This window comes from Chelon labrosus (assembly GCF_963514085.1).
Source record: "Chelon labrosus genome assembly, chromosome: 23".
Taxonomy (NCBI): Eukaryota; Metazoa; Chordata; class Actinopteri; order Mugiliformes; family Mugilidae; genus Chelon; species Chelon labrosus.
In genome coordinates, this window is record NC_140356.1 from 4,885,299 (window position 1) to 5,007,191 (window position 121,893).

General features: G+C 41.8%; 8 protein-coding genes across 12 annotated transcripts in view; 4 read left to right on the forward strand and 4 right to left on the reverse strand.

Moving 5' to 3' along the window:
• Positions 1–2,884, reverse strand: part of scaf11 (SR-related CTD-associated factor 11) — a 14,203-nt gene extending 11,319 nt beyond the window's left edge. For 2 of the 3 annotated variants that reach the window (XM_084573785.1, XM_084573784.1), the window contains exon 1: positions 2,269–2,882. The gene's annotated coding sequence lies outside the window, so the exon portion shown is untranslated. Of the gene's footprint in view, positions 1–2,268 lie in introns of all 3 variants that reach the window. The other variant, XM_084573786.1, reaches the window with a different exon arrangement.
• A 3,502-nt stretch (positions 2,885–6,386) lies between these two features.
• Positions 6,387–37,693, reverse strand: arid2 (AT-rich interactive domain 2). The gene is made up of 21 exons (XM_084573539.1): positions 36,923–37,693; positions 36,706–36,799; positions 35,651–35,748; positions 26,899–27,032; positions 21,881–22,099; positions 21,430–21,497; positions 20,295–20,364; positions 19,626–19,876; positions 17,856–17,952; positions 17,502–17,711; positions 17,142–17,306; positions 15,516–15,594; positions 15,231–15,365; positions 14,797–15,020; positions 11,439–13,870; positions 9,704–9,858; positions 9,450–9,588; positions 9,218–9,303; positions 8,773–8,896; positions 8,253–8,344; positions 6,387–8,017 (listed from the first exon to the last, which is right to left on the reverse strand). Exons 1-21 carry the CDS (start codon positions 37,012–37,014, stop codon positions 7,906–7,908), a joined length of 5,076 nt encoding a protein of 1,691 aa, XP_084429665.1. The 5' UTR covers positions 37,015–37,693; the 3' UTR covers positions 6,387–7,905.
• Positions 37,694–47,387: 9,694 nt separating this feature from the next.
• gas2l3 (growth arrest-specific 2 like 3) lies at positions 47,388–73,306 on the forward strand. 3 transcript variants are annotated; one of them, XM_084573379.1, is made up of 9 exons: positions 47,388–47,501; positions 59,932–59,976; positions 66,113–66,299; positions 67,202–67,320; positions 67,802–67,943; positions 69,105–69,168; positions 69,277–69,418; positions 70,448–70,552; positions 70,752–73,306. In XM_084573379.1, the coding sequence occupies exons 2-9, from the start codon at positions 59,953–59,955 to the stop codon at positions 72,138–72,140; spliced, it is 2,172 nt and encodes a 723-aa protein (XP_084429505.1). In that variant the 5' UTR covers positions 47,388–47,501; positions 59,932–59,952; the 3' UTR covers positions 72,141–73,306. The 3 variants fall into 3 exon arrangements, with proteins under 3 accessions (XP_084429505.1, XP_084429506.1, XP_084429504.1); XM_084573380.1 differs by lacking the exon at positions 47,388–47,501 and adding an exon at positions 56,677–56,789; XM_084573378.1 differs by lacking the exon at positions 47,388–47,501 and having other exon boundaries at positions 59,388–59,976.
• Positions 73,307–75,468: 2,162 nt separating this feature from the next.
• Positions 75,469–89,579, reverse strand: tm7sf3 (transmembrane 7 superfamily member 3). Its single transcript, XM_084573455.1, has 12 exons — positions 89,319–89,579; positions 87,026–87,180; positions 84,068–84,218; positions 83,557–83,677; positions 80,899–81,070; positions 80,628–80,805; positions 79,657–79,743; positions 79,073–79,153; positions 78,775–78,927; positions 78,488–78,588; positions 77,377–77,539; positions 75,469–77,116 (listed from the first exon to the last, which is right to left on the reverse strand). The coding sequence occupies exons 1-12, from the start codon at positions 89,395–89,397 to the stop codon at positions 76,863–76,865; spliced, it is 1,695 nt and encodes a 564-aa protein (XP_084429581.1). The 5' UTR covers positions 89,398–89,579; the 3' UTR covers positions 75,469–76,862.
• A 1,342-nt stretch (positions 89,580–90,921) lies between these two features.
• On the forward strand, positions 90,922–92,402 carry LOC311508375 (THAP domain-containing protein 6-like). The gene is made up of 4 exons (XM_084573098.1): positions 90,922–91,019; positions 91,167–91,359; positions 91,465–91,572; positions 91,820–92,402. Exons 1-4 carry the CDS (start codon positions 90,940–90,942, stop codon positions 92,039–92,041), a joined length of 603 nt encoding a protein of 200 aa, XP_084429224.1. The 5' UTR covers positions 90,922–90,939; the 3' UTR covers positions 92,042–92,402.
• Positions 92,403–93,344: 942 nt separating this feature from the next.
• Positions 93,345–96,784, reverse strand: fgfr1op2 (FGFR1 oncogene partner 2). The gene is made up of 6 exons (XM_084573224.1): positions 96,490–96,784; positions 95,311–95,447; positions 94,711–94,828; positions 94,335–94,477; positions 94,046–94,159; positions 93,345–93,804 (listed from the first exon to the last, which is right to left on the reverse strand). Exons 1-6 carry the CDS (start codon positions 96,512–96,514, stop codon positions 93,667–93,669), a joined length of 675 nt encoding a protein of 224 aa, XP_084429350.1. The 5' UTR covers positions 96,515–96,784; the 3' UTR covers positions 93,345–93,666.
• A 24-nt stretch (positions 96,785–96,808) lies between these two features.
• med21 (mediator complex subunit 21) lies at positions 96,809–100,566 on the forward strand. Its single transcript, XM_084573225.1, has 4 exons — positions 96,809–96,861; positions 97,268–97,382; positions 97,802–97,902; positions 99,908–100,566. Exons 1-4 carry the CDS (start codon positions 96,820–96,822, stop codon positions 100,088–100,090), a joined length of 441 nt encoding a protein of 146 aa, XP_084429351.1. The 5' UTR covers positions 96,809–96,819; the 3' UTR covers positions 100,091–100,566.
• A 1,820-nt stretch (positions 100,567–102,386) lies between these two features.
• Positions 102,387–118,055, forward strand: LOC311508564 (serine/threonine-protein kinase 38-like). Its single transcript, XM_084573381.1, has 14 exons — positions 102,387–102,714; positions 108,163–108,302; positions 108,900–108,951; positions 109,036–109,158; positions 109,430–109,513; positions 109,595–109,718; positions 109,841–109,995; positions 110,162–110,264; positions 110,429–110,490; positions 111,804–111,921; positions 112,056–112,179; positions 112,599–112,694; positions 112,778–112,869; positions 113,192–118,055. The coding sequence occupies exons 2-14, from the start codon at positions 108,169–108,171 to the stop codon at positions 113,314–113,316; spliced, it is 1,392 nt and encodes a 463-aa protein (XP_084429507.1). The 5' UTR covers positions 102,387–102,714; positions 108,163–108,168; the 3' UTR covers positions 113,317–118,055.
• Positions 118,056–121,893: the final 3,838 nt, after the last annotated feature.

Here is a 121,893-nt window from a genome sequence, read left to right on the forward strand (position 1 = left end):
CTACAACCTCAGAAATTAACCTCCAACTAATTTCTCTGTCACCTTCCACACAAACACAGCGCTCACTCAGTCAAAGACAATTTAAAAATTCCTAACCACTGTCTACATCTTGAAGAGCAATTATCTTATTCTTAGATATATACTTCCTTGCATTGTTGTCTTTTGCGCAGAACTAAATGCAACCCTAACAATCAACGCGCTATTGCGTCACTTCCGACTGGCAGTATAAATAAAAACCAAAGCCCTTGATGGTATGTAGTTTTAGCAAAAGGTCCTTTGGGGTTGAAGGAGTGCAACCAACATCAATGATAAGTTTCTAACTGTGAACTCTTAACAAGCTGGAAGCTCCCCCTCCTCTTTAGCCCAGAAGAAGCTGCGACACTATTTTTTAAAAAAGAAGTTTTAATTTTAAATCTTCGCACCATGGGGTTGTTTTACAACTAGTTTCAGTCCACCATCAAGAGCTTGGGCCTAGAGCTTGGGCCATGTTTTTTCTTTGCATGGTAGAAGTTTGCAAAGATACTTCAGCTTTTTTGAAATGGGTTTGTATTGTCTACTTGTCCGTAGTCAGTATATTACAGACAGTAGATGTTAGTAAGCACACCGCCAGTTTAAAGGAAGCAGGCAGTGTACAGAGACGAAAGCAACCAACTGCAGCGCACAGAGGCAAAACTAATTTTAGAAACCAAAAACTAGGCCCACCTAAAAAATTAATATCAGTGTAAAAGTGTACGCTACTTACAATATTATGACGGCTTTACCTTGCTATCTGACTGGGACAGTCAAACAAACATGATGATTTCAACTTGCATAACACAGTAGCTGCTGTTCTACCAGTGGTTTGTGTTACCATGTGACGTTTGTATATTAACACATTAGTTCTGGTTCTGAATTAAAGAGCTAAACCGGAACAATCCAGTGATTAGCAAGATAAAATTATGGGATATGGTGAAAAATCGTAAAAAACCCACGCGGTTATTGACTTGTACCAATTAACCTAATGAGCTGCGTTTTATTTAGCAGTGCACAACTGTTATAGTCTTTTGTTACACCAAAGTTATTATGGTCATATATTTTAAACGTTTAATAAGTTGTCCTGCTACAATTTACAATTAAACATAAGATTGAATTGTTCTGCAAATCAGTGCATTCTTTGTTTATCTTTACATTTTCCACTTTTTTAAAACTTATTTGGAAATAGAGTATAGAGATATAATACACGTATAATTACCATCAGTAATTGAAACCATTGTTGTCACTCTTAATGGGAGAACTGTATATGAACCTCTTGTTATAACCTCTAGAAGTGAAAGCGAAATACTTTCCCATTTGACACTCTGACTCACTATGTTCGGCAACAGAAACCAACAGCTAATACACAGCTATGGACGAGACATGCTATAATGTGAAAGTCTGGGTAATCGTTGCAGTTTTCAGACTTTCACATCCAGAATCCAGCCCCGAGTGTTGTTTACAGTCTGAATCACGGTGAACAAACCTAACTCCAGCAGGCCATCAACATTTCTCTGGCTGGAAGACAGCGAGCCTCTGACATCTGATCCAGAATCAGTCCTGGATTTAATCACTTTAAACATCAAGATCGCACAATCTGGAAAAAAGTAAGACCTCTGTAACGGACAGAGACCAGAGCCTGAGCCTCAGTCCGAGTCTCTGCTCAAAACACATTCATCAACACTTCAAACCGACCCAGTCAACACAGGCCATTAGTCATTAGCCCTGCGCTCTATCACTCGTCGCACTAAGCTATTTAATACCACGGGCTAACTGGTAAGTCTGAAAGCCTCAATCAAGAGTTAGCCTAACGTTGGATTAAATCAATTTGCTAACTTGCAACCGGGTGATTGGTGTAGAGAACTGGCGAAAGCAGATACTCGAGAACTTGCTGCAGTTTGGTGCCAGCAGGGCCTGGCTGCTTGAGACACAAAATTAGCACCAACTTGATCAACCAGTGCCAACACGACGATGACAACATGGTTGTTATTGGTTAGCCGGACGGCTATTGCTAGCTAAAAACACAGCTACCTAGGGGCTAGCTGGCTGTTGTTAGCACAGAAGCACACACGGCTAAATAGTGTTTAATATTAGCCACGATGATTGCACTGAAGGTCACAAGTTAGCTAGCATGGTAGCAGCAAGCGGATTTAGCCGGGAGCTAACTAGCCGCTTTGAACAACAGCACCTGCTTACGTCGCTTTTAGCTGCCTCGCAGCTAGCTCTGGTTAGCTAGCATCAAGTGTCGTTACTCACCTCTGAGTGCAGCTGCGGCTGGTTTGCACCGAGTAAACTGTGTTTAAGCGTCCAAAGTCCCGCTACGAAATGCTGACAAATCGCACTACCGGGAAATTGTTTTTGGCTAAAGACGGAGCGTAGCTTACAGAAAGTCTCAGCCACATGTCTCGCGGTCTGGCTGCGAGTTTTGGTGCCGCTGGCGACCCCTACCGGAACCGCCGAGCATTACAGGACGAGTGAATTTATCCATCTGGTGGCATTTACACAACAAAGAAATAACAGCAACAGGTGGCACAGACATGACATGCTTTACTCTCCAAATAAAAGCTCGTTAAAACCACGTTACTATCATTTTAGTAAGTAAATATACATGTAAAAATAAACTGTCAACATTTCACTCTTTCTAGATAAAATCAAGCACGCCTAACAACTGAAGATTTAAATAAGAGAGAGCGTGTTTGATCCATATCTATGTCTGATGATCCAGTCGGATGAAAACCACACAGCAGTACACACGTCTATACGCACAAATCATTCAAGCCAATGTACGCAAGTCTGTAGAAGCCTTGATAAATTATTATTATTTACCTAAAAACAACATATTTAGTTGAAACTTTAGTTGTGTCCACATAAAATTAGCAAGCACAGTATCATAATGTACGGACAGTAAATACTGAGGTTTTACGTCTTCAAATATCACGCTTTACTGCCCTCTAGTGGCCACAACGATGGACTGCAGCACCATAAATAAATCTGTAATTAACTGTACTAAACTGATGAGATTAGCATTTGTTTTATTAACAATAAACATGATGAGTCGAACACGGCAGCATTTAAAAACATCGTTTTTTATTTATCAGAACTGGAGAAGCTACTTGGATTAGTGGCAAAACCCCAGCTGTCGTTTTTAGATATAGTTTTTTATTGTTTCAATTGGACTATTAGGAAACCAACGTTGTTATTTTTTGGTATTTCACATGTTTATTGAAAATACTATATTATTAAAAAAACACACTGCTATTTCCAGTAAAAGGTTGAAATAACAGTACATAATTTAGTTGATGTTCGTGGCTAGTTTTTGTGTTTTTTTTATTTTATTGTGTTTTGTTTGTTTGCTTTTTGCTTGAAATGTGTGCTTTCATTTCATATATGTGTAACAAACTACATCAGAGACAGATATAATATATTTACTCCAGAAAACAGCTTAAATGTCCTGAAGTCAGTGTGACATTACACATATAGTTTTGTTCTGAGCAGTTTCGTAATGTAAATTAAACAATATCAAAATGGCATTACAAGTGACTCTTACACCAAATGTCATTGTCTTTTTCATGAAAGATGTTTTGACATTTCACAGCAAGCAGAGATTTAAATCATAAGATTCATAATGGCTGATTGCCTATAGCTGCTTCAGGATTTATAATACCTGCACTTTCCCTGCAGTGGCAAGTTCGAACCTGAAAACAACTCATTCAAATAAGTTATAAATGTTTGCTTTCAAAACTAAGTTTGGTTTTATTTGTGGTTGGTAAAAGAATAGGGAGTGTAAACTACTTATTGAATGTACTGTAACTCATCCTAGACCTCAGCACCAAATACACATTCCTACCCATTTCTAAAAACTGATATCAGGTCTCAGATAGATGCATGAAACACCAGCACAACGTAGCGCTGCACCTCGTTTTGATGAACAGAGAGAGTTTTTTGAAATGTAAGATTGCGCAAAAAGGATTTTTGGGAGCAGAGGGAAGTGGAGCGTTCAGAAAAGTCATTAACAATGCAATTAAGTTGAAAGGAACGAGCCAAAGGAAGTGTCCAGTGGTTAAACAGAACAAAAGGATGGGACTGCCAGCAAATAGAGCTTTTTAGGTTCGATCAGACGAGAGGACTGTTTGAAGTCCCAGCTCCCAACCATGAAAACAGTGCTGAATATTAAAAACACTGGCATCTGTTCAGACGTCTCTTAAATAGCACCGAACAAAGGGAGCCCACGAAAGGCTCATCATCTGCTGACGCTCTCTGAGCCAACCTTGTTCTGTCAAATTCATTTAAGGTGCTTCTGTCATGTTGAAAACCATGTCCATTAGAACGGAATGTTATGTAAATCCTTGTTACATTTGTATTTTATCGGATATTTGATACATGTAGTATCAAATATCAACTATAAAAGCAATTTTGTTCACATTTTTATGTCTAGCAGACTGGTAGTAGCATAATGTTTACATTCCTCCTCACTGACTTTGACATTGTTTCTTATCTATTTTATTGAATTATTTATTTTAAAAAGACACATTTTTGTTAAAAGCCATTTTTGTTTTTTATTGACTGTTTACAACTGTCAGCTTGTCAACTTTACTTACTTACGTACACCACAATACACACCGGTACTTATAGGTATCCATTATTCTACTCTTAGTAATTGATTGATGATTATTTAAAGCTATCTACAAATGTATCAACGTATTTAAACATCTTTTCAGTTAATTTTAGCATACCTTTTATTAGCTTTCCTAGCTAACAGTTCAGCTGTTTAGCCAAAGACTTTGAGCTATTTCCACAATTAATTTAATTAGCCGACATACACTTCTTGTAGCTAACCATCTCAACTGTTTATCTTTAGTTACTTTAGGCTAAACTCTTCAACAACCTACCAATAATTAGTTATTTTAACCAATTACCATTTGGCCATCTTAAGTTGTAAGTTTAAAACCATTTATCCACCACTCTTTCAACCATTTAGCCAATGACTTTAAGCTAACAATTTCAATAGTTTTTCAGTAAAATTTAGGTATCTGTTTCAGCCTTTTATCAGTTAGCCTGTTTTTAGCATACCGTAGCCAACAGTTCAATACATGACTTTAAGCTAACAGTTTTAACTATTTGTCAATAACTTTGCAATAGTTTTTCACCAATTCAGGCCATTTTTATCAAACAATTAAAAACATTACTTCACAGTCTTTTGTCATTTCAACTTATGACCTTAAGCCAACAGTTTTAACCTCATAACGGTTAGCCTACAATTAGCATATGATTCATCCACTACTTCCAGCTATTCATTAACTGTTTGATTTTAAGCTAAATACTTGGACAACTTAGCTACGATATTTCAGCTTTTTTTTTTTTTTTTATCGATTAGCCCCCCTTCCATTGTTTATTAATACTTTAAGCTACAAATTTCTATTTACTATTAATAATTAGTCATCTGTCTAAACCTTTTATCAATTAGTCTGCTTCTAGCTAGCAATTCAAACATTTATCCATGACCTTAAGCGAATAGTTTCAACTTATGTATCTGGTTCATCAGTTAGCCTGCCTTTAGGATACTATCCACTGTTATTAGCAGAACAGTTCAACATATGACTTTAAGCTAACAATTTCAAGTATTTATCAATAGCTTGTATTTGAAATTGGTATCCATTAGGCCCCTTCCTATCATACCATTTATCCACAATGCTTAACTGACCTCTCTTGACTTTAAGGTAACAATTTTAACAGTTTTACCTATTCACTGCCTCAGTCCTCTATTATAAGACTTTGCAATATTCATTACTTTTAGTTAACTATTAAAGGTGCCTATTGGTTATTTTAAAGCATTTCTTTTTAAACTATCACTCTAAGCTAAGAATAGATTTGCTTTCTTGTCAACCAGATTCCAGTCTCATTCAAAACATTGTTATTTCTATATTTTCCACTGTCACTGAGCTACTCAGTTGAGAATTTTCCAAGGACTTTTAAGGGCTGCATAGGCAGGAAGTGCATGTGGTTGGGAATCATTGCTCTACATCAGGGGTGTCAAACTGATCCGTTAAAGGGCCGCTGTGGCTGCAGGTTTTCATTCCAACCATGCAGCACCCATGCAGTGGGTGTGGCTGGCAAGTTTTTGTTCCAATCAAGCAAGAGCACACCTGAAATGACTGCGTGAAGGCAGTTCAGTTGATTGATTGAGCCAAGTCAGGTGTGCTGCTGCATGGTTGGAATGTAAACCTGCAGCCACAGTGGCCCTTTCACGGATCAGTTTGACACCTGTGCTCTACATTGATGATAAATGATAAATGAATAAATAAACAAATAGAAAGGCAGCAAGTGGAAGAATTGGTGGGGGGAAACAAGTAAGAAACAAGAGTAAAACCAAAGCAAAATGTTCAGTGTTTTATTTAAAAACTATAAACAGTCACCAAAGTAAATAAAGCCAATCTCTAACAGACTGTTAGGTCTATGTATAGTCACACATCCTACTGACACCGCAGAAATGAGGATGGTTGGGTCGCCCCGGTCAGATGCTAATACGACAGGCAGTCATAAATGTTACACAACACACGGTAGAGAGGACAGTCTGAGGACGTGAGCCGGAATGTGGCATGGTATTAAGAATGAAAAAATAGTACAATAAAACTCCACACTATATTAAGATAGAAAAAAGTAGTGAAGAAAATATCATACCTGCACGTAAAGCAAAGAACACAGGAGAAAACCTGTATAAAAACTCCATGTATTTAAACCAATTTACAAATACAAAAAAATTTTGGTACGCGCACTGTGCCCGTACAATGACAAAACGCTTACAGTGGATATATGTTACTTGTGTGTGTGCGTGTTGAGGGGAGGGTGTGCATGGGAAGAGGAAGGGAAGAGAATACCTTCAATATTTTTTTTTCTTCTACAAAATGACATGAGATATATTATTCCATACTCTTTCAGCCAGCAAAATGAGTTCTACAAGGTATTATAATACAAAAAATGTCACAGTTCCACAAAAAACTGTTTTCCCCCTCCCTAAGCTTTACAGCAATCAGTACCTTTGCAGAATTATTTACAGGTTTTTAAGTACATTCATCCACTGCTGAGTATAGAATCACATTAGATACAAGTGACCAGGGATCATAAAAAAGCAAAAAACAAAACAAAAACAAAACATACTACTTTATTCAATTCTGCCAAAGTAATGCTTCTATTACTCCACAGAGCAAGTTCTCCAGTGGCTGCATCGGCATGAAAGAGGATCTTCTTTATATATATTCACAACATATTTACAAGATTCTTTTTCATTAATTGTAATGGTATTCATTTCAATAATAAATAAGTGAAAATATATTGACTCAAGTAAGAAAACCAAGCTACCAGTTTCTAAAGAAAAAAAAATTCTCTGCGCCAGTTGCCAGCTGAGTCCACCCAACCTTGTGGGACACCTTCAGTAGCCCTGCCCCCTGCCCTCCTCCCCAGCCACCTGTACTCTTCAGTCGACCGCCACTCACGCCAACACACACATCAGTTCACGGAGAGAAAATAACAACAACCAAAACAAAACAAAACAAAAAAAAAACCTAAATGTGCTCGTGTTTGGGGTTTCGTTGGTAGAGTCCCTCGGGGAAGCTGTCTTAAAGCGCTCCCCCTGGTGGGCAGCTGGTGGAAGACCCCATGGCAGTTCCCCTCCCCCCCTGTGTGTGGATGAGGCGGGCAGGGGTTTGAACACAGGTTGGCCAGGAAGTAGGTGAGGGATGAGAGGGAGGTTGGGGTGGCTGGCGCAGCAGAAGGAGGGTCTATGTTCCAGTTCCCGCCCTCTGCTCCCCCTGCGGACCCGCTACGGCTCACCGGTGGCTTGCTCCTCTCGTCGGAGGAGAGGGTTGGAGGATGGTTGTAGAGGTTGTCCTTTTGGCATTAAGCCTGGAGCGAGCGCGTGAGTTCGTAAAGGCATTTGGCGAGCGTGGTGGAAACCTCCATGTTACTTAGCGCGAGCACAGAGAGGTGCGTCTCATGCCTCTTTACCAACCTGGGAGAGGAGGGAAGAGGGAAAACACAAACCTTAAGTTAAAAGTCCTTCATACAATGAAGCACCTCACAGTGATCAGAACAAGTGGAACACTAACACCATGACAATGACCACTAATGTTTCCAGTTTCTTTAACATTAAAGCTTCACAAAAGTATAATTACTTGGAATCACCATCTCCAGCCACAACTTAACTGACTGCAACCAAAATTCCTTCTATTTTACTAGATACTTACATGCGACCACAGTCAGAGTGCTTGGCGATGTTCTTCAATGTTAAGGCAGCAGTTAGTCGTATGTGTTTGGTCACTGGTCCCTCTTTCTCATCCTAGGAGAGGAAATAATTAAGAAATACAGTCATGGATTTATAGAAGGTTCAGTAGGTGTTGCAGTTGAGAGTTGCTGGGCACATTCTGTCCTCACTGTCAAATGCAGACCACTATACCAGATGCCACACTGTGCAAAATCATGGTTCCCTTTGTACAGCTTTATGGCTAATTTCATGAAAACCTTTTAAAAATGTCTAAGCCAACATAGTTTTGGAGATGACCAAATTCCAAATCCCTAGCACTTCCAGTCAATCACGACCCGTGCGTGAACCATTAGCTGAGGGAAACAGTGGGATTTAAAAACTTCGGAGTAGCTTAGGTCGTCCTCAGCCAACCAAGAGCTTAAAAAGTCATGCAAAAATGAGTGTGTGTAGCACAAATGCAGGAGGAAATGGTGGTTTTAGAACAATGGCCTTGTTCTACTCACAGTGAAGTCCCTGAAGACCAGGTTTCGAGAACCTCTGCGTAGGGCCATGAGAGCTGCGCTCGGATGATTGACGATTGCTTTCGGTGCTCGCGGTGCCGGAGTGCTGCCTGCCGCTGGCGGAGTCCTTTATAACACATCAAGCGTACACATCACACATTCATATCACTTTTGAAAAGCAAGATGTTTGCATTAAAGGGGTTCAAAACAATCTACATCTACAACCTACAAGGTATTTCTTTTAAATTTGTTGTTTGAATCATTGTGGTTTGATATCTTGAGCTATATTAAACCAAGACAAGGCTAAAGAAAACAAGACAAAAGTGAGGTAAATGGCCTCTTAAGTCCACAGTGATGATAATTTCTTGATTCCTGATATTTTAAATATGACTCTCTTTTAGTTTTAGACAGCAGTAACAGCTTGATGGATAGAGAATGGTGTACATACTGGGAAGAAGTCTGATTGGGACTTTGTGCCTGCTGCTCCTCTAGCTTGAGTCCAGCCAGCAAAGCCTCTCGAGAACAGTGCTTATCCTGGGAACGCAAAGAGTGGAAACAATTTTGATTAATCTTACACAGTTCTTTTCTGTTGTCATTTTACAATGGTACAGTGGATATTGGTACTGTCAAAAGTGTAACAACACAAAGCCAAATAGGGATGTTATGACATGAATTGTTACCTGTAGATGCGTGATGAAGGACAGTCTCTGCCGGGGAAAAGGTTCACATCCCTCCCACAGACAGTGACCTCCGTACACGTCTTTTCCCCCGTGTTGCGTTGCTGCGTGGTAAAACACTTGAGGTGGTGTTTCGAACCATCTACAGGGGGAAAAATACAAGAGTAAATCAGTAGGCCCGGCTGAAGTTAATTATGAGCGGGACAGAATGAGAGGCAGTTTGATCAACAGCTCATCTCAGGAGTAAAGGCTCGTACCGTTTACAGGACTGCCACAGACACTTGAAGTTCTGCCCTGCTTTCCTGCTTTGCTCTGGCGGTGCTGCGGAGGTTTGCTGTGCTGGGAGCTGAGGGCTGCGGTTTCCTGCTGATGCAGGGTGGGATACAGGGGGTGGAGACGCGGTAACAGTAGGCTGTGGGAGACATAATTTTAGACCAGTTATGAAGTAATAAAAACATAAAACAGAATGAGTCACCCTCATTCCATGCAAAGACTTAGAGAGGTATATTACACTTGAAGAATGACAGGAACTCATTTTTACGATAAAATACGACAATGTATGAAATCATGTTGTTGGCTGAGATGTAACCCGAGCCTGTCTAATGGCGGGAGTTGTTCTCTCAGCTGCTTTGCTCTAGGAGGTGGGTATCGGTGAGAGCCACATGATCTTAACTGGCCTCACCTTCTTAACCTCCAAACACTCATTTCAGAAATGAATTTTTAGTCATGTCACCTGCAGTTTGAAACACCGGTTATCAGTTTGATTCCTACTTAGCCGTATCAGTCATGCATCAGTAACAATCACTTCACCTCATGTGACCTGACCTCAGTTAAACTGACATTGCCTCAACAGCTTAAGGCCATGGCAAAATGACTGAATAACCCTCCCTCACCCCTTTGTTTCCGAGCATGTAGGAAAACCTACACAATAACTGCCAATTCAATTAAAAAAAAAAGCTCCCTTGTTGAATCAGTGTTTGGTTTGTCTCTTTTGGGCTACTGGAGAAACTGTTGCAACATGTTAGGCTCTCCGGAAGAGGAGTCCTTCTCTATGTAGATATGACAGACTCACTCTAAGCTAATGAAAACAATGATTTGTAGTTACATACAGTTGATCTCACAGTACAATCCTACACACTATATCTTTAAATCAATAATTGTTTCACTTCCATCTCCAGCATACAACATTTTGAAGAACAGCATGGGCATAAGTTATTATCAGACATTAGTCTGTGGCCTGACACTAATGTATTACGCATCTAGTACAAAATATGCTCCTTGAGCTCAGTTACATAACCGCTTTTATTTCAGAATACAGCATATAAAAAATATTCCCCGGAGTTTGTCGCACTGGTGGCAGTACAGAGCAACATTTTGATTGAGCTCTACCTGCAGATATGCGAGGGTATTTGTGTAAGTGAGACAAACTTTTTTTATGTTCCACATAGGATGCTAATTTTAGTGTCTTTTATGGTATTTTTCATACACTTCATGCAACTTTTGCTTAAAGTTTAAATGCAAACAGGGGCTGCAGGCTTTACTTCATCGGATGGCACTGAATGGATCAGACAAAAACTTGTCTGCTCTTTTTTGATGAATAAATCTGAAGTCACTGTATGTTGTATATTAAGTTGAATAACGTAAAAATGTATGAAATTAATGTAACAATTTAGGACAATGTGTGAAATGTCTGAAATTAAAATAAAATTTGTAGTTTACAGTTTGTGAACACTGTTCGTGGCACTTTCATAGCTCATGATGTCAGTCTGGCAATCTGCAACATTCATCCTTCAGTAAGGGCTTTGGTAATACGTTTAAAAGAACGACAGATTATTTTACTAAGAAATAGGGTTACATTAGACAAACGTGGTTGTCACATGGTTGCTAACACAAATGCTAGCGAGACAGACAATGAAGACATATTTTGTGGCAAGCCAGACACAAAGTCACACTACGAGACAGTGTGGATAAAAGCGGTTTCTAGTGACTCACCGTTGCGCCAGCTGCCTGTGTGGGTGAGCAGTTCCTCTGCTGAGTGGCGTTCTCTATTGCTACTTTGGCTACTGTGCTTGGGTCGGTTCCTGCTGGCACTGCCACCATTGTGGCACTGCTGCCGGCGTTGTTGGGGTCACTGATGGTGATGATCCGCACTCCCACTTTATGGGGGATCCCAGAGAGTGTTGATGCCGAGCTGCGTTCCTCGTTGTCAGCCGGCCTCTTGAGGCCTCGAGCCTCAGGGGCCACTCCGTTTGCAGGAGAGGCAGCAAGACTCTGGGAGGTAACAGTGAGAGTGGAGGGGAAAGGGGAGTTTGGGAGCAGTTGCTGTCTTAGCACAGGCGTAGCGTGGCCTGACCCCAAAGGTCCATTGGTTAATTCCGAGGGAGGCCGGTTGCTTACTGCCTGGGGTCCATTGGCCAGGCGCTCAGCCTGCTGGGCTTTGGCAGTGTCCTGCTGGGGTGGAGGAGGACTAGGGAGAGGGGGATCTGGGCCATGACTCTTCTCAGATGGGCCAACCTCCCCATTCCCCACGTACTGTTTGGAAGCAATGTGATTTGGAATGTTTTTGTTAAAGTTCCCACCACTGTCAACCCGATCAAAGTCACACACCCCATTGACAAGAGTCTTTTTGGGATCGGGGTTGCCCTCTACAGGGGTGTTAGGGCCTGGGGAGAGGGCCTGCTTCCCATTAGCAGGGTGACCCTCTGTAGCCGGGCCATTGAGCGCTCCCTGGCTGTTCCCTGAGTGGTATGGAGGTAGATTAGACTCCATGCACTTCCTACCATTTAGCAGCTTGGCACCTGCCGCAACATCACCATTACTGGTTTTACCATTGGAGGCGTCTCCTTCTGCCAAAGAGGAGTTCTCCATCACCTCTATCTTCCTCTCATGGATATGAAGCCCAGTGGCATCCTTAGCCTCCTCCTCCTTTTGACAAATAATCTTATCTCCTCTGAGGGGAGCTGGCAGTGGTGGTGGGGGTGGCGTAGCTGCTGGGGCATGGTGGGGCACTGTTCCAGTAGAGAATGGAGGCGGGGAAACACCTGGAGCCACAGCTCCCTGGCTGACAGCGGCAACAGCAGCAGTAGTGGTGGTGAAGCCAGTGTTGGGGACCATGAATGTGAGTTGTCCAGCTGCTGTGGGGCCCTGAATGATGGTAGCTCCTCCTGGACTACTTGTGGAAATTAGCGGGCCTGGCAAGAGTTGAACCGTCTGTAGGGCTGGAGCTGCTGCAGAAGGAAGCTGGCCAGGAACCAGCTGCACATTGAGCTGCTGAGACTGAGAAGAGGGATTCTGTGTGTTGTAGCCTGCCGGATAGATTAATTGTGGACTAGGTCCTATCGTATTGTTGGGAGGGGGCACCTGTGGAGCAGGCAGGATTAGCTTTCCTCCCGGCGTAGAAGGCCCTCGCTTTGGAAGCAGTAGCTGTTTGATCAAGCTGGACTCAGTGGAGGTAGGCTGAGAGGGAGGAGTTTGGGAAATAATTTGCAGAGGTGGCTGTTGTTGATGCTGCTGTTGATGTCGTTTCATGGACAGTGCATGGCTGACAGTTTGATTGGGCTGGACCTGTGTACTGGAGTGAGAGGCAGGAGGTGTGCAGGGACTGGAAGAAGCTCCAGGCTGCCCTGCTATCTGAATGGTCTGGGCACCGGGAATGGCAGAGGGGTTGGTAAGAACGATCTGGTGTATGGCAGGGGCGTAGGATGGGCTCTGCTGGGGGGAACTGACTATTACTACACTCTGCGCCTGCTGTTGAGGCTGGGGTGGCTGGCTGGGGGTAGCTATCGTGGTTGCTGGTCCACCTGACTGGCTGGGCGCTGGTTTAGGGGCAATATTCTGAAATCCAAAACGTGACCCCTGGGAATTGGGCACACCTGCAATATTCAAGGCCTGACCACCCCCCACCTGGATGGAAGAGGAGGGTGCAGATGTCACAGCAACACATTGAGGCTCTACCTGGGGAGCTCCGCCCTGAGTCCCAGACAGAGGAGGGGTTTGAGGAAGGGGTGAATGCTGGGTGATAGGAGGGCACACACCTTGTACCCTGGCGGTGAGGATGTGGCCCTGTGGTACCGGTGGAAATAGCTTGACGGGCGTTCCCGTAGGGAGCATGGGGGAGTGTTGCTGCTGTTGCTGAGTCACAGGTGAAGCAGTAGAGTTCTGAGGGCTGTGGTTTTGGGTGGCCGGCGCCGATGTTGGAATCTGGACCACTGGACCAGGTCGGACCTGCTGCTGCTGCACTGCTGCCAGAGGAGTTGATGGTAACTGTGGAGGCACCTGTGGGGGGACCGGGTGACGGGAAACAGTCGGTTGGGGAGGTTCCTGTGCAGTCAAGGCCATGGGTGGGGCAGCAACATTGGTGCTGAGGCTGGAGCCTGGGGCCCGGACGAACTGGGGTCCAAGACTGAGATGCCCAGGAGGTAAGCCTGAAAACAAATTAAGATACAAAACACTTTAGGAACAAGAAGCAGCTCAAGTTAAACTTTCACTAGTTTACAAAGACACTTCTTACTCCTTAGCCAGTGTGTTGAAAGCATGATTACTTATTTCTAAAAGCTTGATCAAGAAGTTTAACAACATTGATTAACAATAAAAGCTACTGGCTGGCATGAAGGCATGCACAACAATGATCAAAGAGACTTCAATAGCACCACCAGAAGCCAATAACCAGGACTAACCATGCTAGGTTGACTTTGTTGGCCAATTCATTTCAAGTTATGACGACCGCTGTTGACATGATTCTCAGTCGAATGAACTCCAGCAGTAATGTATAATGAAAATGTTACACATATCTTAGCAGGATGGATTTTATTATATTTGCAATGCCAGCAAAGGGAAAATGCCATCCTGTTCAGAATTACTTTTGTAGTGTAGACATAAATAACACAGCGTTTCCAATAGTCTTCAGAGCTCAATTTCATGACATGTGATACTGCTTAGCTCCGTCCTTTCAATTTCCACAGTAAGCTCCTCCAAGTAACTTCTTCCCCTTTGATCGTTTCCACAAGATGTTTTGCCTTTGTAATTAGTTCAGCCATCTTGGTCCCAGCGGTACCAGCTCTCTACTCTCTACAAGACTACCAGCATCCTTCTCTGCAGTATCACTTTTCTGGTGTGCCTTATGACAATTAGACCGCGGTCTTATTGACCAAACGCATGTTCTGTTAAGCACCTCAAAACTAACACGGAAGGGAAAATACCTTCGGGTAAGCATCTTAGGTGACAAAGCAAAACCCGACTTTAAGGTTGTTAAAAAGGCTGCATGTTAACCTGTAAACAGTGCAAATCTTCTGATAATAACTCCCAAAGAAAGAAATGAATAAAAGAAAAGCTACAAATGGTTTAAATGTACCTGAAGGCGGGGCCTGAGGGTCTCCGGGTGCTTCATGTCGGGCTGCTGGAGGTGGAGTAGCTGCTGTCGGATTTTGCTGCTGCTGTTGTTGCTGTGGCTGCTGGTAGTACAACTGGATGGGCAGGGGAATCGACCTTCGCCTTAGCCCTACCAGGAGGATCTGAACCTGGCCATTGGCCTTTGTCTCCTCTTGCCGCCGCATCGTGTGGTTGGGGAACACAGTACTGTGGAGGACAGTACGAAGATTAGCACAGAGGGAAACCTGTTCCAATGCCTTCTTGTTAACACACTATGAAATATTGCATAGCATCAAGATGAAAAATCTAATCTACATATGCTAGCAAAAAACACTAACTGCAGTGGCAAACAGAGAGAGTTAATAAGATATATGTCAGTGCTCTGTGCTGGTAGAATATAAGAGAACCGAGACTGACCGAAGACATTTGAGGAAGCCAGTGGAGTTCAAGATGTTGCTTCGTCCCATTTTGCTGCACGTGGCCAGGTATTCCGAGTACATTTCTGATCGAGACACAGAGCCATCAGGGTTTGTCTCAAAGTGTGCGTTTAACCTGCCGGAGGAAACAGACAACACAATGTTGTAATTTATGCAGGCAAGAAGCTGACATCAGATAGGACTAATGCAGGAAATACCTGCATCTGTTTTGGTTTGGTTTTGGTTAAATGATCAGAATTCATGTCTATAAATGAATGAGTCTTACCACTGCAGTGTAAATTTCTCCCCATCCAGTTCAACAATACCAGGTGGTGGTTGAGTCGACTGAACTGGGACCCTTGTTACTAAGGAGACAAAGAGAAAGACATTTACAAAAGGTTAAACCATTTGCATGACTGACTTCCCGCTGCTGCACTGAAAAGCCAAAGAAAAACAGCAAATTTGTCCACTGATTCATTTTACACATTTAAGTTTGTAGTGCTACCCACGCTATCCACTAGATGTCAGCACACTAATAACTTTGCACAAGCAGCCCCTTGGAGAACAGTCAGTGCAGGAATGACACTTTCAAGGTTGGGGGGAGTAGGGAGTAGGGGTGTTCACTGCAATGCAATGGGTCACCTCCCAATTCAAAAATTCACGATAATGTGATAAGTGTGGAAAGCTGGTTTTATATCTGCTTTGACTTTGATAGTCACCCCCCCTCCCCCCAGTAGCGGACCTAGTAGAGGACACATAACATTACAGATTATTTTTTTTATTTGCCACTTACTAGGAGAAACATCTCTTAGCTCCTAGAAATAAATGTTGAAGTGCTTACACTTTTTTTTAGTTGCAAATGTTATCATCTTCATTTTATGCTTCAAACCACATGAATTTTGAACCGTTGCCAACTGTGTCATCGCAGACTGGAGAAAGGGCCCAAATATGGAGTACTACTCAGCCCTGGCCATCCTCTTTGATGTGCAGTTGTATGATCAATACTTAGAAAGTTAGAGATCACAAGTGTGTGCAATGCAAATGCTGCAGGAAAGCTATTACCATCTCAAAAATGAAGGTTGTAAATATACAGGCATTTTGACTCATCAGTAAAGGATGCAGTGCTGGGCTCCAGTATTGGAATATTAAGTGGCTCAGCAACAGGTGAATTCATCAGTGAAATACTGTGAAATGGCAGTCATATATTTAGACTTTTTGAGCTTACATGTGAAATTAAACATATTTTTGTCTCGTTCGGCCTCAGACATGTGCAGAGCGAAGCACAGACCTTGTTTGACTGTACGACGTGCTGTTAGTTTAACTGATTTGAATTGAATGACCAAACACCAGATTTGAGCACAAACAAATGTCCTCTTGGTTTCCTGTTGGGTTAATCATTGTGAAGCTGCGCTGTAGTATTTTTAGTTGAAGTATTTAAAAAAGCTTTCTTTACTCCTCTTTCAAACCGTCTGTCACTTTTGGCTAAAATGTGTATATTGTTCTCCATGAAACAGCTTTTTCCGGTTTTGTTTTTATAGATATAGCATTACCTGGATGACTGAGAAGCTTCATAGCCTTGTACTCATTTGCATTACTTACATGGCCTTCTTAATTTTATTTGCATAAAAAGTCCTCCTCATGGTGGCTGATGTGCAAAATCTGAACTAACAAAGGAGTTTTAAAAGTTTCATATATGTATAGATTAGTAATTTTGTTTTTGTTTTTGTTGAACTGACCGTTTAAGATCACATATCATCACTCGTAACAAGAACTGCACACTCCACTCTAACCAAAACAAAACATTTTCATCTCTTGTTTGTCCTGTAGTGGGTAGAATCTATGAACCTTTCTGTCTTGCAAAAAAAAAAAAAAAAAGGGTTAATGTAGCCTGAGGAGATGTGAAGACGCTTACCCGGTGCTGGTGCTCCCTGCACGGCTGGAGGTACCTGCTCCACCAGCTGTGGTCGAACCTCGGCTGCCTGGTCAGCACTAGCCTGATGCTCGATCAACCGCACTGCCGTTAGGGCGTCAGGTCCAAACGTATGAAGGTCAACCGATACTAGCCGCACTAACAGGTCTAACCAGGGAGAAGGGAAAACAAAAAAGATGTCAGAATTAGCAAAGAGGAGCCTAATCTAAACCAGACCCTTAAAGACTTCATGTGTCGAGGCCAAAGACAAATAATCATTTAAAGTAGTTATTCATGAATGGAAAGAGTGATAAAGCTCCACAGCTTGCTTTCAATAAGCATGAGGATATAGTAGATTCATACCTATGCTATGGTCGACAGAGGCGATCTTGCTGCAGGGAATTTCTCCGAGTTGGGCCAGCAAGTATAGCACCTCCAAGGAGGCCATGAGGAGCATGAGGTCAGGCAAGGTGAGGAGCATCATTACCTCCCTGTATGAGTCCTGGTCCACGTACTCACAGATTAGCACGCCATTGTCTTCTGCTTTGCTGAGATTACCCAGGATCTCCATGGCTGTATGACAGACAAACAAATACATACACATTTAACTTAAGATACAGCATTCTACGTAGGCTGACTGTTCCCGATAATCTATTAGCAAATACTCTCACTAATGACGGCAATCAAAGAAGCAAACACTTGACGCTTAAAGCTCACCTCTCATTTTCAAGAACCGGTCCCTGGACATCAAGCATTTGGTGATAGTGTGAAAGATCAGATGCGTTGTCCGAAAGTCAACGGGGTCCAGCTGGAGCTGCAAGAAGTTAGAGAAGATTTATACAGCGAGTCAGCTGGCAAGACCTGCAACATTCAGCCTGGTGAATGGCCTTGCTGATATATTTTAAAGCACAGTACAGCACAATAATTTCAATGTGACACAAAGGATTTGACATTCTTGGTTATATAAGAAACTACAAATGTGCACTAATAGTATTCACATTATTTACATTAAAGGATCAAACAAAGCACTGAAGTATCATATCCAATATCTCATATCTGGCTTAACTGATTATATCGGAGACCCCGTGCACACAGTTTCCCAAAACAGAGTGCAGGCTCATCAATGTGCATCTCTTATTATTAAAACTTATAAGATTAATGTGAAGCAAGCTGCTGTAATGTATTCACTGTCGCTTAAGTCAGCTATTCTCATCATTCTTCATTTGTAAACGCAAGTCTTCTGCATGTTGGTTGGAGTTCAAAGTGTGTCTATGCCTATAACAGCAACAAAATATGATAATTTGCCATGGTCAAATAAATATGTAAATGTTATTCTAAAAGGCAGACTGCTTGGAAGTGACCCAGCAGACCATCTGTCCTCATTTCTTAGGAAAGTGTACCTACAGCTAGAGCCGATGATGTTTCTAAACATACCGCCAGTCTGTCCTAAATGAACCTGGTAGACATGTTGATGGGATTTTGAGCAAGAGTTTGTTATTTCACAGTGGATCATTTGAATTCAGAGTATGTAAGCATGACACATAGTTTTTTTGTTGAGCAAATAATGTCATTATTAAGTTTATCATTGGCTCCCACATATATTATCTTATCATTAGTAGTTAGTTTGTTTTCCTGGCTGGTCAACTAAATAATAATGTAAAATCTGTCAAGCTTTCCATCCTTACACAGCAGGTTATCAGCTACAACAATTGCAGGCTTAACTTAAGATCTTGATTTCACACCAACACAGACAAAAGCAGACACGTCTTTTCTATCCAACAGCTATTGATTTGGTGATCTCAAATGGCAATGATATCACGTTCAGCTACCTACTTAACGTCAGTTTAATAATAAAGATGAGTCACAGTGAATGCTGATATGCTCCTTGGGCTCAGACAAAACGGTTGCTTCTGTTGGCAGCGAGCTACTTAGCTGGACATGCAGCTTATGTTTGAGTAGGCTGTAGTACACTGTCAAATCCATTCCTTGTACTTTTGTTTATTTGCTGGATTTGGAAAGGATTTATAAAAAAAACAAACAAAAAAAACCCAAAAAAAACACCACCAACTCTGCAAATACCGAGCATTACTGTTACTACAGCCTAATGCATGTACAATCTACAGGGATCTACAACTTGACATAGCTTCTGGGTGCAGATGCTATTGATATGACAAGATAGAAGGAAGGGTGGGGTTTAGCTAACAGACTGCACTGAATAATGTAGTAAACTTTCTCCAAATGACACCGATCACATTAATTTTTAACATCTCTTATCAAACTTCGGTTAAAAATGTTTTAGAGTAGTAATTATTTAGTGTAACCTACATTTAGAAGCAAATTTTCCTTTTGACTTTACTTAACACACACTAATACCATCCACCTTTAAAAAGGCACTTCTTTCTGAAGACATGTAACAAAATATGCTGCCACTGAAAAACAGTTTTGACTCTCTCCAACCCCAAAACGGCAACCAAAACCCAGGCCTACCTCGGCAGCCACGTTGCCCAACGTGTCGAGACCGAGCTGTCGGAGTGAGATGAGGTTACAGTGGGCACAGAGCAAAAGGAAGCGCAGGCACGTTCGGTTGGCCGCCAGCAGCTTGACGTTGGCCTCCTCGAAGGAGAGGTTTCGAAGGATAACGGCAATCTGCAGCACCCGCTGGGCCTCCATGTCACTGATACCCAGGTTCCGTGGTGGGTGGAAGAGGCTGTGCCAGCGCCCCTCACATGACGTACCATCTGCAGAGAGAAGGAGCGATTTAGAGTCCAAGGCAGATGAGAGCGTGTGCACATATTTTGCTGGCATTTCAACTCGGGATTCAAACAAAGCATATTTGTGTTGTATATAAACACATTACTAAGAATCTCACATGTATACCCCATGCATCTTTCTTTCACTTTTCTGTGAATTTGTAAAGGGATGTCAAATTGTGCATGCAGGGTTGGGTCCATCAGCACCGAGGAGGAATAAAGCTTAAAAAGAGGACAAATCACACCTCACTCCTTTCTCGCAGATATTATCCTGGAAAAACAGTAAATATGGTCTGCACACATGAGCCTGTCTCATGATTGTAGGTGCCAGTGAAAGCACTGTGGGAGCATGCAAGTGTGTACCCTTTTATTGCTTTCTGAGGCTTTTAGCACCAAATGTGTTTACCTTGTGCCGGGCTGCTCTTATCCCAGATCAGCTCCCTGACTTCCGTGTCCTCCACCACCTCTTTCCAGAACTGTTAAAGGAAAGAAGCCGTTAGCAGGTAATTTACATGGATACTAATAGCTGAAGTCAATTTATCAGCAAGCAATTTTCAAGCATCATGTAGTATAGAAGTGTTTCGGTCAGCAATTTTGTAGCTGATCAACAATAGCAGGAAGCGTTATTGCCGATACTAATCACAGAGACTTTCTAAAGCTGCTTCGAAAAAAAAAAAAAATGCTTATTTTGACTCATTTATATGCACAGAATGTGGTTCCAAAAATGTCAGGGAAAAAAATGACTGATGTGCCTTTAATACACAAGAACCTGATAGAAGGTGGTACAGCATACATGTGTAAAACATAAAAGCAGGACAAATATAGCTCTGCTTTCCTGTGCAATAAAATAATTATTTTTTAAAAATAGAAACACGTAAATGTGAAATGAACACAGGACACCAAGTTTGAAAACAAATGAAATGATAGTTAAGCGACAAAAATAAATTCCAGTAGGCTAAACGTCAATGTATTTCTAGAAACACGCCTTCTTCCCGTCTGCGGTATGATCTGCAGTGCTCAATAGTCACTCACTATCTACACTTGTGCATGGTGCACAGATGTAGACCTTTGCTGCTTGGGCCAGAGCAGAACAGTCCCATCAAAAACCATTCTTGCGTCATCTGATCGTTCTGATCCAGTCAGAATCGGAGGCAAGCCTTCCTCTAGATAACTCTGCTCATTGTCTTTGAGCATGACACTTATTTTATTGGCTGACTGTGACCTCTGACCTCTTGAGGAACAGTTGCCACAATAATGCGCTCATGACAGAATGAATTAAATACTGCGCTGCATTACTTTTGAGTCATGACGTGACTTTCATGCATGAATTTTAAACAGACTGAGATCAAAGTGATTCCATTTGGAGTCAAAGATGCCTCAGAGAAAAAAAAAAAAACGGCTCCCTGAGGTTCCTCCGTAAGAATGAACCAATCTTCACACTGCACAGATCCTCTGTGGTTTTTTAGTAAAAGCAGCATTTAAAATGGCCAAATCAGGAGACGCAGCACACACAAATTGAAGACTTTGTTTAAATACTTTACCCTGACAAAGTCCCGGGAGGTTTTCTCCTTCCAGTCCGTCCCAAATACCCCGGAGAAGCTGCCTAGCGCTACAAAGACACAGGGGAGCGGGTTAGAGGGTGCATGGTATTACTTTTCTTTTTTCACTTGTTCCACATTCCCCCTTTGATGAATTATATTTAGGAGGAGCTAAGAAGAGAGAACCTTTAATCCTAGAACAAAGAGGTGAAAAAGGCACCAAATTGGGAAAGTGCTTGCAGTCCTACCACCAAATAACCTCCCTTCTTTAGGGCTGTATAATTAAAATAAAAGAATCATTTGAAAATGATTTTAAATGATATCATACACTACCCCTGTGAAATACAACAATGTTCTCATATGTTAATTGTGCACCTTACAACTTATAGAGAGGCTCCCAGTGCGGACTTAATGTAACATAACCTAAATAATAATAATATTGGTGCGAACTTACAGTCGTCGAAGACACCAGCGTGTGCTAGCAGCAACGTGACCAGTTTGGGGTCCTTGTCCAGCTGCATGGCGTGCTTACTCTCGTTGGAAAGCAGAGTGCAAACATTGACAGCAAAGTCCACTTCGTTGGGTAGGCCCGAAAGGAGCGACAGCACCAGTTTGTTGTAGTCACACGGAGGAACAAAATCCGTAGACAGCCCATAGCTTTGGCGGAGATAGTCTGAGGGGAGGGGGACAGGACATTACGTTATTAGTTATTAGAGTTATTACGCATGTTACTTAGCAAAATCTGGCCCAGCAGTGAGGAGAGTGGAACGTCACACAGCTCGCTTTCTGGGCAAGTTGTAAATAAACGGCTGGCAAAAATAGCTGTGATAACAAAATTAAATATACAGTCGAGATTTCCAAAATGAAGCTTATATGTCTTAAATATGAGAAAAATAACTTCTGATTTAAAGCAAAAAAAAAAAAAGAAAAAAAAGAAGAAGCGTTATGGTGCAAATTGGTTTGACGTTTACAGCATAATGTTGTTAATGTGAAATATAAACCGCTGTCATGTAGGGCTGGGTTTAAATCAAATTGACCTTCATTTTAAAGATCCGATATTGATTCGTATAATCCTGGTTTTGCAGGACATGTCTCGTGAGATCGCGCAATGAGATTAGCTCCCATGTGATAAAGATCCAAAACATGACAGAGGCTCCAGCTCTGGGAGCACAGTCAGGCCTGAGAGCTCATGTGTGGCAGCATTGGGGGTTTAAAAAGAAGAGAAGAGATGGACAAAAGAAAAGCCACATGCAGGATAAATAAATCGAATTGATTCAGGAAAGCAGCAATACTCAGCCCTACTGACATGACATGAAAATCTGTCTGTGAAGGAGATTCAGAGAAAATGAAGCAGTACAGGATGACAGAAGTGTTGCTTGCAATGACTAGCCCAGTAAAGCGGAAACCTTTCAACTGTCTTTGTCTGTTCTTCAGCGTACTACTGTTGCCTCTGCACACCTTCATCCAGTTTAACTCAGATTTATTTGTCCTTCAACTGAGTTTTAAGCAAACCAAATGGGGCATTAAGCTGATCAGCAAAAGCTTTCTTTAGTTCAAATGAGTTTGTGAGCCGTGTCTTGTCTAACTAACGAGGAACACAAATGTTCTCTAACTTTTAATTGAGTTTGTTTGACTGGACTTCCAAGATGGCCTTTTTATAATTAAAATGCCTCTACCTTGTAACTCTAGGTGTGTGGGAAAGCATTCCTGTGCTGAATGTCATTAGGAAGAAGAAGAAGTGAAAGTGCAGTCATCTTGACAACAAAGACACCAAGATTCCCTCCTATGCCTTTGGGAGCATTAGGTGTCATTTTCCATACAGTGGGTATTTCAATTTGATGCTGTATCTTTGTGGACTGCTGCCTCTGGAAACCAATCATAACAGAGAGGGGAGCCCTGCTGAGTGAATTTGATTTCCATGCTGAAAAGGTTTGTGCAGCAAATGTAATTCAGCTGAGTTGATATTATAGCAGCTTCATTCAAAAGCTGCCTGTCTGTGCTCGTCCTCCAGCACCTGCAGCGAGCCAGCGCTGCACAGAGGTGCAGACGACTGATGTACTACAACTCGTCTGACAGACAGGGCTTTATGAGCAAAATGAATTAACAGTTGTCGCAGGCCTCGGAGACAACAGGGCAAACCAAAGCTCTGTGTGAGACTTTCAGAGGAACTCTCAAAGAATTTACCATGGCTGAGCCTGCCAAGCCATTACAGCACGGTTTCAACCTAACCGTTCTCACTTACATTTAAATTCAGAGCCTGGGGTAAAGACGCTGTTCATTTCAGAAAGGTCCAGGAAAACTGAACCAGTAAAAATCAGACAGTATCGTCTTACTGCAGACATATCTGTGTCAGCATGCGAAGAAGAAGAAATGAGAAAACGCACTAACTAGGTTTGAGGTCATTCAGAAACAGTAACACCGTTATCTGTACAGTCCATCAGAGATGTGAGGCATCTGCATAATGATGTGTGTTGTTATGAGAAAATACGAGCATCAATATTGGCTTCAAATGAGTGTAGTGCAAAAAAAAAAAATAATATATTGAAAGCAATTTTTATAAAAGAACTACCTATGCCAGCTTGAATTTAAACCAGAACAAAAAAAAACTTATGAGGCTATCTGACCATCTATTACAATCTTCACTCATTTAGCTATACTTTCGGTCTCCACTAACCCCGGATGGATGTTCCTTCTACTCCGTCTGCCTAAAGCAGCAACAAGAGCTAAAATAACTGGTCGATGAATAAAAAAAATACCTATTTTCCCATGGCAATTTTCATTACCTTCTGATATTTAAGAAACAAGATCCATACATTAAGAATATTATCAGCAGATCAAGTGAAATTGTTAGTTGCAGCTCGAGCTCTATGTGCACCAGGATGTTGCCAACTTTCTCTATCTGCTGTTTAGTGCCAGGTGTTTGGAGGTTTAATGTCAAAAACACCACTATGAGATCAGTGCGCTAACAAAAACTGTCAAGTTGCGAGCCCCAAAACCACGAGATGCTATAAAGTTATGCAGAGCCGCCTTTTTCACCATGAGTGATCTCTTTCATGTACAAGATGTCCTGTGACCCATAAAGATTATATTTAAAAAAAAAAAACTGAATGGTTTGAGACTTGGGTGTGTGTCCTTTCCACCATCACAACCAACAAATTACATTCACCGTTATAGTACTATTAATACAACATGAAACTTAATAACCAAACATAAACCACAAAGCTGTGTTGTTTAAGGTCACAGTCCTCTGCTAGTGAATGAGAAAAACCTACAAGCTGCAGATAAAGTCCACCAGTTTGCCGTGTGCCTTTTCCCACCACGGTCATGTTTTGGAGTCAATTAGCTCAGCAGGCAGAGGACTGATTGTTAGAGAAAGAGCCTGCGACTAAAAGGCTGGAGACTCTAATCTAAACTGAGGTGGAGGGAAAACCAACAAGTGCTTCCCTCTTTCCTTCATCAATAACTGCTGTCAGGACAGTCAATTACCTCTGAGAGCAGCCCAGCGGTCAACGCTACAGCACTGTGAGGCTAATGGACAGCTCAGAATCGCTGTGTGTGAGCGGGGTCTGACAATACAGACTAGCGGCTGGCCTTGGACAGTGGCACAACAACATTTAGTTTGAAATATTATGTGGTTACTCAGAGGCTGCTTTTTCATCATGAAAACAGCTGCATGCTTGGCTTTACAAAATTATTAGTCTGAGCTTAGGCCTGTGTTGGCAACTTCCAAGAAAAAAAAAAAAAAAAAAAAAACAGGCACGGACAATTACTGCATGCTTCACAGCCTTGGTTCAAACACAGCAGGGCTTAGCAAGGTGAAACTGAATTAAATGAGTCATGTAATAAAAAGATAGCCAGTTCATAAACTGGACAAACGACCAAATGCTCAAAACAACCCAAGGTCTTTTAGTTCAGTTCATTTGAGACAATGAAGAGCAACCCCAGGTCAAGTTTGCCTTAAGCCATAAATCTACGCAATTGTGCCCACCCGACAAGGCGATCGGGATATTTAGAAGTCAGCATCTGCGTCATAAGATTATGAATAACAATCACCATGGAGATAAAGTGCAAAAAAAATTCCCAACGAAACAAACAGCCAAGGACTTGGAGAGAACTTGAAGGTAGTAGAAACCTGACAAGAATGTGAAAATAAAGGATGAAGAAAAATCTTACTCCTGCACTTCTCACTGCCAGATGACGCAGTATTTGTACTGGTTGAATGGGACCAAGAGGTATACTTGCTTGCTTTCTTGCTGAGAGTTTGAAATTGAGTACCACTCTATACGCAGTACTATTACAATTAGAGTCTGGTGACGCACCGTTACGAGACCCGCCTCGACCAATTAAAATCTCTGCAAACAACTGGGTAGTCCTGCAACCAATCAGGGCAACAAATTACCTGACATATGGCTCTGGACAAATGCTCTAATCGCTGTCAACTGTTAAAAGTTATGTCGGATAAATTAACTCAACAGCGCTCAGATGACTATGTCACCTCTTCTGTCCATCGCTGCATTGTGTCTGCCCAAATAATTTGACTGGCGTAGCAGATTTTCGTCAGGCACAGGGAATTCCGAACAAGCAACTGGAGATCAAAACACCCCTACTAAGGTTTTGTGGGTGGGGGACTGCTGGGCTGGTTTCGAAGCTAATACCACTAATGTTTGTACCTTAAATGTGTAGCTGGGTGCAGCTAGCAGGTAGTTAACTTTGTCCTAAGGTTAAAAAAATACTACAAGCATTTCTAAAGCTTACCGATTAAGACTCTGGAGTTTAGTCTGTATAAAACGTTGTAAAACAACAATTTTATGTTTTAGAAAAAGCTATTTCACCTGCACTGTGCCAAGAAATAGTTAGCCATTTCCATTTTTCCAGTCCTTTTGGTTCAGGCTAAGCTAACAGAAGACATAATTGGAAACACAGAAGTGAGCGCACAGAAACATGAGTAATGTCTAATCTAACTCAAAGCCAGAAAGAGCCTAGGTTTTTTCAGAAACTAGTTCAGGTACCAATTTACTGTACAGACATAAAAAATGCAGCCTGCTTTGTAACAGAAGCACAAAAGCTGTACATGCATTTATAATAGACCACAGTGGATTTCTGAACTACTGAAAAGAAAAGTGTTTCAGGTTTAACGCCATCGGAGACAAGAAAGAATAGCGAGAGTTGAGTCACATTCCGAAGCATATGGTCGACCTGTGGGCTGACCAGTTCCCCATGCACCACACACCCAGTTCTGATGAAGTGATGCTTTCCTGTAATCAAATCTGCGTGAGGATTAAGTGTTTGAGTTGGCCCAGAAGCAGAGGGAGAGAGAGAGTGACAGAAATGAGATGAACTTCAGAGAGAAATGGGAGGAGACAGAAAAGAAGAACGCGTGCAAGAGGAAACATTTACCTCATGGAGATGTGACAGAGAAAGAAACGACAAGCGAGCACGTTGATAGCTTCTGAATGCTAAGTCTCTGCGTACCTGATACAATGTGTTGCTGGTAGTTGTAAGCGTTGGGAATTGCACCGATTGGAAGAGAGGCTTTGGGATTCCCCGGCTGCGATTCTTCATCATCCTCGCCGAAGTGGTGGACTTTCTCATACTTCTCCAAGTATCTGTGTGGAGGGAGGGAGGGAGGGAGGAGGAAAAAAGGAAATGAGAAACCGAGACTCACTTATTGTGGATTCTCATGATGTTTCTGCTTCATTTTAACACTTAATGCACATTTTTATGTATAAATTCTTAACGTGGCATACAATTAGAACAGAAGTGTTGAAGTCAAAGCCAGTTGTTTTGTTGTTACAAACTCCTAAGATGCTACTGACGGTCTCAGTGCATTTTGAAGTTATGTGGGAACAGCTAGAACAAAGAACTTGGACTAATAATATCTAAATTTCTCAACAGAGAAACGCATCACTCCGACTCCACCGCCTCACCAGCTCAGCAGCTTGTTGGTTATATTTAAGAAACTGCACACACACACAAATACACACACAGGGTACAGTGTAATCACTTTAGCCAAATCATGATCAGACAGACAGTGGAAAAGCATTTTCCATTTGCGATATTTCCTTTTTCATGAGCTCCACACATTAAAATAGATTCTGTAAACAGATTCTGTAGTGTTGAGCTTTAACGTTATAAGAGGTGAGGACAAGATATCCCCTTAAATTTAACATCAATATACATTACATTTAAATTTAATTTGTAAGTATTTTGTCAAGAATAAATCATAGCATATTTACAGTACAAATAGTGGCCATTATGCATAATAAGGAAGTGGTTGCATATTTTTTTTTGTATGGGAATATAGTTAAATACGTAACCACAATGAGCATGCTATGTGTAACACTGGGATACCACACAAGCTTTACTGAAGCCAACTGACCATGACCTGCATCCAACACTAAAGCTACTGTTGGAAACACAAAGAAGTATGCACCATAACAGTGACGTGGAAATCAACTTAACATGTCTCCAGAGCCGGAGGACAAACTGCCTGTTGTTGATGATCAACTCAGTCAAAAGGATCTACAGTCCATGCTGTCAAAGAAACCATTTGCTCAGACAACAGTGGCCATACTCTGCACTTAAAAACAACACAATGGAGGATATCTCATCAGATTTTATGGAGCAGCATACTGTACCAGGACACACTCTGTCCTCACAATGACCTCAGCGCCGACAGTATGATTTACTTCAAGCACAACAACCTACTATTTGCTAAAAGGGCCTCAAAGTGATGACATTTAAAAGGATTCATTCAAACTGCTGCACTGGCAGCATGTGAAGTGACGTGGTGATATCAACGTACTGCACTGTATGAAGAAATACAGTTTCTATTCAACTGATAAGGAGATGCGCCAGCAGAGGTCAGAGGTGGAACAGGCAGCAGAGATGAGAAAGACGGTGACTGAGGGTGGTGAAAAATGCTTCTACCCCCATTCGGGAATATTTTCTCCCATCTCACAGGAATCCCGCGACATGTAGGCTATACAAAGAAGTTGCCAGCCTCCAAACCTGCATATAATTTCTGTTCAGCACAGAGATAGTGATGTGTACATATCAAGTATCATCAGCTCCTCCAATAAGAAGCTATGGAAGAAGGGCACCTACTTTCATACATGCCAAAATGAATTCCATTAACAACCACCCATTTTTTTTTCTCAAATACAGTCATATACATATACTTTTATTACTCTGCACAGTTGGGGTAAATTACAGGTAAAAACTTTCATTCCAAAATGAAATTCGACAGCCAACAGGATGAGCATTCAGCGTGCTCTTCTAATTTAAAAAAGGTTGGCTTGACACAGCCAGTGACAGTTATTCTTCCTCAAGGCTATGATACCTTCACAAGCTCTGAAGTGGTAACTAAAGCATGAACCACTTAGGAACCAAGAGTAAAAATGAGCACTGAGAAGAGATAAGCATATCTTTGCATGACAGTAGGTAGATGTTGTCAGTGCATCACAGAGAAACGGTAGTCAGTAATGACTGTAAAATCAGATCACCATGCAGTTTCACTACTGGTAAGCATTTTATTGACTTTGACCTGCTAAAAATACTAGAAACGTGTGAACTGGCTGCGACGCAACCCGGTGCGATACAACATGAAACAAGCAAGTTAATCTTTAACTGTAAACCTCATATTCTCGAGAAGTGGGCACTCAACGTGCGGAAAAAAAAGCATACGAATTCAGGTTCAGGCTTTCCTGGATATGGTAAGTGCCTCGTAATAATGAGAAACCTGCCAGACAAACACAAACACGCTTCCACAGACATGCAGCAAAATACCTCAGCAGCAGCGTGGTGAACCAGGCCTGTGTGGCCGTGAGTCACCGAGCGAGTGCCTGTTTCTGAATTAGGCCCTGCTTGTTCATCGTGGCCGAGGTAATCCCCCGTTCGCTGGATGCCGGGTGACACGCTGGACTATAAATACACTCAGCCTTCATTTGTGTAGAGAGAGAGAGAAAGAGAGAGAGAGGAGGGAGGGAGAGCTGGAGAGATAGGCCCCAGTCCCGACTGCAGCGTCATCAACCGCTGTCTGGGCACAAGCAAGAAAAGGCTGTGGGTAAAGACGGGTGGGGGAATAGGATAAGGGGGAGTCGACTGCAGCTGCTTTGGCCTGCATTTCCTCTTTTTTCACGCTTGCATGTAAAGAGGAATATCGGTACCCTCCTGCACGAGTAGCACGTGACTTTCAACGAGCAGGGACCGCTGGGGTTTGAATCAATTTTACTACAACACTGTGAGAGAGTCCGTGTATTTTCACTGCTAATACCGAGTGGGCTTTCCCTCCAAAATAAAACAGCGAGTGCAGAGTGTGGGAAGCAAGTGATGAGTAGACACACGGGTGCAAACAGCCACCGTCATTAGTATTGTGTTATTTGCGGTGATCTGGATCACACTAGAGTAGATACTCCTGGCGTCAGTTACATTCAGCTGCCCAAATGCCCTCAGTGTGGCGGTGTGTGGGAGTCGAATGCCCCCTGCTGGACGTGGACGCGGACATGCAAACACACCCACTGCCAATTTCTGCACAGAAACATTTGCTGGGATTTAATGGAGCCGGCTGTCCAACACAGGCTGAGGGCGGTTTACTTTGTCAATAATCACAGGACCGTTTATTGATGCCACTGGGCCAACTGAGAAAATACTGCACGAGCTGGACCACTGACAGAACTGGTCATTTGTTAAACTTGAAATCACGATGAAGCATAGTGAAAGGAACAATATGCTGACAGCATTCACTTTTAAGACTTGTGATTGGTAAGACAGCTCAAATAAAAAAAAAAAAAAAAGTATGGTTACAAGCATTTCTATTTCACTCATCAGTCTGGTCAATCACAATGGCACAGCAGCTCAGTGGTTAGCAGCATTTCCTGGGTTCAAACTAGGCTTTTAGAAGAGGACGAATTTTCACACTGGTGCAAGTTCCTCAAGAACGCCGCCGACTCAGGCGCCACTTGTCAAGGAAAGGCACTTGCTTTTAGAGGCCAAAGTGTATATATATTTTTGGACATAATGGCAGAAGTTGACTTCGGGCTTATTCTTAAAAGGAGGCTATGACTAAGAGCTGGTATGATTGCTTTTCCGTGTAAAGAACACCATTTTTTTTACCTACCTGGTGACCACTCACATACTGTACTATATTTGCTTCAATTAGCTGTTTTGCATCTCTGTATAATATAATATAATAATAATTCTTATTTGTAGTTGTGAATGCTCATTGCAGTATGGTTGTATTGTCAGATGTATAAGGCTGGAATCTCACCACCTGAGGTTGCTATTTGTTTTATGGATTTCACCATTGCTCATACTTTGTCAAGCATCCCAAACATTTTTGTCAATTATAGGGAACTGGGCGGAACATAAAATTGTGTTCATCAAACAGGATTACAACGGCCTGTTTGTAGATCTTAACTTAATTACAGTCCTAAAAATGATAACCTTATAATTTGTCCTAAAGTATTACATTCTAATCTTAACTATGAACCGAGTCCAAGTTTTAGAAATTCTGTATTTTTTTTTTTTCAAACTGTCATGCACTGACCTTTTCATGACATTGTTAAATTACATTAAGGACAATGTGAAGAAACTGGTTGTTGAGCAGGCTCATAAACTGTGTGTTTTTTTCTGTGTTGTCCATATACGATCCCCTGATGGGTTTAATACTTTAACTAAAATGCTACAGACATACTTTTTAGGAGCCCATATTCAGCAGTTTTCTAAAATTGGCACTGGAATATCAAATAGTGATTCCAACTGAAGGCGAGGAATACACTAAATACGTTTAAGAAAACTGTTAGCCTACCAGCTTCGGACGACGTTGCTGTACCACGTTTTTTTTGGTCATCTGTTTTATGAAAACACAGCCACACTGACAAGTTTCAAAAGTAGTCTGTCCAATCGGTGATGAGCGTTGTTCGTCCAACCAAAGACAATTCCAGAGGCGAGCATGTCGACAAACCAATCATCTAGCAAACTACAACCCTTGTAAATTCACTTAAGTAAAAAAGTTTCTACTGAAGAGAATCAGCCTACGCAACACTCAGAGCAAACGTTACAAATATATCATCTATTTCATACAGTGTTAAAGTCAGATTCTAGCTCCACTGTCAAATGCAAGGCAGATCTGCCCATCTGCTTGTTAGCAAGGAAACTGAGAGAAGGAGATTAGGCTATCAGTGGTGGCCAACACTGCTGGAGGGCAGGTCAAATTACAGACAGACCAAAAACACAAAGTCTCAAGAGCCTTCAGATGTTATCTGTGATAGCAAGTTTGCTCCACTCCTCTTATTTTGTTGAGCGACACTTATTATTCTCTACAAGAGGGAAAAGGAAGGGACTAGTCTGCATGTCCTTCTCCATAACGGGTCGTCATCTGGGCATCTCTAAAGTCGAAACAGCAGCGCGGATGTAGCAGGGGAATAAAAACAGGGCTAATGCAAGCCAGATCAAAGGCCACCTTGTCCAGATGTTTCAGATGAGCAGGAGAATCTATTGGCATATACAGGAAGAAGAGCCATGAGTGGTGCATGAAGTACTCTTGTGAATATTAGCACCCACTGTGCAGAAAAGGCGTGTAAAATATGTCTGTGGTGTAAGGCTGGGCAGTAGTCAGTTAAAGAAAATCAAGACCTGACGCTGAAATCAATGTTAACCACACAGTCTAAGCTCCGAACTTGGGCAGATACAGTAATAGTGGGATTCAGTGGGATCCCTGCATGCTCCCTACACAGGTGGTTAACTCTGTTTCTTTTTTTTTTGGATACACAAGGCACTGTTTTATATGCACACAGTGTCACGGGACACTGAATTCCAAGACTGATATAATTATATTCATTTGACACTTTCTCCTAAAAAAACTGCATTAATTATAATCCACTTGAAAAGGCGTTCATGACCTGAAAATAGAGGGGGGAAATTATCTAATGCTCACATGACTGCACCGCCGGCTAATAGCTGGGGTCGTGAGAATTTTGGGCCCAAAAAGTGGGGTCACAAGGCAGGAACAGTTGAAGAACACATGGCCAACTAGTCTGGTGTTAAGAGAAGATTTATGTTACAATAGGAACCATCCAGTTATCGACTGAAATGAGTAAACCATTGAGTGCGATTTCACAGGCTTCTCTGAGCTACAAAGTGTGCTATAATCATTTTTCTGTACAAGAGGCAGCTGGCTAAACTCTGAAGACAGATTACTTAGTGGTGGTTGATTCAGCAGAAAGAGGTATAGTCAAAGGCTTGTTCTTTCTGTACAATGATTGAACAGTGAAAACTGTCCTTGAAAGCAGAGTTAAACGCCCAACGTGTCCATGACATACAATGACTCAAAAGGTGAAACCCAATCTGCACTTAACCAAACACTGATGAATGTAATAGGCAACATTCTGCCAATTTAAAAACGGTGAGAACGTTTAAATGAGGAAGACACATTTATAGCCATGAGAACAAACCGCATCAAGATATAAAAAAAAAAAAAAAAAAAAAAAAAAAAAAAAAACAACAACCGACAGTCGAGCTCCACATTTAACTCAAAGGCTTTAGTGAGTGTTCCTAGATGTCAGTGACTCCTGGGCCTGATTTCCTCCCCACGGGGATGCAGCAGCCAGGGCAAACAAAGGTTGAACCACGGTATCCGTCACCTGACTTGGCTTCTGGGGACAATATGCTGCAGTTTGGAAGAGAAGTCAAACACTATACCAAGCCTTATTTCCAAACTCCTTTCATTCACTCAAGTTAGAAACTTGATGGTGTTTTACTAAAACAAATTCACTAAAAATAAAAATCAGGACTTTGCACGAAACCCAAGCCTTGAGGGGCAATAAACCACTTCCAAATCAAATGAAATTCCAATGAAGGAGAAAACCATGAAGAGGTTAAATTGTATTGACTGAGAATCTGAAACTAACTCGGTAGATGTGCAGAGAGTATACAGCTGTAGATGATAAATATGTCAAATGATGGAAGGGTAAACGGTAGCACACTGACAGGAAGAAACCTGGAGGAAATAGGTACTAGTTACGCATGCAGCAATAAAGACCTGGACTGTTTTACAGTAATATATGTCCTATGTGAATACTTTGCATTTAAATGCATATATTTTGCTTCAGTCTAATGAAGTGGGCCAAAAACAGAGCTGCGATTCAATGGTGCCCTTAGTGTGTCAGTGTGATTTGATGCTAACGCTTTGATCCAGAGTGTGAATCCTTCCGCCCCCGAAGCTGAAATGAAATCGGCACCATTGGTGGGACTGATGTCAAAGCAGCGCTTCAACAAGTTGAAAATGAGCTGGAAAAATGTTTCTGGCAAGCACCGCTCACTTATTACGGAGTGACATTCAGATATCAAATAGACGGCAGTGGGAGCTGGCACTGAGCTTCAGCGCCGCTTATTGCTCTGCCCTGAGTGGGAAGTGCTGACCAGAGGGAGACACATCATGGTCATGAACTTGGTCAACAGACAGTCACAAGTGAGATCCCTGTGAAGATGTGTTCTTTACTCATACCTGTTCACTCGCTCAAGGATTAAAAAGATAACCATACCGAAGCAATACTTAGTCCAACATCTTAAAGACAAACAAAAGGCCACAGATACTAAACACTGAGCCGATTACAATATTACACAGTGTAGACAATTTGTTAAATCATCATCCACAAAACACAAGTGTATGATTTACTTTACTTGCCAGTGTATTCACAAGAAAGGTCTTAAGGTGCCAACATAGCTTAAAAACTCTGAGGCTGCCAGTGGTTACAGATGGTCATTCAACTGGATAATCAAGGGTAACACCTGATATTAGCCAACATCCACCCAGATCAAGTGTCCTTGAAAGAGACGCTGAATCTGAACCAGCTCGAGTGAGTACATATCCACTGTGTACCTGGCTGCGCCCTCTGACCTCTCCGGGGTTAGAGCCGAGAAAAGAAAATTCCCCCACAGTAAAATTGGGAGAATATTCACCCAGTTTTGCCTGGCGAGATTAGACACCGTAAGCATAAAGAGCGGCCCGAGGGAGACTCGGATAGTGTCCATTATCAGTGTCAGTTGAAGCAATACAAGTCTAGCTGCTGCTGCCTCTGACATCCCTACACCAAGCTGCTTTAGATAAACTTTATAAAGCCGCTCCAAAGGCCGAGGAATACTCATCAGTCAAAGCTTATTGTCCAAAGCTCAAACAAAAATGGATCTGCAAGAATAACTTTAACACCCACTAAGCCTGCTAGACAAAAACAGATTTCTTATTGTTAATGTTTTACTGAGCTTGCATGGACAATTACCAGCAGAAAACCCATCACAGAAACCCAACACCTTTGCACTGTAGCTACATCTGAACTTGTAGAGTAGTGATTTTTACTAAACATGTTCTAGTTAAGAGTGGTTTGTAGCTACAGCGGCACTAGGAAGCCTTCAACTAGCTTCAGCCATGCAGCGAGAGGATTTTCTCCCTCGCAGCCAGCACTGACGGTTATCTGTGAACTTTTGAGGGGCACCGAGTCTAACCAGATGTGTACCAGGTGATAATAAATTTCCCCTCCAAAGTCACAAATTGCTGCAGCTTGCATCAAAAGTCACAATGCACAAAACAAATCGCTTCCGTTTGTAATATCAACTTGTAAAATTATCCACAAGTGGCTACAGTTGTTGCTCTGCTACACAGGTGTAATCCCTCGTAGGCAGGTGCAAGGGTGGGGGGGGGCAATCGTTGCATGGGTTGGCGGGGAGAAGGAAAGGAGTACAGAGAAAAACAGCAACACCAAAACCACAAATGCCAGCTGCTAGGGAGAGCAGCATTTACACCAGACTCCCATCAGTGCCAGCTGACTGTGTTAAGACTTGGGAGCCTGTGTGAAATACATGGCAGATACACAGCAGAGCACCCAGATCTGCTCAGTGGTGCATCAAAACCAAATATCCTCTGGTTACACCATTTTCAGAGAAGTAACCAAAAACCATTCTGGTAGAACTAGGAAACTTGACACATTTGAGTAAAAATGTATTTTAAAAAAAATTATAATAATAGTTATTTTCTTATACGGAAGGAGTGTGAGAGTACATATCTGCCTTGCCTTTGCTAATTTACACAATATAGGATTTGGATTGTCTTCTACAATGTTGTTCTAGTGCAGAGGGAGCAGAGGCTAGATCCTGCTGACTGCATCTTAACATTTGTAAACACATCCCACATGCTACCTGAGAGGAAGAGCTGCATGGCCACGCTACTCACCGAAGGTAGTACTGTTTTAAAGCAAATGCAGCGTTGGAACAACTCCTTGGAAAGTTAAACTCCTCTCCAAGTTCAATCCATTGGTTTTTGTCAGAGACCTGAAAGGGAGAGAGGAGTCGGTTAGGAGATAATAATAAAATAAAAAAAATAATAAAAATAAAAAAAACACCGGCAACAACAAAAAGAGCGGTTACACTGCAACCATCTGGTCTGCTACAGGTCCCCCCCCACCCCCCAAATGAGGCAACACTACAATCACTAATCAATAACTTTCTCAAACTGTCGAAAATATGAAAACACTTAAACGAGATAAATCTAACGAGGCGTTTGGAGCAACCGTGTGTAATTAGGCACCGGTGTGTTTTATTGGCGGCACATATTTACATTTGACACACCAGTAACTACTGCCTGACTCCCTTTAGGACATTATCGTTACTGTTGAGGCTAGTTAGCACTGGAGCTAACGAGCTAACTTTCCCCCATTTTGGTGCTAAAACTCAACGAGGCCCAACTCCGACAAACTGTCCCCGTCGATAAACGAGCGATTTAGCTCGCGGCGACCGGTTTGGTTTTGGAGCAGGTTTCGGTGGCGTTCGCTGTATTCACTACATGGGCCTGTGAGGCCTACATTTTGTGCTCAAGCCACGAAGCCGAAGAAAGATGGCTATGGCGAGAAAGAAAATTCAAGCTTCCCCCTGGGTGCAAACTACCGGTAAAAGCCCGGGCGGAGAGCGGTGTGCTCCGCGGTGTTTTCCGAGGCCGGGCTCCGTGCCGATAATCGATGTTAAACGTGCCCGCTAATTTTGAGTCGCTCCAACTGCACTCTGACTCCGAGCGGTTGGACTCTCAATTCAAACCACACAACAACACAAGCCACCACATTGCATAGAGATACATGGCAAACTAGCACAAGGCCAACACCGACCCCACTACAAATTTTTTTCTCCAGGAGGTTTACACTTGTCCCGGGTTACCCACACGGAGTTGTGGAGTGGCTCGCCGAGGAGTCCACGAACGGCGGAGCGTGGAGAAAAACACTTTTAGTTCCCACTCACCTTAGCAAATCCACCTAAAGCGACGACTCTGATATAGAGAGCATTGAGATCCAGCTCTTTCCCACCCACGATAGGAATCTTCCTGAACGGCGATCTGTTGGGATAACACAAGAAATAAATGCACACATGCTTAAATTACACTTCTGGTTAACTCGCAGCAGCATGCAACGAGGATTTAAAGTTATATTTCTTGGTAATAAAGACGCCCCAATCTCACCCTCTGCTTTGGTGAAATTGCCGCAGCTCGTCCAGGAAAGCCTGTCCTTTCCTTCGCTGATCTAGTAGATTTTTCCCCGTCGAATTTGCCATTGTTTTTGCATGCAAAAACGGTTAAAGCCCACTTCAGTCGCTTCTTAAGACACCAAGGATCCCATACTCCGCCGGCGCTCAGTCATTCGCCAAGCTGAGTGTTTAAAAAGTTAAAGAAATAGCTGATAGCAAGAAGAGCGGCAGCTCGCTAATAAAGACTGATGCACACAGAAAGCAAGCCCGATTCAAGCCCGGACTAAGTTCCAACGAACAGTCACAAATACGACCGATTTACCGGCAGATTAGAAGCGCCATGGCAGAAGGTGTTGAATTAATGCTTTTGGTCGCGGTAGTATTCGTTTGGAGTGGTTTGACAGTGTGTTACGGACGCAGCTCCGAGGCTATCGCACACACTGTAGAGCGGCAGAGGGATCCAGTTCTCAGACAAAAAGATGTGAAGGCCGCGGAGCCCGGCCTGCCATGCAGCGCCCTCTACGGCCAGAGGCGACACTGCACCGTCCAGAGCGGAGCGAGCGCTGGAACAATAGAGACTGTTTTCTTTTTTAGGGACCGTCTGACAACTCGTCTCTCTGTTTGGAAAACGGGTCAGGAGGTACTTGGAAATATCCCGTGGGGGAGGGGATAACACTAATTAACATAGCTCTCTTATTATCCCAACCAGCCGTGTAATGGAGGGCAACCGTACATTTTGGTGCTAAAATACTTTTTTAGGTCGATACAAAGCCATAGTAGATTTACTATAAATGGCTTCAACATGAGTAATGTACTCCTCTGATATTAGTCAAGCAAAAGTTGAATATTTGTATCTTCATTTGCTCTACAACTTTGTCAGAATTATCAAAATAATATTCTAAATATCACCAGCCAACTAAAACAATGTAGAAAACATTATAGTTTATAGATTTATTTTACAATCCATTATTCTACAACAGGGTGTAGTAACACACCGTTCATCTCACAGGAAATTATTCCTACCAATATATTATTGAAACTGTAATAAACAACTATTTTTGTTGTTTGTTTGTTTTTTTAAATATGCCATCTCATGAATCAGTGCCAAAGACCAATTTTCCAAATACGACTCAACTTAATATATGTTGGCATTACGCACAGAAGTTATTTTATTTTTATTTAATTTTTTTTCTTGCGTTGTACCTTGAGATTGTTATTGCCGAAATTAGGATATTGATAAAATGATATCGACATATTCAATATCGTACTGTTTAAAAAACATGACAAAACTGAACGTACGCGTTCTAAAATATAAGTTAAGCTTGATTTGGCAAAATATAGCAATTGTTGTCACTGAAATTGCAATGTTGTTGTTTTTGTTGTTGTTTGTTTTTTAGGAAAGAACAGACATATTATGATGCCCGTTCAAGATACATAATTTCATTACACGGTGTGATTACTGTATTTTAAGGCATTCATTTGTAGTGTTTTCAAACAACGTTTTTGGCAGATGACATGTGGTCCCTACAGTGTTTGGTGTTTTTTTTTTTTTCTGTGGTGCAATCTGTTGCTGAACTTGCTGCTACGTTGTGGTAAGCTGCCGCTGTCCCTTGCCGACCACTTCAAAACGACTTTATCTCACGGGATGGTTGAAAATTACTCCTGATCCCTTTTCCCTGCAACTGCCAAGCGGATATCTTCTTGATGGGGTTACATTCAACCATTACACGTACCCCTTTGCTCAATGAAAAACCTGTCACAAAATGGCGGAGACGTACGTTAGCAGACCCCATTTTGAGGAATTGACATTAGACAGCGGAAAAGTGCGTGTCCTCGGTCGTAGTTTTCAAAATAGTGCTGTCTTTTTTTGCAAACAAACTGCGGCACACTGGAGTTCACCTCACGCCCGTTTGGACTCCCCACCCGTCAACCGAATTCTGGGCTAACGTGTCGGTCGTGCGCTAGCTTGTTAGCTTAGCAAGAACAAAAAAAGAAAAACACGAACCTGTTCTGAGCAGTTTGCGATAATACAATTATTCGCGTATACATGTCACGTTAACTGAGGGGATATATTCTCCACTGTGTCGTTTCTAGTTCATATCAGCCACTTATTTTTGTGCTGAAATCATTGTTCGAAGTGAATCGCTCGAACGCTAGCTCTACCGGCGTCCTACTTTGAGCGTGTCATATTACAGTCCCTCATTATCACTGCTAACATTTCTAACATTACCTTCGTGTGCGAGCGGTTCACATAGTAGCTCCCAGGGTAATGTTACAAGTATTAAACTGTTCCTATATGTAACGTCAAACAGCTGAGCACATTTCACTTCAAGAGACTCGCCAAACCAATTTAGAAGGACGTTGGAGTCGTTGAAGGCTCACTCGTGTTGGAGCTAACATGCTAACCGCTCCGTGTTTCACCCTTGCATTTTCAGTCAGTTGGAAGCTAATGTTACACTTGCTGCCCATTTAATGCGATTATTAATAACAACATACGACGTATAGGTAGCCACTAAAACAAATTAGTGCATACACGTTGCGTTTATGCAACGTCTGTGAGGCTACTTCATCGAGTATAGCTATTATGTGTCGAATATATGCTAGCTAACAGTGAAATCCACCTTTGTAGAGCCTGAATGTTGACAATGATTGTATTTATTTATTTCATTTATTAATTTATTTTAATCCTGGAAAAAAGTTTTGGTCTGTTTATAATTATACTGTAATAATAATTAAAATAACTGCTTCGTATTTAATATACCAATCCACTGTAGCCAAGTCTTAACTGCCTTTAATACCTTAATATGGTTATAAATGGCACCTTAATTGCATTTCTCTAAAGGGAAATTACTTTATGGATTTGATATTTGCTCATAGCTGAATGCTTTGCCAGAAAAAAATGTCCCTCTTGTTCTGATTCACATGGACGTTCCCTATAGTCAAGAGCATTTGGGATTATTAAATTATTTCATGTAAATCAATGCTGCAATTCAGTTTTCCATAGAAACGCAGCACTGGTGCACTGGTTTGTAGTAAATGTATATTGATTTTAATCAAATAATATCATTGTAATGAAGTGCATTTGAAGACGAAATGATCAGCAGTACAGTACAGATTCGTTTTGTATCGACTGATATCTAATACGTTACATAATAAAATATCAGATGTACTTGTTTCGGTCATTTTTTTAAGAAACTCTTTGATGTCTAATTATTTTCGGCTGGGAACGTTGTGGAATTTCATTGATTAAATGCTTGTACTCCAAAACATGGGTACTGTAAAATTATCTGATTGCTTTTTGTGTTATTTGGTGTAAGTCCTGGTTCACAGCAACTGCGCCATTAATAAAGTCTTGGAGATACGTAGCTGAAAAAAGTCCCATAAAATCAATCATTTGAATGTCAATGGAATCACAAATGGCTGCTTATTTTCTAACCTCCAGCCAAATATCATAATCAGCACAAAATAAGTATTACATATATTTTCAGAGGTTATTCTAATTAAGACATCACATATTATATTCATTTGATTCATTTTACTTATTTATGTTATAAATGAATGCCATAGAAGTACACATTAAGAGAAATCTATGGTCACAATCTGTTATCAAAAGGCAAATTGGCCTTAGATGTTCAGCCCTCGGTCCATTTATGCTGTATTTAAGGAGTGATTAATGGCGTGCAGTGGCTGTGGATGTGCACTTGAAAGCGCCATGGTCAGTTATGCCATCACACAGAGGTTCTCATGTGATGTGACAGCCAGGCCTTTAGTGGCATATGGCGCAAACGGGGCCACTGAGCCCAAGCTGCCTCCAAGCACCCAGACAAAAGATCCCAGTGGGACGCTAACTGCGTGTAACGTCCTTACACCTCCCCGCTCTCTGTGGCCTGCCTGCATGCCTGGGGTTTATCTGCTCTGAAGCGATAGCCATTTGGTGGAAGAGGGCTCCATCTTCTGGCAGTCAGGCATTACGCCTGAATGATGGTATGGATGCAGCTCATTGCCTTAGGAACATATTGTACTTGGAGGGATCAGTTGAGCGATTTTAAACTGGATAGTTACAGTTGAAGTGATGCATGCTGGGAGGCTGGGGGAGGGAGCAGTGAGTGACATTAAGTGTTATGCAGTACACTTGCTATTGTCATTAATGCCAGTCCAGTATTACTTGTGCGCACTATTGTAGTGGATTAAATATGAATGCAGTAAATGAAATATGTATATTTTTTTCTTTTTAAAGGGACAGCTATAGACAGGCGATCAGCGTCTGTCCAAAAATAGACCTTTATTTAAATTGAGAAAATACATACATCATAAATGACTCAATAAAATCACAATAAAAGTTGATGAAAAGCTGCAGGTTACTCTTGGTTACGTGATCCCTATTTGAAAAAGCAATCGGAGAGAGAGGGAGAAATATTTTGTCTCCTCCATATATTTCATTTATGCGCAATTTAATCTACATTAATTTGTCAAACAGTCCGCAGGGCTTTTAAATGCCCGAATACATCAATACTGATTACTGTTTTAGTTAAGCTGCTGAATAAAATAACCAACGCATGACATGAATGTAACCTCTAAATGAAGCCTGAGTAATGCCAAGTGTTCATACTTTTTTGTCTCAAACTGAAGAATTCCATCCATTTATAGACCTTTTAGTAAGTACGACCTTTTATTTCTCTTTTCTTGGAAGGATTGTACATTTAATTTCACAAACTGTAATTTGTATATTGTCATCAGTAGGTGGCACTTGTGTTTCATGGTGGTTTAAGTTCTACTGAGGGTGTATTCTCTGTTATCTGTTCACAAGACATTTCAGTCTTGTCACGTATCTCTCCATATGTAGTTTAGTTGCGATCACTATTTTTTCGGTTTATTTCTTGAATGGAATTGATGTCATCTGTGAAGGTTCTCAGTCATCCAGGTCATGGCATATCCAAACAAAAAAAACAAAAACAAGCTGAAGCAAGGGCAACTGGACTTTTATGGTTTCTTGAAGATGTTTTGCTACTTATTCATGGGGTTTCTTCAGTCCTGAATGACTGGAGGAAGTTTGGGATTTTGTTATAAAATTAGAGAAACGTCTGCAAGACTCAAAAAGTCAAATAGCCTTTGTATTGGCCTTTTTTCCCCAAATATAATGGTTCCATCATTAGTGACATTAGAAACAACTGTGCTTTTCGAATGAAACTGAGCATTGTGCTCGAGGTTACTACAGAACAATATACACAAGTGTTTTTAACCCTGGAAAGCATCCAAATATAGCTTCAATGAGAGGGATGTTGTATGAAAAATCTCCTCTGTCCAAGTAGCTCGATCATGTTTTAAGGGAGGTAAAAGATTCTGTGTTTGGTTTGTTTGAAAAATCAAAAAAGGTGGTATATAACTACATTGAAGAAAAGAAGAATGTTGTCAGAAGTGGGATTTGAGCCCAAGCATCCATCGGGAGACCGGAGGTTTCTTAGCCTATGAAGGTATCAATCCTTGAACCTTGCCCCTCTAGGAAGTACCATCCAAGTCACTCTGGACTGCAAGAACTGAACGACTTGAGTTCTTAGAGGCATCAGCCGTATCTTGTGTGTTTTATAGGGTCGCCGTGCAGCCCGGCTAGCTCAGTCGGTAGAGCATGAGACTCTTAATCTCAGGGTCGTGGGTTCGAGCCCCACGTTGGGCGCAATCTTTTTCGCTGTTCTCCTGTGTCAGTGTCGCAACGATTACATTATCTACTTTTTACTAAAACTACAGTAGTTAATAATATTACATATCCAGGAGAAAATTGAGAGATATATACATATTTAGGAAGAATTCCTTTAAATAAAAAAAGCTATCTCGAGTGAATTAACTTTTTATCTTATAATGTAATGTTTTTTTGTAAAATGCTCTTTAGTTCAAATTAAGTCATGTGCCAAATACAGAATGCGCGAAAAGTGAAATATGTGCATTCAACCCAATGAACTTAAAAGAAGTTAAATAGCACAAGGCTACTCCTATGTATACAAGTCTTTATTACATTTAAAACAGAAAAATCTTATTTTTATTTTGTTCATTTCAGACAAGTTTCAGATAGTCAGTTCCCTAGTTAAATTTTACCTATAAGATAATACGTGATGATGGAAAATCATACTCCTTGTCAAAGCAGCTCTTTCCCTGTTTCACGGAAGTAACAGATTCGTGTTGCCGGTTTGTCTGTAGTGACAAGAGAAGACAGAGAAGAAAAAAAAAAGAGAGACAGAAGAAAAAACTAGATTGAAATCTAAGTAGACTAAAAAAGCTTGTCAGAAGTGGGATTTGAACCCACGCCTCCATTCGGAGACCAGAAATCCCTTTTCCCCAGGAAGGAGTCAATCCTTGAGTCTGGCGCCTTAGACCGCTCGGCCATCCTGACAAGTAGTGGGCTACGTTCATCAAAGTTCCTGCAGCACGAGTTCTAACTTGAAGGTATGAGGCGTTGTCACCTAAGGCAAATAATAAAATAGCCCTGCAAAGTGGCCTGACTGTAAGAGTGTAGAGACTGTAGAGCAGTTTGAGTTTTTATTGGGGCTATATAAATTAATTGAACTGAATCCTAGTGTGTATTATGTACACACTAGTGTAAGGAGACTTCTGTTAATATTAATTGCTTAATGTTTTCCCAGGTTTACTAAGCGTTGCAAGTAACAGGAGCAAGATACTCTGATACAGGGTATTTCAGCTCCAGATAACCATGTGGCTATTCTTGAGAAGCTGCCTGCAGCTGGGCAGAAAAGTCTGGCTGAACCTGACACTTTCATTCTGCCACCAAACACTGCTCAAGGAAAGATCACAACCCCAGGCCATCTCCCAGGTTCCCTTCCTTACACCTACTCGTACACAGTCCCGCCATGATACCGTCTGTGCAGCTTCCAACAGTGCCACAGGTGATGGCCGCACCTGGAACCCCACAGATGTTCTTCAGTCTCTCATTTCTTTCACCCATGCAACCATCAGTCAGTCAAGCCATTTCTCACACCGGCAAGCAATACAAAAGAGCAGACTGTTAAAAGAAAATATATCAAGAAGACAGACGTAATCATTTTCAGTAAATGCAAGAAAGACAGAAAGCTCCCTTCACATCAGCAGTATGGCAACTGGTACTGTGAGGACTCTGAGACTCAATCATGTACTGATTGGAGGGTGGAGATGGAGAAACGGGGTTTCAGGAAAACAAAGATAGCTGGTGTGACTGCAGATTCCCCATAAAAGGCACATACAATGCTTTCTGCATAGCTATAAGATAATATATTGTTGATACCTTTCAGATCACATCAGCGGTCTGACTGTACTAGAGTGGTGGAGGCCATCTTCAACAGGCTATGTGCTCTGTACCCTAAGAGGATGTCACGGTCCAGTATGATCACCAACATGAGAGAGACCATCATCCAGCTCCCAGAAGTGAACACAGCCACTGTCCCACAATGGTTAGTAAATTAGTATACTTCTTTAAAATGCTTGCATGACGTTTCATCCAGAACTTTGTTTCTACCGGTTACTAACACGAGTTACTCATCAAATAAACCAGTGCTTGCCATACTAGACAAAAAAGTGACAAACATATCATAGGCCACATGCAGAGGATGTATCTGATTGCCTTTAGAAGATTCTAGTAAACAAGTCATAATCACTACAGTGATGTCTACCTTCAGTATCTCTGTGTTTGAACTGTACCACTAGACCCTGGAGGTAAAAGAGCTGTCAGGAGAGGGATTTGAACCCATGCCTCCATCTGGAGACCAGAAATCCCTTTAATTCAGGAAGGAGTCAACTCTTGAGTCTGGCGCCTCAGACCGCTCAGCCATCCTGACAGGTTGGGTGCTGGACCTAAACATCAGTCCATCCCTGGGCAGATGGATACTAGACTTCCTGAAGAACAGACCACAGATGGTGTAGATTGGCAACTCCATCTCCACCACACTGAACCTGAGCACTGGGGCCCCCCAAGGATGTGTCCTCAGTCCTCTGCTCTTCTCCCTCTACACAAATGACTGTGTGTCCAAGCACAGCTCCAACACCACCATCAAATCTGCTGATGACACCACAATCATTGGTTGCATCACAGGCGGTGATGGGTCATCCTACAGAGAGGAGGTCAGAGTTCTTTCATCGTGGTGCACAACCAATAACCTCCTGCTCAGCGTCAGCAAGACCAAGGAGATGATCGTGGACTACAGGAGGCTTCAGGGAGGAGGACACGCCCCCATCTACCTCCAGGGTGTAGCAGTGGATAGAGTCAGCTGCTTCAGGTTCCTGGGGCTCAACATCAGTGAGGATCATTATAAAGGCATCACGGCAGCTAGACCCCACCTCTTCTTCCTGTGGCGCCTGAGGAGGTTTGGCATGGACACCAGGATACTCTAAAACAATTACAGGTGCACCATCCAGAGTATTCTGACTGGGAACATCTCCACCTGGTACGGCAGCTGTACCGCCCTTGAATGCAGAACACTGCAGAGGGTGGTAAAATCAGCCCAGCACATCACCAGGTCAGAGCTGCCAGCCATCCAGGACATTTACAGCCAGCGCTGCAGGAGGAAGGCACAGCGGTTCCTCTCGGGACCCAGCCACCCCAGCCACAGACTATTTACACTCCTACCGTCTGGCAGGCGGTTGCGGAGCACCCACACTCTAACCAGCAGGTTCAGGGACAGTTTTTATCCACAAGCCATCAGGCTACTGAACTGCTTAATTGCCACATATGCACATAAAACATGCACACACATACACAATTTATTCTATTCTATATGTTTATCTTATTTTGCCACGTATTTTATTTTATTTATTGTATTTTTGCTTCTGTGAAGTTGAGTGGGCTACATGCACCAACAATTTCATTACTGGTAATGATGCTGCACTGTTATGGAGTATTTGACAATAAAGAAGCTTGAATCTTGAAGAGTTGCTGTGCATGTTTTCTTGTCAACACCAGAACAATATCCAGTTTCAGTGAGCTTAAAGGGGTCAGCTGGCTGGCTGAGGAGGCAGGCTGGGCAGCTGGAAGACTGGCTCTTTACTGAAGTATTTATAACAAAAAAAAAAAAAGTCTGCCGTAGAGGCTGCCATGGTTTCACTCCACAATGGCAAGGGTGCGGCTGAAACTCAACACAAACGAGTCCTCCTTCCCCCTCATGAGATGAAGCAGCTTTGAATACCACATGAAAAGATAGTTTGATGCAAAGGGCTCATCCTCCTCTTTGTTAGGTATTAAGAAGGCCAGCATTTGATTTTCTGACGGATGTTCTCAGCGATGTTCACGTGAAAACACTGTGGTGTTCAGCATGAGAACATCTCTTTCACATAAGGATGTCACTCTCTCCCTCATTTTCAAAGGTCCCAAAAACACAAGGGGCTGAGCCGCTGTCTACATTTCCAACCTTTTTCCAGTTTGTTTCCTTTCTTGTCAAGTTTCTTCTTGTTTGATTCTTCTGACCTTACCGAAAACTTTTCATTCATTTCATCTTCTGTACCCGCTTATTCCTGTGAAGGGTCGCGGGGTCTGCTGGAGCCTATCCCAGCTGTCATCGGGCGAGAGGCGGGGGTACACCCTGGACAGGTTGCCAGTCCAACCAATTTACAGAAAAGCATGAATTAGTCACTCGTCCTATCACGTCGATTGAGCTGTTAAAAATGAGACAAGACACCCAGAAGACAATTAGATCTTTGGATAAATGTGGCTGACACCACTATGAGAACATAGAACTTGCCAATTCATTAGGTACACTAGCAAAAAAAAAAAAATCGTCCCTACACTAAATCTCCCTTCATGACTGTTCTGATGTTCAGTTTATGTTGACAGCAACAGCATTAGAAAGGTGGTTATTCAACTGGATGATCAATCTGGCGTGGTGCTGTTAAACTGGACTGAAATTATCATTTAAGTGTATCTGTCACTTAGCCTAGCCCACTGAATAAAGTAGGGTTGTTAAAATAACAGAAATATGTTGGTACAACACATTGCAATTCAAAAGTATTACTAACCACACCCTGCGTAATGAAAATATAGTTTAATCAGCCACTCTCTCTCTGCTGTTTGAAACTAATCCTGAATACAACAACTTTAATGGAGGTAGGATTAAATGCATGACTGTCAGAATGCATTGCCTGGTGAAGTGGCAAGTGAGTGTTCACTGAACCAAGGTGGAAACGTTACATAAGGTTGAATCACAGGGATTTGAATTCAAAGTAGCATTCATGCATCCTAAGCAACTGAAGCAGACAAGTACAACAGCTATTTACTTCATCCTTCCAGTTTATTCCCTAGCTTATTTTAGTCATCAGTGACTTTATTTAGCCACTTTTTATTGGCTTTTCATCATGCAGTAAAATGACACTCAGGTGAGCCGAGACTCCTCCCCCCCCGGCGCACGGAGCGCTCTGATTGGCTGGTTCGAACAGCGCTGCCACACATACACAGCAGCGGCAGCAGCTGCAGCGGAGCCGGAGAACATGAAAACACCCGAGAAGTGGAGTACCAGCTCAAGATTTCCACCAGGAAAAAACTCGATAAAACAGCAAAAACTGAACAGACGCTGCGCCTGAGGAGAGTGTTCCCTACACTGTCGCCGGTAAGTTTCAAACTTCATTTCACAGCTGTGAGAACTAAGAAGAGAAAGTGTTTTATGGAAGTTTTCGCAGAAGTTGCCTCATTTTCTTCCTAAAATCCATGAGGGAGCCGCGTGGAGGCTGCTAACACGGTTCCCAGCAAAATACTGAACATACAGCTATATATGAATATAACGGAGGTCCTGTGTGACTTTTAACAACAAGTATTTAAAATATTAAGGCTCGTCAAGCTCGGCAAGTTGCTTCGTGTACAAGAAAATGCTATAGCCGAATCCTAACTGAACGGATAATAGGCTGTATATAAATTATTTTTAGGTTTGGGGCTAATACCTACGTCTGCCAAAAGCTAGTTTAAATTATTATTTTAAATTATTTATTGTTTTTTTTTTCATAAAAAATGTAGTTTGTTGTTGAACTTTACCGTTAAGCAAACAATGCGCTTTCCCCTTCACGCAATTCCAGTTTAAATGACCAGGGCGTGTTTTAAACTCCATCTACATCCCTGAGTCCTACAGGTTTCCCTGTTACATAATGGCAGGTTGGTTAATTGACTTTGACGGCTCCGTGCGTTCTCCTGTTGAGTGTGAAACGGCAGCCTCCAGTATGGAGCATGGACACTGTTATCCTTGACTGGCAGGTGGGAATAAATAGGTAAGAGGATCAGTGGCCCACTGGAGCATGTCTAACTTGAGAGACAGATGCATGATAATAAAGTGGTTGCATGCAGAGGCGATTCTGGAGTCTGTTGGGGCCCTAGGCAAACACTTCCAAGGGGGCTCTCCGACCATAGCCTGTTTTTATAGTGTAAAATAACTAAGTGAAATGAAGCTTCTTAGAAAAGTTGACACTTAAACATCAATCAACATCATATTAACTACCCAAAATGACAGAAACCTTCCTTGCACTTAAAGTTTAGTCCCACTCCCATCCACTAACATGGAGGAGGTGTTGCATATGACCACACTGCAGCCAGCCACCAGGGGGAGCTCCAGATGCTTCTGCTTCACCTTTGTCATGGCCTCCACTATTTTTACAGTTTATGATTTATCCCCATTATCTTGTTCAAATATATGACGCGCACAATAAATTGCAAAACGCAACTCGCAGATATCAGGATCATCCCATCGCGATCATGATAGGCAGGAGATGGCATGGTTCTCAGCCCTCTGGTGTTGGATGGTTCTGACTGCCGGCTGCAGATGGACCCATGTACAAATATGATGACCAAAAAAAAACAAAACATCATGTCTCAAGGAATACTCATGCATTGCATGTACTGTATAATAATAAATTAAAAGCTAAACATTGAGCACACATTGGAGACAGCACTTCTTAAGCAGGTGTCAAAAAACTCCTGAGGAAACATAAGGTCAAGGGACTTATAATAGTAACATACTAATGAAGTAAATTTAAAATGTTTTCCCATTATAGAATTTAACTTTTTAACATCCTCCTCTGAGAAAAGCTTGTACTTTATTGATCATAGTTATCTGCTTCACTTACCACTGTCTTGTTTTCTTTTCTTCGTTTTCTTCTTTTGTCTCATTTTGAAATGAGCACCGTTGTCATATTTAACTACTTTAAAGAGTCATGTACACAACATGTAACAGGTCTGAGTGTGCAGAGTTGTGTCTGATTGAGGCCTCTTAGGCAGGTCTCCTATTGTCATTGAAAACTTGGCTCACATCCACAGCTGTAGTTTAAAGTTTGTGAGCCCATGAGGGCCCCAAAGCAGTTGCCTGTGTTGCCTGTTTGCAAGCTTCATCTCTGTTTGCGGTGACTAATGGGATCAAGCGATGTTTGCATTTGTTTGCGGGTGATGCTCTTGCTTCTCTAAGAAATGTCTCTCACGCTGCTATGTTTGGATCAAAGCGCACACTGACGGACATGTTTTCTTTATCCTGCTGATGCACCTTTTGCGCCAGGACAATAAAGAGCAGTGCATTAATGTGAAGTATGGAACATGCGACAATCCTGGTTTCCTGTTGGAGGAAAAAGGATGAAGTAAAGGGTCGACAGGTGCTTCCTGGAAAGAGGTTGACACTAGGGATGGGCCGTTCCCACTCTACACTTCAGACGCTGGTGATGAGTTTATGTCAGGTTTATTTTTGTCTTTAAAAACAACAAGATTTTTTTTTCTCTTTGTTAACCTTAAATGGCTGTAAATGAGATTTTCCCATTGGATTTTGGATTTTGCCTTCATCCGTTTAAAGGACTGGCTTGTAACTACAACTCATGATGGCGTGTCGTCATTATTCATGTGTGTTCTTCGTGAAAAATTGCTACGCTGAAAACCTTTATTGTCTATTAATGTGAACACAAATCAACTTGAGGGAAATCTGGCCTGTAGCGAAACTGCCTCTACACACCAGAAAATTGCAATTGGATTAGAATCAATGATACAGTCGATGTGCTTCTTGTTCCCACTGCTGCTCTTGTCTGGCCAGATGAAATCCAGCAGTTTCTCTCCTGCATTACGTAGTTCTCACAAATGTTAAGCACTATGTGAGCACAATCTAGAGAAACACTGGGTTACAAGCGTTAATTATCTCTTCTCATCTGTTTAGTTTCCTCTGGAAAATAAAACTCACAACTAATAACTCGGTAAACATTTAAAAAAAAAAATAAATAAAAAAATTAAAAAATAGAGAAAGGTGTAGACATAGAAAAATGTGTAATGTGGAAGGGAATGGTCAAAGTAATAAACCCACAGAAGAGTTATTGGTAATTCCTTGAACCCCTCATGGTACTTTAGCTGCTTTTTGCCAGCTAAAGTCAGGAGCTGGTGGAGGCTTAAACAAAGATAAAAGGAGAATGAATATTGGACTTACTTGCCATGTGGCAAGAAACAAGATTTCAAATAATTTCAAATGTTGTTCTGTGTGTGTTGTATACAGTATGTAAATATGCTACTATTTAGACTGTTAATACCTTGTTACACTGCCCCCATGTGGTCAGAGAAATGATCAGACCAGTGAAGCTCTAGTACGTTGTGCAGCTTTAATTTTTGGATGTTTTCTAGGAACATATAACATAGCCATACAGTTATTTTTCGATTCTTTGAGTATATTCATCCATTTAGTTTGATCTGAAGCAGACTAACTGGTTTTGTTTGATTTTGAACATGACCGTGTGTTCATTTGTAAATGTGAAACATTTGAGTCCTTGAGATTTTTTTTATTTTTTTTTTAAAAAAACCTTGAGTTTATTGTATCAAACTAAAGTGCGACATTGTGTTGCCATTGCTCTTCAGTCTGAGCAGCGGTCTGTCTCCAGATCAGAGACAATACAGTACGCCACTGTGTTTCAGACAAAGCTGTCATGAACCAGCCCTTAATAAATGAGCGCACACATGAGTAGCAACCTAATTTCCAAGTATCTTCATAAAGACCATCTGCTTGATCTTTGGCATCAGGCCTCATGTTTTAGGCCTGCCAAGGCAGAAGAAGTTAATATACACACACACACACACTCTTGTTCAGAACCCTCCTGCCCCCCGTAAGCTGTATCCTAAATAAATGAGGGGTAATCCAAGATTTCATTATCCTCTCCATTGTGTCCACACATGCAGCATCACAGCCCATATGTGCCCACGTGCATTTTTAACTCATTAAGCCTCCTTTGTCTCATCTGGTGGTGTGTTCGTGTGTAAGGGGTGGTGTTGTAGATGCCCATTAAAGCTGACATCATGCATTAATCAGTTTCTATTGACTAGTTCATGTCATAGATTGTATGAATAAACGTCACACCCAGGATTCAATGCAGCTGTCATAACCTCTCAGTGCTAATGGTTGAGAGTTATGTTTTGTTTTGACTCTACGTTGTTTCCAATCCCCATGATTTTGGGAAAACATATTTCTTTAATGAGCCCTTTTGTAAAGTTTCTTTCTGATCACAGATGATCTTAGGATTCAGGTTTCTCTCATCATGTCTTAGCACTGGTGAGGCTGATTAAGGTGAAAGGTGCCCCAGCTTCTAAATCCCCTTCACCCCTAACCAGGATTATTATGCGACAAACAAACGTAGCTAATTAGGCTGAGCTCGACGACCCCTCGACCTTTCATATCGGCCTGATGCTCTGTGAAGATTTGGGAAGGGTCGACGTGGAGGTCGATCTGAAGTGGGCCCTAGTAAATCCTGTAACGTGGCAACACTGGGGTTGTGTCTTTAGGTGTGTGATAATTGGCTCTAACACGGCATAACATGATTGTTTTGAGTTACTGAATATTCAATATATTTCAATATTCTGCATATGAGGGATCGCCAGTAAAGAAAATATGCTTTACATGATGAACTGCTCTGTTGACAGAGGCGGAGCTTACTGTGCTTCACAAGCTGCACTTTGCAGTACCAGACATTTATTATGTAACCCTGGCAGTTTTTGGCAGCCAGACAAATGTCGCCTTTGAAATCAATAGATTCCCGCTGTACTTTCCAATCCACAGTTCCACATCCTAGTTAATTTAATGAACGTGTGATGTGGTTTTGTTAAATGCTGGAGGAAAATTTGTTACAAATTTGCCAAAAATAACAGCAAGGATAGATCAACGGTCAAGTTGTTTAGCACAGGTGTTGGGCAGCCTGTGCTGGGAGCAATGATGTCAGTTAAGCTAGCGGTTGTGTGTATGAGGTCAGCAGAAATGGCCCAAAGTGGGCATCTAGCCAGGCCCGCTGCAGCTTAAAGGATGCCGCTCCTCTTTGTTGAATGCCTCTGATTGACTCAGCCAACTGACTACTGACATCATGCATGGAATTTATAAAGAAGACAACTGTGAGAATGGAAAAAAGTTTGAAGTGATGATTCAAGCTTTGCAGCTGGTGTGCTCTGGTGCCGCCATTGATAGAACTCTGTTCGAAAAGTGGCGGTTTCACTTAGTTCAGTGATATTTTCAATCGGAGTTGATAATGTAAAGAAGATGTGTTTCCAAATGTAGGTTTCTGGAACGCGGTGAACTCTAAACCCAAGGCCTCTTAATGTTTCAAACAAAGCCATTCATGCGATCATGTCACCTGACTTGGTCACACAGTCTCCATTCATTCATAGTTTTCCCTATAGGTGGTCACGATGGAGAAGCATTGGGGGTGTCTCCTTTTAAAGATCCCGTTCAACATTGGAGTCACTGTTTTACTTAGTTTGTAGATGTTTCAAGATTGAAAATGTGAAGAGGAATCTATTCCTCAAGTCACCTTAGATGTCCAATTGGCCTCAAACCGATTTAAGAAGACGTACGAGTCATCCTGACATGTTGTGAGTATACACATGGCTGATTGTATCTTTTGTTTGAAGGGACGTTTGACACCGAGGACAATCTTGTGTGTTCAGGATACTGTTTGCTGCAAACCAGTGTCCCTATTCACAGACCTGGGGTCAGCTTGCATTGTTTCATTGGTCAAGGTTGTGGAAAGCAGGCTAGGAAGCCTGATCCTGAGTCGGCACTAAGGGGCTTTAAAATCTTGGAGCTGACCCAGTGGCGTGTAGTTAGCCGTGGATTAGCATCAACAAATCAAAATGGGATTGGCAGGTGGTTCCCACTCATTCAAGCCTCTAAGATGGGCTTTACTTACACTGTCTCATCCCTCAGGAAAGACCTTTCCAACAAGGACAAAAAGGTGGGAGCCAAGAAATTATTTAATCCTGCTTGAAAGGCTAATAATCTTATACTATGGAAAACCACGATGAACAGGCATGTACAGGGCCAGGGGGGACTGAATGGCTTTAGAAAGTAAAGTTTCATTGAAGATGCGGTTCTTGGTTCGACAACAGAGCACTGACATATATATTTACTTTTTGCATTCTCCTCAACTGAATGAATTTCCTTCTGAGTGCAGGCAGGCCCCATCTGTAATGAAAAGGGGGAGGCCAGCCTCTAAATGAAATGCTCCCCTGACAGGGTAATTAAGTCCAGACACAAAGGGCTCAGCAGGAAGGAGTTTAATAGTGGAGGAGTTAGTATTCTCCAGGGGTTAGCTGGGTCCAGCAGAACCCCTTTGGTCTGCGGGGAAAGGAGAGGATGCAGGAGGTCCACCGGCTCCGGGTGCTGGCCCAAAGCCACTTCACACTGAGTAAGAAGGACGCACAAAGATATTACTCATCCATTCTGTCAGAGACTAAATTAGTAAATTAACTGCCTAAAATATTGCATTTCTACATCAAAAACCTTTCAAGGGAGATTGATCACTGAGGGAGTCTGGGATATGCTAGAAACAAAGAGTTTATACCTGTGGTAAGACTCAGAGGTAGTGTAGGGCCTGTTAGCTAAAGACAAATGTTTCCTGCTTTAAGTTGCTGTTTTTATCCTCAGCCTTTTTGGGTGTCCAAACCTCCAGGCCCACTTATTAGTTTTTCCTGGATTTCCCACAAACACACCTGGAAGAGCATGGGGGATTTTGATATTCTACATAGCTGGCTTTGGTTTTAGACTTCACACATGTATACTGAGTTTTATGTATTTTTTTATTTTTACACCACTTATGCACACAATGCCATGTAGTGGAAAATCAAAAGCACATCACCGCCTGAACATTTCAACCCATTACATAAGGCGTTCTCATTTCTTCTTTGCACTTATGCATGGGTGCTCACATGCACCGGCGGAGCGCTGCAGGCTGCAGGCGGCATGTTGCATGCGCGCGCCACGTGCTGTGTGTTGTGGTGACGGAGCATCGTGGAGGTGGATGCGTTCTGCTGTCTGGAATAGCACTGATCCTCTTAAATGATTACTGGCTGCGACTAGAGACAGAGGCGACCTGCGTGGGCTACAAGCGGACAGATGTCTCAACCCCACCCTCAGCAAAACACAAGCAGACGAGCGTCTATGTTTAGTTCATGCAGGCTAGATCTCTTTCTCTTAATAGACTCAAAGTCTTCAAAGACTGATTCATTAATTTATTCAGCACCTTTTCCTGGAAGTGTTTTGAGCCGTGTGAGGAGAAAATATGCTCCCTCCATGCTTCTTGGTGGAGGAAGCTGGCTAATTTAGTTGTGGCAGATTGTTTACAATGATGCATTATGTCAGATCACATTGCAAGTATAGCTTGCAGTCACAATCGGTGTGTCTGAAACTTAGGAATGTTGTTTTAAATGTAACATCTGGAAACACTATCTGACTTTAATGCTTACAATGGTGGAGTCTATTCAACCTGAAAATAGCAGTTTTCCAGGGGGAATAAAACCTACACCAAAGCTTTTATTTCACTTCCAACAAGAAATGCAGGTTAGACAACCCAAACCTGACCCAGGGTCTATTGTGTACCGGGTATCTGTATGTCTTTCACTCGGTTAATCCTAACGTGGCTTTAGAAGTGTGGGAATGTCTCTCATGTCCCCCTGGAAAACAGCTTATTGTTTGAAAGAGAATTGGAATTCTTGATGTGAAGTTGGGAAATCCCTTGAATGACCAAAAATAACATGGTTAATATGAATTACAGTTTGAAAATGTAACTTGATCCACACAAAGGCTCAGCTGCATATTTGTCCCCGAAGAAATCTAAGAGCATGATCTCAAAAACTGCCAAGTGCTTTGAATGCTAAACTTTGTGTTTTTCATAGAATCAGGAAGATGAAGGATGGATGAGTTCTGGTGTTGGCCCCTGTTTTGTGTGTTTTCTTTATCTATATCTGAACCAAACCTTATCACTAACCCCAACTAGTTATCTCCTGAGATTGCTTAACCCGACCCCAACCTTAGTTTAACCCCAACCAGTTACTACTGCAACGCCTAATCTAATCACGGAGGGGTTGTTACAAGAAACCTAATTTTAATAGGAGAGGAACTCGATTCCAAAGGGAACAGACTTCAACATAATGCCAGCATTGTCAGATGTTTTTTCCTCTTACAACCGTATGGGAATGTGCGTGGTAGGGCTCCGTGTCGAGCCCTGCCCTTTCCAACACCCGCTTCCAAGTTCACCACCATAATAAAACGGGTTTTTGTCTTCGCCTCCACTTTTGGGCCTCAGTTCTCTCGCTCTCCTCTGTGCATGACATTTGACTGTGTGTGGGTGCCTTTGGTCCCTGCAGGGAGTCGCGCTCTCAGGCTCTGCCGGGGCCCCAGATGCACACAACTGGAGTCCAGAGCCAGAGATTTGCCCTTTGTCCTGTGTTGTTGAGTGCGACCCTTAACAAACGCCTGCAAGCTGAAAAGAAGCAGAGCCATTCTAGATTGTTCTCTCTCCTTAGAAAGTTAAATGTCGCCGCTCTTTCGCTGTTTCTGGTTCTTCCACTTCGTGGCCCTTGAGGACATTTTCAGACAATGGTTTAAAAGACTTCATTGAAATCATTTCAGGCCTGAACTAAATGCCACAAATCAAGCTTTTTTTTTTGCAGTGCTTTTTCTTGATGTGTCAGAAGGAATTGTTTTGAGCTGCATGCTGGGTTGTAAAGTTTTATTTACTATGTTCCAAAATGAGAGATTTTAAGGATGGACAGATCATAATTGAAATCAATTATTGTTGTCTGACTGGACCATCTCCACACCAATATCATTCTAGTTATTAGAATAAATCTCATTGAAACAGCTGTGGAATACAAACATCTGGCCATCTGATTCATTCACATAACATCCTGCGTTCTTGGTTGTCTTGCTCTCTCCGAGGCAATTTTAGTAGGAACAATTTACACATGGATGTCATCTTTCGTGACACCCACTGCTTGGCGGCAGTCCCTCCAAAACACCAGAGCAACAAACTCCTCTTTTGTTTGTTGTCCTGTTTTCCATCTCCAACTTTCTACTGAACACTGGTTTGAATGGTTGGTGGGGGAGCTCTGGTGGGACTAGCCTTGAGGTTAGGGGGGAGTGAAAAGGAAGTGGAGGTAAACCCCCTCCCACCTCACCTCCTGTATCCCATCTCATTCCATTTCATTGCATCCTGGTTGGGGAGTTCCTGGTTCGGCTGCTGGCTTGGAGATGAGAAGGAGGAGTGTATTGTTGTGTGTGTGCGTGTGTGTGTGTGTTGGGGATGGTGGCAAGCAAACAAAACAATGGAGGCTTTGTGAGAGGGTCCCGCCGTGGCAGGATTGTTGTGGGGGAGCAAGGGGGTGGTCGAAGCTTAGCGAAGCATAGCCACTTCATTAGTCAGGGCTCTCCTTTTTGCACCTCCTCCCATCCATCCTCCCTCCCTCCCTCCCTCCCTCGCTGTCATTCTCTTGCTGCCTTTCCCCTGCCCGCTCACTCGTGGAACTACAGAGGCTGGAGCCGCTTTGGCCGGACAGCGCTGAACATGCTTTCGAGGCTGATCTGAGTCGTGCGCTGCAGTGTCTTCCCTCGGTACCGTAGTGTTTTTGTACTGAGGTAAGTCGTCTTGTGTTGTCACCCTGTCTGTCCCATCCCGTCCTGTCCTTGGCTGCTGACTTGCCTCTGCTCTCCCCTGGGCTGCGGTTTTGATTCTGGATGACTAGACATATCACTCTTAGACGGGCCTTTATGAACAATTGAGGAAATTGTTTTAGTTTATGTGGTTAGTCAACATTTTTAATTAAAGCTGGAGGAGTTTGTTGTGTTTCTCATATCACTTTGATCACTCTGCATGATGACATCGGTAGAAAACACCAGAACATACAAATAGTGCAGTGTAGAGTTGTAGAGTGTTGTTGTTGTACAGTTTTAGATTGATATAAGCTGATATTTATGTATCCAGTGAGAATTGTGGGGGCTGGTGGTGGAGGAGGACTATTGCCCCAGCTGTGTTGACCAAATGATCAGTGTTATTAGAATCTACGTGCTTGTGATTGCTTTCTCCCCCCACCCTCTGCCTTTCTTTGCCAAACGCAGACCCTCAGGGACAGTCGAGCGTCTGGGTAATCCTTCACATCCTGTGTGGGAAAGTGGGAAGAGGGCCGCACTCAGACTAACTCATCACTTCCTCATGAGAAAGTTTGATTCACTAAACTCACAGCGTGTCTAATAAAAACAAAAACGTCCTCGCCGCTTTTCACCCAGAGGGTCATTTGTAGCATCCTGCCTATGTGCAGCTTATATCCTGTTTAACTCTCCTCTTCCTCAGTCATTATTATTATTTTTTTTATTACTGAAGGCATTGGATTCAACTTCCTAACTGAATTTGTCAGTATACTCTTTAATGTCCGGTAAATTTGATTACACACTCATAACACAGTGAATGGAAGATTATAAGTTTCTGTGCTGATAACTGAGGATTTTGTCAGCGTGAATTAAGGATATGAAGGTTGTTTAAGAAAGATGGGCCACGTGGCTGAAATTAGTTTAAAAGGCTGAATGGACTTGATGGGATAATCAGTGTGGGCCTTGAATGGAGCTTGGGAGTCGCTACGTGGAACCAGTTAAGCTTGCGGGTCATTCACAGGCTATTCTCTTGTTTCTCTCTTGTCCCAGGAGTCTTAAGGCTCTGGTGTAGGGCTGGGTGATAAACTGAATATATTGAATGTGGGCCTGGACCTTATTCATTATTGATCTAATCTGCCAAGGATTTTATTGACTCAGTTGTTTAGAGCTAACCATTTCCTCCTTTCAGACAGTGTAATTTGTCAGACCAAAATGCAGATGAATATTGAAGATACCATATGCAGTCTGGATCAGTAAATCTGGGAATCAGCTTTCTTGAGGTTGGGAAAGAGTATCATACATGGCTCAAATAGCAGAAGTGTTAATATTTGACAGGTTTTTAACAGATGAATGCTGGTTATAAAGTTGTTGTTTGATTTGAGCTGATAAATGGTTACCATTGATTGACTCATTACAAACATTGTAAAGATAATATTGACCTAAAGTCACAATAATCGCACTACAATTATTAATAGATAAGCTGTTTTATTTATTGCTTATTGTCTTTGTAATTTCAGAGATTATTACCTCAACTTTCCTTTGATCAGCTAGACAACTATTTTGATTATTGGTTAACTGCTTGATTCATTCCTGAAGTAAAAAGGCCACTTCTTGGTCCAGCTTCACTAATGCCGGGGTTTCCATTTAACTGAAAACTGAACATTTTGGATCAATTTATCAATTGATCCAAAAAAACTAAACAAAACAAAAAAAACTGACAGTCTAAACAGGAATGAAAAAAAAGTTGCAGCCCGACTGTTTGCATATGTAATGCAGTTTGTATGCAATGATATTTGTTGTATAAATAATGATGCCTCACCTGGTTCAAATAGTTCAGCATTGTGGGATCTCCAGTGCTGTTACCTGTGTGTTTTCTGTGAACGTAGAAGGAGGTGTTATTAGTTTAGCTTGCATGGTGGAGCTATTTCTTGATGACCAAACTGTGTGTTCTGTTTATTCATCCACTTAGCACTTCTGTGCAGCACTACTTCTGGTTTTCTAGCAACTCCAAGCAGACGACAAAATCCAAGTTGTCACTTGTTTCCTAAATCATAGCTCTAACTGTCTTGTAACCTCCTTCTTCCAGTTTTTATGCTATGTTACAATAAGCTAACAACATATGCAAAGCATATAATCGATTAAAGTAGAAGAAGTTGTCTGTTCCTTTAAAACTGCCTGTTTAGCCCATAAATACTCGTGCATCTTGATGAGCTGTATTGTATTCAGAGGTGGGTAGAGTAGCCAAAAATTGTACTCAAGTAAGAGTACTGTTACTTTAGAATAATATGACTCAAGTAAAAGTAAAAAGTATTGTCACCCTGTGTTACTTGAGTAAGAGTAAAAAGTAATGGGTGAAAAAACTACTCAAGTACAGAGTAACTGTCGAGTAACCTCTTTTATTTATCAGGTCAAATAATGTCAAATAATGCACATGATGCATGCACAAAAATATATTATGGCAATGATAATTTTCAGAGCCGGATAATTCCCTTAGACAACTGAAACAGTTTATAATAAACAATAATAAATAAATAATATAATAACTTAAATCTTTACACAGTAACATAAATTTTAAAATAAAATACATTATACATTGCATGCCGTCGCCATCGTTTTGTTTCTGTGCTCTTTTCCGCCTGTTTGCCGCGGGGAGTGTGTGTGCGGTCATGTGATGGCTCGGCTCTGCCTGATTGGTGAAACGGAGTTAGACGTCGCTAGTGGCTACATTTGATTGGTGAGATGCAGTCATGTGATAGTCACAGAGCCTCTGGGAAGTCCCGACCTTAAATCATTGCTCTCCCCATATAAACAAAACAGACCATGCGGCAGACGGATCGATAAAAAAAAAAAAAAAAAAAAAAAGTAGCGAGCAGAATCAGCCCAATGTAACGGAGTAAAAGTACCGCTCCTTCTTCACAAATGTACTCAAGTAAAAGTAAAAAGTATGCTGCTTTGAAACTACTCATAGAAGTACATTTTTTCCAAAAAGCTACTCAAGTAAATGTAACGGAGTAAATGTAGCGCGTTACTACCCACCTCTGATTGTATTTCACATTCTCTGAACAGTAACATGGTCATAAAATTGTGCAATGGACATTTTGATCATTTCTCACCTTTTTTCCTCTTTCCACAGAATGAAGAAGTGATCACAATCATGGCTGTCCAAACTGGCATCCAGGTAAGCTCATCACTGTTTAGATAAAATACGGTATACTTTGATTGGTCAGACGGGAAATCCAGTTCTTGAGTGCAAGGCTACGGTGCAGGCTGGAGATGTGGTTTGCAGATATTGTTAAAACTGTACAAAACTGGTGGCAAGCTTCTTTGTCATTTTAATCAATCCTGTTCATATTTTGGATGTTGGATAGAATAGCATATAGACCTTATTGTAGTGCCCTCTGTAGGCCGTTTATAACCACTCTGAATGTCCAAGCAGTGAGTCACCAACACTATCTGTGTGCCAAGCTGAAGAAATTTTTGTTGCCACACATTATTACAGTTATTCATATTAAATAAAGAACTTCAGACGTCTGTCTCCCACTCAACAACTGTGTGGAGCCCACCTGTGTTGCAGCATGCCGTCTTGTTTTTGTTATGCATGTCTGACGTTCCACCGCTCGGACCCTGAGGAGTTTCTCCACACATTTCTTTAGGGGGAGCGGGTGGAATGCCCTTTTTTCTCCCCCTTCCCCTCCCAGCAACGAAGTATCAGCCACCACAAAATCCAAAACAACACATGTATCGTGTTACAGATGTGTCACATGGCAGCACCTCCTTGAGAATGACTTTCCTCTGTCATCTGGTTTGGAAAGTCCTGGCACTCCACCCCTGTCTTGGACTGCGGGTATGCAGAATATGTATCCCACTGTTATGCACATAACATGTGGCAGGAAACCTTTCAGACTGATGCTGATGTGACGATACGGCAGTGAAAAGCCTGCAGAGTTGTTGACTATCTGTGGTTGGATGCAGCAGCTTCAGAGGAAACAGATTAACTCGAAAGATCAGGTTTCTTTGCTTCATTTGTGCCAGGTAGTTTAGAGACTGGCTTGTATTGTACATCATCTCTGCAGGCTGCCTCACATTATTCTTGAATAATTCTTGAAACAGTGATTAGCTTTTTGACATAACTAACTTTTGCTGTATCCATCAATAACTTGGCAAATGCAACAAAATAGTCCCATATTTATCTGTCATGGTGTGGACACATTGACTCCAATCATCACTGTAGAGAACTGGGACTAAGTAGATCGTTTTTCCTCCTGACTTTGCATGTTATCAAAGGCACCCTGTGAGGATATCGATCTGTATGATACTGTAACAACACAGCAACTTCCAAAGTTCAGCTCAGAGCCTCAGTGCCCATGTAGAGCACAGTCAGATTCGATAACTGGTCGCACTCTGACTGCTCTGCTCACCCATGCTGAAGATGTATGCACTCATGGGAGTGTAAGTAGCATATGCACACATCTAGAAAAGATACAGAAACCCAATGTAAAGTATAATGTCTGCTTGTTTACGCTTGCTTGAAGTGGATTATGACTTTTTTGAAAAAGAATTAATCTGCTTAATCTGAGATGAAAGCATCATTTCTGAATAAATTCTAGTGTTGTAAGTATGACTTCTAGCTTCTAGTGAAAACACCATGTCTCCCATATGTATGACACTTGTCGTTGTAGTGTGCATCAGGTCATTTTATTTTTTTATCTTTGTCTCTGGGCAGCATGAAACATGACCAATCTTAGATTGAAAGATTACTTACAGTTTGCCAACTTTACTAGTTTTGTTTCTTCTTCTTCTTCTTCAAAGTTTTGTCTTTGGTCGGCAACTTCTACTCCTTCTACCCAGTTTATTACAGCCATGGTTCACTTCCATTGCAACTTTTCAAAACCAAAGGTAGCAAAAAGAGCATCGGTATAGATGGTCACAGTAACTAAACAAACATCTTAAAAGAGCTAAACGTATCCAAAGAAACAATCTTATAAAAACAATAATAACCACTCAGCTATAGATTGACAAGTCTCTGCTTGCCTTAAATTCCCCATTAAAACCAAGACTACCTCAACTCTTTTCCTCAGTATTAGAAAAATCTGGGATGGAACTGGCCAAATAGAAATCCTAAGTAGCTCTTGGTATTTGAAAAGAGCAGTACGACCCCGTTAGTTCAGCCTGGCTAAACCAAACAGCTCTGGGTTAGTTATGTACCTAAAGGGTCAAAGGTCAAAAACTAGGCCATGGGAATAAAAGAAAAAAAATGGTACGGCTAAAATAAAATAAAGTCAGAAAACAGCAGTGCGTCTGATCTTTTACTTGAATATTTGACATAGGGCTAAGCTTAAAAAAAATAAAATAAAAAATAGATTTTCCAATTCAAATGAATCGTCATTTAGAAGATCTGACATTGATTCATTGATAAAATACTTATCAATGCAAGATTTTTGCGATATTTGCAATTTTCTTGCAACCCCTCGTTAGATGCTCGTGTGGTGTCCCAAGACTGATTTCACACAACTACTCTTGCGACACCGTGCAATGAAATTAGTATTCGTGTGCGGGAGATCCAAAACATGACAAAATCTTCAACTCTGAGTGCGGCATTTTGGTTTTAAAAAGTCTAACGACAGAAGAGATCTGAACAAAAGCAAAGCCATATGGCAACATTTTAACCAGTCAGTCGATCAGAGCTCTATTTCCATACAACCAGGACCTTACGAATGGAGCCGATTCAGGAAGTCAGTAGTGATACCCTGCCCCTATTTTGACAGTGAGTTCTTTACTATAGGTTTGTCGTTTACAGACTTCATATGTACATGAATCCAGTGGTGTAAGAGGAAAAAACAGCTTTTGTAAACATGTGATCAAATGCAAAGCATCATGAGTAGGACTTATATAATGTGAACAAATCTATAAATAACCATGGACATCATAGTCATGGCAAAAACACGTGATATACAAGGAGAAAACCTGCTACATGTTACTGTTACATATTGTTACATGTAGTTTCCCCTTTGACCTTCCTGCTATTGACCATTGTTTCAGGGAGTTTACTTACCCTCACTGTAAGTGGCTTAAGTTAAGAGCATCAGAAACTGCTAAAGGGTAATTGGTAACATACAGGCACACAATGCCTCAATCTCAGTATTTTGCTGGATTACCTGTCCACATTCCTGCACATAATGAGGACAGAGGCGACGTCAGGAAATAAGATCAACTGAAAAAGCCCCAGTACTGACTGAGTTTTATAACAATATTCTGCTTTAAAGCCTGAATGCTCGCTGTGAGCCTGTATACAGTCAGGTGACAGGGTGCAAGGTTGGATTAACCTCACCGTTGAGGCTTCTCTAATCGCCACAACATCTTTTACGTAATATATAAACGTTAAACTGCGCTGCCTTATTTTCTAATTAGCCGCATGTCAAGAACCGAACATACGTGGTTGTTGTGACCCCTCAGAGCGCCGCAGGCAGGCTGCCCTTCTGAGCCGTGTTATATAATGTGTGTCTCTTTGGATGTGAGATAACCTTTTCACGTTTAAACATCAGGTGTTTTTACCACTTTCTTCTGCTTGGTGCGTGTTCATCAGTTGTACCCAATGTTCCCGCTCACTTTGGGAAAGTTTGTTTTGCACCATGCTTGTCTCCATCATGGTGACCTTTGATCCCAAAGCAGTTACGCCCACTTTGACCTCTGTTGTAAACATTTGATTGAGTGTCGCTAATCCACATTGAATCAACGGAAGAGCCTTGTGGACGGAAGGTTTTACTTGACAATCAAAATAGATGGTTATAATCAATCTTAAAAGAGCATTCCACTCATTTCACACGAGGTTTAGTTTAGCTTTATATAGGGCCGTACTCTAGAATAACTTCTGTGGTTGTGGGAAGAGATTTTAAAGTTTAAAGACAAGCCCATGGGTTAAAAACACTAACTGACAGCTGAAGGATTTAAACAGTGCAGGGGTCTAATTAAGGATGAAATACTGAGTTGGAATGTGGGAAATGTAGTGTTTTGTAGCTTAATCCATACTGTGGATATTTAGGTCTCTGTTGCTTCTCAAGAATCCTTCAATTTTATGGCAAAATCACTGCAGCAGAACCTTGAATTGAAAATGTGACATGTGAAAACGGCATGCACAGAGGCCGTCTTTTAAAGCAGAGCTTTCACAGTTTGCAGTTAATCGATATGAATTATTGGATTTTTCCACCTTTCTCCTTGGATCCTCACATATCCTGACAGATTTAGGTTAGTCCCAAGGAATTGAGACTCATCATCAGTCACCTAATTTGTCCTAGCCTCAGTTATGTTTCATTGCACCCAGAGTTTCCTGTACATTTCTTAGTCCCACTAAGTATCTGCCTGATCCAGTGCTCGTTGAAGCTTCTTTCTCACTCTAGCCAAAATTCACACACAACTGTCCAACTATCCAGAGCAGAGTCACTGAGCTCAGAGCATCGGCAGGAGTATATATCTGCATAACGGCCTCTCTGTTCCACTGGCCAGAAGGTTTCCTGTTTGTAGGCTGAGCGAACACGATGAATTCGAGGCCTCAACAAGAGTCGGCCTTGTTTCATGCACAATAACCCTTTTCACCACAGGGGACGCCGTGTCCCATTATTGCTCGATGACATGTGATGGACTCAAAGATTAAAGGCTGTATCTTAAACAGATGTCAACATACTGGACGGGAGGAAGAGAGGGGGGTCATGCAGAAGTGAGTTATGTAATGTCTGGACAAGTCATCATAGTGCACATCTGCTGCTAGTTTCTAGATTACCCCTCCTGCTGCCTGAGAGCAATCAAAACTTAATAAGAAAATAACATTGTTGTCATGAAGATGAGAATTCTAGGCATTTTTTGGGACGCAGAAGCCGTTTCATTCTCTCTTGAGTGAGAAAGTCTTCAAAGCTCTGACAGTATAACAAGTTTCATTAACATTCACGTTGGCTGTGATCCGGCATACAGAGGAATATTTTCTGCCTTCTTTATGTCAAATATTCAGTGACTCATCAGTTGACAGTGCAGAGCTGAGGAATGCGGGAGATCGGAACGGGAGGCAGTGTGTGACAGTTGAGATGGATATGATGGGACATCAGAGTCAAGAGCCGGGATCAGCGGCTCGCTCCAGGCGCTGAGCCCAAGACTGAACCAGAGCTAGACGCCAATTTAAGCAGTCAAGTGCAACGGTGTTCTGCTTTTTTCTATGGATTTTAGACCAAAGAAAATGTTACAAAGGCTTTTAGTCGGCCATGAAATACATTAAAATAAAATTAGAATAAACAACCAGTGTTGGATATGCAGATGAGGCTGCACGGCTTTGAAACACAGAGTGACCCTCAGTGGTTAACAGGCCATGTTGTAGCAACTCTCTGGGCTGTAATCTCCAGTAGAGCATAGAATTGAAGTGTGCTATGACGGCAACCCTGATGCGTCCTCTCTGCCTGGATGGGTCACACAAATTCCTTTCCTTTTGTCACAGAGCAAGGCTGAATGGTAAACAGACTAGTGATAATGCTGTAGTGTTTGCTGGTAGAGAGCAGGCTGTGGAAGAACTTGAAACTTTGTTTCAGTGCAGGATTTTCAGTCCCTGTGGTTCAATGTTTTCACTGACAATACACTGACAGAGACAAGCTCAGACTTATCACACAGTGCCTCGCTGAAATGATAAGAATCAAGAATAACAACAACATAGGCATTGAAGCAGACTTGGAAAGAAGAAAACATAATTATGTGTGCCTTTGTGTATAGAAAATACACTATTAATGGTGTTTACTGTAAACTTTCATTTCCTTTTTAATTTACTTGGTGAAAGTGACATGATGTCTTTCCTCGTTGAAAGCAGCCCCACAGCAAACATCCAGTTAGCTTAGACTGAAATCATGTGGAAAAGATTAACATGGGTTTATCCTCAGTACAACAAAATCCACCCATATTTTGACACCAATTAATATTTGGTTATTAATCTGTGCAAAATCTGTTGTACGGGGTTTGACGGGTTAGTCTATTTCTTGGTGACTTCATAGTGACTTTCTGTCCAGCCTTGATTGTTCAAAAGTGTTAAAACCATCAGTAACTGAGAAAGCAGTCCTCAGATCAGATTAGTCAGACTTCTCAATAAGTGGGCAGTCACACTAATCTTTTTGAACATGCTGCCAGCTTTCTGTTTGTTTCTAAGACTAAGTATACTTCTTATCATCCTCTGAATTCTTGATGTTTTGCTACAGTTTTCTCCCGAATTTCAATCTGTAGCTTTGTTTCTTTCACAGCAGACCGAACTGTGTCATTTAATCTTCTAAACTTTCCCTCCTCCTCTCCAGGTATGGTTTGGCGAGAAGTTCGATGCCCCCTTGCTGAGTCCCAGGAGCCCTCGGAGCGTGTTGGCGCAGCGGCACGGCCCCGGCCTCGCAGACGTCTTCCAGTACGACCAGTGGCTGGCAGTACGACATGAAGCCACCCTGGTGCCCATGCAGGAGGATCTGGCCATCTGGCTCACGGGCATGCTGGGTAAGATTCGACATACTTTAACCACTCTGAAAACATGGTTCATTTTAATGACTCTCTCCTGATTGAACTATACAAGAGTATCCATTTGTCCAAACCTGTCCCTGTGTGATTTAGCACTTGATAGTTGCATGCTAACATCCTGCCCCTTCAGGCTAGGAAAATACTGAAGCACAATCGACACAGGTCTCCCATGTAATTGGATTTGGGTGCTGCTATTTCCAACCATCTCTTAGCAAACCACAGAAACGGTAGTGGAACAAAATCCCTCATTTCACCTGTCTCTGCCATTATACTGACACCTATTGTCCCTTATGATACAATGGAGCGGTGAGGAAACTGAAGCTAGCTGGAAACTGACTCTATTGTTAACTGCCGAAACCGTTTCTTTTAGCGGCAGACATTCAGTTTTTCTCATGAGGAATGTGGGCAGGTACCAAACACTCAACATGAGTTATTGGTACCGTGACCGGGATGACCTGCATCCCACATTTTTAGACTCTTTAAACCGTTTCGCCGCTCCGATCGTCAATCTGGAGGGGCCGGATGCTGCAGAAACAGGTGGCGTGGATAAAGTTTCATGCCCTAAGGGTGGACTGTTGTGGAGCAATCTTTGTCACTTAGTGTGATGGTATTGTGGATTCTGTTCCCAGTGTGAATTAAGTTGCCCTTTGTTATTCCCTAGGGCAGTGATTTACAATAAAGGGTCATGGGAGCGCTGTAAATTCTGTAGCAGTCTTCTGTTTGCAAAGTGTCATACAAGGGGGAACAAATACTTTAGTTCTGTGATTGTGACTTTAAGAAATCTTCCAAAATCTTTCTGCAAATTAAATCGTAGGCTTATTTGCACTGAGCTTGGTCCCTGTGTATTAACTTTATTCCTCATCTTTAAATTTGTTTTCCAGGAGAGGAAGTGAGAGCCGAGTTTTTCATGGAGGAGCTGAATAACGGCGTGAAGCTCTGCCAGCTTATCGGCGTGCTCCAGACCAAGATCGCCCAGAGCTGCCCCTCTGCGCTCGGCAAGGTGAGTCACACAGCAGCGATGAAAATAGCTGGGGCGAACGTCCAGAGGGAGGCTTCGTGCTCACACGTGAGGGATGTTTGGGGAGAACTCTGTGGGTCACAGTAGAGACAATTCTTTCACCAAATTAAATGGAGACACATTTTAATGTAATGCAGCTAGTGTAATGTCATCATAAATGTCTCTCTCCATAAGCTACCCAGGGAGTTGGATAGATGGATAGTATTTAGTTTCATACCTTACTATTCTGTGCCAGGGTGACAATGGTGTTAATGCTGGTGGAGTTTACTGAGTGGTTTCACTCTAAACTAAAAGGTGCTCTGCAAGTAAATAGAAGTCAGTTTGTCGTATACAGATAGTAATTCAACAACCATCATGTGTAGTTAATGGCACAGTTTAAACAGACACAGTTTCAGCACAATGATTTGTCTTTCATGACGGTTCAGGATGATGCTTATTAATGATTTTATTTATTTCCTGACAGCTGTTTCCCACAAGGAAGGTCGCCTGCAAGCGAGACGCATCTCCGGGTTCCTTCTTCGCTCGCGACAACACCGCCAACTTCCTGGCTTGGTGTCGACACGTCGGTGTGGAGGAGACGTACCTGTTTGAGTCTGAAGGCCTCGGTAAAGAGATGCAACACACGTCTACAGAACTCATTTCATCTATTGTGGTGCATTTTTTCAAATAGAGTTGAAAGTATTCTTTCAAATAGACTCTTTTCTTGTTCTCTCAATGAGGAATCATTTTATGTACAGCAGCCTGAAAAACACTTGTGTGAGTAGACGTGACCTTTGAGTTTCTGGCAGCAACAACAACATGATTTTAGCCACATTTCCCTGGTAATAGACTTCTGTATCTGGACTGTTGAGTATAAGAACACAGAGTGACTCATTAAAATATCAGAGCTGCTGCTGTGTCAAAGTTTAATGTGCTACAGTCCTAACTCTGAAATAACACTGTAAACATTTCCAGTAAGTGAGTTCACGGCTCGTTTTATCCGAGCAAAGCTGAACCTTCAGCAAACAATTTCATCCTAACTGGAAAATCTTTTAATCCTGGAGACTGAAGTGCAGCTATGCAGTCAAATAACGCCTGCCTTGTATCGGCCATGTCATGCTTTTACATTTAAAACCTTTGGAAACTGTACCATGATGAGTTTTCCTGCGTGTCCTTGGCTACTGTCTCAAGTTTTCAGAGTATTGTTTGAGTCCTCGGTGTCCAGAAGGAGGTCGACTCCTGCGCAAACAAATCCATCATGTTTAGACAGATTGATGCAGATTTGTCCAGACCATCCCAACATTTATTCAGCCTCCAATCTAATACTGTAACTTCATATTGAGGCTGTTAATGAGATAAACAGGCTAGATCTCAGCTGTAAGCTCCTAATAATAAAGTCAGACCTGAAGAGCTGAGTCTGTTGTTTAAGCCTTACCTCTTAATAGTTTAATAGGATCTGGTGAGGAGAGCAATCACACAGAGTACTCTCTATGGGGGATCATTTCATTACAAGCAATGGCTCTGATTAACATGAGCTAGAAAGGAAGTCATCCAACTGCCAGCAGTGGGAACGAAGTACACGCACATAGAATTTGTTTATACCCCTGAGTATTTATAAAGTCTTCCACCCAAACCTCTGTTCTCTTCTGCATGAATCACCTGACATCCCCTCAGGGAATCATTAACTTTATCTCATATGGTCGCGTTTTTGAGTTTAACACGTGAATGTTGTTGCTCTTCTTCCTCACTCACTGTCAGCCTGTAACTTGTTGTGTTTCCTACCTCAGTGCTGCACAAGGAGCCTCGGCAGGTCTGTCTCTGTCTGCTAGAGATCGGCCGCATCGTCTCCAAGTAAGTCTTTAAACCCAGAAGGAGCTTCTGGGTGGTTTGAATCATTTAGAAACAGATTAACGTTAGCTATTTATTTCCTGACATTGGTAATGTGTGAACATTTCTCAGGTATGGTGTGGAGCCTCCTGTGCTGGTGAAGCTGGAGAAAGAGATCGAGCTGGAGGAGAGTCTGCTGATGACGCAGGAGCCGCCTCCAGCTGTCAAAACCTTCAGCGTGTGCTGCCAGCACGGCGGCCTCTTCCAGCCCGGGGTGAGTTTGAACAGACAGGAAATTAATGCCACACACTTTAAACTGACACGCTATGAAACTTTTCACCTGGAGGCAATAAGTGTGGCACAAGAATGACCTTACTTTAGCTTCACATTATTGCCCCAAAACATCCTCCAAACTCAGTCTAGATGATAACAGGCTGCACAGAGACGAGCAAAATAAGAACATGAGTTCAGATGACGTATTCACATGTGGCCTCGTGCTCCTCCTCGCGCCTCCACGTCAAAGATGGAAAGCGAGCGCAGCTGATCCCGTTAGCAGCACATAGGTGGTACATGTGCGACCCAATTGAAGCGGAGCCAAGATGGCGGCAGGCAGCAGCTCTTGCCGGTTCATTTGCGCCCCACAGGGTACATGACACATCACAGCTGACCATGTGAGGCTCTGCCCATGACTCGCCACACGTGATCTCCAGGCTACAGACGCGTGCGTCGTAATTAGTATACAAAGTGATGTCATTTGCATTTAAGGAGTCCTTCTCTTCAGCGGAGTTTGGTTTGAAAACTTTGTAAACTGTCACCGATACAGACGGAGGTTCTTGTTAGGTGGGTTGATTCTCGCCTGGGTCAGTTGATGAAAGAAGGCAGGGATGATAGTTTCATTCCCAGAGGAGACAGCTGTGCTAAAAATAACTGCGCTCAGTGAGGTGGAAGTCGGTTTGAATAAAAGCATCCACCATCTAGTAGATTTATTCCCTAGTGCATCTGGCCTCACACATTCAAGCTGCAGAAAATAAGCTGTTTACAGTTAATATGGGAAGACCACTGGGCTTCATCACCATGTCAGTAGTGTCTCATCTTTGAAGAAAAATAGTAATTCCATTTCCGGATTCAGTGGTTGTAATTGAATAGTTGCTCACTTACCCAGGAGCAAAAATCAGAGATCCTTAAATGTACTGCTGTGTTGAGTTGTATAATAATCACATGTCCACAAACATCATACATCGCAGACAATGAAACCCTGAATATTGACGCCTACCTGTCCTCTATTGTTCCTTTCCCCATGTAGGAGCACGGGATGGATGATCCACCCTGCAACTGCTCCAACAGAGTTTCTATTGAGTACCTGTCTGAGGGACGCTACAGACTGGGAGATAAGACCATCTTTATACGGGTGAGTACGAATACACACACTGTAGATGAGGCAGGGAGATGGTTAGACTAGTTTACAATCCTAATTGAGCAACTTGTGAGAATTCCCATTTTCCCATAACACATCAAGACATGACGGCCTCATCTCTGTCTCTGCAGTTATTCTAACAACTTGACCAAACTAAAATATGACTCCTAAACACTTTGTTTCCTCTCTCCAGATGCTTCATGGTAAACACGTGATGGTGCGTGTCGGTGGTGGCTGGGACACTCTCCGTGGTTTCCTCATGAAATACGACCCGCTGCGAGTGCTGCAGTTCACCACCCTGGAGCAGAAGATCCTGGCCTTTCAGAAAGGGCCCCCAGGCCTGGGAGGTCACCAGCACAACGCGGCTCCACCCCCTCCACCTGACATGGACCCCCTCGCTGCCGTCAACAACCTCATCTCGTCCTCTTCGTCTTCCTCCTCCTCCACCTCGTCTTCTTCCTCCTCCTCAGGCTCCAGCTCTAAGCAGACGCCTGTGAACGGTGCAGGTCAGACGGGTCGCTCTTACACCGCCTCCCCAGCCTGCACGCCCACCCTGCCCAGGAAAGGCTCAGTCCCTAAGAAGAACCTCCAGATGACACCTACTTTCCCCAGGAAGCCCACCCAGCTTCCTCTACCCATCACCACCACCAAAGGCTCCTCCTCTCTGCCCTCCACACCCGTGGGGAGCTCCTCCAGACACCCTCCCAGCCCCGGCTGTCAGGGTGTACAGGTGCAGCGTAGAGCTCTGACTCCAGCAGCCTCTCCTTCACCCGCTCCTGTAGATCCCAGCCCCCCCGCCTCCAAGCTGAAACTCAGAGCACCAACACGTGGCCCCGCCTCTCAGCCCAGGAGCCCCGTCTGCCCCGAGCCCTCCTCCAAATACCCCAAACCCTCCAGCCCCTGTGCCTCCCCCTCTGCCGCCCCAGTGCCTCGCCCCGTCCCTGCACCGGCACGGGCACCTACCTCCAAAGATGCCCGGCCCCCAACGGGCGCCAGCCAGCGCTCCCGCCTTGCACAGCGCCGCCCCGGCTCCCCAGCCTCACGCCTCCGTCTAGAGGCAACCAGGCGAGCGAGGACGGCCACAAGAGCTGCAGTGACACAAACTCCAAGAGCAGCAGCAGCAGCGACGGCAGCCCCACAGCCCCGGACCCCCACCCCCAGCTCACGGACAGCCTCTCCAGCACTGGCAAAGCCTGCCAGCTCCCTGCCAAAGGGCAAGGAGGCCACAGCCAAATCTAAGGGACCAGCTGCCACCCCTACACAAGGTACTGCTGTCGCCCCCGGGCGGGTCCCAGGGGCCAACACAGGCCCTTCTGACGCCAGCAAAGCCAGTCAGAAAACACCAGCCACAGCACAGAGGACGGGGAGGAAACCAGCAGCCACACAGCAGACAAACGGCATCACCGCAAAGCCCACTCTGAAACCTGAACAGACTGCAGCTAAAGCTCCAGCAGCCCCACTGAAAATCAACATCAGAGCCGTCAAAACCGAGCTCAGCGCCACCAAGAAGGCCGCCCAGGGCAAAGGCAAAAGTGAGGACACTTATTTTGAAATGAACAGTAGAAGGAAGCAGAAGACTTAACGCTGTGGCTAAAACCAGCAGCTTCTCATCACAAACCAGCACTTGTTGAAGCTCAGACTCTTCTAACAGATATCATCACTAATCATGAAAAAGCTCGTCATTGTTGACCATGTTTTGTCTCCAATTTTATTTTTGTCGATTTTTGTACATTATTTAATAGTCTTTTATTTAGTATGTTTGTTTTTTTTAATCCAAAAGGGTTAAAAATGTCAGGCTTACTCTGTTTTGTCTTCGTGGTGATTTGTCATATATATGTATGTATATCCAGGATTAACAATTGCACAACGTTTACATTTACACCTTCACATAGAGCCGTTACAAATGATCTGCTCTGAGTTTTAAGGAATAGATTTTTTTTTTTCTAGAGAAATCATGTAGAAATACTAACCTCAGCTTTTTTTAAAACTCAACACAAGGTAACAGGACACAGCCATGACTTAATAAAGCGCACTTAGGTGGACATTAGCAGGAGAAAGATCTGTTTTATTCAGAGGAGAAGCAGCTTCTGTCCCGTTTTCTCCAGCAGGTTACCAAAGTTGTAAAGTAGACCACCTCGTTTTTTTTTTTTGTTTTTTATTATCTGTTTCCCTTCCAGTGAGAATTCACTTTCCACTGGTGGTCGTTCAGATCTAATACAAGTGTCTGATTTTAGTACAAATAATGAGTAGGTGGGAGGTGGAGAGCTATCCTCCCGGTCCCGTGCCTTCATCAGAAAGAAACTTTCTGAGCGGCATTAGAATGTATAAACAGAGTCGACGGTGGCGGGTTAAACTTTTTTTTTTTTTTTTACTGATGACAATTGCACAGTGTGTACGAGCACTCATGACTCTGGATAAGAGACAGAGTCTCGGTTGAACTACTGATCAAACGCCTCTTTTTCTCTCAGACAGAAAACACTCGAGGCCCTCCGGGGGCCTGCGTCATTTTAGAGCAGAATCTGCTTGGTGTAGACTTGTTTTATATGGTTTCTAATTGTTATTATAATTTTTTTTTTGTGCGTATTAAAAATCTAGTTTTCTATGTGGTGGCGTTTGTGTATGTGTGAGTTTGTGTATGTATAGATACACGGTATATTATCAGTGAGGCTTTTTTCTTGTTTGGCACTTTACAGAAACCTTTGTGTTTGTCACAGTTTGAATGTTGATTCTGTCTCTTGATTAATAAATGGACGAGCGTTTTAAAAATCATCCTGGCTATGATGGATATTGTTTTTTTCCCTTGCTTTATATTATCACTGATCATTACCATTACATTATAAACACTGATAAGAGCAAAGGTAATGCTCAAAGCAATGTCATCAACCATTTGGGAACTGGAATCCAGTAAAATAACATAAATATTCTAAATAACATAAATAGTGTTCTTATTGACAGAATAGACCAAAACTCTTTCAAATACATCCTGGAGACAGCCATGTGAACGCACTGAGAAGAAACTTAAGTTTGACTTCAATCATTTTCTGTAACCGCTTGTCCTCTGGAGGGCCACAGGGGGCTGGGTCCTATCCCAGCTGTCACTGGGCAAGAGGTGCGGTGCTCCCTGGATGGGTCACCAGTCAGTCTGTAACAGGGCTAACACAGAGAGACAGACAACCGTTGACACTCACACACCTACGAGCATGTCTTTGGACTGTTGGTAGAAAGCCAGAGAAAACCCACCCAGGCACAGGGAGAACATGCAAACTATGCAAAGAAAGGCCCCAGGCCAGTGGATTGAGCCCAGAACCTTCTTGCTGTGAAGAATCAGTGCTCAACAATACACCAATCTGCCCCCTCACTTTTACTTAGTGGTTCTAAACCAGTCCCTAAAACTCATCAGTTGCACTACACTGCCCTCTAGTGGCTCTGATGAGAATTATCACGTTGAATCACGTGGAAAATCTTTCTATTAAAATTCTCAATTCCACAGAGAAAATTCCCTTAACATTCTTCTGAGAAATAACTTCAATAACATTCAGTAGTTTACTTGATAGTCAATCAAATGGTATGATGTATCTATAACAGGTAAATCATAATAAATCACATTTAATTAATAAAATGTGACAGTTTTAACATCTTTAACAGCTACCTTGTTTTTTTTCATAAAATCATAAAACATTAGAGAAGCTTTTGTGGAAAATACAACTCATTTTTGTTTTTGTCATGTGACGAAGTGTAAGGTATATGTATGTATACAGGTGCTGGTCATATAATTAGAATATCATGAAAAAGTTGATTTATTTCAGTAATTCCATTCAAAAAGTTTAACTTGTATAATGTATACATTCATTTCACACAGACTGATATGTTTCAAGTGCTTATTTCTTTTAATTTTGATGATTATAACTGACAACTAATGAAAACCCCAAATTCAGTATCTTCGAATATTGTGAAAAGGTTCAATATTGAAGACACCTGGTGCCACACTCTAATCAGCTAATTAACTCAAAACACCTGCAGAGGCCTTTAAATGGTCTCTCAGTCTAGTTCTGTAGGCGACACAATCATGGGGAAGACTGCTGACTTGACACCTTGCACAAGGAGGGCGAGACGCAAGAGGTCACTGCTAAAGAGGCTGGCTGTTCACAGAGCTCTGTGTCCAAGCACATTAATAGAGAGGCGAAGGGAAGGAAAAGATGTGGTAGAAAAAAGTGTACAAGCAATAGGGATAACTGCACCTTGGAGAGGATTGTGAAACACAACCCATTCAAAAATGTGGGGGAGACTCACAAAGAGTGGACTGCAGCTGGAGTCAGTGCTTCAAGAACCACCACGCACAGACGTATGCAAGACATGGGTTTCAGCTGTCGCATTCATTGTGTCAAGCCACTCTTGAACAAGACACAGTGTCAGAAGCGTCTCAAAGACAAAAAGGACTGGACTGCTGCTGAGTGGTCCAAAGTTTTGTTCTCTGATGAAAGTAAATTTTGCATTTCCTTTGGAAATCAAGGTCCCAGAGTCTGGAGGAAGAGAGGAGAGGCACAGAATTCACATTGCTTGAAGTCCAGTGTTTGGGGTGCCATGTCATCTGCTGGTGTTGGTCCACTTTGTTTTCTGAGGTCCAAGGTCAACGCAGCCGTCTACCAGGAAGTTTTAGAGCACTTCATGCTTTCTGCTGCTGACCAACTTTATGGAGATGCAGATTTCATTTTCCAACAGGACTTGGCACCTGCACACAGTGCCTATCATCAAAATTAAAAGAAATAAACATTTGAAGTATATCAGTCTGTGTGTAATGAATGAATATAATATACAAGTTTGACTTTTTGAATGGAATTACTGACATAAATCAACTTTTTGATGATATTCTAATTATATGACCAACACCTGTATATAAGAATCCCCCTCTAACTCCTTGTTGCTGGTCTTTGTTTCCTCCTTCAACCTTTAGACTTATACCAGAAGCCTTGAGGGTCCTGCACAGTATCTTAGCTCTTAATAGAACTGGACTCTTCTGGACAGAGATCTTTGACGTTGATCCTGGAATCGGACGTGTTCCTACTCTCGTCCATGAATGTCTTGTCCCAGTCGACCACTTTTCATCAGCTTGTCCTGGTTCCCCAACACCTGACGCTGACCTTGCTAACCCAGTGACGCAAAACAACAAAACAACAGTAAAACGTTTTTACCTTTGGGCATTTATTAAATATCAAAACAAATTAAAAAGGACAACTGGGCTCATTTTTTCCCCCAAACCCGCTCCACGTACAGTTTTGGATTCACGAGACCAGAATAAACACTGACATTCATAAAGGCTTAAAAGTGGAAGGTTTCATCGGTCGCCTCATCAGATGTCTAAAAGCTGAGCGTGAAAAACTGAGAAAAGCCGCGGCACGTCGGCTTGAGTTTCAGAAGAGTCACAGATTTACGTAAAATCAATCAGCACATAGACAGCAAGAGAGATTAAATATATATTAAAATCCAGTGTGCAAAGTACAAAAAAGGCTGAATGAGGTTAAAATGGAAGCAACAGGTTAAAATGTCTGAGCAGACAAATGATGAATGTTTCTTCTGATTTATTTTTTATTTTGGAAACGCTAAAAAGGCTTCTTTGTGTGTTTGGGACCTGCGTGACCCCTTCAGGACCCGGGTCTAAAACATAAGATCATCCCTCAGACTTCATCTTCTTAGTTTGTCAGTGTATTTAAGGCTTTACGTCTGGCCTGAGAGGAGAACTGAAAACCAAACGCAGATGCTAGAACTTTCAGAAGCCGACTGGGAAACACACATATAGTGGCATCAATTTAAAAACATCAGTTATAATCCAGGTCTCCAGAGGAGATAGCCCTCCCTCTGTAGACTGAACTGAAAGTGGTCGGTAAAGTGGTTTGTGACTTTAGTGCAAACAGTGAAATGAGCACAAGAGACGCCAGAAAGCATCAAAACAGCTACATCCTAGTCATTCTAAAGACAGTGAAGGCAGTTCTTTGCGTCTTCTGTATCATGGACGGCTCCAATGTCATGTAAGTGTTTAATAAAAGTGTTAGTTGTCAGGAGTCAGAAGTCTTTGTACGGAAAACCCTCCCACTGAGGTGTGTATGAGCACCAGTCATGAAGAACATTGTTCCTGTTCGTCATCAAAGTCTCTCTGGCTTCTTTATAACTTGGCAGCTTGAGCCTCCACAGGTTAAAAATCCATCAGAAGGATATTTTCCTCTCTGATTCCAACCCACACAGGCGTAAATGTGTCATCTGCCTCCAGACATATGCCAGCGAGGGCGTCCTACTTCCTGCCACTCCAGCTTCACAGGAGCAGCGGCGTGTGCTCCCCCACCGGCTCGTTGCGCCTCACGAGCTGCCGCGCCCGGGCCACGACGCGGCTGGGCAGCGAGGGGAAGTGGTGGCTCGGGTCCAGGACGTTGGTCTTGCGGCGCTCGCGCTCCTGCAGCCACATGAGGTACGGGCTGGGCGGGAAGAACGGCCGGGAGCGCTCGCGGTAGAGCTGCAGGACGATGCCGCCCACGCCGAGCACCACCCACACTGTGATCATGACGTAGTCTGGTGGAAGGGAAACAAAGAGAACAAGAGCTAATATAAAAACAACAATCATATGAGTTTGTTAGCACTGCTACTGTCAGTTCCAGGTTGAACCACTAGGTGGAGCTTGTTACTCAAACTAGGATTTTGACACGCTAACACATGGCCAAGTGTCAGAGAGTAGGTGTAGCTGCTAGCACCGCTAACGCTAAAGAGCAACAGAACAACATTAAACAACACTAAAACCAGCAAATACAGTTTTAAATCTAGCGTAAACTCACCGATGGTTTGGAACGGCACGTCGGTGAACGCTGCGTTGAAGTTGTTGTTGAGGAGGCGTTTGAGGATGTTCAGGGTGATGTACGAGAGGCTGGTGTAAATGTAGGCGTTGACGGCCAGGATCACGGCGTACGCGCCGACAATGCCGCACGTGACGATGTTCCCCTGGAAGACAGGAAACCACTGTGACAAACAGTCCTGACCCGTTTTATTGAATTCGTTTTTTCGTTGTAAAGTCTCACAGTCCGTATCATGGATTGTTTTTTACTTGGAGTTTCCTATCCACGTCTGACATGAAGACACTGCTGCAAGGCGTACAGTTATTTTTAAATACTGACATGATAGCGTCACTGGTGCTGCAGGTCTGTCAGCTGCACACGCATGACATGGATTTCCTCTTCCACCACATTCAAAGTTGCTCTAATAGATTCAGATCTAGTGACCGAGGACGTCATCCGAGTTCAGTCAACTCATTGTTTTCGAGATGTTCGAGATTCCAGTTTAAGGCGTTTTTAGTTTTGTGACATGATCTTAGTAGGTCATCAGTGTCTGAAACCCTCAGACCAGCATGTCTGGCACCGACAGTCACGCAGCGTTCAAAGTTTCTTAAATCACCTTCTTCCTGGTTGTGATGCTCGGTTTGAACTTCAGCAGATCATCTTGATTATGTGTACAAGTCTGAATGAGTGGCTCCTAATGATCTGGAAAGTGAGTGTATTCCTTGTCTTGTGATTTTCTTGTGAAACTTCCCTGAATAAAATAACTTCGAACTATCTGTGGTTTTACATGAGCGTTTCTTGGCCACTGGCCACTTGGTCTATTCTTGGAATCACTGTGAGGCTGCCAGTGAAACAAACAAAGAAGTCACAGCAGGAAACTAAATCCAGTATTTGAATTTACGTTTCAGTATGTTTTTAAGAAACATAACAGGCAAATTGGTGAGATTTCAGACTTTCATCAGACCTGGTTACAAAAAACCTGAACGTCATTAACATCTTTCAATCTGCAGTATTTAGCCTGCTGTTGGTCATGGTGTAATTCCTGATGAGACCACAAGAGGGCGTCAAAGCAAACAGCTGTAAAGTTGCATGGCGCTGTGGATTGAAGCGTTACCTCTCTGGGCCAGCGCACAAAGAAGAGCGGGACAGCAGTCATAATGCAGCAGAAGGTCACCCAGAAAACCACATCTGAACGCCTGAACACATCGAGGTCGCCTGAAGAACACGAGACACACAGATACACGTGAAACAAACAGGCCTTAAGGCTCACTTTTAGACTTAGAAACTGTGTTTATTAAGTTTTTAACATGTATAGAACAAAACAGGAGCAACATAAATCATAAAACAGAGCTTTTCCTATCTCAAGATATTTCAGCATCTCAATTATTAGAATATACGCACCGAGTGGAGTGAAGAGGACGATGGAGGCGATGAGAAAGCCGAGCATGAGGCCGACCACGACGACACAGGCCATGACTGAACCGAAACGCCACCAGCTCATCACCAGGATGACCCCGCCCAGCACGCCCACCACCGCTGACACCGTCAGAGAGACTGCAGACAAAAACAATGATCATGAGGACTTTTACTGTGGCATGAAATTTAGTTTTTGACTCTACTATAGAGCGCATTTTACGGTTTAATGATGCGTACAGCCATGTGAGTCTTTAAAGTTGGCGAAAAATATAAATGAACTTACTGTCATAGTTTAAGTCTGCGGTCCTTGTGATGAGCACAAAGAAGAAAAACGATGCAAAGCTGAACCCCATGCAAAACAGCTCTGCATGATAGGAAGGGAAGGGAACAGAAAAGAGAAGGGAAAAGCCAAAGAGGTACAGAGAAAGAGAACAGAAAAGGAGAATTTCTATTACGGCAATTCATTCTCCACACAAACATCAGTTAAAAATCCGCTGCTGGAACTGGATGAAAGCACATTATGTGGGATAAACAGATGGAGACGCACGGCATCAAACCCTCCGACTCTGTCATCTTCAGATTAATCAGAATCAGCGGCACATCACAGTCATGGGTTCGGCTTGGAACAAATACATTTCTGACCATGTGAGAGGGAGGCCACTGATGGAACCCGAGCTCAGTCTCTGATAGTCACGTTACAAATGGACTCTACATGATGACATTCACGCAAAACTTTTGAATGTATCAGAAGAACAACTGGACGAAACATAATGCGTATACAGTTCTATAAATGTGTCCCCTGGTGGCAGTAGTAGTAATTAAAAAAAAAGGAATAATAACCTAATGAATCAAGATCAAACAACTCACCACATTTGAAGAATCGATGTCCACAGAAGCAGACAAACAGGCCGGCTAAGCCAATGATGGTGAAAAAGATTTTCGTCGATATCTTCCCTGAAACATACATAGTCAACTCCAGTTAAAACTTTGTGGCTTTTCGTAACTAGTGAAAGATACAGGAAGAAATAAAATCGCTTTTTACCAAGTTAAGGTTTTAAATCATGCATTTTAAATGGACTCAAAATGAAGTGATGAAACCGATTAGAAGCAGATTGCTCCACTGGAAGCCGGTAGACTTCTGGAGTCACTCCGCTGGGACCTGATTATGCTCGGGCAAAGACCTCCCGGCCAAAAAGTTGCACTTGAACACACCACACAGACTACAGTGAGCAACGGCATCGCTTGAAATAACTTCAGCAGGTGGCAGTAGTCTGAAATTCCTCATTCAAAAAGGGAAACCAGAGGAAGAAATATCATTCGGGAGGCTAAGAACCTAAGAAGAGCTCATAGCACTGTTGTGCCAAGTTGACCTCTCCTGAGTCACTGGGTGGTTGGTTCATTCTAGTTCATTCATCCAAGATTACCAGGCTGTTGTGAAAAGATTTGTGAATGTTCAGATTAGATAAAGATGTAATGTCTTCTGGGTGCCCTTTGAACTTTGTCATGTAGTTTACTTTCGTTTGTCTTCTTATGCAATGGTTCTGTAAGTTCAGTAGATAAGTAGATCTCTCTCGTCAACTTCTTCCACCACAGACGCTCCTTAGCTCATTTTAACAGGGATATAGTTAGAGTTAGAGTCTTGTTGCACCCATGAACAGAAGCCCCAGTGGACTCCTTGTCCTCCTAAATTCTAGGACCAAAATTTGAACATAGAGGATATAGTAATTAAAGCATCCGGCTCTTAGTTACAAGGTTTTTAACATGCAGCATTTAAATGCAAAGAGGATTAGGTACAATAAAGGGCAATAAACCGACACCATCAGCACACACGGGCTCACCAAGAGTCTGACAGCCGTCCAGAGTGGAATTAAAGCTGCAGGCATAGGTGTGGACGGGCACGTAGGAGGCCGAGGTGTTTAGCAACGGATCCCTGACGATGACGGAGTAGACTACACCCTGACCCGGGATGGAGTTGAACACTGCCACGGTCTTATCTGTTGACAGCAGCGTCATGACCTGCAGGGAGACGCAGACGAAGTCGCGTTAGCGATGTTTTTATTTTACCTCAGCTAAGCCCGATACCAAGTGCATCACGTTCACAGCGCCTACCCGTCTGCCGTTCTGCATCATGCGCTGGATGTCGGCCACGGCCTGGATGCCACTGAACAGGCTTCGCTCCGACAGGTCGCGCTCAGGAAGGAAGTACTGGTAGATGTCATACTGCAGCCGCCAGCGTGTGGTGGTTCCTGTCGACTGGTCGCACGCTGGAGGAGTTTGATCTCTGACAGAGAGCACAGACAGGGCTTTCTTAGGGCTGTGAAGTTAGTAGACAGTAGTATGATGTACGACAGATGAAACAGTCTGAGCACTTTTTTATGTCTCAGTCAGATGGCAGTAGTCCTGGGCTCTATTATGTTTTATACTTAACTGAATTACATGATTTATTAGTGCAAGGTGTGGACTCAGCTAAACAGTTCATACATGCATCGTTGAGAAATAATTCCCTACTTTACCCTAGTTTACTTAGTTGATTTGTCACCACGCAACTCTGAAGTAAGCAAAGAAAAACAGTAGGCATTGAAAATAATGAACAGTGCCTTCCACTGTACTAAACTGTACGGTGCGGTTTTGATTTGCAATAACAAGATTAAATTGAATTTTTTGAGCAAGAAGAAAAACAACTTCTGGTTTTACATAAATGATAATCAACTTTGCTTTGACAAGAGAATAACTTTGGCCCCTGATCAATACAAATTTTAGTTTTGGTTTTCTGAAATCTTCCTGGAACACCTGTATCTATACATTTAGAAGAATCTCTACAAAAAGATATCTGGATATGAACGCCAGAATGACAAACGGTCATCAGACAGTATCCGATGGCTTCTGAAGCTGCCGCTGCTGCCAACAGAAGATTTCCTCCCGCCTCAGCTTCACAATTAAAGGATGGGACTGGAAAAACACGAGGTCACTTTTAATATGAATTAGTCACAGAAAATGCAGAGAGCTTAGCGCTTCTCGCCGCCTTTCATCAGAAATATATCTACAAAAACAGATCAGTTTGAAATGTTTGAGTCTATAGTGGAGGAAGAAGGAGCGGCCCAAGTGAGCTGTTGGATGAAGAGCTGCCAACTTCTCTGTTCGTAGAGTCATGTTGTGTGCAGCATAGCATCAGATCACAGTTTCTCATGGATAATAGAAAAAGACCAATTACTGCCTGACTTCATTCTGTGAACTGTGGTATTAGACTGCATTGTTGATACCACCAGTAACAGGACAGGACTGAAATACTGAAGACTGACACCATGCAGTCCTGTAAACAAAAGAAGTTTTGTATATCTCTGACATGGAGACAGTTTTGGAACAAGAAGCAAATTCTCTTTCCCTCACTGAATGAGCACATGTAAAGTTATTATTTATTTATTCATCCAGGGCATCAATTTAGTCATTTTAGAGATCCACACAAAGCTCAGATTATAACTAGAACGCTGGAAGTATCCATACGAGGAATAATGTCACAGCAGTGAATAACAAATCTCAGGTAATAAATGTGATTAAAGACGCTAGTCACTGCTGAGAAAATATGTAAACACCTGAGAATGAACAAAATTAAGTATATTTACAGAAATAATAAACGATGTGTAATGCTAAACCAATAATAAGTGCATTCCAAATAATGTAAAATGGTCGGACATCTCAAGCTTCCAAAAAGAAGGACAGTTGGTGCACATTAGATGTAAGTATTTTATCCTTGGAACCATTTAAAGTGTTTTAAAAATTAAATATACTCGTGAATATGCTGCTGAGGACTGCTGTCCCACAGTGCATTGCAAAAAGGAAAAGAAAGGAGCTGCTTTAAAAAATTAAAATGAATTTTTGACGGGTACTAGACAGCTCCAGGAGTATTAAATGTGCTTTACTGGTCAACACTGATCTATAAAGCTATAAATATATAATATATATAATAAGCTACTGCACATTTGTCAGAGTGAATGACTGTAGTTTTGAAACCTTGTTAGAGTCTGTGTGTAGTAGGCCAAGAGGAATGCAGCTGAGACTTGGCAATTAGAAATGTCAGACGGGAGTGGTCATCAGGTGGACTCATCACATGACACAGTCACAGATTACACCAGTCAGACATGTTGAACAAGAAAAGTCTCTACAAGCTCACTTGTCCGTTAACAAATACGGTTAACAAAGCCATTAAGATTTCCTGTCCAAATCACAGTCGGTAACAAGCTCTAAACTACATTTGCCATATTACACGCACGCTCTTTGGGATTTCCAAAAAAGTCCACAAAAAAACTGCGTCATTGTTTGACAAGTGGTAATTCAGCCAGTGGAAAACAAGAGGCATTCATGGGCAGTGAGCTCTATCTCCACATGGCAGCAGAGGAACAATCCCTCGACATACATCGTGCAGCCGAAAAACAACAGCAGTTGTGATTGAAAATATCAACAGCCACAAGCAAATACTTGAGACGATTTCTTTCTCAGGAGCCTTTAGGTAAACAAAATCCGACAGAAATGTTTTTTTTTTTGCCACAGAACACAGGGTTGTGATATAGCATCATCTACAGCCGACGGAAGCCAAGTGCGTGGGAGTGTGTGAAAGAGAAAACACGAGATCATCACAACACAAACAAACAGTGAGGCGGTTTGACGACAGGTCACACCAGATGCAATCTATGTACAGAGTTACTGGTGCCTAAAACTGAGCAGGCTGAACAGGAAGTTGAGCAAACAATGTCAATGTGTGTGAAGCGTTACCTCTCATATCCTAAGTTTGCAGGCGCAAATGTGATTGTTGTCTCAAAGAGGTTGTAGTGGATATAGATGTTTGGATCGATGTCCAGGTTGGACTCCATGTTACAAGCTCCAGGGACTGGGTCTAGAACAGAACACATTTATTAGAGGATTAACGTTTATTACGTCAACAGAAGCTGAGGGAACCAGGGTGCCATGATGACTTGTTTTAAGGGGGTTTCAACATGCTAGAAAGGCATATGAGCAGACACACACAATCAGTGCTCACACATGGTCTGCATGAGGTTCCTCAAGTCAAAATCACAATGGACTCACACTTTTTTTTCTTTTTTTTTTTTTGGTCTGTGGTAAAAGTTACGATACTCTGGTTTTGCAGAAACAGACTTCACAAACTTCCTTGTTTCTGACTTCTTATGCAACACTTAAGTCGGGTGAAACAAGGCAGAAAAGATTCCCACTGACTGTATTTTCTAATGGCCTCACACAAACTCCCTGAGGAGAGTTTAAGACTTACCGGCGCTGGAGTAGGCGAGGATGACCCCGGTGCCTGTTACAACGTCACCAGTGGGAGAGGACAGGAACAAGGAGAGGGACGTCTGGCCCGGCTGGAGAGTCGACAGGAGCCCAGAGTCCACCGCTGTCAGAGACAGACCCAGGCCTGGCATCTGAGCCAAACAGAAATATCAGCTTGTTAGTGGCTCTAGCTGAATGCTAGCATGGAAGCGTGTTCACAGAGAGATGCTAACATGATTTATTGACAGTATAGAGTTTAGCACGGGTGCTAGCTTGTTAACACTTGCTAATTAGCAGCAAAACAAATTACAGCTGAGGCCGCTATGGCTCATTTTGCAGACATCTGTTCGTAAAGCAAAGCAGTGGATTCTGACCCGTTCATGGTGCTTGGTGAAAATCTAGAGGATCAACAAAACTTATGGATCATTTAATTGATCAATGAAAACTATGAGGAGGGAAAGCTTCAGATAGAAATGTTGTAGAGATATTTCTGTCAGACCACATACAGTGGGCAGGCCTTTAAAGTAAGATCTTAAGCAATGAATCACTGCAATGAATGCACACTCCTAAAGCAGTGTAATGTTTAAACAGCTGATCTAAAGATAGGGTCTAAACAAATGTTGTTGGCTGTTTCAACACACCAGGAAAAATTGACAGTCACTGATCAACTCATGTCATAAAATCAAGTTGATCCTTGGTACCAATAAATAGAAGTTCGACGTATTACAAAGGTTGTCAGTGTAACTGCAAGGAAACAAAACCCTTCTTTAGAGTGAAAATGTATATTGTGACTAAAATGTTATCCTTTAGAAAGTATATGGCTGAGATGATGAATTACTTGTGGTGTTTTTGTGAGATGTGTCCACACTAAGAAACACCTCCATAAATAACTAAAATAAGGATTTAAATTGAAAATCTGAAAAATGTGTAAAGTATCGATTCGAAGTCATTAGCTTACATACAACAGTTTCCACCCCAAATGTGTTTTCTTGACAGCAGAGTGAGTCAGTCACTGAAGTGTGTCATGCACTTCACCACATCCTGACCCGGTGAGCTCCCAGTTCAAAAGAAACTGCGGATTCACAAAGCTAAATAAAAACAAGCATCATATAAGGACTACCTTTGAAGTGAAAAAAATGAAAAATACTATAATGGGTAAGAGCAGAAAACAGATCCTAATTACAACCAAGAGGGTTGATAATCACAAATTTGATATTTAGTGTTTCACATCTGCTACAGGAGTCCACAACAGATCCTAGGTAGTGCATATCTAGACGAGAAAATGGTGCTGGGGCAAAGCACTGCGCCCACACACTACAACTGACATCCTGACTGCTCATATAATCACCGCATTGTGTAACGATGGTCATGTTCTGACAAACGCTGCTTGTGCGTGTGGAGAGACTTCAATCGGTGTGGATTTATCTAGAAGAGAACCCTCAGACCACCGCATGCACAAGAAACTAAAGCGTGTATAGGTTTTTATTAGTCACCAACCAGGAACATTCAATCTAGAGCGTGCTCCGTTTAGAAATGTACTTCCAGGTTTCATTTGCCACAAGTTTGGTTGATTTTTTTCTTAGTAAAAAACTGTTTTATACTTCCGTTTTTTTAATGTTTAGAAGAAGCCATGGAACTGGTAACTAGGAAGGCTAGTTAAAAAAAACACACCATAACATGGATCTTTGAGGAAGTGATGAAAAAAATACAGAAAATAGGTGAAAGGAAACAGTAAAGGAAACTCATGTGTGCATATTCACTTTTTATTAACCTTATCTGTTTGAAAGCACACTTCCTTTTTCCCTCTGAATTTCCTTCAGAGATCTGTTGGTTTTGGTGCTTGCTAGTGATCTGCTCCCTGTCAACCTTTGATACCCACTTGCGTCAACAGGCTCTTTTTGGCGGGAGACGTTTTCTAATGCTGAGAAAAGTCGTCCTAGTATTTCAATCACCAAGAAAAATAACAGCTAAACTAAATCTGTCCACACGCCCGTGCCTTGATCGAGCTGTCTCTTAAGACTTCTGGGACCTGCGCCAGAAGCTTTTCCCTTTGGGGGGGAGGGGGGGATGCCCTGGTGCGCCGCTCATGACCAGAGTACTGTACATCAGCTGACTGCGACTACTCTCAGAGGGTCAGACGAAAAGGCTCACAAAGCCTCATTCATTAATCAGAGCTAGCTCTAGCTGAATGGTCACGTATGAAACATGCCTACAATTTCACGGTTTAGGTTGCATTTTTCCAACCACACCACTGACAGAGTGGTTCAGTCAAAGATATTGGTCAATATCTAAAAATCTCACCGTCAGTGAGCTGGCTCTCTAGTCTAGACATGTCAGTGCAATCTGTCATCACAGAGAAAACAGCAGCATGCCCTTTCTAAGGTACACAAACATGGAGAAAGGATTGTGTGTTAAGCGGTTACTTTAAGGGCCATGAACTCACAGAATCATTAACATGCTGCAGAAACAATTAGCCGCATGGATTGTCCCTGTACAAGCTGTATTCTCTTCTGAAAACACAGTAAACTTTCACTTCCGTGAACCAGCAGACACCAAATACTACTCTTATAACATCAAGAAGGATCGACAAGTTCTGTAATATTTGTAAAGACTGTTCCTTTACAGTTCTCTTATATTATGGACATCTGGTCAGTTTACACTAAGGTAAGGAGCTGTATGTTCAATATGTAGATGGAGGAAGCAGCTGGTTAACTCTCTAACCTTTCACTTCCCAACACCTCTACAGATCGACATTAAACATGTTTTATCTACTTTAATTCTTTACTTGTTCTCGACCCCATTTGAAGGCACCGCTGTCCTCATCTGACATCCGTGCGGTATTACTGTACTATCAAAGCTGAAAAATGTGGAGCCGGTATTAACAACACACAGGAGAGTCGGCCATCGTGAAACCAGAGGCTCTCGTCTGAAAAAGCGCAGAAGATCGGCGCTTTCTCACCGTTGTGTAGGAGAGCGTGGCGTTCCGGCGCTGCGTGTGGAACTGCAGAGTGATGAAGGTGACCTCCGCGGGGATCCCGGACACCACCGCCTGCACCGTCTCATTCTTCGAGACGCTCACGTTCTGGAAGGCCCCCGGCCGGAAAATCACACGGTCTGAGGCAGAAAAGAAAAGGAGAAAAAAAAAGTCAGATTGAATTCCATAGGTCGCATAATTTCAGCAGATTGAATGTAGCGTGCAGCCTATAAACAGCTCCGCTACAGTGTCGCCATTCACCCTGTGTGCTGTACGTGCTCGGCGCGACAGCGGATCACAAATGCGGGACTCGGTTCAGAGAAAACTTCCCACGCCAAATGGATAAACTCACAAATTAGTCTCCAAGTTTTTAAAGTCAGCGAGGAACCACAAGATGAGAGGTTGATGACAGTTAAAAGAACATACCTGATTGTGTGACGAAGAAACTGACTGAATATGATCTACTACAGCAGCATCATTAATCAGTTCGCAAAATGCTAACTCTCTGACAGAGACGGCAGCTTTGACAGCGCGTATGCAACCTGAAACCAGGTCAGAGGAAAACCCTATACTGAAACACTCATGAAGATGTAATATGAGCAATTTAAATCAATTTCAACACGTCAGTTGCTTAAATAAGACACTTCTTCTGTATACTTTGTATTATACAACGGCCCTATACAGACAAAGAAACATCTGCAAACCATGTGACTGGCCAGGATTAGAAAGGGGTATCTTCATCCTTCTTTTTTACTTTAATAAATTGGTAATTATTAATTCATTGTGGATGGGCTCTACTGCTTGTCCGAGTGAGACGAGCAGAGAGGCACTGGTGCAAGGGTGCACGCTGCTTTTCATGAAGGAAAGGTTTCACAATGACTCGACCTTATAATGTCATCGTCACCCAGTCAGTAAAAGTAAACACTGAACGAAAACTTTCCTCACCGGTTACATCACTGATCACCCACACATCAGTCTGATTAATTTCAGCGAGTCTCAAAGTTTGAGAGAGTTTACTCAGAACTGGTTTTGATACAGGAACACAAAATACACATTATTCACCATATATCAGCTGCCTGGATCCTTACTGTATGTAGGACCTCATTGTATTCGTGCATTCGCTGATGTGTGACAAAATAGCTTTTCCTCACAAAAAGAGGAAAGAATGCTGAGACTTAAAGCTAATGCTCCGCAGATCTGGTGCAGGCTGCACTCGCTGAATGTTTGCAGGTCAAACTGCCGCTCAGGGCCCGGCCTGCTGCTTTGATTTGTCTGATTAGTGAAAGCACGTGCAATACTGTGAGCCAAAGTCGAAAAACAACAATGGGGGAAATAAACCTAGGTTTATTTCACGGTGCAACAACCTACTTAAGCCATATTCAGTTTGATGCGTACTACGAAGAAATACCATAAAAGTTACTGAATAATTCAAAACTGTCCTAGTTTCTCAGAAGCAGACTACTAGACTACCAAGTGAACTTTGATTTTTCTATTTAACTTCAATCACCAAAATCACCGTTTTACTCTGGATGAGTAAATATTTACCTGCAGCAACAGAGGCTGCATGTGACTGAGGGCTGTATACACAAAAATAACAAGACTGAACATGACTGAATTTGTTTATGATTACACCAGATCACATCAAGCAGGGTCCAAACTACTGTCATAATGTATACACCCGAGTAAATAGGTCTTATTTTGTCATTTTATTGCCCTAAGAAATTTTTTATTGATATTTAACATACAAGTGAAGATTATTCAGCGAGAATAAAGAGGAAGTTTTAAACATTTTAAAAAATATCTTACAGTTACACGACTGTAAGTATAAGGGCTAGGGCTCATGCTTTACCATATTTTTTGTACATTGACTAAGTAAAATAAGAAACAGAATATCCTATTAACGTTGTGATATGAATATCAACGTAATATTATGTTAAAATATAGTTAATATTGCTCCGTGATTTTCATTTCCACATTTCCCTACTGGTATCCTGCAAACACGTAGAAGATGAACGACCTTCTCACAACTTGAATACAACTGAATTCAACATCTGTGTTAGGAGTTGTATGAGATGGGCTAACATTTGTGGTCCGTTAGAGGGAAAGTAACATGTAGTGCTAGCTAGAGATGCACAGAAGGACAGAAGGTAACAAGTTGCCACTTGAATTCTACACCTACCGTCAGCTTACAAACTGTTAAATGTAATAGTTGAGGAGAAAGTTAAATAATGTTGCTAAAATGTTAAATTAGCCAACTGTATTAATTAATGTTACTCACTTTCCACTTGAGCTTGAACTTCACACTCTAAGTGAAGCAGCAGCAGCAGCAGCAGCGGGTACCAAATCAAACGATACATTTTCCTCTGCGTCCTTTGCTTGACACTAAAAACGCTTCTGTCTGGCAGCAGTCAGTAAAACTCATTGGTAGCCTCGCAGCCTCCTGTGTTTAGGTATCAGAAGTCCCTGCGAACGCAAAAGCGACATGCTGGAGTGAAGTGAAGGGCTTGAGTGTGCAGGGCTTCTCTTTCTCTGCCGCTCTCTGCTCTCTGCTCTCTCTCTCTGACGGCTCTAGCGACGCTTCCGCGAGAATCTCGGTCCCGCGATATTTCCGCTCCCGCCCCTTCTCGGTATCGAAGACGGTCTGTGGTGGTTTCTGACTAGCAACAACAGCAACTGCGTCTGATAGAGAGCGTTGGAGCTATTTGTTATCCTTTTGTCTTGTTTAAATATTAGTTATTTATTTTCCTTTGTTTAGGTTCAAGTTTAGAATTAAAGTAGGTTCATAAATATGGAAATGGTAATAAACCACACCAAATGTCTTTTGTTTTTGTTTTTTTGCCTGGACAATGGAATTTTTCCTCAATACCTGTGTGTTGAGTGTCTTAGAGGCCGTCTGATTTGAATACAGTTTGTTTTTGAAGTATTTTTTCATTATCTTCTTTGTTAGTTTGAGACAAATAGCCACTACTGACAGCGCCTTACTTTGTTTAGATCTTTGTTTTGATGTCTCCTTTCTTTTTGACATGGCATTTCATACAAATGTAACCTAGACATGCACTTTCAATTAATGTTTATAGATGGTAGAAAAAGTGGTATCTCATTTTCAACATAGAATCTCAAACCATAGACCACAACGTTAAAGTAATTTAAACTAACAGGAACTGATATTTAGAGGTTGCTCAATGCAGTACTGCATTTAAGACTTCTGTTCTAAGTGTTCAGGCAACAACACCCTATAATAATGCCATAAAATAATAAAACTTGCTGTGTTCACTGTCCCTTCCACTTTTCGTAATAATACGAAGACAGATTTTCTTTCACTTACTGACACTAGCCCACATTGTGTGTTGTTCTAATTTTTTGTTATTTAAAAGTGTCTTGTTTTGCGCGTCATGCTGCTCACATGTGCCTTAAATTGCACCCCCCTCCCAGCCCCGGGGGCAAATAAAAATTTCTGCATCTGAATTACACAGCACAGCACAGATTTAGATAAGCTCTTTAGATAAGATAAGATAACACCTTATTTATCCCACAGCGGGGAAACTGGCAGTGTTGCAGCAGCATACTTTAAATGACTCTGACACACAAGAGACAGAAAAAGTAAACTTTAAATGAATACGAAAATAAAAAATATTACTAAATACAACTTAAAAATATTTTTTGTAACTGTAATTTGTAATTTTATGATTCTTGTTGCTACTTCAACGCACGGCAATAAGAAAAACTCACAGGGAAATGCACAGCGTTGTTTACACTCCAGACCAATAGGTGGCAGCACCGCTGAACCAGGAAACAGGAAGTAGCACATACATAATAGACGCATAGACGCCTCACTGAGCGCTGGACCGTACGTCAACGCCGCCGCCATATTAGAGGAGGCAAACTGGATCGATCGGAGGATGCCTCATTCATGTGCTGCTTGGAAATGTTTCCACCGAATGACAAGCGAAACCAGATCCCGCGGGATTACCTTTCACAGGTAAGACCGAACAATTACTTTTGATTGTATTTGATCATTACGACATCATTTTGAGAACAGAATATGCATAAAATTTAACTAAATTGCCCCGAACTAACTGCTCGGATTGTTCTAAGTTGCTTAGCTAACTTTTCTCATACTATGTAGGTTTCCCAAAGATGAACGGTTGAGAAAGCGGTGGGAAACGGCTTTGAGAAGGGAAGGGTTTTCTGCCAGCTCGTCATCCAGGCTCTGTAGTGAGCATTTCAGTCCGGAGGACATCGACAGCACAGGTCAGACCATCAGGATCAGAGATGGAGCTGTTCCTTCTGTTTTCTGTTTCCCAGCTCACCTCCAAAGGGTAGGTGTATCACAAGGCAATGACAATAAAAGGATTCTGATTTTGATTCTGATGTATTTTGCATTACACTGTGAGATCATTTCAATATTTTATCCTTTAATTTAGCCTGTGACTACCAGGACATCTCGGACCTCGAAGAAGGCTGAGGAGAGCCTCTCAGTGGACCGTTCACAGCTCGTCCAAGAGACCAAACCCCTGCCTGTGCCCAATGTTGTGAGTACTAAGTACTAGCTATACCTTAAAGAGCTTTGAGTATTATGATCCTGGTTATATTCAAACCTCTTATCACTCCCACCACCTCCCACTCGGTCACTCTTTCAGACAGTACACATGTACATTGAAACATGTCCTTAACACACACACAGTGCTGGCAGATGAGAGATGTGATGGACTATGACTGAGTGCTGTAATATGAACATGACATTTATTTATGATATTTTCATCCTTGTTTTTCTACTAGGACCACTCCTATGCACTGCCTTCATCACCAGACGATCTCAGAGCCAGACTCAGTGAAGCCTTAGCTAGGGTGGAGAGTCTGGAAAGAGAGAAGAGGAACGCGAAGGACAGAGAAAGGAGGGCAAAGAACACGGTGTGTGAACTTCTGGAGGATCTTGGGGAGATATACAAAACGGCAAAAAGACAAACAGAGAGAAGATTTGTAGAGTCTGAAACTTTGTGAAGTGAAAGAGGCCATGGTATATTATATTTTATATTATATTTAATAACTGAGTAAATGAAATACACTCGTGAAAACGGTGTATGAGGCGTCTGTATATATGTCTATGCCATTGACTGTATGGTACATAGACTGTATATTAAAGAATTTATTTACAGTCTTATTTACAGTCTATAGTACGTACAAAAAAAAAAAAAACGTGGCCGAATGAACCATTTCCTCAGGTGGGAATGACAAACTATGTTAAGTTTCTGAAAATAGGTTTAATTAAAATACTGCAGACATATATGTTGACATTATTTAGTTTGTTGGGTGTGTCATGGAGTTAATGTGAGTGCATTTTTATCAGTACTATATTCTATATTATTGGCATTTTTTTCTGAATAAACAAATACACAAGTATAATATCTTTGTTTCATTTGTTTGATTGGGTTCTCTTCATGTACTTTCAGGACATCTGTGAAAATCTGCAGATGTTTTGAGTCATTTTTACGCAGCAATGTTGAAAATTCTGAAGGGTGCAAAATATTAATTTCTCTTAAAATTTTTAAAAGAGACGAAGTATGACCGTCCCATACAACCTAGTCTACTGATGGCTTGTTTGACGTTTTAAGCATCAAAATTAAGCTCCCTAAAGGTTTTATTGTATTCCAACTGGACTCGGATGTCTTCAAATGTCAATTTTGTCTTAGGACAGACATGTACTCCAGCCTTGTGCCTCATTTGCAAGGCCTACCAGTGATTTGCTGTAAAATATGGAGGCAAGCGTCATCATGCAATTAAGCATCACGAAGATGTCTCTTGGGCTCTGGGTAATTGCTGTGAGCATTTCATACCATTTTCAGAACAGTTCATAAACTAAATCAATTAAAAATAATCATTAATTGTGGTCCTTGTGGTCAGAATAAGTAAGCATCTGTTACAAATCAACTGACTGGATGTCGTATGTAGCATGCAGCTTGAACAGTAATGCATGAGAAATAAATCTAGTGACTGACTAATTCAGATGTTTTTAATGTTTTAATACGTTTTTGAATAAGCACCATCGTTAAAATGGAGTTTGTTTACATTGTGGTTTCATTACTTTCACTTAAGACTTACTTGAAAAGAGGTAGTTGTCAGTAAGAACCTAGATCCCATATGCTGGATATTGTTTCTGTTCCTGGTTTTAAGCTGCTGATTACAAATGCTACGATACCACGACTGGTAAAAGTGAGAAGTGTGTACCTGCATAGGCCACCAAAACAGAACAGAAACAAGGGAATCTGTACCGTGAAAGTAAAATTAAATCCATTTAAAGGCAATGTTGTGTTTACAGATTTATTTGAACTCAATCCCTTGTTATACTCATTCACTCTTTAAAACCTTGCACACGCCACAGGCTCACGCATGCAGGCAAAATAAGAAGATTTTACAGAAAGATGAGGAAGGTCTGAGACTCTTGTGTCTGACTCAGAAGACAGGGGCGCAGTCCTGGAGCATCATGCTAGATATGCGCCAGGAGGCTCTTCGTCTGAAGAGCCAGCAGGGTGAAAGCTGAAGTGGTGTGAGGTGACAGACTGTACACACTGTACACTGTACTGGTTGCAGTAGGGGCAGGGGGGGAGGCTGACCAGTAACACTGCACTCTAACTTTTTCTTAAACTGACATCAGCGCTGGTTAGAAGGGGTGACAGCGATGTGCTCTCTGACAGGTCCTCTCTCTTCAGAACCAGGAAAGCTTCACGACTGATTCCCAGCAGCTCTCGGAGTCCACTGTTCTCCAACTGAAATACAGAAATAGAAAAGTACATCTATTTGTTCAAGGGCTTTTTGCATGTTGGTAACTACAGTTGCTATGGACACTGGTATCCACAAAAACACCTCATTTGGATTAATGAAACGCTTCATGACTGTTACTGTCTTTCCACAATGTTATGTAATCACACATTACAAATAAAATAGCATGACAAAACTAAATACTAATAATATGAAAGGAGGAACTACTGCTTTGATTTGGATGTTTACCTCTAGCTGTTTAATCCTCTCCTCGTCTTCGCATATCCGCTCCTCGTCCACCTCTATCGCTTTCCTCATCACCGACGCCATCTCGTTGATCTTGTCTATATGTGCTTGCATTTCCTACAAAGATGAAAAACAAATATACATGTCAGTGGATGTGGAAACGTTTTTATGCCTTTAAGTTATCCTTTGGTGATGAGTGTTCCATTACCAATGCATTCTGATATTTTAAGGAAAATGGTGGAAACCTGATATTCCACCAGGCGCTTAAAAGAAACATGAGGGCCACACTGACCGTGGTGTGCTGCTCCTTCAGCTGGGTGACGATGGCGGGGTCATCCCTCTTGCTGGCCATGAGAAGCCTAAACACCTGTTCCCTGTACTTGGTCATGATTAGCTCTAACGCCGACTGGTGTTCCTCCAAAGATGTCCGTAGCTCTGCAGGAAAAACGAACACACGTTTGGTTTGTTTACAAGACTACACTGGAGAAGTACATCTTTCAGGTTGATATTCAGCAAAGAAGCTTCTATTATTAAACCATAATATCTTCCGGCATAAACTGCTTGGTGTAATTAACAAACACCAATATCCTTCCCTCAAAACTGGACAAAAAATGTACCGAAATCAAACACAATACAGTTCGAAAAATTAAAACACAATGATTTCCTACCTTTGTTTTCCTGCTGAAGGTCCCTGATCTGACGGTTTTCCTGTTGGATTCCCAGAACCAGACTGGAACGAGGCCGATGCCGTGCAACCTGATTCAGCGAGTCAATCTCTTCCTGGTACTGCAGACAAAAAATAACAAGACTGACTTCAAATGAACAAGTAAAAGTCATAATGCATCATAACTGAAAAAGTAACACCACTGCCTCGTGATTTATGCCTTATGTGTCGTTCCGTCCATTGTTAAATGTTTTTCATAACAGCATACAAATAGACTGGCATCTTCTGTAACCGCTTGTCCTGTGAAGGGTGGGGCTGGAGGCTATTCCAGCTGTCATCGGGACAAGTCGCCAGTCCATCGCAGGGCCAACACAAAGAGACAGACAACCATTCACAATCACATGCACACCTATGGCCAATTTAGAATCACCAGTTAACCTAAGGAGCATGTCTTTGGACAGTGGGAGGAAGCTGGAGTACCCAGAGACAGAAAGGCCCCAGTCGGCTTGTATTCGAACCCAGAACCTTCTTGCTGTGAGGCATCAGTGCTAACCACCACGCCCCATTCATATTCAATCAACACAAAGTTTATGTAACACCCTACCTGTTTCATGGCTTCCACTCGCTTGTTGAGCGACGTTGTCTGTTCGATTAGCATCTCAGCAGCGTTGTCGTGGTTGCGAAGCCTTTCCACTAGGGATTTGGCATCTGCCAGGACTTTCTCCAAGGTACAGTTCATGCCTGAGGCAATACAAGTCATCATCAGGAAAAACACTGAGAAAGATTAACAACAACAGAAATCTGGCTGTGAAGTTTCTCCCCAGTGGATGGTACAAGTGGTTTAATCACATGATTCACATTCCTAATAAAACCACAAACTGAAGGAGCTACTTGGATGAGTGGCAAATCATGTTCAAGAAACTCTACAAGTCTTGTTGTCCTTGTTTCATCTTACATTTTTTGAGACAACAGAAATCCACACAAGTTCCTCACTTCATAGTGGGATAACTCACTGTAGTAAATACCAGGCTAGCTCAAACAACAATCCATGTATTGCCGTACACAACATGAAATAAAACATTCAACTGTATTGTAAAAAGTTAAGTAATGTGTTTTCAAAGAATCCCACCACCTTGATTGCTTAAAAAAGGAATTAACATGATAAACACAGTCATAATTGATATCATCAACCTCACCCAGCCTTCAATGTTGCTATCAAGTGTGTACTTTGCATTTTACGTTTGTTTGTTTTTTTTTGTTTTTTTTTATCTTGGGTGATAAATTGTGCAAGTCAAACCACATTGTGCTTCGTCAACCTCACTGTTTATTGCACAGCTTTCTAAACTGTGCAGAGTTATACTAACAGAACAGACACAGAAGCAACCCAATAGTAGAATAAAGTTAATAGACACAACCTGTCAGAAACACGTACTTAGCTTGTTGCTAACCCCAGCCTACCTTCCTCCTCCTCGATGACACCTGCTTTGTCAGCTAATTCGCTTGAGCTAACTTTACCGTGTTGTAAGCGACATATTTTAACTGGTAATAAGCCATATTTATCTCAGCTGTAGTAATCGTGAATTACACATTTAACTAGTTAGGTGTAACAATAGAAACAGAAGACTTAGCTAACTTATTAGCTGACTAACTAATCACAGTAAAGCTCCCATGCAAATCCACTTACACGCTCATATTAGAAACATGATAATAAAACTGGCCGTCTGTTATCCAAAACAGTTTTTTTTAAATTAAAGGTTATGAATCAAAGAATAAATTGCCGTACCTGGAGAATTCAAAGAGCAAGACATTGAATTAAGCTAGCCGGTTACTTCCTGTTGATGTTTGGTAAATAACATTAGCTACAGGCTAACATGACTCCTCACCGAGGAGCAACAACTACAGGGTCTGGCGATGCCCCGTTCCTTCTTAAAACACAAACAAATGTCAGCTCATGGATTTAAACACTTTCCTCGTTCGTGAGAAGTCAGTCGTGAGGTTACAGCTAAGCTAAACGATGTACCATCCAAAGGTTCCAAAATAGCGTCTAACTCCGGTAGACTATGGTTACACTCTCGCGAGAACGACAGCGGGATTTGGTTTAATCACAGAAAACATGGCGGACCGGCTAACACAACTTCAAGACGCTGTCAATTCGGTAAGGCAAACGTTGAGGTTGATTTTAAACGTGCTTTAATAGATAAACATATCTAACTGTAATCTAACTAGTTATATAGTTCGGAAGTGGTAACCACTGCGAAGTATCTACCCTGTTATATAAGAAACGCGTTAACAATGCTACATCTGTACGTAGCTAGCCAGATATCCATGGTAGCTAACGACCAGAGGCCTGTGACATAAAACCACGAAACAGGTCAAACTTCAAGTTATACTGCACACAGGAACATTTACTATAATTATTGCTCTGTTATTACACAAACAACTGAACCTCAAAGTGGTGCATAGCTTGCAGTGGCAGACTGGTTGCCGACATCACTGTCAATAACTAACTTCCTGTATGAGTGAAAATGAAAATCATTTATTATGTATCTTCGTGTGTCTAGCTTGCCGACCAGTTTTGTAATGCCATCGGCGTCCTGCAACAATGTGCGCCTCCTGCTTCCTTCAGTAACATCCAGACGGCTATCAACAAGGATCAGCCAGCAAACCCAACCGAAGGTTTGTTTTTATTATAGAGATATCGTCCCTGTTCTTTGCAATAGATGTAGTTGTCTTTCTTATGTTATTTGTCTTTGTTATCAGCGCTTTCTGTTTCACATTGTTTATGTACTCTACATTTTATACCACTTTATGTTATTAATTTAATGGATTATTACCAATAGACTTTGACTTGCCACGATGCCATGATGATGACTGCATTCTACTTGGTGGATGATATGATGATGATAAAAGGACAACTGCAAGGGTTTCAGAAGACATAGCTTTGTCCCTTGTTTACATTTCACATTCTCTTGTTCTCTCATGCAGCCATTTTCCTTTATATCGTCTCTTTTTGTTTTTGGGAATGACTTCCATAATAGAGAAAAGGATTTCCTTAATGTTCGGGCTTAAATCTTGTCCTCTCCATCTCTGTCTAGAATACGCTCAGCTGTTTGCAGCTCTGATAGCCAGAACAGCCAAAGATGTGGACGTACTAATCGACTCTCTGCCCAGCGAGGAGTCCACTGCAGCTCTGCAGGTCGGCACGTTCACAAGTGCAGCTCACACGTTCAGCTCACACGTTCAGCTCACACGTTCAGCTCACACGTTCAGACATGCATTTTATTTAAAGCTTTCATGAAACAAGTGAGACGGAAGTTCTGATAGCATTTCTAGCATTCGGTCAGCAGAGGGAGCCATGTGTTTGCTTATACTGCTGCTCCTGCTGCTGCTGATAGTAAAAACTAAATATTCTGCAAAAGAAAACAACATCCGCTCATTGTATAAAAAAAGTTCTTAAAGCGCATGAGAACATTTACGATCATATTTTTATTGTGATTATTGTGATAATCATTGCATTTTATTGAGAACAGCAACAGTGAAGTGTTTTTTTTAGAAAAAAAAAAAACACTTCACATTCTTGGTCAGTTTTAATTGTTTATGTAAGCTGCCTTATTTGAGCTTGTCCATGGTGGAACAAGTTAGATATGACCCGTGCTATCTCTGTCTGTGTTGATTCCTTTTCTGGAAATAGAAGGATACATGAGATCAAACCCGAATGACCCCCTCAGGATAGCAGGGTAAAAAAATAATGCTCGTAACTCGTATGAGTATATATGGAATGACTGTTAAGATAACTAACTATATCAAGTCATTATCATTTACCGTGTATTTTTTTTTTAGCATTGCCACTAGCAGCAAATAGTCCCTTCATCTTAGTCTTCATCAGCTAAAAATGATTTTAGTATAAGGAGTTGCGTTAATAATAGAAAGTTTTCTAACATGGTTAAATGCAGTTTGCAATGAAATACTTCACCATTGCACTGAAAAAAAATCAGTTTTTATCAGTAGACGGAAGCAGTATTTAAGATATTTAACTGGATATTTTAATTTAATTTAAGTCTTTAAAACTCATCAAGCTGCAGTTTCTGTTGTCTGAAACATTTAAAAGCAACCCCTCCCAGCTGTCATGTTCCAAACTTTGGTACATTTTTGCCCCCCACCCCGGGAGAATATAGCTCCATAGTCTCTCAAAATCCTGTGGGAAACACTGGACTTTGGGTGTTTTTGGCTGATTTATTCCGCTCATCCACCACTCCTGACAGACGGTTTAGAAGTCCGGTCTGGTACCGAGGTTTAGCAGACATTATCTGGTGATGTGAGACGTGTACAGAGCCTTCCACACTACTTGCAGACTTAATGGAGCCATCCTGATCAATATCAAACATGTTTTCATTTGTAGGATTTAAAATCTGGATGATCACATCAGTACTTGCCCAACAGCCGATGAGAGAAACGAGCCCACGAGGAGGCAGAGCAGCTGATATGTTGTCGAGCAACAGTAAAGCATTCTAACCCTTGCTGCTAATGTTAGCTAGGATGCTAGCTGTTGACGGATACTAAAACTAGTTCTTGCTGCAGACATCCACACTAGTCCAGTCTTCTGTTTTTGTCATACAAAAGTCCTGCAGTTGTGTCGTGGTGTCATTTTGAACTCTTATGGTGTGTACAAGTTTGAAATGTGTGACGCAACCTGATTTTCAAAATACAAAACACACAGCTTTACGGAATCTTGAAGTTCTGGTTTCACTTCAGCTTTCGACAGACAAATAAAACTCATAATTCACATCTATAAAGGAACATATGTATACACTGTAGCAAGACTCGCTCCCATAACAGCCAGCTGTCTAGTTCACAAACTCGCTGTAGATGCATGTAGTGTATATAGGCAAATATTTACTCATAAGAAACTGTCACTTAACTATCAGGTGCAAAGGAAGGTCCCAGGAGACTTCCTACACACCTCTGAATCACACGCCGTTTCTCTTCGGTCTGATATGTACCTACTGAACTGTGAAACAGAACAAGTCAAGCTGCTTCACTATCATTACAGCAGCCAAAAATACAGTAGCAAAAACAGTGACTCGCTTTACAAATATTGTACAGTTGTTTTTGCATACATTACAACAGGTGCTTTTGTAGAAAATCCAAGGAATTTCACATCAGTTATTGGATTTGAAACTAAATGTGTGACCTCTCATCAGGCGGCCAGTCTGCGACAGCTGGAGGAGGAGAACCACGAAGCAGCAGCTCGTCTGGAGGATGTGGTTTCCCGCGGCGACATGCTGCTGGAGAAGATCCAGAGCGCGCTGGCCGACATTGCCCAATCACAGCTCCGCACCCGCAACGGAGCACCCAGCAGTCAGACGTCGCCAGCCGAATCCTGACCTGCAGCGCACGTGGTGCAGTTTTGGACAATTTTCAGTCGTTTCACTCACATTTGAAGTCTTTGTTTTTGCCCTCAGACAACAATTACAAGCCTCACAACTCGCGTGTCAAATGTTCGAAAAACACTAGATGCTGATCAGTTTTGTGTGTGTGAGACAAATAGGATTCCCTCACAGGTCGAGGTGATTAGTTTACTATATTTTTCTGGTGCCCTTTAAGTATTTCTGAATAAAAAACAGTATCCATATGCACACTTTTCTTTTGATATAGTTTTCTTTATACAGAAAGTTTAGAAAAAGTCCTAAAGGATCTGTCAGGTTTTTATATGTTTTATGTACAGAATATGTCGCATATTGATTTCTGCCTTTGTGGATATTTATGAATAAATCCATCAGTAGTCTGCTTTAAAACGTTACATTGTTCAGCTCCAACAAGGTTAATTTTTCTTTTTTAATAAATTCCAGTGTTTCATATGTTCATTTGCTGCTATTTAATTATTTAATTTTACAGATTTTTTTCATTTATTCTTTCGTGCAGAAAATCGTCTTTCATGTCAACAGTATGAATGGTGTTTATTGTTGCAATAAGGTTCACTCTGGTGTAGCGATTCCACTTAATGGTTTTAAGTTATAACCTCGAGAAATTGCGATAACAGCAGTTTTGCTGAAAGGATCTAATTGACGATGTGGCAACGCTTCAGCTCATGAACTTTACAGCAGAGTTTAAGATGCTGTTGAAGAACATGCATCTTTAAAATGTCCGGTTTTTGAGGAACTAAGCTCTGATTTTAGAACATTACAAGATGTTTTAGAGGGTGAAAATAGTATGGGGAAATGGAGAGCGTATGATTTCATAGGCATTTCGAAACATTAGAAACTAAGTTTCACAATGAGAAAAAAAATAAATCAACTTTATGCTGCGCTTGTATATATGTGTGTTTGGTTACACTTGGATTGTTAAAGCTTGCCAGGAAACATGATAACACCGGTTTATTTTTTCCAATCTGATCATGTTGCCTCCATTATAAACTATTTCACCACACATCAACAGTCATGCGATGTGGTATTAGTTGTGTAAATAATGTGTCTCTATGATCTGAATCCATTCAAGACTGAACTTAGTGAAGCTTAGGCTGCAGGCCAGAAAGTTTATAGCCCAAATCTAAATATAGGTGCTGCGTCACAGCTCAGTGGGCCTCATTGATGTGAGAAATATAAAAACAGCCTTGTCTGCTGGACACCACACCCAGACGTGTGAGCAGGGTACGTCCGCCCCTGCATGTTGACATCATGGCCCTTACAGTAAAAGTCCTCAGCCCATCCAAATAAGGAGATTTATGACACTACCTTCTACTCTGAACTGTTACTGTTTTATTATCTGCGTTTTCAAACGCAATTAGGCCAGATTTTCCCGGAATACACCTGTTATTTGTCCTTCAGAGGCAGTCCACAAGGAAATGAAATATTCCAGATAGGGCCAATACATTGAAGGATCACTAATACGGTTACTGGAGGAAACAAGCAATTTCCTTTAGGTTTTCTGAATTTTAACATTACTGAAATGTGAAAACATACTCTGTAGTATCTTGTTGAACATTACAAATGTGTTATTTTGTACTCTTACAGCAAACATCCCAGATCGTACCATAATAAGAAACTCATTGAGTGTAACCGTTGCCTGCCTGTAGGACTTTTCCTCGTCTCATACTTGTATGTGTTTCTTCTAGTTTATTGTCGTTATGCAGGTAGTCTTTTAAAATGTCCATGTTTTGCTTTCATATTGTTATAGTAGTGATATTATAATACAAGTAATTCATATAGTTGAATTTTTGTTGATGTCTCCAGGTCAACAATGTTAATTAAAAACCTGCATTTTGTATTTTGATCACAATGTGACCTTTTATTGACCTTAGACACCCTCTTGTTCATATGGCATTTGTATATGGGAGTAAACTACTTATTTTACAGTAATAATTATTTAAATTACGTCTCATTTAATAGTATTACAATATAATTTTAAAGAAGTGCAACAAAGATTTCAAGTACTGTAGTATCCTTCATAGCTGCAAAGGCTTGCTAGCCAATTTAAACTGCATCCTGGACCAAAACCCCTACGGGGCGGTTTAAGTTTTCTGATTGGCTGACATAGCTGTCACTCTAATCCGTATTCCACATATAATTGGTCAGAAGAAATCACGGACCCTTTTCGCGGTTACTGATTGGTTCAGCCTAACGTCGTTTGCGTGTTACGCCGCCGCGTTAACAGAACGTCTGATGAAGCCGACGGTGTCAGGAAGCACCGCTGCTTATTTCATATTTTTTACGATAAAGACGGGAAGAAAAGCCGAATATACGGGTCAAGGACACAAATGAGGACAGTGAAATATTTTCGAGTTGTTTCGGTTTTGGTCGTTGCCAACGTAAGAGGACTTTTGTTATGATTTGGCGTTGATATCGGCGATGTTTACGGTGCAGCCTGGTCGGTTCTTCTGAGGGGTAGCCAATAACTGTAGCCTCCAGCCTTCAACTGCCTAAAATATTAGGCAGTAACGAAACACCACATTTTATTTCTTGAACGTGGGCTGGCGGCACGCCAATAATTGACTCTGGAGCAGGACACGGAGGTAGGACATTACATTTCTTATAAAAAAGCTATTTATTTGATGTTGTTTAAATGGTATTTGTTGCTGAAATTAAACCTGCCAGACATAGACGTAAAGGGAGTATAGCATATAGCTAGCACACACACGACACAGTTTAAAAAATGTCTAAATATGTATATAAAATAGCCTCATATTATTTTAGTAACTCAACAATGACTATTATCTAATATCAGTCATGCAGCAGTAGCGGGTCTGGTCAGATAGAGCTTTGACAGGGTGGCGTCAGTTTAGGTGAGTTGGAAACATTAGCCAAGCCAAACATTAATGTGTGCACAGGAGTCGTTTAATACCACATTTAGATACACATCATCTCAGCACACACACAAAAAAGTATTATTATCTGACAGATTAAAAAAAAAAAAGCAAAGTCAAATATGCACAAATGACATTTGTTGTGATAAAACATTTACTTCCAGTGACACTGATTTTGCTGAAATATATTTGAAACTACTTTTTTTTCCCCATCATCATTTAAAGGTCATTTCGTCATCGTCATTTCTTTCCATGCTGAAGCTTAATGGTTGGGATATTTTTGAATATGTGATGCATTTCCACTCGTGAAACTTTCTATAGCAATGCTGGTCAGAATAGTTTGTTTCTGTTGCGCCTCTCAGAAGTGGGAGTTTCAAGGGGCTTCACAAAAATTGCACAAAACTTTCAAACATTGCAAAACGGCGTCATAATGAAGCTTCCAGTGACCTTTCAGCACAGATGTGGTTGTTTACCTTAAAATAAACAGAAGGCTTAGTGCAGTATATATTAGTTGGTTGTTTAAGTGTTTAGGCTTCCAATTTGTGTGTGTGTGTGTGGACGGTGTGTGTAAGCCCACATGTGTGTGCACCTCATTCCTCTGGCTGGCGTCATGACTGAGCCCTTTCATTCAGGACGGAAAGAGTTTCCTGTCCAGTCACTTACAGTACTTAAAGGGTGGAGTGTGTCTGTGTCTGTGTGGAAGTCATCAGTCCAAGAAAATTCATCTATTATGGAAACAAAATGTAAACTCTTGTGGGGATTTTATTTTATTCAGATTTTCCTTCACACATGTAGCATTTCATTTCCCGCCTCAGTATCTGCCAGGTTTGGTAATAACTTTAGTGTGCCAGCGGGGTTATTGTCCTCTTGTTATGTAGTTGTTGACTTTTGTTATCAGATAGTGTCAGTTTCATTGGGACAGACATACTTTCTTGAAATCTATGTGGGTAATTGATGATGCACAATAAGTACAATGTTCTTTTCTTCAAGGATTTATTAGTGTTGTTTTGTTGAAATATAATCTTTCAAGACTTTGAGCACCAGTTACAAACCATGTCTTGAACTCGCTGTAAGCACAGGAAAGTTTGGCAATAAAGTCAACTTAACCTGCATTAACACGTCTTTTATGTGTTGTCTTTCAGTGTAATTTGGATTGGCTGTCCCCTTAACAATTCCAGTAACGCACTACCTGAGTTTTAAAACATTTCATTGAGATGAAATGCTTTACTGGATCCATTTAGTTTCAATGGACACTTTTAACCTGCAGCCTTGAGTTTCTAAATAGCAAACTTGCTTTTATAATGGCTTCCTTATAAGTGCCTGAGTGGTGCAGCCTTGTTTGTTTAGCTATGGGGCGGATCTGGTTAACTTCAAGCCAGACTGAATCCCTTCAGGCAGAAGTAAAGTCCTGGCTGGCTCAGCTGTGATGCAACTGTTTGAATGATGCTTCATTTTCCACCTTGGTGAGAAAACAAGCACAAAAACTCATAGAAGAGGACCATAACAGCAGTACATATTGTGAGGACCTTTTCATAGCAGAGCATTTTAAGACATTTCACAGTAGGACAAGCTAATGTTTGCTGAGTTCCATGAAGCGGATTCTTTGAACTTGATAACTGGGCTATCAAGATTAGATTGTTGACACTTTGAAATAAGCTTGGATTTTTGATTCTTCGAAGCTGGTTAAAAATTATTCAGAATTAACAACACAAACTACATGGAAAGAACTGAAATGGATGACAGGATTATTATAACCTGAATTAGTCCAGCCGCACTGTAGGTGCTGTATGTGTTATTGTGAATACTATTTAAAATTATACTATATATAACTATAACTACTATGATGTCAGCAAGGTATATTCCATCATCTTAAAAATAATAATACCTTCATCATCAGAACAATACATTGGCCCATCACTCTTATAAATTCCACTAGCCAGAAGACAAAATTTTATTTACCTGTAGTCATGTTCAGCACATGAACATTTGCCCTATCAGATATAGATCTGAGTAGACAGTCATCAGCTGCCATCTTATTACTTTGATGGATTTGGGTTGCAAGCCGACAAACACCATCCCAGCTGTGAAGCACGTGGGTGGCAGCATCATGTTGTGGGGGTGCTTTGCTGCAAGAGGGACTGGTGCGCTTCTAAAAATAGGTGGCACCATGAGAAAGGAAGATTATAATGAAGCAACATCTCAAGACATCAGCCCGGAAGTTAAGGCTTGATTGCAAATAGTTCTTCCAAATGGACAGTGACTCCAAGCGTACTTCCAGACTTGTGGCAAAATGGCTTAAGGACAAAAAAGTCGAATTATGACAAAGCTTTTAACTTTGTACAATAGAACATTTGTGGGTGGTAAGAAAAGGCACAATGCCTACAGACCTGACCCAGTTTTGTCAGAAGGAATTGACTACAGTTTCAGTAAGTCATTGTTAGAAGCTTGTGGAAGGCTACCTGGCATGTTTGACACAAGTTAAACAATTTAAGGGCAATTCTACCAAATTCAAACTGAACTCATGACTCACTGAAGGTGATGAAAGCAATAAAAGCGAAAATAAATCTTTCCCTCTACTCTTATTCTAACATTTCACGTGTTTTAAATAAAGAAGAGATCCTAAGATAGGGGATGTTTAGCACGAATAAATGTCAGGAATTGTGAAGAGTGTATGTAGACTTCTGATTTTAACTGTATATGGTAGCACACTGGGATACTGTGAATGAAATGCATGATACCTAATCACATGCCAAGTATAAATAGCCACACAAAATAACAGATTTGTACTCAGTGATCAAAAAAAGAAGCTGCAGTGACAGAGAATTAGTGGTTTTAAACAGTTTCTGGATAAACTTGGAATTTTATTTGTGTATTACACTTCGGACGTCTGCAGGTATCTCACACTGACCTCAGTAACCCGATAGGCTGTTTGTCAGTGTGTTCCTCTCAAACCACAGGGTTTGCAGCAATGATGTGGTGATTTTTCTCAGAAATCGGGAGTCAGGAAGTGCCTTGTTGTTGTGGCATTGTTCGGGCCCAAAACGGGAAAAGGACCCGTGACTAGACGAAACATGGGTCCTATCTCTGGACTGCAGGGCTATCTTATCTCTTTGTGTGTTAATCAGCCATTCATACCTTTCTGATGGCACACAGCTAAAACATTTGTATCCGCCCTTTTTTTTTTTCCCCTTTCTTACACAATCTCTTGTTAATATTCAATTCATTTACGGAGAAGAAACTTAAGCAGCCTCTCTCCCTCCTCTCAAGTTTTTTTCCTTTCCTCTGTCACGTCATTATTCCTGTTTTGTATTTATTCAAACGACCTACTACCGCTTGTGGCCTCCACCTAGTATGTACTGTATGTTTCTTCCGCTCTCTGTGGTTTCTAATCGTCACACACCAGTGTTGCATATAATATTCACCATGTCAATATGTGGCCCTGTAGAGAAAACGCCTCCCCAGTATGCAATCACACAAATACTGTTTAGATATTTACGAACAGTTTTTTTCTGGACTGAAGAGTTAATTGAAGCTCTGATTAATACTGCTTGCAAATGAATGATTGGCTTGTTCATTCTCACCACAGTCAACGTCCACTATCTCTGACGAGTACTTTTCCATCAGTTAGTCCTTCCTCTTTGTTTGCTTTTGTTGTAGAGTTGGCAGGTTGATAACATCCTAGACTGTAAAAATGCAAAGGAATCTATGCTGTGAGATGTCACAGATTAGTTCCTGGAACAAACCCTTGCAGACCATGAGCCATCCAGCACATGATTCCCTGTCCCTGGTCTGGGATCACAAGAGTACCAGGGACCTGTCTTGGGCATCCCTTTTTATTCTTATTAGTCCGGAGCTGAACTCATAAAAGTCCTGTGTGTTTTCTCCTTGTGTTCTGGCTCTTGGTTCAAGTTCCCTTTTAGTTTTATGATCATTTGAAACTTTCCCATACTTTCAAAGCAAGATGTGAGATCGCACCACAAAACTCTTGTAGTTTATGCAGAAGACTGAGTAGGCGTTTCACCTCCTATGTGGTCTGAGCGGGATCTGAAATGCGTCTTGGGTGTGTTCGCACCTGTGCTTGGAGCTGCACACTTGTAATCGGACCACCCAGATTGCAGTTTGCAATAGTAGGTGTGAATGGGGTCATTGAAAAGCTGCATCTTGATCATTCAGTTTTATCTTGCTCATCAGAATCAATCATAGGAAGTAAACTGTTTAGATTATGTTGTGATCTTTAAAGTGTGAATGAATTCCTCACATGTCTCTGTCTGACATTAGTGTGTTTGCGGTGATCAGTTGAGCTTGTGTTGCTGTCTCCTGCTTATTCTGATAAGTTTGCTCCTCTTAGAGCTACAATGATAAATCACCTTAAATGATATATTAGCCACTATTAGCTAATTACCAATATACTGGATCGATGTACTGTGTACGGCAGCCAACAAGTAACAATAATCACTCTGCAGAATTGTCTGATGTAATTTTGAAAGTCTGTGCTCACTTCATCTTTTATTACTGTTACTGTTCTTTAATGGACACATTAGATCTTAATTCCTGAAGTGTACTGTAGTAAATTGTTCTCACACTAAACCTTTTCAGTACTCATTAGAATATCTTTTTTTAATAGTAGCAACACTCCATTGCTGTCAGTGAAGGTTCTTGTTGTCTCTGCACTTCTGATTCTCGTAGCTCTGTTGGGGAAATACACTCCAGTTCAAAATCATATTCATATTTATTTTAAGCCCAGTTTGCTCAGAAGCAGGCAATCATCAGTATAGCATAGCGTCATATATTACATGTATGTATTACATGAGGAAATGGATGAAACGTTGTCATATCCATGTGGAATACAACAAGATTTGAGTTTTGGCAGGTATTTTTTTTCCATCTTTTAAAGTATTATCAATAATATGTGAGCCCAACAAAGAGCTTATGAATGCACCCATGCCTCCTGACGATTGTTAACCTCCCATGCCTTATCCATCAAGCGTCATCCATCTCCCTGTCTGGGAGGGGAGGAGAAAGATAAAGGGAAAGTGTGACATGGACTTAATGAACAGCCAGCTGCGGCATTATCAGTGACTGTGTTTGCCGCACCAGGTGAAGCAGTGTTTAGTAGGTGATTTGACATCTGATTTGTCTTTTCGCATTGTCATGCAGGATAGTATGGCCATGACGGGAGGGACTGCAGCTGCCCTTCCCATGAGCAACCACACCCGAGAGAGGGTGACTGTGGCCAAGCTGACACTGGAAAACTTCTACAGCACTCTGCTCACCCAGCACGAGGAGCGTGAGATGAGGTAAAAATCGCCAGAGATCAGTTATTTTCTACTAAAGCGCACCGCAGTACGAGTCACACGCAAACACGGCACACACACGGCTTTTTGGCTCTGAAACAAAGTGTTTATTGTTTTACTTCCCGGACATTGCACCTGCAATAGTCACCTGAAGCTGTAGTTGTTGCGACCTCTACCTCAGTTACTGCCTGCTCTCTTGTTTAAAGAATCAAGTGTCACTCCATCCACCACTGGAAAAGGTAATGATGCTGAGGTTTCACCCAAGGTGTGAGCACAACAAAGGGCAACTCATAAGCCACCACTTTTGTTCTCAGGTTACCTGAGAGCTGATCTCTTGTCCAGATGACACGGTTCAGTGCTTCCTGTAATAACAGCAGAGTCATTGTTTACACGTCTGCATAAACTGTGAGGGGATCATATTCAAGACCTGCCACGTTCTCGGTCATATAATATATTCATTGTTGTTTCCAACATATCTCAATTGTCTAGTATATTGTAATGAAATCATGGGTAAAATTTTTAATGATGTCTGCTTTAAGTGCAAATTCACATGGCGTATTTACCATGTAACGGTTCATATTGTCTTTTTTTAATTCCTAGGCAGAAGAAGCTGGAGAAGGCCATGGAGGAGGAGGGTTTACCAGATGAGGAGGTACAGTGTGCTTTGTCTTTTAGCTTATAGATGCAAAATGTGCTGTGAGTTCTTCTGATAACCCTCTCTATCTGTGTTTTACAGAAAGTAATGCGGCGCTCTCAGCACGCCCGCAAGGAGACAGAGTTTTTGCGACTGAAGAGGACGCGACTCGGCCTGGACGACTTTGAGTCCCTGAAAGTCATCGGACGAGGTGCTTTTGGAGAGGTAGATCAAAAGAAGCCACTGTAAAACATTTTTATAATATATGCTGACAGTTAGAAGTCGCAAGTCAAGGCCATCAGGAGTGTGTGAGGTTTCGGTGGTGTTCACACCCACCATAACACCGTCTCTGCAAACTCTTACCGCAGCGTCGCCACAAAGTTAATTTCGTTTCCTGTTTAATATATTTGCGATTCAGTGTATATATATTTGTATGTGCTGCGTGTAACCAAATGATTAGAATCAGTTCAAGTGCAAAGTGTTGTGTCTCCTTCAGGTGCGTTTGGTCCAGAAAAAAGACACAGGGCACATTTACGCCATGAAGATACTGAGGAAAGCAGACATGCTAGAGAAAGAACAGGTATAAGAACAGTTCTCATTGTTAAGGCATTCATGATCATGTACTGTACTTGTAACAGTCTTATCTACTCCCTCCCTACAGGTCGCTCATATTCGGGCAGAGAGGGATATTCTGGTGGAGGCGGATGGCGCCTGGGTGGTCAAAATGTTCTACAGCTTCCAGGACAAGAGGAACCTCTACCTCATCATGGAGTTCCTACCTGGAGGTTTGTGCTGACACCTTAAGGTTGATAGAAGTCCTCTGACCACAACCAAGTCAAAAATGTTAAGTCTTGGAAAAAAACGGGGTTGCTAAATCCACAAGTTTTGACCTCTCACCTTTTGCCAGGCGACATGATGACGCTGCTCATGAAAAAGGACACGCTGTCTGAAGAAGCCACGCAGTTCTACATCGCAGAAACAGTCCTGGCCATCGACTCCATCCACCAGCTGGGCTTCATCCACAGAGACATCAAACCAGACAACCTGCTGCTGGACTCCAGAGTGAGAACACATTTTTACTGCCTTCACTGTGACCTTCCACATCAAAGGAAAAAGACGAAGAAAGAAAGGCAGACTGTCACAGAGAGATTTCCTAAGTGTTGATAAAGTAAACAGTGTGGTGCATGGCTGTCTGCAGATTGCTTATCAAATGTTTATTTGCTCACAGGGACATGTGAAACTGTCCGATTTTGGCCTCTGCACGGGACTGAAGAAGGCCCATCGTACTGAGTTTTACAGAAACCTGACGCACAACCCGCCCAGTGATTTCTGTGAGTTACAGATCCACAACAATTCAAACAGTGATGCAACCAAGTGCAATTTAATTCATCTAGCTATAAACAGTAAGATTTTCAGTTCATCTGCTGAACCTTGTGAGACAAAAACACACTTTTCAAATAATGTTTTTTAATCTTTACTTTCCTGCATCTTTCAGCCTTTCAAAATATGAACTCCAAGAGGAAAGCAGAAACCTGGAAGAAGAACCGGAGGCAGCTGGTATGACTTTGGCATTTTACTGAAAGAAACAAGTACATATCCAATGAGCACACAACAGTGGCTGATGGAACTCAAATGTGCTGCACAAACAAATTAAGAAAATGTCATCTAACAACAAGCATGTCCCAGGAGTCAAACTGACTAAGATGTCCCTTGCTTTGCTTGAATCATGTCTTTTTCCCATTGTCCCATTAAGTTGCAGTGCGTTGAGCTTCTTGGCCAACACACTAAAGGCTTTGCAGACACACATCTAACAGTAAAGCAGTCCACTGCCACTGAGCAGCAGTGTCAACAAATATGTTGTACAACTGGAAATGTGGGCTGCTATTGTCAGTGTTTGTAGTGTTGTTGGTCTTTTAGCTTTGCCCCTGCTGTGGAAAATTACTGGACAGAGATTTTTTTTTGTCGTGGAGAGAAATCAAGTTTTGATTAAGGAGCCATTTCCTGAGCCTTTCCCTTGTTTTTGCTTCTGTAAACTCTGTGTTTGGTTGTTCCTCTTTTGGTTCAAGCTAACCTGTCAACCGCTCAGCATATGAGCTAAATATAGCACGTAGGGCTGGTTATCACTGCTGATTTCTAGAATCAATTTGATTTTGACTCCCAAAGTCCTGGTTTGAGTCATTTCGAGATATCTCAATTCTGAAACAATTTGCTTAGATATAAAAAAAAAGTTATTACAAAACTAATGTAATTTGTTACTTGAGTGATTTCTTATAAACTGAAACTAGAGGACACATCACATCTTGCATATGGCTTTCATTTTATCATATCTTATCATACTTTTTAAATCCAAAATGCTCCAGGCATCAGCTTTCAGGCCTGACTGTGGTCTCAGAGTTGTAGTCTCTGCTGTGTTATCTCCCTCACACGTGGACTTATATTTAGACAAGTGAAACCACTCTTGTGAGCCTGCAGCGAGATTTATTCTAAGGCTTTTTTTTTAAAAAACACATCACTTATAGCGTCACCGCCCAGGTGTGATGTTGGCTTGTTGGATGACTGCGCACAGTCGTGTCTTCTGTATTCTCTGCGCTGCGTTGTGTAGATGGAGAGCTACACAAACTGATGCTGACGGCGAACCATAAATTTGCCTTGAGAAGGAAAAGGAAAATGCATGAGTGCACGAACTGGCCACAGCTTGCACCCTTACAGCGTCAACTGACGCAGGAGTATTTTTGCAAACATAATTTTATGTAAATTATCAGTGTGAAATGTCAAGTTTGACTGGTCAGATCTCCTGGTTGAATTCTTGTACAGAAATGTTGATATCCTACATAAAGTCCTCACCTTTCAACATCTCGTGTGACTTTCAGGCTTATTCCACTGTGGGAACTCCAGATTACATTGCTCCTGAGGTTTTCATGCAGACGGGGTACAACAAGTTGTGTGACTGGTGGTCTCTGGGTGTGATCATGTACGAAATGCTCATCGGTAAGAATGCCTGGGTCTGGATATGACACAGACAGCTGAGAATATATACTTTTAAGTGATCTAGTGAAATGGCTTTAGCAGATGAAAATGACGTAAACATGCAAATTTATAACACGCATGTTGGTGCGTTCAAGGTTACCCACCCTTCTGTTCGGAGACGCCGCAGGAGACGTACAGAAAAGTCATGAACTGGAAAGAAACGCTCGTCTTCCCACCTGAAGTCCCCATCTCAGAGAGGGCCAAGGACCTGATACTGAAGTGTGTACTGCATGTTTGCCCTTGTGGCTGCAGCAATCAGTAGACTGAGCCATTCATTTTAAGCTAACATTCTGGGAAGGTTTGCCGCTCTTTTTATGCTTAGTTGAACTGTAAATTAACTCCCAGAGGATTTTTGAAAATCCTTGGATGCCACAGTGGGATCTGATAAACCATAATGTAAAGTGATTGATAGAGAAATAATTGAGACTAATTCAAAACATGTTAGTTGCTACCCTAAATGTGTGACTAGAGGCTAAATGGTGTTTGAATCGTTATCCCAGTTTTAGTTGAACTCTTTTCCAGTGTCATATAAAGGCCAAATATACTGTTATCAGTGGGTGATTTCCTCTGTCATAGTTATCTGTATGTACAGGGTGGTTGGACAGTTTTCTTATCAGTTTACCGTTGCTGTGTTTCAGGTATTGCACAGATGCCGAAAACAGGATTGGAGCTGGGAGCGTGGAGGAGATCAAGAGTCATCAGTTCTTTGAGTCCGTGGACTGGGAGCACATCAGGTACAGGCCTAAGAAAACTACACTCACTTCAACTAAATGCACCCACGTTTTATTACTAATGTTGTCCATTTTGTCCTCCACAGGGAGCGGCCAGCTGCCATCTCCATTGAAATCAAGAGTATCGACGACACCTCGAACTTTGATGACTTCCCTGAATCGGACATCCTCCAGCCAGGTTCGTCTTATGAAATATTTCACTAGCCACTAGCACTGCAAGAAAGTCCCTTATTAGGAACATTGGCCTTAGGTCTGATTGAGACAGAGCATGACAAACCACAGATGAGTCATGAGGAATGTTAAAAGGAAACAAAAAAAGGGAAGTTATTGAGCTGAGAACAAACGACATGTAACGTTTAATGGAAGCTCTAAGAAATAACTCTGCTGTATAAGTATTCTTAATATTATAATGGGTTGTAATTTGCTGTAGTTTGTTTGTGCTGCCCCCAAGTGGTAATTGGATTAAATACGTGCTTTTGTTTTTTTGTGTTTGTGAACAGCCAATGCGACGGAGCCCGACTTCAAATCGAAGGACTGGGTGTTCCTCAACTACACGTACAAACGCTTCGAGGGCCTCACTCAGCGAGGCACCATCCCCACATACATGAAGGCAGGGAAGGCCTGACACGCCCCAAAGGAGAGACGGTGTCGTGGGGGAAAAGATACACAGACGTTTACGGACACAGGGTCGGGCCCCGGAGCCCCGCTGGTGCTGAAGGCTGCGCCGTCGGCCTCTCAGTTTAAAATTAACCCTCATCACAAGTTATTTAGGTCTGCTCAGCCGCTGCAAGAACGCCAAGAGCTTGGAAAATTGAGGAGCGTTACCGCATTACCTCGGTTGTTTATATCGTATACACGTGCCGTCTTTAGCCATAGTTCTCAGGCCAGCTCACTAACTAGGACACTAAATCTGCATATCTGCATGTTCAGCGGCACATTGCTTCTGGAGTTGTTTTTTTTTTTTCTTTTGGGTTACTGCCCAAAGGTGGCGGTGGAAATGAAGCTTGAATACAAATCACTGCTCCAGCATATCCTCACTGATAGTTTCTACACTGGTGGCTACATGATCTCAGATGCAAACAGAATTTCTGAAATTGAAGACAAGTTGTATACACTGTAGTCTAATTCTGGAGGACTGATAACAACAGGAAGCACTCACTTCTTATGGCCCATACTCTTTTGTACCTAAAGGAAAGTGCCAGCATGATTTCCAGTGTTTTGTACCCCGTAAGACCGCCGCCATTTAAGTTTTAACTGTGATGGGAAAAAAAATCATCTTAGTTGGCAGAAGCCTCTTGTTTTAGTTGCTGAGTTTAGGTTGTTTTGATTTACAGCCTTTGTACGGAACGCCATGTACACGGTTATAGACTAGACTCGTCGACATATTTTCAGCGATGCTAGCAGCAGAGAAGGGTGCCTGGCCCACCACCTTGTTGTGCTCAGATATTTTTAATAGCTGCTGGATAGATTTAGTTTCCATCTGACATCACCCTAACGTCAACCAGTCTGGACCAGACACCTTTAAAACCAATGACATCACCATCATTCTCAGCTGCACTCTGCTAAAGCGCTAATTAGCAAATGTTAGCGTGCTAATGGTCTAAACTAAAAGGGTGCACATGCTAAATGTTATCCCTGCTAAGTGTCAGTATACACCGATCAGCCACAACATTAAAACCACTGGCAGGAGAAGTAAATAACATTGACCATATTGTGACAATTCAATGTTCTGCTGGGAAACTTTTGGACCTGGCATTCATGTGGATGTTACTTAGACATGTAGCACCCACCTAGACCAGACCAGGCACCCCTACCCCATAGCAATGACACTCCTTGATGGCACCCCATAGGACCCAAAGGCCCCCACTAACAACAGACACCACAGGACTCCCTCAGAAGGCCCATGTCCATTCTCTGATGAGTCCCAACTGTTTTGGAGGCACAAGGGAGACCTACACAATATTAGGAAGGTGGTCATAATGTTATGCCTGATCTGTGTATTATCATTGTCAGTGTTAGAAAGTTAGCATACTCATATTAGCTCCATTGTAGAGCAAAGCAGCCTATTAGCAAATGTTAGCATGCTAACACACTAAACTACAGTTGTGCACATGCTAAGTGTTACACCTGCTAAGTGTCAGCATGCTGACTGTTAGCATTTAGCTCCACTATAGGGCCTCACAGAGCCTCTAGCATAGCTGTGTACACTAATAATCAGGAATGTCTAATGATGTTTTTTTGGATGAGGTTGAATGAAAGCATTTAGATGTTTTCTTCACAGTTTTAACTGCTTTAAATGGCAACAGGACATACAAATGTACAAACACTCAAATCATGCTGGAATCCTCCTTTAACCCTGACACTGATACACAGTGCAACTTTGTGGAAGCTCAGTGGGGTAACTCTTCCTGTGGCATTGCCTCAGCGCTGTTGCTTTTCTCACAAAGGAACGACTCGTTGCCAGGAAACATGTAAAAGCGGTGTACCCTGCGCTAGACATCCGCTACTGTGGAGTGTTGCCCATTCACGGTGCCAAACAAACTGTTGAGTGTGTCCCTTCCCTTCGGAGCCAGTTGTTTTGTTCAGATAAGTGCTACGGTAATTGACGTTGCCCATGATTTCAGTCCAACTCCCAGTCACTTCCTTCTTAGATGGCCAAAACATGCAAAGTGCCTTTTTAAATAGCTGATAGATATTTAACAGATATTTAGCTACATTTCAGCGGGGATTAATCAGAAGTTAATTCAAATTAGATTAAAGCTGTTAGACTGAAGGAAGTAGCAACAGGAAAGGGTCAGAAAAGGGAAACACGAGCTTTATAAGTCAACACTGTCCCTTAAAGTTGTTATATTTAGTGTCTGCAGAGTGATAAAACTGTAAAGAAGCAAAGGCAGCAGATGGCAGCAGGCTTTTATAGGTTAGATAATAAATCGGAGGGCTCATAAAACATAATGTGTCAAGGAAAACACAATGAACAATGTGTCTGTTGGTCACGTAAAGATAAAACTAAATTAGATATGAGAAGCAAGAAGAATAGGATAACGTGGTGGATTGTGTGTGTGTGTGTGTGTGTATGATTTTTGTCTGTGAAGTAGATTATTTTGTTCATTTTGAGTGACGTATTCATTGGCTGTGTTTTAATGTGAAGAAATCCTTCAGCGTCAGATTTGAGGCCTGTCCTCGTCAACAGAACCGACCATTTAACCACCGCGTGTGCTCCGAGGTGTTACTAGGCTACAGTGCTAAAATAACGGTTACCAAAGAACTCTGATCGTCACGGATTCAGATGTAGCTGTCGCGTACTGCACTTAACGTAAAACTACCTTTTTTTAAAAAAATAATTCTAATAATAAGAGCTGAACTCAGTTTGCCACTTCTGTATCTACACAGAAAATGTGTTTGAACAGAGGTTTCTGTTAAGTCCGTTAAGTGTCAAAATGCAAAAATAAACTATAGATGTGCATGCAGGGACAGGACTTTACTGCAGTTGTGCTGCAGCCATGACAGGAATCCCACATGAAACAGTTTGTGGTGCTATCGAGGGACTGATGGAGAACGGAAGCAGTCTAAGCAGGTTTATAAATTAGAGTGATTCATTAAACCCCCTGTAATAACCTCCCTTGTTACATTTCATCCGCTGAACCTTAATATAGCCAGCAAGTTGTGCTAAAAATATCCGTTGGCCAAGTACACACACACACCAAGACTGACACCATATACAAACTACGGTTGACATGTATATTTTTTGTATTATTTATTATTTTCAAGTTTTACATGCAGATGTTAAATTGGAGTTTAGCTAATAGTCAGTTGATATAAAAAGGATGGTCTCATGTTACTTTCAATTTAAAGAGGTACTCCAGCTTTTCTGTAAAGTGAAGAACTTCGACGCAACGTAATCCAAGCTATCCAGACTTTTAACAGTGAATCCTACATTTCCCGTAATGCAAAGAAAGCTCCACACGACTAAATTCTAACATGACTATAAAAATGTCAAACACACACAAGAAAACCACAAGAGGGCGCCGTTCACACCTTCTCCTGAATGTTGTGGACGTGATCCTATTTGACGGCAGAAGTTCTTCCTATCTTAGTAAATGCTCGTGTCTTCCAAACTCCACGCTGCCTTTTTTGTTAAGGTCTCCGTTCTGGTGGCATCACTGTGACATCGTCAGGGTTGTTCCTTCTTTGCTCCCTCCGGTCCGTCAGCAGACACCGAGACGCCCTGGGTGTGATGAGTCGACTGAACATGAGGTGTAAAATGGTTGGAGTGCCCCTTTAATCGCTGACACAAAATGCCGTTAAACATTACAAGTCAAACAATCTGCATCATATCAAAGACAGAACCCTGTTAGTTAGGTTTTAATTCACATCCATGGGTCTGATCCAAATGTAACCACAGCTACGCCTGGGCTCCAGGAAGCTGTGGCCCTGCTGGACCTGACCGTAGGAAGACAGGTGCATGATGGGGGATTTTGCTTATGGCTACTGCTGCAGATACCCGGTTGTGTCTAGTCACTGGAACACGTTGACACGACACGGGGGGAAAAAAGCCCAACTGCTGAATCCAGCGCATCCTGTTTCACAGCGCTTGAGATTGTTTGTGAGAAACTAGTATGTGTGTGACTGTGTGAGAGGAACTGCAGGTGACAAAAATGATATTTCAATGAAGTAGATTCGCCTTTTGTTGTGAGATGATGTGTCGCCAGGTTCGATGTCAGACTCATGCTCTGTTTTGTAATAGAAAGATAACTACACTTTTATTTTTTCTCTGTCAAACTTTAATGAAAAGAGAGGGTATAAACTGTATTTGGGATCCATCCAATTCTATATATATATACAAATGGAAGTACTAGATGACTTGAAGTCCCAAACTGTGTCACTTTATCTAAAGGGAGTTCAATTATTGTGAATTGAGATGAGTTGAGGAAAAGTTTCCCTTTTACCATGTAATAATCCAGACAGTAATTTCTAATGGACCAAACCAGTTTACTGACTCCTTGTTAGGCAGATCACTGTCACGGAAAATATTTCCTGATTATTATGCATTGATCAAGAGAGCAGGGAAAAGTGTACATATCCTAAAAACAAAGCAACTGACACAAAAATAAAAGCAGATGAAAGAGTCTAGTTTTAGAAATGTCAAGAATCCTAGTAATTAGACAGATTCTACGTAATCCCCCGTTTCTCTTGTTAAAGCTAGAATACAGTCTCGCTGGGAATTTGTAAAACGATTTCACCCCCCCCTCCCCCTCCCCCCACAGGGCCAGGACTGTGTCGTGAGGTATTTAGTGTAATGATGTGTACATATTGTTGTAGACACTTGAAGGTCGCTGTCTGGAGTGAAGGAGGAAATGCTCATTAATATATCCATTCACGTTTGGTGAGTTTTTATGTTGATAAAATGCATAAAATAATAAAATGAAATACTTTTAAGTCTGAAGGTGTCCTATATGTGGGGCTTTGGTTCACCAAATAACAACCACATGTCACATAAACACACTGAAGAGAGAGGCTTCAAGAAAGAAAAAAATAAATCCATTCATCCCAAACATCAAAACTGAATATAATTTAATTTTGAAATGTAACCTGGAGCACTTCAGTTAGTTAAGGACCAGAGTGGGTGGCTTTCTGAATAACATGAATATGTTATTGAAAATCATATGAACAGAGCAAATACTGATTTCACAGAGGCTTCTGCCGTTTCTTTCTCACTCATAAACAAAACACAGAACACTGATTATCTTGTGACCAAGGCATCTGTCAGATGGTGGGATATATTAAGCAGTAAGGGAACATTTAGTTGTCAAAACTGATGTGTTAGAGGCCGGAGAAATGATCAAGTGGACAAGGGCCAGAGTGTGATGGCTATCCTACAAGGTCAGAGTATCTCCAAAAACATTAGCTCTTTACTTTGACACATACCCCCTACCCAAGCATTGCTATGGGGTGTCTAAATGACATCCACATGAATGCCAGGTCCAAAAGTTTCCCAGCAGAGCATTGTATTGTCACAAGATGGTCAATGTTGTTTGCTTCACGTGTCAGTGGTTTTAATGTTGTGGCTGATCGGTGTAGCGTGGAAAGCCCAGCTTGTTGCTATGACTTACCGCAGCCACGAGAGGGAGCCGTTTACATGCACATTAGTGCATTTTCTGCTGATCAGGATCTTCTGAATGGGCACTCTGCCTCAGACCTGTTGGAAAGAAAACGCACAGTGCTGGTAGACAGTTTCTACTAAAGGATGAAAAGTCATGCTGATTTAAAACGCAACTGGTTTCTTATTTAAAAAAATAAATAAATAATAATAATTTCCAAATGTTCAAGGATTCAAGGATTCAAGGATTCTTTAGTGTCATTTCAACACATGTTGGTACATGGGATGGAACGAAATTAGTTTCTCTGGTCCCGATTCAAGCCATAGCAGAAATAGAAAATAGAAAAGTATAAATATAAATAAAATTAAGTAACTAAGAATCTGTACAAAAAAAAAAAATATCAAGAAGTATATAAATAAGCACTGTAGTAATTGGAGATTATTGCAATGAATAACACAGTAGTATCCAGTCCTGAACCACTGAGGTAGCGTGCAAGTGGAGTTAAAGTGACGAGTTCCCAATAAAATCATTAATTCTGGACAATATTAATCTATGTGTTCTTATGGGGCTTCGGGTTGCTGCTCTAGCAATAATACTGTAGGCTAATACCTGAACCATATATTTATTTATTATTATTTTTTTAATATGGCGCCACGATAAAAAAATAAAAAATAAAAAATAAAAAATTTGGGGCAGCATTTGAGCTTCCGGTTAGATATAAACTTACTTACTGTGCAATATATGGATGGACATTTCCCGCTAATTCTCCGCTGTGAAAAAAAAAAAAAAACAACAACAACAACGAAAAACGTACTTGTAGGCTACTTAAGTTGCGTTTTATTTCTTCTCCCAGTCTGAGTTTTCCCGCACATGTCCTCGTCACCAACCTGGTTATATTCGCGACTGGCCAAGAATTTAGCCCCCACCTGACCCCACCCCCTCCCGTCCAGCAAAAATCTAGTAGGCTAGTGTTAACCGGGTTTCTTTTAATCCCCTACCGCGATTAAGGAAACCGGGTTTCTGGTTTACATTAAGAAATCAGGTTACCGCAGAAAGACGACAGCACGTGGAGTTACTTAAGTGGTCATAAACGCACCCGATGCTGCTGTAACGAGCCAGGTCACGACCCCGTTATTGTCAAAACACGGATAAAGTTTTAGAATAAGCTTTAGGATACTAAAGACACTTGTCAACTGAGTAAGCTTTTCATGTCATTTGACAATTATTTATAGAGAGAAAATGCTTCAATTTATTTACATTTTTCAGATACACATTTAGGGTGGCACAGTGGCCACCCAAAGACATGCTCATTAGGTTAACTGGTGATTCTAAGTTGGCCATAGGTGTGCATGTGAGTGTGAATGGTTGTCTGTCTCTCTGTGTTAGCCCTGTGATAGACTGGAGACCTGTCCAGGGTGTACCCCCGCCTCTCGCCCGCTGACAGCTGGGATAGGCTCCAGCAGACCCCCGCGACCCTTAACAGGAATAAGCGGGTACAGAAGATGAATGAATGAATGAGTTACACATTTACAAAATATTGCACCTTAAATATCAGTAGTCTTCAGACTTAACAGAACCGAAATTAAAGGCAATTTCAGTTTTTTATTTTATTTTTTTACTTATTTTTTAATTTTACTGCATCATCAGTGGTTTCACTATACCATTTGAAATATTCACTGCCGGCCCAGAATAAACATGGACCCCTGAGGTGGGATTCTTCTGCCCTGAGTCATATTCATAAATAAATGAATAAATAATAAAGCTCTCATTGGGAGAGCCGGGGCATGAGGGTGCTTACAAAAAGGTCACAAAAACAGGAGAACAATGCGAGAGATTCGAGGCCAGTAAACCTGGAGGATTTTAAACTCAGTGACCCCACACACCCTAAAACGGACCTATTAAATGAGTAGGCTACCTCTATTGTTTTAAACGAGAAAGGTGAGGAGGTTACCTCTATTGTTTTAAATGAGAAAGGTGAGGACGTGAATATCCTAATATAGCCTATTAGTTCTTTCAACATACGCACATTTTAATCTAAAATGGCTAGGGATTTTTAATAAAAACACCGGTCTTACTTTCTTTGCCTTACACTCAAGTTAAAAAAATAATTTCATTCATCATTCTACCTTATTTTATACAGCTTTAAAAACCTGTTCAAGGTATACGTTTGTAATAGCTTTCCAGTCCGTAATATCATATTGATGTTACTTAATGTCTAAGATATCACTGTAAAAGTTTATAACTGTATTAATATTGACGTTTTTCGGGTTTCCTGAATACTTTAAGATGTTTCCGGGTTGGTAAAGTGCACGGGGACTCTGCACTTTCTCCGCAGACGTCCTTTAAATGGGTTAGCGAGCCAACCGGCGCCACGTGACCGTCGAGTTATATAATATATAGGTCAACACGTTTTTCTCTGGCACGTGCAACCATCATTCTTACGTAAAGTCTCGTGCAAAGGTCTCGAATTACACTATGTAGGTGATGGCCGAAGATCGTCAATGTTGCGAGTAATGCATCACGCTGCGATTTCTCTTTGAAAAAAGGGGAAAATGAGGACACGATCAAAGGCAAACGCAGGCTACAATGGGTGCATTCACGTTTTGTCTCTGTTTTACGGGAATCTATGTCTTTTTTCAGTATCAACTATTTATGAACATATAAAACGAAATACCTTTTTTTTTTTTTTACCTTTTTTTTTTTTCTCGTAGAACCAAATACATGTGTAAAACCTGAGGTCAGCCATACAGTATTTCTGCCCTACAAAAAAACATAAGCTACATTTAAACTATATAATATGAGACACATGAAACATTTCTCTAAACTGAATATAGGATTGTAATGTTGCATGAATTATGAAGGAAGACAATTAAGCTCACGTAGACTAAAAAACTAACTGAAGAAGAAACAGTGTTGTGTCTTCTAATAACCACAGAATATAAATGTATAAACTGAATGTTTATAAAGAACTGGCTCTGAGTACAGTGTAATGACTTTAAGACTGCTCCTTTAGAGAAATATGTTGTGTTTATTGTTAGTGTCTTCACATTCATCTGGAGAATGTTTGAGACACACAAAAAATAGGATTTTGTTGCAGTGGAAGT

Bases quoted from the DNA above. Each gene is read 5' to 3' on its own strand.
- arid2 (XM_084573539.1), bottom strand. From the start codon at position 37,014: ATGGCAAATTCGACGGGGAAAAATCTACTAGATCAGCGAAGGAAAGGA. The intron at 17,307-17,501 runs GTATGAATCTAC...CTCCCTGGTTAG, and splicing joins CTCTGTCGACCATAGCATAG to ACCTGTTAGTGCGGCTAGTA. The intron at 9,304-9,449 runs GTAACAATTCAT...TTGCGTTCCCAG, and splicing joins CCTTCATCACGCATCTACAG to GATAAGCACTGTTCTCGAGA.
- gas2l3 (XM_084573378.1), top strand. From the start codon at position 59,869: ATGGTCATAAAATTGTGCAATGGACATTTTGATCATTTCTCACCTTTT. The intron at 67,944-69,104 runs GTAAAGAGATGC...TTCCTACCTCAG, and splicing joins GTTTGAGTCTGAAGGCCTCG to TGCTGCACAAGGAGCCTCGG. The intron at 70,553-70,751 runs GTGAGTACGAAT...TCCTCTCTCCAG, and splicing joins ATAAGACCATCTTTATACGG to ATGCTTCATGGTAAACACGT.
- tm7sf3 (XM_084573455.1), bottom strand. From the start codon at position 89,397: ATGTATCGTTTGATTTGGTACCCGCTGCTGCTGCTGCTGCTGCTTCAC. The intron at 78,928-79,072 runs GTAAGTTCATTT...TTTTGTCTGCAG, and splicing joins CGCAGACTTAAACTATGACA to TCTCTCTGACGGTGTCAGCG. The intron at 78,589-78,774 runs GTGCGTATATTC...CGTGTTCTTCAG, and splicing joins CGTCCTCTTCACTCCACTCG to GCGACCTCGATGTGTTCAGG.
- LOC311508375 (XM_084573098.1), top strand. From the start codon at position 90,940: ATGCCTCATTCATGTGCTGCTTGGAAATGTTTCCACCGAATGACAAGC. The intron at 91,020-91,166 runs GTAAGACCGAAC...CATACTATGTAG, and splicing joins CGCGGGATTACCTTTCACAG to GTTTCCCAAAGATGAACGGT. The intron at 91,573-91,819 runs GTGAGTACTAAG...TTTTTCTACTAG, and splicing joins CCCTGCCTGTGCCCAATGTT to GACCACTCCTATGCACTGCC.
- fgfr1op2 (XM_084573224.1), bottom strand. From the start codon at position 96,514: ATGTCTTGCTCTTTGAATTCTCCAG. The intron at 94,478-94,710 runs GTAGGAAATCAT...TTTTTCCTGCAG, and splicing joins CCTTCAGCAGGAAAACAAAG to AGCTACGGACATCTTTGGAG. The intron at 93,805-94,045 runs GTAAACATCCAA...TCTGTATTTCAG, and splicing joins AGAGGATTAAACAGCTAGAG to TTGGAGAACAGTGGACTCCG.
- med21 (XM_084573225.1), top strand. From the start codon at position 96,820: ATGGCGGACCGGCTAACACAACTTCAAGACGCTGTCAATTCG. The intron at 96,862-97,267 runs GTAAGGCAAACG...TCGTGTGTCTAG, and splicing joins TTCAAGACGCTGTCAATTCG to CTTGCCGACCAGTTTTGTAA. The intron at 97,383-97,801 runs GTTTGTTTTTAT...ATCTCTGTCTAG, and splicing joins GCCAGCAAACCCAACCGAAG to AATACGCTCAGCTGTTTGCA.
- LOC311508564 (XM_084573381.1), top strand. From the start codon at position 108,169: ATGGCCATGACGGGAGGGACTGCAGCTGCCCTTCCCATGAGCAACCAC. The intron at 110,265-110,428 runs GTGAGTTACAGA...TGCATCTTTCAG, and splicing joins CAACCCGCCCAGTGATTTCT to CCTTTCAAAATATGAACTCC. The intron at 110,491-111,803 runs GTATGACTTTGG...TGTGACTTTCAG, and splicing joins AGAAGAACCGGAGGCAGCTG to GCTTATTCCACTGTGGGAAC.